Raw genomic sequence first — 142,145 nt, 5'->3', positions numbered from 1 at the left:
ACAGGACAAGGTAGGCCAAGCAGAGGGAGGAAATCAAGGGTGAGGGATTGGAGAACAGGCTAAGCAGCTACTGCCTGTGAGAAATGAGGTCTACCCCTCACACGGCACTGTCTCCATTGTATTCCAAGCACCATTCAGCGCTTCAGAGCCTCTGCTCTCCGTGCTCAATAAGAGCACTTTGGCTTTTGTTTTGTTTGTTTTTCAGTGCCAGGACATCAGAGCATTTTAGCTCTGAACAAAAACAAATGCTCCGCACATAGGGGAAAAACTCAAGCAAAAAAAAAAAGAGAGAGAGAGCGAGCGAGAGAAAGATGGTTCCATTAAATGAAATTATGCCCAGAAAACCCAAGCCACTGATAGATCCACAATGACAGATGCACGGCTCCATTTGTCTTACCAGCTGTACAGAAAGGAAAAGAAAAGAGTGACACCAAAAACAAATAGCTACCAACAAACAGCTTTGCCTCCAGGCAGATCACAGGCTGTCAGGAGTTCCTTTACTGGGATCAGTACTTGTTGCTGAATTAAAAGCTCCGGCTGACATAAAGGTTCGAGCAGCTAAATGGGGTTTGCATTATTGATCTAACCAAGAGTCAATCTGAGATCTGTGTTTTTGGGTCCCATTGCTGAAATGCACTGAGGTAGGTATGGCCTAGTGTGGAAAAAGCAACTTATTCCAGGAGTAGATAAACCAAGGGTTTTACCTGAACGTTGAGAACTACAACTAATGGGAAGAGATTTCTTCCAGTTGCCCACCTTGCAGAATTACAGAACCTCCAGCTATTCCAAACTTCTTGGCCAGCCCTCCCGGTCCCCCTGCCCCTTAGCTAGTTCCCCAGAGTTGCATTGCTAACTGTGGCTCAATCCCAAATCCAAGAACATAAACTTGACCTGAGACATAAATAAAGAGCCTTGGTTCTCCCGTTTGCCCATCCCCAGTCTAGTGGGGATTCATTTGAGAATGCCAACGTCTGTGTAGAACAATGGGCTCCCTCATTGTCCCCAAGGTCACTTTCATATTAGTCTTACCCAGGCTACTCTCATATCCCTCACATCTGCTCTGCAAGCTCTGTTGGTTCCGTCTCTAAAACCCGTCGTTACTTCCATCTCCACCCCACCCCTACCTCCCAACTCTAAGCCACCATTGCCTCTCTCCTCTTTGGATTACGGCAAAGGCCTCTCACCTGGTCATTGCTTCCACTCTACTCTCACCCCCTGCAATCCATTCTCCACACGACAGCCAAATTCTTTGCTTTGTACCTTTTTTTTGTTTGTTTTTTTGAGTCAGACCAACAGCTTTATTGGAAGATGAGGAGAGCCAAGCCCCCCTACCCCCACGGTGCAGGCGGTGTCGGCCTCAAGCGTGGGGCATCTGGGCGTCCTGCAGCCGGAGGGGCTTTGTACCTTTTAATATGCATTTTTTTAAAAGCATACCTCGGAAGAGAACATAGTATAATGAAGCCCTGTTTTATTTTGAATATGTCAAAGCAAATCTTAGATATTATGGCATATTATCCACAAACACCTATGCATTATGCATCTCAAACTAACACAGACTTTCTTTTGACTTAAGAATCATGCTGTTATCGCACTTAACATAATTAACGATAATTATCTAACATCATCTGATACCAAGTCTGTATTCAAATTTCTTAGGTTGTCTTAAAGATCTCTTTTCACCGTTAGTTTGAATAAGGATCCAAACTGAGTCTGGACATTATGTTTTTTTATGTCCTTTAAAGCTCTTAGTATAAATCAGATCGGGTCATTCCCTGCTCAGAACCCTCCAACAACTTCCCCGTGCAGTTAGAATGAAACACAAAACCCTTACGATGCCCAAGGCCCTGGTGATGTAGGCCCTCCTCCCTCTCCACTGTTTCTCATCACCTGCTTCATTTCAGTCCCTCCCCGGAGGTCTTCCTTGAACACAGCAAACATGTCACCACCTGGGCTTCTGCTCTTGTCGTCTCCACTGCCTGAAATGCTTTATCCCTCCTCGCCACACACATATGCAGATCTTGGCAAAACTGGCTCCTTGTCTTGCAGGTCACAGCTCAAAATGCCATCTCCTCAGAGAGAGATCCCTTCCGGGGTCACACATTCTAAACCAGCTCTTCTTCCCCCAGGCAGTTCTTGATCACATCACCCCGTTTTCATTTCTTCAGGCGGCTTATTACTATCTGAAATGATCTTCTCTTTAATTTGTTTACCTGTGTAACAGAACATTAAAGAGAAATTTCCACCAAAACACCAAGAGACTATAGATATGAAATTCCAAAGCTAGGTAACCATACATGAAATCTACAAAGGAAATGGTCCAGAACTTTCCACGACTGTTGATGCCCTGAGCTGGAGCAAGTATATGAAAAAAGAGGTAAGGAAATGAAGGAGGAGAAGTTTATAGAGGATTTCTTTGGAAGGAGCTTTTGGTTTCTTCCCCAAGGGGAAGGGGTAGATGGGAAGTGCCACCTCCCTGAAGCATGAGAGAGAGACAGAGAGAGACAGAGAGAGAGAGGAGGTGTTAGAGGACCACACAACATAATTAGTGCAATTATTTAATATCATCTGGTAACAAGTCTGTATTCAAATTTCGTAGGTTGTCTCAAAGATCTCTTTTCACAGCTACAGAGCTTTCTGTGTGTTCTCTCAGGTTGACTAGAGGGGAGTAGGGTGTTAAATATGGGATTTGTGTCTGACTCTTACCTGGGAAACCTGAATGGTTAGCCTGGGAAAACAGGATAGAGGGCAGGGTACTGGACTCAGGCTGGATGGACTTCAAGAGCCTGTTGGGACGAGAGATGCTTGAGTATCTCCTGTGGAGTACTGTGAGCCATGTGAGAAAAATCAGAGAGGGGTTGTCTTGGGTTCTGCCCAGTGGGGGCTCCTAGGGAATGCAGAGATCCCAGCAACAAAAAGCTAAAAGAGAAAGCCAGGTTCCTAGGGGCTAAGGAAGAAGAGCAAATAACCCCTCACAGTTAAAATGCATCTACCTGGGCCAAGGGAACTGTAGTGGTTGGAATCTTCAAAGAGCCACCAGCCAGGCCCAAAGAGCGGAAATCTCCTGGTCGAATAAGCACTGCCCTGTTCCCGTACCGCACAGCCCTCACCCCCATCACACGCACAGTCCCCATCCTGAAAGGAGCAAAATACTAACCAGGAAGCGGGAGAAGGTGAGATAGGGGCAAAGATGAAAGAAGAGAAAGCAGAAGTTCCCCCCATTACCTTCCCTGGAGTCAGGGAACCCTCAGTCAGCCAAGACTCAGAGGTTTTCATTCAAAGTGTAGGTAAACTTGAAGCATTTATTCATGATCTTTCCCCAGACATCCCAGTTTTTAGACTGAGGCTATTTTTATAAGTTAAAGTGACCCAAGGATTGTCTATAACCTAGGAGTGGGTAGGAGAGTCATGGCATCTGCCCACGTTTCCACTGCGGGAAAAGACCACCACCACTGCTCACTTCAAATGGGGCAAAACGTAAGTCGTGCTGTGCTCCCACCAGCCACGCACTGAGCGTGCCAGCTTGTTATCTCTGCCCCAACCCTGGCACGTGACACTCACCAGCGTGTGGGCTTCATCATCCTCACATTGTACCCCAGAACAGAGAAAAGGGTCTGGCATGTAGCAGGCACCCCTCAAAGACTTTGAAATAAATATCCTCCAAGACTGAGCAATGGGCTCGTCCTCAAGTTCCCTAAGTTGCAGATCCCGTAAATGTCTGACCTCCTGCTTGGGGCTTACTGGAAGTTTCTAAGAGAGCTGCACGCGCTAGGCTAGGCTAACTGCCATGACAATCCCCAAATATGATCGGATTAACATAACACATGTTTATTTCCTGCTCGTGAAATGTCCTGGGCAGCTTTCCTCCAAGCGGTGGCCCAGAGATCCAGGCCCTCGCACTGTTCTAATGCCGTCATTTTTAACGTGCAGCCTGCAAGATTGCCGGGAAGGGAAGGAGCAGCTGAAAACCAAATCAGTCTTGGCAGAGAAATGACACACGTCATTTCTGCTTACATTCTGTTGGCCAGAGGTCGTTCCATGGGCCCAGCTAGAGAGAAGTGGACCGAGAACAACGGTACCTGGCTAGAGAGCCACAACCTAACGGTAACCATACCTTACAGAAGGAGAGTTTGCATTTTTGTGGTGGGCTACCACTGCTGTCACCGCGCCACCTGCAAAGACAGACGAAAGCCTGTCCTGGAGGCATAAATGAGTCCTCCTCCCAGCAGATGGAGCCCAGACGATGACCCCACCCAGACACCTGGGCCCACCTAGTCCCAGACTCGCCTGCCTGCTGCCAGCTGTTACTTAGTTCCGCTTCCCCTCAGGGTTCTTAGTACCTGTAGGAACCCTGCTATCTCATCGGGGGTCTCAGGACTGACTATCTGCCTGCCACTTCAGTAAGGCTGTCCACTCTTTGTTCTGGGGATAAAAAGGCCACACACACACACACACCACGGCTGGGTCAGCTGCCAAGCTCTTGTGAGGCCCCTTTGCTCTCACCCACCCTGCCATGAGTGCGCACCCCGGCCTCTGAGAGCCCTGAAGTCCCTGCTTCACTTTACAGAGGAAGGACTAGGACCCGGCACTCGACTTCCCCAAGGTGACACAGACGGTCAGTGGCAGGGCTTGTGTCAGAGACCAGACCCCCGTCCACTTTCCATCACACCACACAGCTTCCAAGCCTCTACCATTAAAGGCTGCCATCTGTGACCATCCCCGAAACCACCTACTGTTCTGCACAAACTGACTCTTCCTTGACCCCACGTTTTGGGAGCCTTTCCACATCTTCTACCTCAGCCGAACCCCCTTCACTTGACTCCCAAGACACACCTTCCCAAGAAGCCTGCTCCTCCCTACTAGTCTGGTATCTCACCCATCCTGTCTCCTCAGGTCACATTTGGAAGTTTTGTTCTATGTGGAATGTCAGAATAAAAAGGGGCGTTAATGACGGAGTTTACGGCCCTATCTCCCTACCTCCCGCTCACCCCCACACACACACCTGAATGGCAGAGGAACCTAAAGCTCTGGAGGCTGAAATGACCCACCCAAGCTCACACTGCTGGTTGTGGCAGCATGAAGAAGGCGGGTACTGCATACACACCCCTTCAGACACTTGGCCTTACCTCTCGTGCGATGCAGTAATGAGTCATTTGTGGGCTGAGCCCATCTTCATGCTCTTGAACCCGAGCCCATCACTACAGCACTGTTTGCTGCCCAACCAGGACTTCTCCGCCAGGGGGAGGGGAACCTAGGAGTGCTGGGGAGTTCACCTTTGGCCAATTGGTAGAGGGACAAACCTGACGAGACAGGGATGGGAACTGATGGATAAGTGCTTTCTTCCCCAGAGACAGTTCTGAGATGTCTGTCAAATGGCTTCTCAGACAGCCCCACACGTCAGACCACCAGGAAGTAGCCCAAGTGATAACGAAATGCATCCTTGACTTAGCTCTCTCCATCGCTGCTTCACTTCCTGTCTCACTCATGCTCTCTGGTTCCCAGTCTCCAGTAAGATCTCACAGGTAAGCCTTTGTCTCAGGCTCTTCTTTTAGGATAACCGAGACTTGGATAGAGACAGAAAGAGTGACTCCTAGGAACGCCTGGCTGCCCAGGTGGGTCCCATGAGAGGGCACGGATGTTGGTTAATTCATCATTCGCCATGTCTGGTCTTCAGCCTTGTTGGTTCAGAAATTTGATTTTTTTTTCAGAACCCAGTAAGGGATCTCTCCCAGGGGTGGCTTATGTTCCTCAAGCTCCCTAGAATAGGACATCTATCTATTGAGTGACCACCCGAAATGTAATCATCAAACAGGCCAGAGACTTGGCGTGTCTAACCAGCACATCTTCTCCTTGCAGGTGAGAATGAGAGGCCACGTGGCCAGAAGTCCCTCAGCGAGCAATGAAGCCCCTAACACTTCTAGGAGCTCTCATCACCTTTGGCCACATCGCTCAGCTAAGTAGCTTGAGGACCTCTCTACTTAGATAAGTAGCCTTGTCAAGAAGATCTCAGCGGTAAGTTGACTTGGCCAAAAACTCCTTTCCCAAAACAGTGCTTAGATAGGCACCATCCATAAATGTCTCTGTTACATTCCTATTTTTATGCTTCCAGATCATTATTATTGTTATTATTATTACAAAGAAGGTAATATTTTGAAAAATTATTAATGTGCTCTTTCGCTTTTCAGTGGCTATGACCTTCCTTTTGGTTAGCCTTAGGCCCGGGGAGAGATTAAATTGTTACAGAAGAATACAAAAAGAAATAAAGAATTAGTATTCTAATATTGCCGTTTAAAATGAGGTTTCTCAGGAAGACATTAATCTTCAGATCCAGGCTATTGTCTTGAGAGTGAGAATTGCCAGTTGGCTAAAATGACAGACTCAGGGACACAGTATCTGTACTCATATCCAGGTTCTGTAAGTTACCAGTTGTGTGACCTTGAGAAAGCTCCTGAATTTCTCTATGACTTAGTGTCCTTATCTGTAAAATGGGCGTAATACTAGTACCTAACTCAGAGGATGGTTATGTGAATTCAACAAGCTAGTACCCATAAAGCATACATTCAACAAATTGGATTCTTTCTAGACACCAAGCACTGTAATACTTAGAAGTTGTTAGAAAATATCTGGAACATAATAAGTATTCAATAAGCATAAGTTATTATGTTCAAAATTCCTTTATTTTTCCCTTTAATGTATCAAGAACCAGTTCTCAGAGTGCCAGTGAAGCCACGAAGCTGTCTCTGTGGTGCACTGGGGACATGACATAGAGAAAGTGATGAAAGCCTTTCCTTTCAGCCCAGAGGGATTGTGGGGAGAGGAGATGAGAGAGAGAGAGAGAGAGAGAGAGAGAGAGAGAGAGAGAGAGAATAGAGAAACTTATCCCTCCCGTCACACATCCCACACACATACACACGCACCATACACACATCACACACATGCCACACACCATACACCACACACACGACACATACACCACACACCACACATACACACATCACACACACGCACACACACCACACACCACACACACATACACACACACATTGTTGGGACTGACCTTCTGAAACATCCAGAAAGTGAAAAGCACAGGGGACACACAGACCTCACGTGGCAAAGCTCAGACAATGAGGACCGAGTAGCTCGGTCAGGCAGAACGAGGGTCTCGAGAAGACTGAACAGACCAGCAGGGAGTGGCGCCAGGTGGGGACAAGACAGAAACTCAGGGATCTCCACCCAGCCAGGAACTCTGAAGGGAGGCTGAGTTAGTTATCTAGGGAGTAACGTGGGGCCCTAACCAGTTGGAGAGAGAGCACACCACAAGTCCCTCTAGCTGCCAGCTTTAACAGTACCAGTAGTGAGCTGGACTAGGGGCAAGCATACACTGCCCTGCAGGAGGCGTGGGGAGGCGACAAAAGACTCCCAAAGTGGGCAGACCCAGCATTTTTACACACAGAGATTGAATAGCTTCTAGAAGTATTATTTACATTGTGGCCTTGACTTGAACTGAATCTAGATTTTTCTTCATGTTCCTCAGAGGCTGGAAACAAAATAAAGATTCCACTTATTTCTAGATGTTCAAGATATGGTCGAAGTCTAACGACGCTGACTCGGTATTTATTGTTGTTGCTATTTTAGTGAATGCTATTCTTTGTGGAGTCCCTCTTCTTCGGGAATTGCCGTCCGCACCCAAAAGGCAGTCCCAACAAACAAAACATCTTCCCACGAGGAGGTCTGCCCCGACTCCAATGCCAGCGATGAGTGGACATCTGGCTCAAGCTGGGCCAATTAGAATCTGCCTTGAGATTTGGAGATTTTGGTCTGAGGAAGGTGAGCTGTTAGTTGCTGGACATCCTGGCAGATTTCCAGAGCAGTGACTCCAAGTACTACGTGAGCTTCCTGGAGAGTCTCAGACTGACCCAAAACGTGAAGTCCGTGCTCCTATTCTTACGTGCAAATGACTTTTTTCTATACAATGCCATCAATTTTTATATATGATGAAGGACAATTTTCTAATGATGAACTGAATGGGTTATGAAGGGTTACTAAAATTTAGGATTCCCAAACTAAAGTGATTTTTACCAGAGTGTTCTAAGCACTCCAGTTCCATGTCCTGCTCAGTGAGCTGTCTGTGGGTCCAGTTGGCAATGACGTGACGTGACCCTCTCACAGCATGGGCACACAGATCGCTGGAATTCGTGCAACTTGGGGTAGTGACACTTTATGGTCAGGGCTTCATCAGTGTTGTTTTGAATTAACTGTGGGTTTTGATACGTAGCTTAATTACATTGATCATTAATTATAAATTACATCCATTGTGAGTTTGGCTTTTTGATGATTTAGCTTTATAATCATCAGGTTAGTTTATTGTGATTGCCGTGTGTGGTGATCTTTTAGACCTATCACTTTTCAATAATGAGACTTTAAAACTATACATTACAATGCATATAGCATAATCATGCCCCTATATATGCATATGCACGCATATGCCCCCTTGGAATTTTATTAGGACGGTGATAATTCTTGGGATACTGACTTTCATCCTGTGGAAATGGGGAATAATTGAAAGGTTTCAAGGTTCCTTATTCTTACTCTTTCAGGCACTTCATTAGTTAACCCCTTTTTTGATTCCAGGAATACATACCGTTAGTTCTCATTTTGGCTTAAACTAGCTTGAGTTGGTTTTGGTTACATGTATCAAAAGAACCTTAACTATTAAAGTTATTATATTTTAAGTAGGGACAGAAATGTGTATTCATAATGATTCTCCTTCCCTCTGCAATCTAAGGAAAAATCCCCCTTCTTTCTTTCTTTCTTTTTTTTTTTTTTTTTTTTTTTTTTGATTAGGGTATGGGTGAATGGAGAAGGTAAAAGCTAATCAGATTTATGTTACAAAAGGCATGGCAAAAAAGAAAAAGAAAAAAAAGAGAGAGGTTCAGAAGGCAAGAGGAAGTGGGTGAAATAGAAAGGAGTAAAGGAGTCAGATGGGTTGAAAGATTCTGGAAGGAAAGTGAGGAGAGCTTTTTGAAGAACAACTGCCATAATGAGAGGGAAGAAATATGGGTTATGAGGATTTTTTGACGTTTTATTGTGTGCAGAGACTACCCCAAAGTGGCCAGTGGGATTCAGGTTTGAATCTGACAAATTTTCTTCAATATACAAAGATGTTTCTTAAAATGGATGCAATGATTAGAACCTAATCACCAGATTACCACTTACTAAATTACAATCACATTTTAGTCCTACTGACCTGAGATTCTTCCCATAACACCTTGAGAGGAGTTTTGGGTGTTCCCAAATTCTTCAGTCGCACGTTATAGACAATCTCTTAGTTTATTCCCACAGACCTACAATCACATCCACTGAAAGTCGTTTTCACTAGTTTATCTGTGAGGCAACCTTAATTCCAAGTTCTTAGAGGGTTATTCATTGCTGCTAAGCTGACATTAAACCCTTTTTGCTGACATCTAGACTTGACTGCTTAGCCCCTGAGCCCAACTCGGCCTGGTGCTGATTCCATTACCCACGTGGCCTCCATTAGTTTCTGCTGATCACCTGAGTGTCTATTCTATCCGTCTAGTCACACAGACAGCACTGGGAGGCCAAGACTTCACCTATTCAGTTGTTCTTGTGATGGTGGCAAATCAAAATCAACTGGAGGGCTTTCAAAAAGCCTGGATTCCTAGGTCCCACCTCAAACCTGCCAAATATGAATTTCCCCGGGAGAGGCTCAGTCATTTTGGGGAAAAAACAAATCTCGCTGATACTGACATAGGTCCTCTTTCCTGATTTGAAAACACTGGCGTGTGGTGCATTCTTTAAGGACATCTCAGGATCTTGTGCTGTCGTATGTCTTACCTATAAGCCCTGGAGTATTAAGCACATTAAAGTGTCAGCTAAATTCATTCTTCTTTGTTTGACTAAAACAGCCTGTTGGTTAATAAACACTCCTTTGACTTAGGAAATATTTGTTTACTATATTATCCAGAGAAGTAGAGGCCCTTGTGAAAGTGGAATTTGTGCAGAATTACAATCAACAAATATTTATAAAGGCATCATAAGGGATGTAAAAGAGACAAAAATCAAGTGTTCTTTGCTGCAGATAGCAGAATCCATGCTAATTACTTTAAACAGAAAAGGAAGATGTTAAAGAGTATTAGTAACTCCAAGAATCTCTGGAAAAGCCAGAGTGGGCTCAGAGGTGACACCAATAGGGACAATGTCCCAAACACCCCGCAGACCAGCCACTCGGCAGCTCTCACTGATGATGCAAGAAACTCCACCATCGCCATTCATGAAAAGATGAAACCTCATCAATAAGAAAAAAAGCAGTAGATGCTGCTTTCTCCTGTCATTCACTTCTGAACCAAAGCCTCATACGGGTTCAACTGGTCGGCAGATTCACATGTTTATACCTGAGCTGCAAGGGAGTCTCAAAGAGGGAGTCTGAATTTCTGGCTCTGTCTTGGAGAGGCAGGACTCAATTTCCCAAAGATTGAAAAGTTGTCCAAAAGCTGATAGGGACTTCTTCTTTCTCGTTCCTTCTTTCTTCTTCTTCTTCCCTTCCCTTCCTAAACAATTCAGTCCAAAAGTCATCAGATGGGCCAAACAAATTTGATGTAGGCACTGGGGTGTCCTACAGTAGGGTGTCAGAGCCCGACTAAAGCAAGGGTGTCTATACCGGGGAGGAGGTGGGTGTCCCGAGCAGAGGATCGGAGCCTGAGTGTGTGGGGAGAGCATCAGCAAGGAAGAGTGGTAGCACAGAATAATGGAGCCTGAGCAGGGTAAGGAAGGAGGTGTCCATGCAGCAGTGAGTGTCAGAGCCTGAGGGTGGGGATGGAAAGCACACGCCCAGCTCAGGGTGTCCAAACCTGAGCAGGAACAGGGGCAAGTGCACAAAAATGTGACCTGAGGCAGGTGTCAGAGCCTCAGAGGAGTGAGAAGGATATCCACATGCCAGTATGAGCACCAGAGCTTGAGAGGAAAGAGGAGGGTTTCGGTAAAGGGGGTGACCTGGGGCCATTCTGGAACCCAGGCAGGCTAAAGAGGGAGGGCATCCACATGGGGGCAGTTCCAGGTTATGTGTAGGGAAATTGATCAAATAAGTAAACCAACATTAAGCATGATGGAGCTAAGTTTCTCACTATTTGAGATGGAGTTACAAATAAGGAAAGGGAAAAAACTAGAAGGAACCCTGTAGCTTAGGACTTCAAATGGAGGTGTTGGTGTGAATTGATGGTTTTCAATATAAATAGAAAAAAATATGCATGTGTAAGAGTGTGTACATGCACACACACGTGTTGTGAGCATTCTCTGGCTCTGTCCCCGAGAGAATAGCAGCGCCTCTACCTGACGAGCACATGCAGCGCTGCACCCAGGGTGTGTCTTCTAAACACCAAGTAAAAGGAACTAGGGTTTCTTAGAGAAATGGCTAACTCCGTGATGTCTTAGTCTGCCTGGGCTGCCATAACAAAATGCCACAGAATGGGTGACTTGCACAACAGAAATGTATTTCCTCACGGTTCTGGAGGCTGGGAGGACCAAAGGTCAAGGTGCTGGCCAATTTAGTTCCCACTGAGGTCTCTCTTCTTAGCCTGCAGAGAGCCGCCTTCTCAGTGGTCTTCACATGGCAGAGAGAGGAAATAAGCTCTCTGGGGTCTGTTCTTATCAGGACACTGATCCTGTCAGATCAAGACCCCACTTTTATGACCTCATGTAGCCTTAACTACGTCCTTATAGGCCTTCTCTCCAAATACAGTCACGTTGGGGGTTAGAACTTCGACATATGAATTTTATAGGGACAGAATTCAATCCACAGCAGATCACAAGCAGGGAAATGACAAGGTGAGCCTGAAACATCTTGTTTTGCCAGAAAAGTGAGGACGAGCTCAAAGAATAATGGAGAAGTGTCAAAAAAGATACAAGATTGAAAGAGATCTCAATGATCAAATCTGGAAAAAACAAGCATGAAAAGAAATGATAGTAACATATTATAACCCTTGGAATAAATAGAAAACCACGAGTCACTACTGATATAAACAAACAAAAGAATGAAAAGTTTGATAAGGAAGGGGATAGTTACATCGTCTCTAAGTACCTCCTCACAAAGTACGTATTAATTACATAAGGAAAAAAGAGTATGTTTATAGTGGAGAGGGCTGGTAGACATCACTAATGAAGTAATCCAAATTAACATCATCAGGAGTGGAACAAATAGAAATCATAGGCCACCTGATAAGATGCAATGAGAAGAGCATAGCATCACTCCTGTGGTATTTTAACCTAAAAATAATCACGAAGAAATAGCAGACAAACCCAAGTCAAAGAACATGCTACAACATAACCGGCCCATAATCTTGCAATGTGTCAAGATCATGAAACTCAAGGAAAGGCTGAGGAAACGCTTCCAGATTAAGAGAGACTAAAAAGACATGACAAATAATGCAACGTGTGATCCTAAATTGGATCCTTTTGCTCTAATGAACACTGTCAGAACAATCCAGAATAATCAGTGAAACTTGAATCACGTCAGAAGAGTAGATGGTAGCAATGTCTGTACCTGAGTTTCTCTATTGTGATCATTATGTTGTGGTTATGTGGGAGAATATTCCTTTTTTTTTGTAGAAAATACACAATAAAGTATTTGAGGTTGATGGGGCACCATGACTTACTCTAACGATTCAGGGGAAAAAATTGTTCTTTGAACTTTCCTGTGTGAGATTGTTTCAAAATAAAAAAAGAAACTTCAAAAAAGGAATCAGGAAACTATAACACGATAAATGTGTGCTCCGCCCTCTATGGCATCACTTTTCTCTCAGATTCAGCGAACAACCTTACTTCCCCCTCAACCAAGAAGGTAGAAGCCATCAGGATTGACTTCCTCCACCCCTGCACAACACCCATGCAACTTACCTTCCTTCTTTTCCATCTTTACTGACTTCCCTTCTGGGTCAATAAAAGCGCCATCCCTCCACACGGCATGGCCAGCCCTGCCACTTCCACCCGAGATCCCAGTTCTCCTACCTCCTCCTCCTCCTTCTCGTTGCTTCATCAGTCAGTCCTTCTCAATCCCTTATCTTCAGCCTTCTCTCTCTCTCTCTCTCTCTCTCTCTCTCTCTCTCTCTCTCTCTCTCTCTCTCTCTCTCTCGGTTCTCTCCCTTCAACCGTACTCACATATCTTCTGCAGTTAAAGTATTTTTTCAAAGCCCTCTCCCCCTTTCTCCACAGTTAACCACTTCAGAACTTTATCACTTTCCTCCAGTTCGGTGCTTTACCAGAGATTCTTAATTTTAGGCAACAGCACCTACTTTAGCAGTTAATTAGAAACAAAATGATCAGGAATTATTAGGTACCTCACAGCATCTCAGGGAGTACCAGAGGGTCAGACTCAAAGGTGTGTGCCGAGTGCACTGTTCTCTTCCTATCCCTGTCTTTCCCTTCCCAACCAAACTTTTTGCAAAGTCAGTCCACACTTGCTGCCTCCGCTGCCTTTCTTCCCCTTTAATCTCTGCCCCCACATTCCGCTGAAACTGTCCTGGCAAAGTTGCTTACAACCTCTTAGCTGCTAAGGACATGGGCTCTTTCTTTTTTATCCTCCCCCCGACCCCCTCCAACCCCCGGAAATTTCTACAGCATCTGAGACAGTTGCTCTTGTCCCCCGTCCTGACACTTTCTCCTCACTTGAGTTTCCTAATCCCCCAGCCCCGGTTCCCCTCACTGGCCGGCCCTCATTCTTCTCCACAGCTTCTTCTGACTCACCCAGCTCAGAAATGCTACTGCTCCTCAGACTCAGAGACTCTGTCACTGTTTGTTCCTGTCAGTCTGTATTTCTTCCTAGGTGTATAGCCACCTCCCCGGCTTCAACTCTTATCCACACACTGTTTGCCGCTCAGATTGTCCTGCGTTTCGGACCCATACACAGTATCCACTTACCACCTCACATTTCCACCAAGATGGTCCCCAAACAGGCTGACATCGGTGAATACACTTGGTTACAAGTGAAAGAAAATCAAAATGTTTTAAACGACAGGAAATTAATTGGAGCAGCCATGGGTAGTTTTAGGATCACGCATAACTTGATCCATAAACTCAAATGCGGTCACCAGGCCTCAGTGCGCTCTCTCCCTCTCCTCTGTGTTGGATGCATTCTCACACTGACTTCCCGTTCCTCATCACAAGGGGTGTCAGCCAGGTTACCATCAAACACAGCAGAAAAAGGAAAGGGTCTCTGTCCGGGTTCCCTTCGGAAATCATGAAATCCATTCTGTTTTGACAAACTGAGATCACACGCCCAACCTCCCCGGTGGCCAGCGACGCTATTGTGAGTGGTACTGCTTTTGTAAACTTCATTTTCCATTGTCCGTTGCTAATACATATATAAATGTTGAGTTTTGTCTATTTACTGCCTCCAGCTTTGCTAAACTCACTAGAGTTCCAGGAGCTCTTTTGTACTTTCATCAGATGTTCTCCGTAGGCAACCATGTCACCTGAGAATACAGACATCTGCACTTCCTTTCCAATCTTGACACCTTTCGTGTCTTCTCTTATCTGACTATACTGGCCAGAACTTCTAGTTCAATGTTGAACAGAGTGGTGAGAGAGGATGGGGTGTAATATTCTATAAAGGTCATTAGATCGAGTCAGTTGGTAGCGTTGTCTCGTCTACTGTACAGTGATCTTAGTGGGAAAGCATTTGGTTCTTCATCATGAGGCATGATGTTCGCTCCGGGTTTTTCAGATGCCAATTATTAAGTTGAGACAGTTTTATTCTATTCCTGATTTTTGAGAGGTTTCCTGCCTCTATTGAGAGGATCGTATGGTTTTTCTTTTGAGTTTCATAGAGTGAATTGTATTGACTTATTGTTAATGTAAACCAGGCCTGCATTCCTGGGATAAAACACATTTGGTCATGATTTACTATTATTTTTATATATTGTGGGATTTGGTTCAACACGATTTTAAGAATTGTTGCATATGTGTTCACGAGGAATATTGGTCTGTAGTTTTCTTTTCTTAGGATCTTTTTGTCTGGTTTGGGTACCAGGGAAATATTGGCCTCAAAGAATGAATTGGTAAGTATTCCCTCTTCTTCAATTTTATGGAAGAATTTGTATGGAATTGGGATTTTTTTCTTTCTTAAATGTTTGGTATAATTCACCAGTGAAAATATTCAGGCCTGGAGGTCTTTGTAAAAAGCTTTTTTCACCATAAATTCAATTTGTTTAATAGACACAAGCTATCTATTTCTTCTTGAAAGAGTTTTAATATTTTGTGTCTTCTAAGGAATTTTTCCATTTCCTCTAAGTTGTTGAATTTATTGACATAAAGTTGTTCATAATATTCCCTTGTTATCCTCCTAATATTATTGATTTGGGTTTTTAAGAGATCACACTGTCTACTCTGTGAATAACAGAATGGTAGGGGATTCAGCGTTTGAAGGGGTAGAAACATACATTGATCGATTCTCCAACTGGGTTCTGAATTACGTGCGAGATTCTGGAGTTCTCCATACAGTAGGAAATCAAAATTGCTTCTGTATTACCGACTAAAGCTGAATTGGAGAATGTGACTGAGATGTGGCAACAATGAGCTTTCTAATATTTTATCCCAGAATTATAGAGAGTTTCGAACCCCTTACCCCTCGCAAACAGGCAGTTCAATACGACAGCAGGTCCCCTTTCCTATAAACCCCTGGATGGAGAAGCAGAGCACAGCACCTGCCTCTGTAGCCGTCAAACCCTAAGGTGACCCCCAATGCTTTCCTTCCCCTGGAATGCAGGTGGAACTTGTGACTTGCTTCTAACCCATGGAATATGGCAAAGGTGATGGGATGTCACTCGTGCAGGTAGGTTATATTACCTGGCAAAGGTGATAGCATGTCATTCCATGGTTACATCACCTTCCACAGACTGTATCCTAGCAGGCTGGATTCAGGCATTCTCCTTGGTGGCTTGATGAAGTAAGCAGCCACGCAAGGAGCTGCAGGCACCCTCTAGGATCTGAGGGTGGCCTCCAGCTGATCGCCAGCAAAAAGCCAGGCTCTCATTCATACAACTTCAAGTAAATAAATTCTGCTAACTACCCAATGAACTCGTCAGCAAATTCTGCCCTAGGTAAGACTTCCCATGAAATGCCCTGGGTGACACCTTGATTGCAGCTTTGTGAGAACCTACACAGAGCACCCAGCCACACCATGCCCAGAAGCCTGACCCACAGAAACTCTGAGACCATACACGTGTGTTGGTTTAGCTGCTAAGTTTGTGCTAACGTGTTACACAGCATTAGAAAACTAATATAGCCTCCCGAGGCAGGCAGATCATCCCCAAAAAAAGCTAAGCCATTCATGTCATTCCATTTCCTAAAGTCGCCACACAGACATTTGTCAGAGGCCAGGACTGTTCATGTAACGCAGTTGCCTCCACATGAAAACATGAAGCCCATGAGCCCCGCCCCTGTCTCAGCAGGAAGAAAAGTGGAAGGAGAGGGAACTATAGGAGACTACGAACATAGTCCAGGCATGAGATGATGGGGGCCAGGGTGGGGAGAAGTAAACAGATCTGAGACATATTTGGAAAGTACATGATATGCCAGAGTTGCTAACTGACTGGATGATGCAGAGGGTGAGAGAGAAGGAATCTGGAATGACTTCCAGGTCTCTGGGGTGAACCTCAGGGACTATGGTGACGGCACTAACCAAGATGGCAAGCTCTGGGAGAGGGATGGTTTGGGGGAAGAGTGGAAATCCAGAGTTTATTCTGGACATGTGAAGTCTGAGCTCCTGTCAGACATCCCCGTAGAGTGTCAGGTAGGGGACTTGGATATGCCAATCTGGAGCTCAGAAGAGATCTTGGGGCTGGAGAAATAAATGTGTGACTCATCCGCATAAAGATGTTATTTAAAACCATGGATGGGCTAGAAGCACACAGGGAGGGAATGGAGACTGGCCCTTCCAGTATCTCTTCCATGCTGCCCTTGGACTTGGACTCATTGGAAAATGCAAATTCAGTCTTGTCCGTCTGCTTGAAATTATGCAATGGCAATCCAAGGGGTTTTTCTTCTTCTTCTTTTAAGTTTCAATTTTACCAAAATGTTGTCTAAACTGTAGAAGGAAAATTATGTTAACACGTTGTACAATGACCTAGTTTCGCAGAAGAAATTATATAGCACTGATTAAAAGCCAGTACAATATTTGGAAAGTTGAGAAGTAGAGAGCGCAAAGAAAATTTAACAAAGGCAAGTGAATAATTAAATCACAGCGAATGTGTTGCTTTTAATATTATTTTCTCAGAGAAACCACGATAATATGTATACCCAGCCAAATAAGTTAATTGCTTAAAAGGCCACTCAGTAGGTGTGTGCCCTTGTAAACTGCTTTACCCTTTCTATGTCTCCTTCTGCTTTTTCTGTAAGGTGGGAATAGTGATGTTTGTACTACTTTCATGGAAAGGTTGCTGAGAAGGCCAAATGAGATTATGGAAATAAAAACTGAAAAGTTTACAGGAGGAGGAGGAGGTTATGAGCTCCTTAAGTTCAAGGACTGTGACATATTCTACTTGTATCCTCTCTGCCCAGGACCGTCTAGAGTTCATTATAAGATTGTTATCAGGAAGGAAAAAAAATGCTTCAAGCGTTCCCTATTGCCTTCAGCATAAATCTCAGTTGTGTTCCCTGAGAGCAGAATCTAAGATTAAGACTTGGGGGCAGACAGATTATGAAATTGTCCAGAAAGCAAGACTGAGGGCGCGGGAAGAGAGAGAGAGACAAAGAGACACGCCAATGTGTGGTTACAAGAGGGGCCCCGCTGCTGAGGGGCTCAGTTCGGCAGACCCCCGAGACATATACTGAGTCCTTCAGAATTGTCCACCTGAAGGAAAAGAGGCTAGAACATGTGCCCACCAGCTGCAGCCCCTCCACTCCAGTCCTGGAGTGTATTCACCCCGCATCCTGCCCCCATGGAGCAGTTCTGTGGCCTCGGAGATACTCAGAGGCAGAAAGTGGAGTGCTCGAGGTGGAAGCTCCCATTGAGCGGTGAGCCTCAGCTTACACAGAACCATCTTTACGGCGGCAGCTCATGTCAGAGGTAGGTCAAGGTGACGTGAGCCTCCAAAGGCCATCTGCTGACGTCTGTCTCCCTGATGTCTGTCCTCCCATAGCCTATAGCCCCTGAAGGGAATTTTCCCTGCTATGGGACTCTGCTTGCAGACGCTGCCCTCTCAGGCTCCTTTTGTCTTTCATGTCCCTGCTGCCTGTTTGTGCCACAGCTGATTGGATCAAGGACAAACGCCCATCCTGTCTTAGCAACTCAAGCTGCTATAACAAAATACCATAGACTGGGCGGCTTAAAGAATTTGTTTCTCACAGTTCTAGAGGCTGGGAAGTCCAAGATCAAGGTGGCAGCCAATTTGGTCCCCGGTGAGCGCTCTCTTCCTGGCTTGTGGATGGCCGCCTTTTCCCTGTATCCTCCCATGGTAGAGAGAGAAAGCGCTGGTCTCGTCTTGTAAGGACACATTAGATTATGTTACAGGACACTGGGAAAGGAAGGCCTGTCTCCAAACCATATCTACAGATTTCTCCCCCTGGTTTTGGGGAGTCCTACACAGACCTGAGGGTCACAGGACCACCATCTCTTGCTGGGAAGACTTCAATAGTCCCCTAACTGGTCTCCCTTCAAGCTACCTTCCACACCTTAGCCAGAGGACGTCTGATCTCACTACTTTCATTCTTGACGCTCTTCAATGGCTCCCATTGCCCCAGGATAAAGTGCACACCCCCTGACAATGTCTTCATGATTTGCTTTGGCTCACTCCCCTGACATCAGCTTTCATCCAGAAAGAACTAGGTTGTCCAAGTTCTGTCTCACCTGCGGATCTTTACACACGCTATTTGCTCCACCTGGAAAGTTCACCTCCCCTGCCACCTCCCCCGACCCCAAGTCTGCTTCACTCCTATTCATTTTCAGGTGTCAGCTGCACTGCCACCTTTTCCTTATGCCTGACCCCTCCCACCCCTGGCTAGCACAGTGACCTTGCTCCCACTTTCCACACTCAGGTGAATTTTGCTTGTCTGTCTACCTGTATTGTTAAAGCTTTAAAGACATAAATCAGATCCTGTATCTTTACCACCTCACACAGTCCCATCGTACTTGCTCCAATGAACATTTGCTAATTGAATGAACAAACGAACAGAGACCCCTCACCGCTCTCTGGAAGGCCTGCTGTAGCCCTGACCTGTTTCTGTCACATGCAGCTGCCTGAAGAGCGATGACTTAGTAGACAGATGGGCACTAAGGTGGGCCCAGCTCCTCTGTGACCTTTGCAGTCCTGGGTCACTATTGGAGCTCAGCCTCATTAGCTCCCATGTGATTGGTGGACCGGCACCGCCATCGCTAGCTAGGTCGAGCCCTGTAATCCATGCAACAGCTCCCTCCAAGTCTCAAAGTGGCAGGGAAATTAACTGCCACCCGGTCGTCCTCACTGCCTGGGTGACCAAAGCTGTCGACCAGGGTGTCAGATGACCACGGAGTATGGACTCTCCCTGTCCTAGTACAGCCTGGGTGCTCTTTGCCAGACTGCACAGCACATCTGTGATGGCAGCTGAAGCAATTCTCTACCAAATGCATCCAACGTGGGAAAGGCCCTGAGCACTGGAGCTGCGACCATGTTGCTTCCATCTCTTTGAACCAGGACAGTCAGCGGTTTGAGAGATGAGTTCTTGCCTCACACTGCCCGAGATGGATCCTGGTTCCACTGCCAGCTAGTGGAAAGACCTGGGGCAAGTCACGTGAGCTTCTCTTAGGGTTGTTGTGAGGGTTAAGGGAGACCATGGAGGTAAACGAGCTTAGAACAGACTAGGCCTTCGAATAAGTGCTAGCAGCTACTATTTGTACAATAAGAGAGACAAGGCCCGGATGGAATAACCCTCATTCTCTAACTCTCTCCCTTCCCTCCGTCTCCCCTTTAAGCCTTTCCTCTGTGGGGACAGTCTTCCCCTCCCCTAGAATGTTGACAGATTCAGACCCTTCTCTTCTTGCCACGCCATTCCCTCAGGCAAACGTCAGCAAGGCGTTCCCCCCACGGGCATGACGTGTGCACGTGTGCATGTGTGGGAAAGGGACGACGAGCAGACAATGGGTGCTTCAACTCCATTTCAGTTTCTCTCCACAAGCAAATGCTGCAGCCTGCTTTTCCCTGAATGAGCTAAAAGCAAACATCCCTTGCAACAGCAACAATGAATTTTCTTCCAAAGACCACAGCCCAGGATATGTAAGAAGAACATACTCTTCCCATTAACACAGCTCTGACCCTACTCTTTGGGAAGTAATTATCCTGGCCTTATTATGCTCAAAGGCCATTCGCCCATTTCCTGGCCTGGTTTTTATTACAAAGCGCCTTCCGTTAACTGAAAAGGCTCCGCCTGAATCAGAAGACTTAATGGCACCATCTCCTCAGTATAATTTCTCCAATCCCCACATTTCTCTTTTAATAATAGTTGTTTTTCTTTCTGCTTACCCCACTGTCCACTTCCATCTTCCCATTTCGAGGCTCCAGCCCCCCGTGGGAACTCCCACTCAGCCATAGTTTCCAGCCTAAAGGGCACTTCTTGGTCCAAGCTCATTGCAGAGATGACTAACACATCCTCAATCCGAAGATGAATCACTCAGGTTAGCGGCTCCAACCAATATTTTCACGGACACTGTGACCTCGTCGCCCACCCCATCTCAGCCCTGTCCTCCTTGATCTGTGGTTCTCAGCTTCCTCTCTGTCTACCCACCCCATCTGCACTTGTGCCCACACTCCTAGCACCTGGGCGTTGGTTCCATTTATGCTCGGTGCCATTAACAAGACTGTCGTGAGACAAAGCTCAGTCCCCAGTTCTGACTCCAAATCTTCCTACAGCTGAGCAACTCTCCGCCACATCCCAGCACCTCTGCTCTATTGTATTCTGTTGCTACAACCTCTATAAATTTCTTAAACATAAAATAACAACACACATAATTCTTTCCAGGGGAAGAGAACTCCCACCCTTATCTCCCAAGTCTCCAAGAAACTGATGAGAGTTAATTCCACCTAAATCCCAAGCCCCACGCTCCCAGAGGCCATCAATAACCAGGGGCCCATCATGGGCGTTCCAGCTCACCCCACCCCACCCTTCGTCCCAGTTTTATAAGTCTGCTCAGCAACCAGAGCCCTTAAATACAGAAACTAATCTGGGAGGAAAACAACGAGAAGAGTAATAGTGTCTCTGTGGGATTCCAATGGAAGGTCCCACCAGGACTCGTGCTCTGTAAAGAATGGAGAAAGGCACCTGGAAAGAAATGCCTATTAACATTTACCATGCCCCTCGCGGGATGGAAGCTGACCCGCTGCAAAACGGAAATCTGCACCACCGCACAGGAGCCAGCACTCAGGTTCACATCATTTATCCTGCAAACGGAGTTGCTAAGAGGAAGCAATCGCAGGCCTGCTCCCGCAGCTCAGGGCAGCACGCAGAGCTGTACTTCCATTGCTTTGGAGCGGTGCGGCATGGAAAAGGAGAAACAGACAAATAAAGTGGGGAGGTGGAGGGTGGAGAAAGAGCTGGAAAGGCTGAAGAGAGAATCAGAGGACGGAGGACGGGGTAGCCTGGGGGTCCCGAGACAGCCAACCTTGCCGGGAGGGAAACACTGATGTATCGTCTGTTCTTCAAAGATGGGGGACCGGGGACTGGGAGATGGGTAGAGATTCACCTTGAGTCATCCCGTGAGTCAGAGGCAGGAGTCAGAAATAGATATGATGATCCTGTTCCTTGTCACAGATGTCTTTTACATCTTTCACCAGGACTCCCGAGTGGGTAGGGATTCATGCGCTGGTCCATTTGATGACATGTCTGTCCTGTTCCATTCCAAACGGAAGTGATTTAAAGTCAAGAAGGACCAGCAGGACCATCAGACAAACGTCCCTGGCCAAGGCTACCTCTCTATCAGCGTCAAGTACATCTGTGTACCACGCTCCAGGTGGACGAAAAGGGAGCCACATCCTCAACCTGACGAGCGCAGGGGAGGCCTGTATGGCAGGCTCTACAAACTCAGAGACCCAAAGTAACCACCTAGGATGGTCTGAACATAAAAACTCCTAACTAAAAGTGGGTCGTGGTGGGTCGTCACATCCTAGGCCTGTAGCTTCCTTGATAAAAGTCAGTCTTTACCTTAAGTGAGCCTGTCTGTTGCCTCTTTGCATCTAAGACAACATACCTTTGAAATGTCAGTGATCTCCTTTTCCAGAACCCCTCAGGGCACAGTCTGGCACCAGAGCAGAGATCATAGAACCCCGCCTGGTTGTCCCCCGAATACCATCTCTGTTGCAAATGCTAATTATTAACTATCCTGTACCCACCAACATAAAATAAGTGTGTGTCCTTCCATGTTGCTTTTTATCCAATCCCAGAGTTTTCCCCGCTTTGCTTTCTCCCGCCCCCTTAACTACCACCGGTGGATTTCATGTAACCCTCCTTAAGCCTCCTTTGATTCTAAGGTATAAAATAAGCTGCAAAACTGCCATTCTCCGGAGCATTTTTCTCAATCCATTGAGATTTTGCTTCCTAGAAATTGTCATCAGTTTGGCTCAAATAAACTCATAAAAATTCTCTACAGGTTTGGACATTTCTTAGGGTGACATCAGCAAGTACAACTCATTTGTTTTCTACTCCTTCCTTGCCTCGACTGCCTTCTCTCTTCTACATGCCAGACACACCATCCAGGACTTCCAGATCTCATGGACGCTCACGCGCCCCAGAAAGACTTCCTTGATTCGATCAACCCAATTTTTATCTTTTCTCTTGTATTCCCTTAGGGCTTGTGACCAACGAAATGGGTTGCCGTTGTCATCAGAACTCAGATTTAGTTCTGATATTCCCCTCCCCTGTGCTCATGGAAGGTGTTCCTTCCCCAGCCCATTCGTGGTTTTGGACTCATCGTGTGAGGATATTACTGTTTGTTAAATGTAGGTTGTATTCTTTGTTACGGTGAGGCCAACAGATTAGGGGGTAATGGCCCTTGAAAAGACAATTTGTTACTACGCACAGTTTCCAAGAGGATGGAGCGCAGCCACGGGGGCCATGTGGGAAAGCACCGGGTTCAGTCAGGAGAGAGAGTGAATGGGGCAAATGTGGGCAAGACGAGATAGGATAAGCAGGCTAAGTCTCGGCGCGTTCGAATAATTTCAGTGGGCGCTGGGACATAGGGGCTGTCCCGAGTGGCCTGGGACCTGCCCCTGGGATGACTAGGGCAGGGATGGTGGTCCAGTGTGTGCGAGCCTTGTAAGGGCCTGATGAAGCAGGTGGCAGGGGCCTGGGGTATGAGCTCTGGATAGTGTATAGAATGCATGCTTGAAGGAGACTGGTCTGCTCTCTCTAGGCATTAGCTGCCCTGGTGGGGGCAGTTTCTCCAGGGACAGCCAGGGCCCAAGAGATCAAAGCATCGGGATACAGAAACTAGAATGGCATCATGAACCCTATTGCCGTAGGAGCTGCTGCAGCCATCTTGTGACCGCAGGAAAAATCCAGCAGGATGCCCAGGAAGCCACTTCCCGCCCCCTGGACTTGTTGACCTGTCGAGCTAAGCAAGCTTGACGTGTCTCACTCCGATCTCATTTTATGAGACACAGCCCTTCCTGCTTCAGCCACTTTCATTCAACTATTCTGTTACTTGCAGCAAAACACATCCTAATTGATAAGGGCATTCACTCCTTCAGTGTACTTTAAAGGCAAAAATTCTAACTCCAATGGGTTTTGTTGCACGAGAAATGCTTTTTAAAGCATGAGTTGCTTGAAATAAAGTCATTGCAGGAACTATAGAGGCAGTCACCATAACCCATCCCCTTTGTTTAGAGTTTTATATTTTACAACCTGTTGGTTGCTGCCTCCCCACTCCAGAGTCAAACAGGAAGTGAAAAATCAGTGTTCTGAATCCAGCTAAAGAAGGAGGGAGGTGTCTTCTCAAGTGATGTTTCCACTTGGAGATAAGCTTGGACCTCAGGTAGGTGAGAGGGTTGGAAGGGGAGATGTGATGAGAAAAGGCAAAAGTAGTAAAATTCAACTGATATTTGCCTGCAGGATGAAGTAAGTACAGTGGCGGGAACATTTTAGCAGTCAGAAGACAAGCTTTCTTGACTGGGCTTCCCTACTGCCCAGATGTGGGTCCTTTGCCATCACGTTTCTAAGCTTCAGTTTCCTCCATCATGAAAGGAAGGAGTTGGATTAAGTTATCCTGATCACTTCAACGTCTAAAAATTCCATGATTCTAATTACAAAGAGATCATCTCAACTCTCTTTCCGTGAAAATGCCAACCACATACAATCAAGTTATTTATTCGAGACAAAGACCATTACGTGAATTGGAAGAACGGGTTGTAAGTGTTCTGTTTGGCGAGGCCCTCTAGTACTATAAGGAAATAACTTATCAGTGACAGTTTGAATACTATTCTTATGGGTTGCTCGTGTCCCTCTTCCCAACCCCTAGCACCTCAGAACGTGACCTTATTTGGAAATAAGGTCCTTGCAGATGTGATTAGTTAATACCGGAGAGAGGTGAGCCCTTAGTCCAATGATTGGTGTCCTTATAAGAGGAGACAGACACACACAGAGAACACTAGGTAAAGACACAGAGACACACAAGGAGAAGACAGCTGTGTAACAATGGAGGCAGAGAAGGGAGTGATGCATCAACAAGCCCGGGAATACCAGCAAAGCTATTTCCAAGGATTACCAGCAAATACCAGGCTGGTAGAGACAGGAAGGAGCCTCCCCTTGATTTCAGATTTACAGCCTCCGGATCTGTGAGACAATAAATGTCTGTCGTTTTAAGCCACCCACTTGGTGTTACTTTGTTACAGCAGCCTTAGGAAACTGATACAAACATTACCAACAGCTAGTATTTGTTGAATGCTTACCATGTACCAAGAGCTGTGCTAAGTACGGTAGTGCAGACTCTCTTTTACTCGTCACCACAACCTTATGACGTTGATACTACTTTTATCCATGTTTTACAGGTGGGGAATAAAAGGTTTGGGGAGTTAAGTGCATGCCCACAATCACGCAGATAAATAGTGGAGTTGGAGCTTTGAGGTCCAGGACCTTTTGTTGTAAGGGTCTTACATGTTAAGGGTATTTTATATATTGGAGAACTCTTGTAGATAGAGCTTTCTGTAACACTTGAGTTGTTTTGCCTGCTTATGTGTTTATCCACCCAAACTATATATTATAATAAATCACTTCACATTTAACATATCCAAAACACCATATTTCCCTGTAAATAAGACCAGGTCTTATATTAATTTTTGCTCCAAAAGACGCATTAGGGTTTATGTCCAGGGGATGTCATTCTGAAAAATCATGCTAGGGCTTATTTTCCAGGTAGGTCTTCTTCTCGGGGAAACACGGTAGTACTTATCATTTCCCCCTCTAAACCTCTTCTTCAATTTCCCACCAAAATATCTGCATCTCCCGTCTTCCTTCACCCCAATTTTAGCTGGTGGCTCCACGCATTTACTCAGGCCAAACTCCTGAGTCATCGTCAGGTCCTCCACCCACCTGCTCAGGAGCCTCCAGCAGCTCCAATGCAGGACCCCCTCAGGCTGTATATTAAATCTGATCCCTTGTCACTGTCCCACTGCCATTGCCCTCGTTCTAGCCACCGACATCGTTCTTCTGAGCTGGCTGCGCTGGCTTAACTAGTCTCCCCCCTAGGAGCGTCCATTCCTGCTCTCCTGGAGTCCATTCCCCACAAAGCAGCCAAGGTGGGCTTTCGCATTTTAACACAAATCAGACCCGATGACTCTCTGGCTTCAAAGCCTCCAAAGCTTCTCATTATGCTTGGAATAAAATCCAGCGCTCTGTGTTCTGCAAGGCTCAGATGACCTGGCCTCTGCCCCTCCTTGGCCTTACGGACTGTCACTCTCCAGCTGTGCTGCTCCTGTGCCTGGTCCTTAATATTCCTCAATTTGTCCTGTTTTCTTCACCTAACAGGCTCTCCCCGAGAGCTTCCCTTAACCGCCTCTCCCTCATTACTCAGGCCTTCACTATGACCACCATATTTAAAATCATCCTCTTCCCAATCCCACTGCAAATCACTACTCTGCTTTCTTTCCTTTATTCTCTGAAATTAGCACATACATTTCTTTTCTATCAGCTTTCTTCCTTGTTTTTTGCCTTTCTCCAACAGAATTTAAACTCCCTGGAGCAGGGGCTTCCTCTACTTAAGTTCACTGCTTTATTCCAATGGCTAGAACAGTGGCTGGCACATAGTAGGTGCTTCACGAGTGCTGCCTGAACCCGGGGATGAAGCGTTTAGGTTCTCTCTGGATGATCTGTGCTCTGGGTGACTTTCTGTTTTGCTGCTGCGCCCAGCTCAGGCCCAAGCAGGCGTTCACCAAATGCTCGCTGGGTGGATTACCAGAGAACTTTTTCATCTAGAATTTCAGATCTTCTTGAAAATAGAATTTTCTGGGTGGCCCCAGGATTTCACATTCAGAAATCCATCATACAGTGTGCATACATGAGACTCAGAAATGTGTCCTTAATTGTTTTTCTCTAGAGAAAGTCTATGTTCTGTGAGATAAATTCATTCTCCGTACACGTTGGCTTGACCTTGCCCCAAACGTGGGACACTGTTGTCCTAACTAAGCTCTCATTGTCCATATTTTCTGGATTTTTTAATTACTTCCAACACAGAAAACGCATTTGGAGCCTCTTGTCAGTCATTCTGAATCTCTTACCACTCCAAGCTGCTTGGGAAAATGAGTTTTTCTGCCACAGGGGAGATAGAAGAAAACTAAGGACTTAAAAAAAAAAAAAAAAAGTTAAGTCTATTTGATGCTGTTTTCAAATGCGTCTCATCTATTTGTAAGAAATGGAAGTAGACTTGTACTTCTTGAAAACTGATTTCTCCATTGCCCCCAGTTCTCTGCTTTTACTGGCCCCCTGACCTCCAAGCCCCTCCAAACCCACTGGGTGGGCTTCCCAGGTCCAGCAGTGAGAACACACAGCAGTTCCCTGGAAGCCCTAGAACAGTCTTCAGGAAACAGTCAGAGGAGCGGACTCTGAGCTTTGGCTGATGAGCCCCGGGCAGTGACTGCTTTTCCGAGAAGACATAACAGGGGACAAAGTCTCCAGTGCAGCTGTCTGTACCCTGTCCCTGCCCCGCCATCACCAGTCACCCATTCCCTTTCTGGTCTAATTGCTCCAGGCTAGGAAGGAGAAGGAGGCAAGTGATTCAAAGAAAGCTCGCCTCTAAGAGGAAAGCAGCAGTGTCTATTTTGAGCAATATTATCTCTCAGTGAAACTACCCACATTCCTCTTCCTTTGGTAAAAGGCGCTGGGAAAGCAATCCGACGGAGCAATGTCTTTTGGTGAGGGTTCTCGTGGCTGCAAATAACAAAAACCCATGTGCACTAGCTTCAACAGAATTGGAAAATGGATTATATGGGTATAAGAGTGTCTCACAGAACCCAAGAGCAGGGAGAGCACATGGGTCTCAGGAGACACCCAGAGCAGGAGCTGGAAAACCCACAGGAACCAAATCGGCCATTTTCTGTGTTTCTTTCACTCAAGGATCACGTGGACTCTTGTGGACTCATCTCCGCTCCTCTCTGTACTTCTGTTTCAATCTTCTCTCTCTCTCTCTCTCTCTCTCTCTCTCTCTCTCTCTCTGCAGACTGGCTTCTTTCTGCTTCTCTCTACGTGACAGCCATAGTTCAGCTCTCAAGTTTATGTGTTCTCAGTTCAAGCCACTCACAGGAACTCAGTGTCCCGGTCACAGGTTCCACGTTCCCAGGACAAAGAGTCTGATTGGCTCAGCTCGGGTCAAGCACTCATCCATTCCAATCCCCGCCAAGTGAACAGGAACTAACACACAATGGGAAACGACTCCAGGGAGGGGACCGGGCGGGGCAGGGAGGATTCTCAGACAAAGGGTCACGGCCAGCTAAGCAGCAACCCCCCCAATACCTACCCGCTGCGTGGACAGAGAGCCCCTTTTTCTTTTGCCAGTGCTGCTCTTCTGCCCTCTTAACTCCAGCAACCTTGGAGTGTTAAAAATGACTATACTCTGGCGCTTCATTTATGGCTTTTCTTATCTTGAGAAAGTATCGTTGGCTATGAGAACTTTCTGATGAATCTGAGCATTATTTCTTCCAGAGTAGTTTTTTCCTTCTTTCTGAAGGTCTGAACAGCGGTCTCCAAACCCTTAGCTCCTAATTACTCACTCCCAAACATCGGGAACTAAGCTAGTGGTCCTGGGACCAGTTCAGTTAAGGTTAGGAAATAATAATAATAGAACAAAGAAAAAAGAGAAGGTAAAGAAGAAACAGACTCGGAAGCGGAGGAGCGAATGCATAATGAATACTCACGCCCACTGGGCATTGCAGTGGCCTCTGACTCGGTGGCCAATCCATTCCTGAAGTTAGAGACACTGTAACTGTAACTGTGGGATCCACCCACACTCAGGACTGCTGCTCGCCACCAGGGGCCCCCGCAAGTGCTTGGTTTGATTGCACAAAATATTATTGACAATTTTCATTTACACAAATCGCTTTCATTTACACCTAATCACCATGTAGCACAGAGATGACTGCATGTTGATTAACTTTGCCTTCAGATTAATTTCAACCTAACACTCGGCCCATAATTTTCAGGCCTCCTAGTTTATGGTTTTCACAGAATCGATTGTCTACTCAAACTTAACAATAATTACAGGAAATACCATATCCCGGGATACTGGGCTGCAGTACAGATAGCACATGGGTGCTTCCCCAGTCAGCAGAGGGTAATTGGATATTCTGAATTGATCGTAAGGTATCTGGATATCCTTTTTGAAACGGAAAGAATATTAGTGTCATGAAATGTATAGTACGGTCTAGTTGCCTTTTTAAGCTACTAAACAGAGAGGCGGGCGGCAAGATACTGGAGAAGAACACTGGAACTAAAGTCAAAAGCCATGACCAGCCCACTTCCAAAGATTACTAGCTATGATACCTTGGGGAAGTGGAGACGTGGGGTGGTGTATGGGGGACTAATATGCCGAATGTACGAGTATATTACTATTAGTAATAGTACTGCCTGATACTTTAGTGAGGAGTAGTGAGAGTAATGATAATAATACAGAAACAACAGAAACGAGAGAGTTAGCATCTGGTGAGCTCTTGCGATGTGTCCCCCCGTATCACGGTGAAGAACCCTAAGGGACTGCTGCTGTTATCCTTGGTTTTCCAGAAGAGGAAACCAAAGCTCAGAGATGCTAAGTAATTCGACGAAGACCCTGTTGATAATTCATAGGCAGTCTGTCTGGAATCCAGGTCTGTACGGCATCAAAACTCAAGGTCTTTCCAGTTTTTCTAGGCTGTCTCCAAGATTCAATGATCCCTAATCTCCAATAATCTCAGCTTCCTCCTTTGTAAAGTTGGATAATAATATTTTACTTAAAACACAAGCTCTTGATGAGGACTTTGGAAAATGCCAGCAAATATAAATTTGTTAGAGACTTAGAAAGTTTACCTGTTTTCCTAGGGAAAAAGAAAAAAAGTAAGCTTTCTTTCCTTCTGTCCCTCCCTCTGTTTTTCTCCCTTTCTCCCCTTCCATTCTTTATGTCTCTCTCTTTCGTTCTTTCCATCCTGCAACAACTCCACTCTCACCCCCACCCCTGCCTGGTTTGGGGAGGAATTAACCAGGGAGCCCAGGAGAACACGCATTTTAATTAGACATCTATGATTCACTGGGAGACGTCTTTAAGACAGAAGGAAACCTCAAAGTTTCTCACTTGCACGGAGCTGGCTGCACACCCAGCAGGGGCTCACGGCATAGTTGCTAAATGATAGACGAGACTGTTCCTCCAGGTAAGGAATTCACTGGATACACATAAACAATTTCCTTTGATAGGATCATCTTCATGCACCAACCTGGAATTCTCCTAGATGGAGAATGGATGGACATCTGTTCTTGATAGCCTAGATCTGAGTTCCAATTGTGCTACTTTTTTGCTGTGTGGCCTCGGGAAAGTTATTTACCCTTTCTGAGCCTCAATTTTTCTCATCTGTAAAAAGGGGATAGTAATGGAGATGTGTGCATTAAATGAGGTAATAGATACTTTGTAAACAGTGTGCTTGTGATTAATTACAAATATTGGTTGTGATAATAATTCTATATGTTTCCAGTAATGGGGAGAGAACAGAGTGAAAGGCAGTGCTCTGAACCCCTGGAAACTCTCCCTCATGGATCGTATCTACAGAGGGTTCATCGAGATGCTTCTGGGAGGTCCACTTAGAATCGTTTATAATTTTCATTATTTGGAAAAACAAGCACAGATGTCAATTATCAGAACTTGCAGAGCAGATACCTGCCCCTGAGACAGAGGCAGTGACATGGTGGGCAGATGGAGTAAATTCCTGAGGACTGGGCTCTGTAGGGATGGGCGCCGTTTCCCTACAGGCGACTTAACAATGGCTCAGGGAAAGTCACTGAAGAAGGGAGAAGTATGTGTCCACCACGAGCAGTTAGCCATCAGCCACATCCCGCCCCACAAGAATCTCAGTCCTCAACACAGTGGCCTCTATATAGTGTCTTCCTCCCCAGAACCCTCCTGCCCCTGGCCCTCAGGACAAGCTCACATCTCCCACATCCTTTGATACAGCAGTGATGGACCACACTCGAGATGAGAAAGGAGCATGAGCCTCGAGCATGCACTGAGCTGGGTGTCAGAAGACAGGGAATCCATTCAGGTTCTGCCACAAAAATGCTACGTGACACGGGCAGGTCACTTAATCTTCATTTCTTTCTCAGTAAAATGGAGGCGTTAATATTTGTCCTGACTTCCTCACATGGCTGGTATGAAGATCGAATTAAAAACAAAAACAGAAGCAACAAAAAATCATGGGAACAAAAAAATCTGTTCATGCGTTTATTTTTTAATTTTTTTTCATACGTTTATTTTTAGGAGAACAATGAAGCAGTTAAAAGTAATTGGCTAGATGCACACACGGCAACGTCGTTGTAGCTTTAAAAATGTGGCCATGAATAGAAAATGCAAGAAAAATAATGAGCTACATAACACAATACTAAACATACGCTCCCAAAACAATCATATGTGGTTTTGAAAGATTCAACATTAAATTAAAACAGTGACAGGAGTAGGAAACGGAGACAAAATAAATGAATGAATGGATGGATGGCAGGGGTTTTGTATGGACCACATTTACTCCTTTTGTGTGACAAGAGCTGAGGAATTGATTAATCCAACCTCGTGCACTTGAAATGCAAGAAAAAGATGTTTGTTATTATTAAGCATCAGCTTTGTGAAGTCAGAGTACGCACACTACATATTTTCTTCCGTGATGTGGTCTTTCATTTATTTCTTCATTCAATTAACATTTGTTAAACATCTACAGGCCAAATTGCGCCAGGTACTGGGATTACAGAGTTTAGAAACACAGATCCTGTGCTTGCATCCCTTGTTTACAGACAAGGAAACAAGTGACTACGGTGCGGTGTGATAGTATCTGATGGAGGTGAGGGCAAGGAAGCCCAAGGGAGAAGAACCCCACCCAGTCTGGGCTGAGGGAGGAGACTAGGGCAGCACAGGCTGGAAGAGGGGTGCGTGAGTGGTGCTGGAAGGATGATTGGTGTTAATGTGGTGAGGAAGGTGGAGATACAGACTTTAGGTACAGGAAACAGCGAGCTCAGTGGCCATGGGACTTACAGAAGTGAGTAGCTGAGGACACGCTCACACAGAGGCAAGCCCCGGAGAGCAGAGATTGGAGATTCAGGCAGGCCCCTGATCTGAAGAGCCTCTGAGACCAGGGTGGGGAGTCTGGATTTTCCCTAAATGCATGGGAGCCGACGTGGCTTTACACAGGAGAACGTGACACCCAGGTATGTAGTTTTAATAACTACCCTGGACACAGTGTGAAGACTGGGCTAAAGGAGGGAAATCTCAGGGTGGGGAGACCAGTTAGGAGGCTGTAGGAGCCCTTGGGGCCTGAACTAAGGCAGTGGGCATAGGGATGGAAAGAAGAGACCAAGGGTATGAGATAGTAAGAGGAAGAATCCAGGATTACGCGGACTGGTGTCTATTGATCGGTGGGCAGAGATGGGGTGAGAGACGGTCAGGTTTGATGTGCCAGGGTTGATGGCTTCTTGTCAAAAGCCAAGGTGGCTGAGTTTTCTATTCTCCAGAATAGAAAACCCAGAAGAGGGACAGACTTGGGCAAGACAATGAATTTGCTTTTGGAGAGACTGAGTCTAAGATGCAGAAGGTGGTTGTATCCTTCGGTCCCTCACCACAGGGACCTTCCCACAGGGCTGCCCGAATGTCCTCACAACATGGCAGCCAACTTCCCCCCGATGGGCAGTGCACGAGTCGGGCAGAAGCCACAGTATCTTTTATGACCAAGCTTCAGAATCGCACTCTGTCATTTCAGGTATATCCTATTAGTTACACAGTTGTTGCACGGGGGTGTCATGCAGGAGACCCTGCTTGCTGCGCCATTTGTCGTGCGGGGCGGCCTGCGGGGTCTCAGCTCCCGCTCCCCACAGAAGAACGCAGGATATGGTGAGGCCAAAAAGGAACACCCACGGAGCCATAGGTAGGGAAGTCGTACCACTGTAGTCTTTCTGGCAGCTGGGTTGGAGACACAGGAAGCAGGAGCCACACTGTCTGCAACGTGCCGTCCACTTCTCTGCAATCTGCAACCTGCACTCCGCCGTGCTAACTGCAATCCGCGCTTGCTAGCTCAGCCACCACCTTCTTGCTAGCCCCCATTTTTCTGCTAGCGTAGCCAGCAGAAATATATTAGTGGCCAATGGCTCACTGGTTACAGCTGATGGCCAACTAGCCACAGCTGATGGCCATCCAATCACAGTTGATGGCCATTTACTACCCGAGCCAGCACCTTTCCATGTAAGGCAGAGAGCCTGGAAACTGCTTTCTGGGGCTCTGTCCCCACAACAGGTCAGCCCTATTCAGTGTGGGAGGTGACTACACAAAGACATGAATTACCGGGAGGCACGGATCACTGGAGGCCAGTTTGGAGGCTGCCACGCATGTATTCAAAAAGTAGAAACTTGCCGAATAAAGTGAACGGCATCCTTAACATTCTTACGACAAGTACATCGTTAGGCCAGTGGCACAGCAGAGAAGCCATGTTCAATAAAGCTCCCCCACTAGAGACCAAAATCACGTGTTCAGGAGCGCAACTCTGAAGGTCTGACTCCTCCATGAATAAGACTTAGGGAATCTAGAGGAATGATGGGATTGTTTGTGTTTTGCCTCCATTAATGCTATTTTTTGCAACCGAGTATTTTGGTAAACGTTGAGCTGCAGGGAGCTCAGTGTTATGCTACCTGACAAGTACATGGAGTCCGGCTCCTCCCCACTACCAATTAAGGGCAGAACCACGTTTTTTAATGGGCTGAGCTAGAGATGGGCTGTCATCTACCTGTGAAAGTTCAGGAGCCTGACTCGGACACACACTTGGCTGGAAGGAGAGCCTGTTGCATGTAATTCCTGTCCTAGATGCAGACAGCCTTGGCATTTAGGGCCTTCCCACATCAAATCCACACCTTCCTCCTTACCCCACAGCAGAAAATGATTCATTCCCTCTTTTAAAGTTCTATCAACCCTCAAAGTTCAGCTCAAAAGCTCCCTGTCCAGCAAGTCTCCCTCACTCCTCCAGAGCTACTCTTCCACCTCCTCCAGACCAGTGTCCAGGCCTCCAGGCCCCTTCCCCGCTCCCGTGGCCAACCTCCCTCCCTGACCCCCACGTACTGACACAGAGGGAGTTAAAGCAAAACTGAGGAGGAAAGGTGTAGTGTACAGGGTCACACAGGCGATGTATGGACCCCAACAATCTCCATCTCATTCCAATACAGGACAGGCTCCATCAAGTACCACCAGGTCTGCTGTATCTTCGCAGACCTCAGGTGTGTTCAGAAGAAGCCCTTGTCCCTCGTGTCTCTACAAAGTGTGCCTTTAGGACAGGATGATTGCAGAGACACAGAGATTCCCACAAAAGTCATCCAAATTCTGTGTGTTTGCTCAGGCATTTTTCTTTTCCTAAGTAAAAGACCGTACTGTTCACCAGATTATCAAGAAACAAAGAGGCTAAGAATTCTTGTCAGAGAACCCAACTCAGGGCCTGCATGCCAGATGTGGCCCTCTGAGGTTATTGGTTTGGACCGCATAGTGTTTTGGGGGTTTTGGTAACATTTAAAAGTCAGAGGGCTTTACACAAAAATACAGATTTCTAGCTTTAAAAAAGAAAAACAAAACACATTGGAAAATGAGACAACCCCCAGCCCATATTACCTGGTACCAAGAATGGGCTAGATGGGGGCAACCCCTCAGATGAAGCACAGGCCCCCCACAAGCCCCATCAGACCAATTTCTTTTTTAATGGTTCTGCCTTCTTGATCCTGGTTTAGTCCTTTGTTTTAGATCTTCAAACACGGGTAATGTCCCTCTCCCAGCAGTTGGTTTTCACTGGTTTCAGGCCACTGCTCGCCACTTTTAGTAACTGTTTCTACTCTCTCACACGGGAACACACACTCATGCACACTCCCTTCGGTGGGGAGCTCTTCCTCTCCTCTCTGCTGTTCCCTACCCTGGGGTCGGGGGACACAACAGGGCAAAAGGCCTGAGGGGCCTGACTCCGCCCCTCATTCCTGATTGGTGGATGGGCGGGTGGACACCAAGCCAGCCTGACCCTCTGTCCCTCCCTCCCTGCCCTGAGGGGGCGGGTTTGCCTCAGTTTCTTCAGGCGACTTGGACTAGGTCCAGGGGCGGTAAGGACGATAATAACCCCATTTTGCTCTGGATGTAAGAGCTTTAATCGGTAATAAAGGGGATATTTTGTCCTCCATCTGTCTACATGTCTATTTTCTCTTTAGATCGTGGATTCAGGAATCACACTACTCTTCCTTACTACTAGCTGTGTGACCTTAGGCAAGTCACTTAACCTCTCTTCTGCCTCAATTTCCTGGTATGTAGAAAGAGGGTGATAACATTACTGTCACCCTCATCGAGTTATGAAGAAAAAGAAATGAGACAATCCCGTTTTAAATGCTTCCTTAGTCTAATATCCAGAACACAGTAAGAATTCAATAACTGTAATTTAGTATATTTTCTGATTTCAGGGATTTAAAAATTAAGCCAAACATAGTAGGTGTCAATAAATATTGGCTTAACAGGTGAATCATTGACTTCATGGATGGAAAAAAAAAAACAAGGAAATCAAAAACAAAATAGAGAAATGCAAATTTTCTCTGGTTGGAGCCTGGTCTCTCAGCTTTCCCCTTCCATTCTTTCATGGCCCCTGAAGTGGCTCCAGGAAACTCCCAGGGGTCCACCCCCAGGGTCCTCCAAGCATCATTTAAAACCCCTATCCTAGCCCCCACTAGTCAGATATGGGGGCCAGGCACCTGAGAGTCACCCTTGATTCCTCGCTTACCCTTACCCCCTCCCCCATCCAGCAATCCTGGGTCCTGTTCACAGTCCCTCCTAAATTTCTCCTCATCTCTCCCCTTTTCTCAGCTTCACTGTTACTACCCCTGCCTTCGTGGATTTTTTTCTTTCATCCAATAATTCACTCATTTAGCCAATATTTGTAGAGACTTACTATGTGTCTGGCACTGAGGCAGATACTACAGATACAGCGTGAGAAAACAGATGCATCCCTGCCCTCAAGGAACTTACATTCTACTGGAAGGAGACAGGAAGTAGATAAGTAAAAGAAAGACAGTGTGGTGGATGGAAAAAGTAAAATATGGAAGTGGAGGGCAAGGGCATTATTTTCAATAAAACGGCTAAGAAGGCTTCAGTGAACAAGGACATGAAGCAAAGGCTTAAAGGAGATGACGGAGGGAACCATGTGAACATCTGGAGGAAGACCCTTCCGGAGAAAGGAGAGAGAAAGTGCAAAGGCCCTGCCAGGCAAGTTCAGGGATCAGCTAGCAAGTTAACGTGGCTGCGCCAGGGAAGACGTGAGAGGCGAGGTCACAGAGGTAACAGGTCACTGTCATGGCTCCGGTCTTTACTCTGAGTGCAGTGGGAAGCCTTAACTGAGACGTCCCCGTTTTTCACCAGCGTGACAACACTAGCTTCCTTTCTGGCCTCCCTGACTCCAGTCTGCAGGCTGCCTGCCCCACCTGTCAGAGCCACTCCCATCCTTAATACCTTCAATGAGTCCCCACTGCTGCCAGAGAATGTCAGCTTCCTTGTTGAGGCTTTAACACTTTGTGATTTGGGGTTAGACCTGCCTCGCTAATCTTTCTGGAGCCACTACCCAATGAGCACACCCTTCCCTCATACAATGCAATGCAGAACAGATTCTAATTCCCGGTGTGGGCCGAAGCCTCTCACCCTTTCTTTGTTCCAGCTGCTCCCTCTGCAGGCAGCGTTTATCCCTTTCCCTTCCCTCTCTTCCTACTGCTCAAGCTCTTCCCTACCCGCCCTGGAGGTGGGGAGAATATCCACGCTGAGTCTCAGGTTGCCCTCATGCATATCCCTATTGCAGGGTTTTCCCCGCTGTTTTCTCCTGGTCCATTCGTTCATCTGTCTGCCCCAGAGAGTGTACTGAAGACCACACAGTGTCCTTCTCATCTCAGTGTCGCTAGTGCTCGTACTCGGCACAAGTCCTCACCCGTAGTAGCAGCTCCATTCAATTTTAGTTTAAAAATGAGTACTCTCTTTCCTACCTTCTCCAAACCCAACCCATGAAGCTAGAATCACTCTTTCCTCTGTTCTTGATCACTTCCTTGCATTTGATTTTTCAGCAGTTATCACAGGGCAACCTTTATTAGTTACTAGTGTGTGCATGTGTTTTATCCCCTCCTAGGTTATAAACTAACTGACCAGGAATACTGGGATTAGTTTTTGTACCCACACTCCACCTTCATCCCCACAACACCTGGAATGATGCCCATCACAGGGAGATTCTAATTAAATTAAGAGCCTGGGCTTTAGGATAGGACTGGCATTTGCATCTTGGTTTCCTGGCGGCCTGTGTTGGCTTTGACCAGCCATTTTACCTGTAAGCTTTTTCCTCCTTTTTTGGAAAATGGGGGTGGTGACGGTGATGCTTTTTCCACGTCTCTATTAAACTAGTTAATGAGCTACTGCACAGGGTTTGCCATTATGGTATCAACAAAGGCAGCTGTTATTATGAGAGGTATGTATAGTATTTCTATAGTATTTGTAGTATCAGAGGTATGTATAGTATTTCTATACTATTTCTAGTATCAGAGATATGTATAGTATTTCTATAGTACTTCTAGTATTAGAGGTATGTATAGTATTTCTATAGTATTTTTAGTATTTCTATTATTAGAGTATGTATAGTATTTCTCAAACGGTGTAAAGTTCCATCCCTTTGAAAGGAGAAAATTGTTCATAGGATCCCTGAGGACACATATGCAAAAACACTGACTTAAAAGTAAGTTTTGTCTTTATGAATGGTGTGAAACTTTTCTAAAGCTTATCATAAAATGGAAAAGTCAAAATCTAAGCAATTGGAGAACGTGCAAAGGCTGAGACAGTCCACAGACCCCAATCTGAGGAGTCTTTGTTTACTAAGTTGACTTGGGGCAGAACGGGTTTCCTTCCGGAGGACATTCTTCGAGGTGGTCTGCAGAGCCGGGAGCCATTTGTTTTTTGAAGGGGGTGAGGCTAGGGCGGAGGAGCCAAAAGGCCAGTGGTTTGTGCCTGGCGATTCTAGCCTTGCTGTGGGTCCAGCCCGTGGGTGGCAGCAACCTCCCCCCAGAGCCCTGGAGCCAGCAGTGCCTTTCACAAAACTGAGGGGAGACAGACTGTGGGCGGAGGCAGAAAGAAGCTCTGGGAACACAGTGTAACAGGAATTGTGTATCTCCAGCCGATGGGAAAAACACCAAGGCAAGAACCCCACCAACTAAATGTAGAGAAGGACCCCTGTTCCCCTCCTTCTCTGCCCGCCATCTTTCCCCAGCCCATACTCTGCAGGAGCAGAGTGACACTTCTCAACCCCACGCTGCACATAGCACACTCCTCACCTCTCCTCTCCCTTAGCAGAAGTGTCTCTGGGAGTCACACTGGCCACAGACCAGAGTAGAACCATCTAGAGATTCCCCAACTTGCATTTCAAAGAGATCTCAAGAGCTTCCTCCCCATCAGCAGCACATGGCCCCTTCTCCCAGGTAATCAGACAGACTGAGGCCTCAGCAGTAAACAGACCAACCGCTCATCATTCCCCTTCTCCAAAAACCTAAATACAAGTTTAAATGACGACAGCACGTGGCAGACCCATTCTGCGAATGGAAACAGAGATCACTGACATTCTGAATGAATGTGCAGAGGGCATCTCTGAAGCTCTGTTTCTTCAATGGAGACCCTTAGGCTCTCAAGCTTGGAATGTCCTCCCCCCGCCAACCAGGAGACTTTGGAAAGAGTCCTGACATTTGGACATACAGTGCCCTTGACCTACAGCTACCGAGGGTGAAACAGCTCTTGGGGCTCCCCCTGGCCCCCAGGCTGTCAGGTCACCTGTGACACCGCTGGTGGAGGCAGAAACGCTGGGACCAGCCACAGCCAGGAAAGAGTTTTGGATTAGTGGGGAAACCAGCCTTGTTCTAAATCACTATACCATCTCGTAACTTAAAGAGAACCTTGCCTGTCGACCCACAGCCAAAGACCCTTTTGTTGTGTCATTTTCTTCTACTTCTCCTTCCAACAGCCTCCTTCCTCCCTTGCCTGCTGTAAACTGGGTCACTTTTGCGAGAGCAGTTTGGTGATATATACCAAATGTCTTAGGAAGTCTGACTTCTAGAAATCTACCCCCAGAAAATAATCTGTTTTGTTTAGTTTTATATCAGGTGTTCTCTTTGGAGTGTTATTTGTCATACACATAAAATGACCCAGCAGTAAGGGATTGAGTAAATGTATTTTTGTCCAGTAGGATATCATAAACTCTTGCTATAGAGTTTACAGAGGGAAAAGCTCATGCTGTATTTGGAATCTTTAAAAAGCATTTTCCAAAACATTATGTCAGCATATTTTCAATGATATAAAGACAGAGCAAAACAAAAATACGTACAAAAAAAGGGCTGGAAAAATATGTTGTTATGTGGTGGGTACAGGGATGATTTTTTTCTTCAGACATTTCAAATTTTCCACAATTAACATGTATTATTTTTCTAAACAGGGCATAAAATACAATAAAGTGTCCATCCTTCTAAAAGACAGGCAGAGTTTCAGAAGGTACATATAGCTGTAGAGCAAACTTCCTGAGAAAAGCCACCATTGAAAAGGCCAGATGAGAAGAGTGACGGATGAAAGAGCCACAGGCAGGCAGGCTACAGAATTAGCAGGGCCTACTGCAAAAAACAATGGGGGGCCCTTTTTCAGAAATAAAGAATTTCAAGACAGCAACAGCAGAGCATTAAACCAAGTGTGGGGCCCTTCTAAGTGTGGGGCCCGGGCGGTCACATCCCCCAGGAAGCTGGCCCTGGTCACTGGCCTGGAGAAGGACACTCTAGCTCCCGAGGTGAGGATTTGCAGGTGGGCACTGTGACAAGAGGAGTTGACAGGAGGTCCCACTGCCTCCTCACCTGTTGCTCAGCAGACTTTCATTCTTCATGAGTCCAGCTTCCCAGAAGTCGCCGCCCTCTGGAACAGCAGCAGATTTTACCATATATATGCAAATCAGAAGCCAGCCAACATGACTTAAACCCTGGGTCATCACCTCCTTTTTTTCTTTTAAAGATGACTGCTTATTTATTCTATTTTCAGCAGATCGGAAAAAATGCCAAGCCATCTTCTACCCTGAAATTAATGACAGTCCCTACTGGGAACAGAATGTGAGATTTAAAAAAAAAGCAATTTCTTATTATTTTCTCTCCAGAATTATCAAGAACCCCGATTCGTAAGTATCATGGCCTTTCCCTGATCCAAGACCCTTTCTTTTGCCAGTCATCTCTTTTTGGGAGCAGAGAGGAAATTCACTAACAAATTCACTCCAGAGCATTATTCATTCCACATGTCTGGCGCAGAGATTTTTAATATCAGGCCTTAACAGTAAATCACCGCTGAGCTGTGGTCACGTGAATCTAACACGGCGCACAGAGCAGTATCACTGCTAATGACCAAGGAAAGCCAGGTTGGAGGGAGGTTGGAGGCAGCGTGTTGCTTCCCCTTGCTGAGGGGGAAGAAACTCATTAACCAACCATCGGATTAAATTATGTGCAAAGCAACTCTCCCGGTTGCAACCAGTCACAGCAGCTGCCTGCCACAGAAATGCAAACAAGTCAGATTCAAACCACAGCCAGACACCTGCCTGAGCCAGAGCTTGTGAAAAATGGAGGCAGAGCGGCTTAGGGAGAAATGTGTTATACACACCAAACTTCTTCCTCTAACTTCTCCAGGAGACTTCACCTGAGGCCAGGTCAGGGGTGAGGTAGGGCAGGGCCATCGCCTCAACGGCCAGAAGAACCCCTCTGTTTCCTAAAATAGCACCTGTGGGGCTATGCCCCAGGGCCAGCCATTCCAAGGCCTATGAACCTCTTCCCTCTATGTTTCCTCTTTTTTATCTTGCTGGAAAATGGAACAACGTCTGAATGTGCGGAAATACTGTGAAGGGCATCTAGTTCCACTCCTCTGACACGTGCATCCTCTGTAAAGCCCCATCCCACTTTCATCCAGCCTTTGCTTGAACACCTCCAGGGATAGGGAGCTCACTACGACCAAAGGTGACATGAAACATTCTGGCACAGGCTGACTGTTCCTCCTTTGAAGTGGATCTCTCTCTCTCTCTCTCTCTCTCTCTCTCTCTCTCTCTCTCTCTCTCTCTCTCTCTTTCTCTCTCTGTCTCTCTCTCTGAAACCTACCTCTATTGAGAGGCTCATTCTATCTGTTGGGGCCCGATAAAACAAATATTGTCCGTTTCCCTTAAGATGACCTTTCTGCTTCCTGATATTTAAAGACAGTGTGTTTGTTTCCCACAGGTTGTCTCCTCAGTGGGTGTTACCTACGCCATTCCCCAGTGACCTTGGCCTGTGACAGCCACTTGCAGGCTCAGTTTTCTTACTTGTAAAGTGGAGATAATAACATCTGTTTTTCAGGATTGTTATTGGAATGAAAAAGAATGCCTGCTAAATATCTCACAGCAGCCAAGTACGTAGAGGTGTCCAGCAAATGGCAGCCGCTGGACTTACCCTCTTCACCTAGGGCAGGAAAGAACACTGCTTCTCCAGCCACGCAGGCCCCCTCCCTGCCTCCACGCTAATGCGGTGCTTCTCTGCATTCAGCCCAAGGAATGCCAGCTCTCGGGGCAGCCGCACCACATGGCACCTACTTATGTAAACCTTCCATCAACCAAAACGCTTGTCTTTTTACTTTCTACCTGTCGGGCAACTGGAGGTGGTTGTGAAAAGGAAAGATACCTGTCAAGTGCACACAGCGAGGGCGCGAAAAAGTAAGCAGCTGCTACGGAGGTGCTTTCAGTTGACAGACACATGTTGTCCCCGAGGAAGACAGAGGCTGGCGGTGAGGAGACGCCTGCCGTGGCTCCACTGCCGATACAGCTCCCTCGTCCCCTCCTCTGGGTCACGTCTCCATCATCTCTCCTTGGGGGCTTCATACCGAATTCCCTTCCCGTTGACAGCTCTTCCACTCTTGCCCTTCCTTCTGAAGCTCTGTGCTGCGTCCCATTCCCTCCCTCTCCGCGGGCCGTTTGGCCTCTTAATTTCCCAACAAGACTGGGATCCTTTCTAATGCGCACTGTCCATTTTCACTGGGCATCTTCATCCCCTGGCTCTGAGCGCTGAGATGCGCTGTACCTTCTCCACTGTTCCTTCTCCTGCTCCTTCCGCTGTTCCTTCTCCTAAGTGGGCTGGTTCTGTCCACATCCTAAGTGGGCTGGTTTCCCTTGCTGTTCTCTCTCTTTCCCTGACATCAACCTTTGCCCAGACTCCTGCTTTTCCCCTGTGGGGAAAAGAAATGTTTCCCTTCCTCTAAAACTCCCTTCTCTCATTGGCTAATTAACCTGCTAACGCAATACCACTTCACAGCCATCAAACCAGCAAAAATCAACCCGTGCGCCAGCACTGAAGGGACTGGGAAAGACAATGGTCCCTCACTTTGGAAAGTCCGTGGCAGTGCCCAGTAAAACGGAAGACATGTACACTTGTGTTGCGCCAGTTCTACAGGCCTGTGGAGTGATTCTCCCCCATGGGCACAAGGAGACACAGAGATGGAAACACCCAGCGGCCGGGTGGGGGGGTGCAGGGGGTGGGATGATATGGCTAATTAATACAGTGGGAAGTTCAAATGAATGAACCAGAGCTCTATGTACCATCATGCGCAGGCTCACAATTAATGCTGAGGTGTTTTGTTGTGTTTTTTTTAATTGCATAAATGTATTTGTAGAAGGTACCTTTGTGTGCATTTTAAATCATAAAAAATTCTACAAACGTAAAGGCCATCAACATATTTCTTTGCAATGCATGGGAATGACACTAACTTAAGGATGGTGATGGCCTGTGGGGAAGGACCCCCCGAGTTTCTTCAGTGAGCAGCTTTTGTTTCAGTGAGTAGCTGCTGTTCCACTGCCTCCCGTCAGTGAGTAGCTGTTGTTTCATTGCCTCCCTTCCACTCACGGACTTGTGGGCTCCACTGCAAATGCCCTGCAGCCCAATGAAAGCCCTCTCCCTCAATTTCCTGGCCTCCTGAATGTTGGAGACTCCTGGCGGCCTCGTCCTCCTCCTGGACCTCTCTCCTCTCCTGGATTGAGAGATGAGGAATCTTCTTTGTTCTCCTCAGTCTCTCCTTCACTGGTTCCTGTACGTTCTCCCAGCCTCTGAATATACATCTCTGCTTCCTGGGACTGCAAACCTCTTTTTCCGTCTATGCTTTCTCCCTCAACAAGGTTGCCCACTCCCATGCAGTCACCTGTAGTGAAGGAGGTCAAGAACATGACCTTGGAGCCAGACCGACTTTCGTACAATTTCTGGCCCTGCTACATTCTAGGTGTGTGACCTTGGATATATTAGGTATTTAAACCTCAGTTTCCTCATCTGTAAAATGGAGATAACAGCCCTCATCTGTAGGGTTGTCGTAATGGTTAAATGAAACAATACTTTTCCCGTTAACTCAATAAATGTTAGCGATGAGTCAGACAGCTTCAATATGGTTACGTCAACTCAACACACCCCTCGGCAATATGGCCCCGAATGGTTTTATTGGCTTTTACTTCTCCATACAGCCTTAGAGACAATTTCTATTGTCTGAAACTAACCTCGCTGTTTCCTGACTCTGCCTGTGACTGGCATGAGCTGTGCTCCCTCCTGGCCCACCGTCCTAGTCCAGGCCTCCTCTAAGGCCACTTCGTATGCTGCCACTTTACAGAATGTCTTCGATCTCCCTCACTGGAGAAGGACCACTTGCTCCTTGGAATTCTCACTTATCCTAAACCGCTCGGGTCATCCTAGGCAGTCGAGGCAAACGCATGCCTGTTTATCGTCCCCCCACCCTCCCCACCCTCGCCGCCAACCACGTCCACCCCACCTGAGTTGTCAACTCCTGAGGCACAGGCACAGACGTTATCACTGTGTCCTCCTCAACCCTCAGCACACAGCCTCGCTCTCATTAAATATTTGCTGGTGAGATCAGTTGTTTTGAAGGTCGAGGGTCTGGCTGGTGGAAGGGCTCAGCAAACAGTGCTGCTGCTGGTTGTCATTTCTGTGTGGTGGCAGGCCCGGAGGTCAGGGCGCTGCGGAGGCTGCTGCCCCAGGCAGAGATGGATTCGTGGGTGAATGCGGTGAATCTGGGCTCGAGAGAGGCAAGGCTGGCAAAAGGCCCTGTTCCCAGGAGTCTTGTCAAGAAGACTGTGCACAGAAGAACAGCACCTTCTCTGGGTCTGGCTCTCTGGCTGCTGGCCTTCAGACACATCTCTCCGCGCAGGAGAGGAGCAGCTGCTTCTGAGAGAGCTCAGACCTGTGAGAAAACATTGTGTCTGGGGCACTCACCTCCCAAACTCGTGCAGAACATCCTCGAAGGACAGGACAATCCCTGGACACTAGAGATTCTCGTGTCTCCCTTTGTGCCCCAGAGGTTAGGCTGAGGAGATGGGTCCGTTAATAAATAATGACATACAGAGAGACATACGCGTAATGACACATGTGCTGGAGCCAGAGAGACTCTTGGGTAATGTCAACTGGGAGCCTCTTGCAATGGTCCAGCCGAGTGATCGTGACAGTGGTGGCAACGACATGGAGAGGAGCCCTCACAGGCGTCCCTCCACTCAGGCTGAGGAGCCTCCAGAAGTTGGCCCATCCTCGCCTAGGCAAGGCTGGAGCAGAAGGCCCTCCTATCACGGAACCCCTACCACGATGTAAGGTAGCTGCCTGTTCATTCGGCTCTGGATCCCACCAGTCCATGGGCTGTGAAGATGCTCCACTGTCTGTCTTATTCACTGTGGTGAATAAGCACACAGCACATAGTAAATACCGCATCGGTATTCGTGAGTCCGTTGTCTGTCCCAGTTGGCTTTGACATTAAAGTGTTCCCACAGACGCTCCACTCACAGAGGCTCTACTCAGAACTCAACATCTTTCAGTGAACTTCCCTGGCTCAGACCTGCATCTCAGCCCGACTTTCTTCCTACTCCGTGAGCTGGGCGGTGGGCCTCGCTCCACGCGCTCACGGTGTTTCGATTTTGCTGCCTGAACACCATCTTTGGCTTCATATTTCCTGCCTGGCAATGACAACTCATAGCAGTTGAATCCCAAAGTGGGGTCCAGATCAGATAGGTTTCATTTTCCCTTTCGAGTCTGGGAGAGCTACAAGTTCCTTTTGGTTATAATAATCAACTCCCCTAAAATGTGACTTTTCATTTGTACAGCATCCTCTTGCTTCCTGCCAGACAGGCTCCTCGCCTGTCCCAGGCTTTGGGTGCCCCAAACCCAGCACAGACATGAGCCACCCTATGCTGAGTATTAAATGAGGAACGGGAGCAGCTGGCATTTGTCTAGCTTTATAATTTACAAAACGCTTTCACATACATTATCTCAGTTAGTTATCACACCATCTCAGTAAGTGGGTATTAACGTTGTGGTTCTTATAGATGAGGAAACAGATCACGGAGGCAGAGAAGACCTGAATTACAATGTGAACCTCAGCTGTCTGTTCCAGGCCCTTCCAGGACACTGCCCTCAGTGAGCCGGTAGGCCAGGCTGATCCTTTCCAGACCACAAATCAATCAGTGTTGAACTGCCTCCCTTTCCCTCATTAAAAACCCACAGAACACAAATCACAATTTATGGCTGATAATTTGTCTGCAATTTGCGGGCTTTCAAATGCATGCAGAGGTTTGGTATAAATGAGATTATTTCTATCTCAATTTAAAAATCCAGTGATACAACTAACATTTCCCTCATGTCTCCCCTTTCCCACTTAATTAATAAACAAGTGTTTCTAGTTAACAACTTTAAAGCTTCCCTTAGAGGTCTAAACAATATAGGAAAGTAAAACATATTTCATCTCCGTCAGGACTAAGGAGGGCTGGAAAGGACAGAGAGAGGAAGAGAAGGGAATTTGCTAGATCATTATCAAGAATGAGAGGAGAAAGCCACATCTGTGTGTGTTTACTTCCCCTGGGCAGAGAGGGAAAAATGCTTAAGAATCCAGGTCATTGCGCAGAGATTCCAGAGGGTAGAAACCATTGCGTCCTCAGCTACGACCAGCATCAAAGACACACCTGCTTCACAAGTCACTGAGCTAACTGATCACACCACGTGTGGAAGGCACTGGACAGGGCACAGTGAGGCAGAAAATACTTGCAGGACTCGAGGGGACCAGGCCAGATGACTTAAAATAGGCTGTACTTCTGGTCTATGAAATACTCAGCTACACTCCTTGAGACTCCAGTAAAGGTACCTGGCATATCAGTCAGCTTTGAATCTTTCAAAGCCCTTTCACTCGTATTCTGTCCCAGCCTAGAGTGGACAGGTGATTCGAAACAGTGATGAAGATGTCTCAGCGCGGATCCAATGATACAGGGAGAAGTGACAGTGACCGTGAGAGAGGAGAGGGAAGAAACACTAAGTAGAAAAGCGTAATGGTCATATTCTATGCAGCATAACTGGCTCTGACGGTGTCGTGGCAGAGCAGCGCGTAGTAATCAATGTAGATAATTCTGTGTCATCAAGAGAGGTTAAATCATGGGTGTGTCACTACAAGCTGGTCACTCGACTCATTTGCAAAGTATCTAATGGACACCCAATATCACCTGACTGACCGGCCCTGGAGATAGAAAGACAGATAAGGCATGGGCCCTGCCCTCGAAAGGCCCCCTGGCCTTTAGGTTTTTTCCATTTTAAAGGGAGGAGGCAAATTCAGTGACTCTGGAGATTCCTTCCTGGAGGTCACTTAAAAGCTTTATGGATTAGGCCTTAAACCTCAACAGTCCTCTGAGCGGTAAGTGATCCAGGTGACATAATCCTGTGCAGCAAACGAGCAAACTGAGGCTCAGAGGGGTTAGCATCAGGCTCGAGGTCACACAGTTAATGATGAGCTGGGCCAGGACACTCAGCCACATTACACTGAAATAGAAAGGTCTTCTTACTCCCACCCCTGGGGTCTTTACACGGTCTCCCTTCCTCGAAAAGGGCAATCAGAAGAGATGGAGAACAGCTCATGCATTCAACAGCTGCAAGGATTTATAGGTCTGGAATACAACATTCGGCAGGTACAAAACAAAAATCACGTGCAATTGGACAGTAATAAATCTCTCTAAGACCAAGTGCAACCAAAGTGGCATTGAAGAATCTGTCAATATCAACAGCAGGGAAGTCCAAAAATTCAATAGTGAGGGCTACTAGAGACATATGGTAACAACTAAACTATCAAGAGAAAATGTGGTAGAAGGAAAAAAGGCAGCTTGGGAGCACTATGTTAAAAAAAAAGGAAGGGAGGGAGAGAGAAGTGAGAAAGAGAGGGAGGGAGGCAGGGAGGGAGGGAAGGAGGGAAGGAGAGAGGAATGGAGGCAGGAAGGAAGGAAAAAAGGAAAGAAGGAAGGAAGGAAACCAGAACCAAACACACACATTGCTGGTAGAGTTGGTTCGAGCACAGACGAAGGGTGGATGCTTCCACATACCATGCTTTCTTCGCTGATGGCTGACTCAGGATACCTGTAAACCCTGCTGTTACTGCTAAGAATCTATAGTGGAAAACAGGTGCCATGTTTTTCTACAACGTACAAATGGAGAGAAAAGGCAGCTGAAGAGCCACTAGATCAACACAAATGGTTTATAACACCAGAGATGGCCACCAGCATACTGTCCAATATAAGACAGCAAGAGTCACGGGCCTGGGAACGAGCGTTTATTAAGCACCTTTATTGTTGTAGATGTTGTGCTAGATATTTTATGAACTCCAGCTTATTCATGCCTCACAACAAGTCCCTACGGTAGGTAATATTCACGGACCCTCAGAGAACTGATTTGCCCAGGATTATTCAGCTGGCGAGTGGCAGAGCAAGGATTTGAACTCAGCCTGAGTTCAGAGCTCCAGCTCTTTCCGCCCCTCCACACAGCCTCCAGGACACAGGTTCTGGCTCTGGTATTTATTAGCTTTGTGGCCTTAGACAAATCATTTTAAGGTCTATAATCCTCAGGTTCCTGAGACCTGCCTCTGTCATGCAACTGCTATAAAAACCAAAAGACATAAAATGCACAAGCACTTTGCTATCTGAAAAGACTTCTGCAGTCATGATGATATTAACGATAATAATAATATTTACTGAGCTACTATGTGGCAGGCACTGGGCTTACTGCTTTACAGGGATTATTTCATTGAATTTTCACAACCATCTGTGAAATGGGTACTACTACCCCCCATTTTACAGATGAAGAAACTGAGGCTCACAGAGGCGAGATAACTTGCTAGCAAGGGGTAGGGCTGGGGCGGGAACAGGTTTAATTACTCCAGAAGACTCACTGTGAACCAGATCCTGAACAACAAAGGTCCTCTCCTCACTGCCTCTGTCGTTTTGCCTTCCTCCCCTGTGACCACAGTGCTTAGATGTGTTGGCCTAGATGAGACTGTCCCCTTGGATGTTGGAGCTAGAAATCATCACTGGGAAGGCTCACACATTCTGCAGTTGAAAGGAGACTGCTTTCAGTTTTTATCTGTGGCTTGTCTTTGTCCAACTGAATTGAAAAATGCCACCAAGAACATTTACGGCTTGCAGGCACTGTGCCACTCCTGAGTAAGGTTCTGAGCTAGGAGACAAATATGCTCGGAGTTCCCAGGGTTCCCAGCCTAACAGGGGACATGAATGTGTATTTATTTAGTCCCATCCATGAGCCAGGCTCTGTGTTAGGCCCTGGGGACACAAAGATGAACATGATACAACGTATTGTGATACAGGCTCCAACTGGGCGGTGCACAGGGTAAATCGGGGCCCACGGGAAAGGCTCCTGACCCTGTTGGGCGGGAGTGGAAATGGTCAGAAAAGCCTCCCAAAGGAAGTGGCGTTTCAGAACGACATACTATTTACTGTATTGTCTGCACTGCTAAAGAGTTTGCATATGTCATCTCTAACCCTCACAGCAACAGTCCTATTGGGCAGATCTGTTATTATCTTATAGATAAGGCATTCAGGAACTTGCTGGAGGGATCACAGTGGCAAGCAGCAGAGCTAGGCTCTGATCCCAGCAGCTCTGACGACAAGCTTCGTGCTCTTTCTAACATGTCAGGTTGCCTCAGAGAACACGGTGCTCTAAGCTATGATGGAGGAAGAAACAACACACCATGAAGGCACAGAACAGGAAAGGGTACCTGACAGGCCATCCAGAGGGTATCATGGAGGGTAAGACGAGTGAGCCGTGGTAGGATGATTCAGGACAGGCCAGCGTGGGCTCTGTCATTATTCTAGCGAGTCCTCTGGGTGATGGGCAGAAAGGAACACTCTAAGGGGTCAAGCAGTCCAGGGGATGGGGGTGACCTTTTAGGTGGGGGAGGGTTAGGGGAAGACGAGAAGTTGCCTTTGGGTGACAGGAAACAGGAACCTACTCATACTAACTTGAGCAAAGAAAAAAGGACAGAAAGAAGAGCAAACAAACAAGAAAAGGGAGTACAGTTCACCCTCGAACACAGGATTGAACTGCGCAGGTCCACTCGTATGTGGATTTTTTTTTCAGTAAATACCTGTACTGTTTTCAGTCTGTGGTTGGGAGCCCACGGATGTGTAGGGCCAACTGTATGCATTGATCTGGGATGCCGTGTTACAGAGGGGACTTGAACATCTGCAGGTTTTGGTACCCATGGTGGTCCTGGAACTAATCCCCCATGGATCCTGAGGGACAACTAACTTTTCGGGGAGTCCAAAGTTATCCGCCAATTTTCAACTGCATGGGGGTCGGCACGACACCCTTAACCTTGACGTTGTTCAGGGTCAACTGTATTTATTTTAAGGATTCAGGCATTTTTGTAGAACCCACGGGCTAGAAAAGTCCTGTGACCACGGGGGGGCTGGCTAGAGAAAGGACATACACACTGGCCAGGATGACCGGCCTCTCACTCCTGCCTTTGCCTATGTCAGTGTCCGCCTCACCCCTTCCCCTCTGCTGTCTGATGTTCACTGCCTCTTGGGAGCAGGGAAAAGAGGCTTCCAAACACTTTGTCAGCCCTAACAGCTCTGATCTGTAACGCTACATCCCAAGAGAGATTATCTGATTTGTTCCCCTTGGGCCACCCAGCTATGGCCAGGGATTGAGGGTGTCCTTTCTCAGAGAAGGCAGAGTTTGGGCTGCACAGACCCCTAGAGAGCAAGCCGGAGTGTTCCGGCGAGATGTCCAACTCTAGATATTATCAGAACCCACGCTCTGGCAAGAGGGTATTGAGAGGTCTTCATTTTCCTTTCTCACTTTGCCCTTTAATACATTGGCTTCCACATTTATAATTCTCCTGTGGAGTTATTAAATCCATAAATAAAGATTTAATCTTCTAAACTCTGCATTGTGAGAGCAGGAGTTAAAGAGCAGGCAGAGGAGAGCTTACCAGCCTTGGTGGGAGGAGCAGCAAAGGAGGACGCTTCCAGGCTGCTGGGGCAGAAGAGCCAGGAGAGGCTGCAGCTGCTGCTAGGAGCTAAAGGCAGGGACCTGGGCCAGAGACCACACTGCCGAGGCAGCCACGGAGGGAGGGCCGGAGAGCAGGTCCTAAAGAGACCTGTCCTGAAGGCTGGGAGAAATACCAGGACAGTCCCAACAGCTTCCCAAATGAGCATGTCCTGACCTACACCAGGTAGAGAAATGGGGAGCAGAGAAAGGGGGTGCTCCCAGGAGCCTCAGGGAAGAGGCGCTTATGTAAGGACAGGGATTGAGAAGAGACACAGAAAACCTAAGCCTGGAGGAGGAGGAAGAGGGAAAGGGCTCTGGCTCTTGTTTAGCTCAGAGCCCTAAGCACTGACAACTGAAACATCTTCCTTCCCTACACCTCTGCCCCCTCCTTCCCCACCATCCAGGGCTCCGACACATTGGCTCAGGTTCCGGGATGAAAATGACAAGATAGACACTTCGACTTCCCTGGCGGGCAGACACTGTGACAGGATCTTGAGAACAAAGAGGAGAGCTTGGAAGTTAGGGTGGGAGACTCTGGGGGCCAGAGTAGGGGTAAGGAGAGCCCTCCCGCCCCTGCCTTGTGATGGAGAGACAACATCTGGACCAATGATCTAGCAGCAGCTGTCCCCACAGCAGCGCCCCTGCAGCCTCCTGACGCTGTTACTGTCTTAGAGCCAGGAGTCAGGGGCAGATGTGGGACTTCACTCTGTGCTTTAGCCTCTCCTTCCCCCATTAGGGCCTCTGCTGTCCACTGCCTTTTGTTCAAACCAAACCAGAGGTCATAACCTATTTCTGCCAAGTGATGGGTGAGGGAGGGTCTGAGAAGGGGAGAGGAAGCTGGTTTGGGATGACAGGAGTCAGCTACCCAGGCGCTCTCTCCTTAGCAGCAGATAATTTAATTTAATGAATTTAGACAGTTCATTGGATCTGCCCACACCGTTCCACTCACCTTCCAAAACGCTTCCAAAATAGCACGAGCTTTTGTACAGGAGCCAGAAGGAAAAAAAGCGAAAAGTACAAAGCCCCAGAGATTTCTGCCCTTTCAGAAAAGTCTGAGTGAACTTTTCTATCGAAACTGTAAGCCCGGGGAGAGGGGGAAAGGCTGCTTTTCCCCTTCTCATTGAGGAATCAGGCAAAGTTGCCACAAAGACACACACGTGCGCGACAGGACTCGGGTTTTATACTCACACTGATGTCACTGACACACAGAGTCCCAGAGCTATTCTCTCCTCGGGGTCAACAAAAAGCCATTCCTGATGTTTGGTGCTGTAGCAAGATATCGCCACAGACACCGCCCACAGACACGGCTACGAGAAGCTACCCTCTAGAAGCTTCCCATCAGACACGACACACAGGGTCACACTGGGAAGGAGACGAGCTCCCCCATGTGCGCACAGAGCCGCCCGCCCCTCCTCGAGGCCTGGACCCCTCTCTCCAGGCTCCACTGAGAACGCCTTCCCTCCTCCACACCCCTCCCGTGCCCGGTGCGCTGAAGCCAGATGTTCCGTGGGCAGAACCCTCTGTGGGCTGACAAGCAGTGATTACCATCGCCAGCCCCACAGTAGGGGACAGCTGAATGGGAGAGAGCCCCCACCGCTTGGGGCTCCTACAGTAGCCCCTTTGTGAGGGGCCCCACTGCCGTTCTTTCCCCCTCCTCACCACCTATGTCAGGAGCAGCTCTGCCTGAGGAGAGAAGGCACAGGAGGATCCCAGGGCCCTGGCTGACTCACCCCATTCGCCAGGGAGGACGGGTGTATGTGGGGAGAAGACCTGTTCCTGTCCCTTCTCCCCTGGGGGTAAATCACCATGAGGTTGACTTCTCCGTAAAGGCAGTGGGTCTGGTCCATCCCACAGCCTTGCTCCCACGCGCTGGACACAGGGATGAGGGCTGGTACAGAGCTCGGCACATTCCTAGAGCCCGGAGCCCAAAACCCAGGGTTTTCCCTGCCTATCCCCTCTCCCTTCCCCAGATGGCCTGTGGCCATTCCAAACCAGAGGCTGGGGTACTAGGCAGGAAAAGGTTAAGTTCCCAGGACTCCTGGACAGACTTCTGCACGTTCCAGGCCTGGGGTGGGTGGGTGGGGGTGACGAGGGTGGAGAGAGGAATGTGTTGGGGAACGGGTAGGACCAACATCTGAGACATGGTCATTGCCCCTCCTCCTCTCCCAAACCGCAGACGCTGTGGCAGCAGGAAAATCCGAGAGGTTCAGACCAAGCACAATTGTGCAACCCGGCCCTGGGGGCCAGCCCCGTGCTGGAAATAGGAGTGGGGTTCGGAGTGGGGGCACAATCCACTGTAGAGGTGAGACTTTCAGTTCTTACTGAAAACACCTACATTCAGGGCTCTGGCTTCCACAGTAGACGTCAGTGCGACTAAAATCCATTTTCTGGTTCAAAACCTCTGAAAATGGGAGCCGGAAGCTCTGCCCCTGGGCTGTCTCGTGGCCAGAGGTATGGTGCCGCTGGTGGTTCTGAGAGGGCTGGTGAGTATGACTATGGGCGTGCAGAGAGGCCTTTTGCTCAACCGCCAAAAGTGTTGGGATTCTGCTGCTTCCCCAGACCCCTCACAGTAAAATCTGTAACTAGAGAAGTTCCTTATCCCTCAGCCAGGGAGCCCAGCCAAGTCCCTAGTGTGGCTTAACGAGTGGGGATGGGGTGGAGTAAGAAAATGGAGGCTCATGGGGTGAAATTTGATCTCAGGGCTGCCCCAAACAAATACAGGCAAGGAGCGGTGGATTTTCTTTTTAATGCAACATGTTGCAATACAAAATGAGGTGCAAAAAGTCCCATTCTTGAGGGCACTAAAGGGAGAAGGGGGTCAGAGTTGAAAGTCTCCTTCTCTTACTCTTCTCTCCCCTGATTCAAACTGACACAAGAAATACTCTGTTGCCTGTTCCGTGGGGTTGCCCCCATGCCATGGTCAGAGCTGTGGGCCTGGGTTGTCTTTGACTGGCCTGAAGTGTGTTGGCCTGGGGCAGGAGAAGGAGTGAACTTTCAGGGTTTTCTCTCTTAGCTCTAAAAGGATAACTCAAGATCCAGTGTCCCATATGAAATGAAGGGCCGTGAGAATTTGGCTTCCATTCGCTAAAAATATGGGATTTGAACCACAACTTGCCCACGTGTGGAGAATGAGGAGCAGGAAATTAGGGATATAAATGTATGGGTGTGAGAGAGATTCAAAACCCAAGGCTACCTCCTCAAACTTCTTCCTCTTTCTTCCTCATCTCCAGCTTATAGACAATCTGGTAGCCATCATCCCAGGCATAGAGCTGGCGCTCGCGCGGGTTATAACGGAGGCTGGCATGGGCACCATATCGGCGTGGGAAATACGGGAGCGCTGCCCTTTCAGGGGTCAGGGTGCCGCTGGCATCAAAGGAGCACTGGACGCGGGCCCGACTGGCCGGGCGCGTGTTGTAGACGACATACAGGGTCCCACAGATGACGAAGGCAGCCTCAGCATTCTCTCTGGGACATGGGGTGTCCCACTGCTGCTCTGTGTCCAGTGTCTGGGGGTCTAACTTGGCCAGACACAAGTGCCTGTCATCCTCCCGAGTGGCATAGACCGCCCAAAGGCCCTCCTCGTCAGCGGCCAGGTCGATGTACGTGTCTGATGTCAGCCCGTAGGGGGGGATCAGACCCTCCGCAGGGAATACGGAACTGTCCACCACTGTTCGGTTGGCCAGGTGGAATTTGATGAGCTGCAAAGTGGTCTCCAAATCACCACCCCCTCCAGGTCCTCCAGGAGGCCTCCGGGCATAATAAAGAAAGCCGCCATATACCAGCTGCCCTGTGCCTACCCAGGGGAAGGGCACCCGGATTCTGGAAGCCTTCCGGGCAGCCATGGCAAGGGTGAAGTCACGCAGCCGTGGGAAGACGAAGGCTGTATCATTCTGTGTCCCATCCAACACGAAGATCTTCTCTGTTGGCCCCAATGGATCCTTGGTCCACAGACCAGCTGGGCCACCAAACCGCTTCAGGATCTTCATTGATCTCACCTGAGAGATTGTGTAGCCACAGTCTGATGGGGAAGGGAAAAAGCACAGGACAAGGAAACACAGGTGAGAGTCAGATGCCCACCACAGGATGCACCCGCCCAGGGTGGGCCATTTGGAGAACAGTGGCCATTGGCTTGGTCAATGCCTCCACTCTTATGGAGGATGGGGACAAAGGGCATCACGGTGGCCTGGATCCCCAGAAACTCTCCTTAATGGACCTATCAATACAGAGATTGCCCTAAAATAGATTCCAGAAGATTGATCCAAAGTGGACTAAGACAAGGAGAAAAACAGAGAAGAACGAAGGAAGATGACAGGGTGAGGGGCCTGCTTTCCGATCGCTTACCTGTCACCATGTCATACTTCTCATTTCTTCTGCCTTTGCCTTTGGTCCCAGGGCCTCCAGTCACCTTCTCATCAACTTCTACACAGGGTAGAGCTGGGTTCTGGGTCTCCAGATAGTCCACCTCCCGCTCTAGACGGTCCACTCTCCCCGCGATGGTGTCAGCCTCGGTTCTGAGGGTCTCCCGCTCCTTCTCAGCCACCTCCAGCAGTGGCAGCATCTTGTTCTTGAAGTCCCGCAGCTCAGCAGCATGGCGACTGCTCTGGTCCTGGCACTGGGCCAGCCGTTCCTGGAGGGGTGGGGGAGGGGAGGGAGGGCTGCCGAGTTACAAATCCCGGGCAGGGAGAGGCCCAAGCAGGGAGTTGGGGGTGGGGAAAAGCACAGGACTCAGCCAGGTGGCAATATCGCGTTCAACCCCCAAAGAAAGGAAACCAGATGTTCAGAGATGTTAGACGTGCAAAGCCCGACTCAGATTCACCTAGGCCCCTCCCCCCACTACATGTCCCCCAGCCTCTAGGTCTCAGTGCGTGCAGGTGGGAAGGGGTCTCTGCTCCCTTATACAATTCTCCTCCTGGGAGGTAAGATGCTACAGACTTCAAACAGAAAGTTGAGTTTCCCTGGGAACTTGCAACTTAAACAGAATCGTCAGGTTGTCTTGAGATGCATCCCCGCAATCCGCAATCCGAGCTTTCATTTCCACTCTGTCCCCTTTTTCTATCTCATCCCCGGGGTGAAACACAAAGGTCTGAATTGCTCTACGTCTGTGGGGAAGAAGAGGACTTACAATTTGGAAGCTCTTCTGGCGTTTTCTGTGGGTTCTTACAGAGCCCTAGCTTGTCGTCCCCAGATGCCTGACAAACTAGGTGCATCCACAGAAGATGTGGAATCCTGCCACGCTGGGTTAGAAGAGAAAGGGGTCGCTCACCTCTAAGGCGGCTAGTCTGCGCTCCATGTACTCCATGAGGTGGTGCTGCTGTCCCTGAAGGGGTCCTGCCCAGGACAACAGGAGCAAGACAAGGAGAGCGGTGCAGGGTCCCATGGCAGCGGGAAAGGGGAGCCAGAGTAGGAGTGTGCCTTCGTGTGTGCAGGCGGCTTCTCCCACTCAAGCCCGCGGGTCAGCTTGGGAGGCGGGGTGGGGGCGGGGCCTCCTCCCTTTCTGGATCCTGGGTCTCTCTCACTACTCTGGAATGCTTGCAGTCTCTTCACGGACCCCACCCCCTCCTTTCCGCCTGCATTGATCAAACACAGATGGCCCTACTGCTGAGCAGCCAGAAGACTTAACCACCTCCCGCCTAGGCTGTAGGCTCCCCAGGAGAGGGGAAGGCGATGGAAACCCTAGGGCAGTGCCTTCTGGGCAGTCACCCAGGAGGAGCTAGCTGGGGGAGGCCGAGGCCCCGGAGAAAACAGCAAACTCTGTCCCCATGTTTTAGAAGGCTTCCAGTGCTGCCTGAAGAAACGTCCTTCGTCAGTCAACGCTCCTTTTTCCCAGCAATAACACCATGGATTGTCTTCTGCCTTGTTCAGTGGAAGCTGGAAGTGGAGATGAGGTTTGAGGGGAAGAGGTGGGAAAAGACCACACTGGTCAAGTCTGTACCACCTTCGTCTGTAGCTCATTGGCGCCATCTTGTGCTGAACACCAGGTGTCGTCTCAGGATGAAGAGGGAAGGCTCAGCCTTCACTTCAAGTGGAATTTTCCACAAAGCAAGCCAAGAGGACTGAATTTATAGGGACTTTCATCATTAAAATGCAGATTTCCCCCACAGACTACCCAATTACTTAAGGGGATCCCACTCTCTCTCTGGTTTAGTCTAAAGAAAAGTGTAACTGAGATAAGAACAATTGGAAAAACAAAACAAGTCATAGGGAGGTTAAATTAATTCTTGATTACCTGGAAGCTAGATTGACAGCAGAGCCTTTCTATACGGCTTTCTTTTGCCTGAAAGCTTCTAGGTATATTCTCTTACCAAAACTGGGGAGTGTTCGGTGAGTTCACACTAATTTTACATTTATTTATGCAGGAAAAAAGTCTGAAAAATATGTTGCAGTCTAAATCAAATGTGTTCTGACTTACCTGCTAATGCGAGAGAACAAACTATTGATCATTTCTCTTGGTTATGGTCCAAAAGGGTGTTTCTAAATGTTTCTCATTTTTATATCCCAACTATGACTGCGGGCGCCCCAAATGAATTGATGGCGACTGTAGAGTAACGTGATCTGAAACACGTGTCAAAAGAAGTCAAACGAATATAGCATTTATGGAGAGACCTGTAGTGATTAATCTAGATAAATCTCTAATTCTTTATCCAAATTTTATTCACTTTAGAATCAAGAGAGACCTGATCAGAAGTGCTCTAAAGAGGACTATGCTTCTAACAGTGCCACTTGAAAGGAGGGGAATGTAGAATCTTCTCGTGGTGACTTTTATGCTGCTACTTTAGATGTTTGGTGGAACATGCTAGGAAACAAAGTTTAATTAGCCTGCACCCGAAGTTTCTACCTCTTTGAAGCAACCAGATCCAGGTGATCTTAAGTTAGGGTCCTGGACACTCCATTCTTAGAAAGTGTTCCCTATTCATTTGTGTTGTGAAGGTTTATATGAAGAATGAATGTCTCTAATATATTCTACTGATGCTCAGATGCAGTGTAGCCACTCCAAAAATGCTATTTGTCGACCCCCTTTGTGTCCCTATAACAAAAGTCAAAAACAGCCAGATGAATCAGAAAATTTACCCATTTTATTGATGCATTGCAATTGCTCTACATTTTACCATATTATGTAGAAAATACTGAAAATACAAGCTACTTTGTAAAACCAAAGACAAACACTGAATCCAAAGATAAACTATGTTTTATACAATGGACCCTTTTCCCATAGTTAGTATTAAATTTTAAATATCTATTTATTTTGTTAAAATGATTATTTTACATACTCCCTAAGTACACCTGCATTACAAACATAGCTCAGTAATTCTCAGAAACTGTTTCTAGAGGCTTGTTGTAAAAGGAAGCGCACAACCAGAAAAGGGAGAAAGCAAAAAGTTTAAATCGCACACAATAACTAGCATATCAAATACATTTAAAGTTGGAATTCCATTGCAATATCAAGGATTCAAAGCAGAAATACTAACATTACATATAATGTACATATAATGTACTGCTACATGTAGTGAGATTATTTTTCAAGCTGAATCAAAACCACACATTATATAAAGTTTAGCAACAAACAACCATGGAGACATGCTGCACCATCCATCAGTTAAAAAAATCAAAACAGGAAGCAGGCGTGGGCCATTCCTGTCACTGAGAGGCAATTTCATTTTCTAACTTAAAACAAACCATCCTAACCAGTGGGTTTTTGCATAATAATGCCGAATAGAATATACATTACTCTGCCTGCTTGGCTAAGGGCAGTCAAGCTGAGCCCCTCTAGTGGAGGATGATGGATGGCCAGAGCTGTTGGAAATGGAATTCTTATTCCTGGGGCTGGTATGTTAGCTGAGCGCTGACAGGAGGGTCACCTCTAGGGAGCTATTAAAAACTCTGGATTGGTCAAGGGTCCCGATGAGCCTAGAGTACTTAACCCTTCCCCACTTTCTCTCTCACCCTGAAGGGGAGAAGCTAGAAATGCAAGTTCTGAGAGAACTTCAAGCCAAAGGTAACCTGGTCTGAGGTCAGGCCCCTTGACCGGGCGGCACCAGGTGCTCACTAAATTCCGGGGGGGCTTCCCACTTCCTACCGAGGCCGGCAAGATTAAGCCCCAGGCCCCAGGGACAGAATCTAAAGCCACACTGAGCACACACACATTCAGCACACACAGTGGATTTTTAGCTTGGTAAATCTGAAATGCCAATTTGTAGACTAAGACTGAAAATCTCTAAAATCCTTAAAGCCACATACTGCTAGTAAAGTGATTAAGGAAACAATACAAACTGTTGGTATTGTCTTTTCCCTGTGAAGACTCCTATCTTACATGGTACCTCCTATTGGACTGGGGGGCAGGAGTGGAGTGTTTTGTGGGGTTTTCCCCCCTGCATCTCATTTCTTACAAAAACAATAAATCTTATTCCTTGCAAAAGAAAGATGAGGAACAAAAACTTGTTTCCATCAGAAACTAAATCAAAGGCAAGAGAATCAGAATGTGCTTGGCAAAAAGGAGACACAAAGATCACAGCCGCTGACCTGAAAACTGTTGAGACTAGAGACACAAACTATACAAACTGCTTGAGTATCTTGACAATGTAATGCTGAAAACACAACTCAATATAATGATTAAAAAAAAAACAACAAGAACACGACACGTTCCTGGTAGGCTGTACTGACTATCTGCCCCATCCTGGAAGCACTGACTCCTCACAATGAAGAAACTCCAAATACCTTGACAGCTCCTCGGTGTTCAACCCGGTCCAGAGCGTGCTGACCAGGTGCCATGAAATCTCCCATCTCCATCCTGCACCTCCTTGACACCATCTCTACAAAGAACCAGCCCTAGATCGATCCCTCAAATATGCCCTTTTCAGTTCCGATGGAACACTTCTACATCTCAGGGTGAACCTTCTTCCCCCAAATCTTTTACGGGCAGGGACGTTCCCACCACCAGTACCTTCTACGTGACCCAGATCCATGCCGGAGCTGAGAGTACAAGGACAATTTCACAGTTTGAAGGGCCCCAAGAAAATACAAGTTTGTTAAAAAGAAACCTCAAAAGCCCAATGACTCGACAGGCTGGGGTTCCTTCTTAATATTCTTCACCGGCTAAGAAACCTTTCTGTGAGTTCCCTGCCACCAGCGGCATCACCAAACTCCTCCTCACAGTACGGGGACATGGTAAGCAATACAACAGGCTCTTTGGTATAATAAACACATCTGTTACATGTTTTTTTTTTTTTTTCCCCAACAAATGTTTTACTAGGAATGTCAACTATTTGCAGGAAGCACTGCCACATGGGAAAAGGAGGAGGGGGATCTCATTTTAAAAGTGATTGTACATACTTTAAAAAAAAGAAAAAATGCATATTAAGTATTGGCTTGACTCCTCTGCCTTGCTTCCTGAATTCTCACAGAAGCAGAGGAGCGATGCACAGTGACACGCACGTGGGGAACATGCTCTGTGAGAACTCAGCTGAGATGCCAAAACGTAAAGGGGCAGAGGTGGCGGTCAAAGAGAAAAGCTGCTACTTTTATTTTCCAATGTCCATTGGCAGGGAAACTGAGATGGGAAAATGCATTTACACAACACAGCTACTAATCCTGTTGATATATCCCAGCGAACAGCTAAGGGTCCACGGGGGCTTGCTGGTCCGTCCTAAGGCAAGCTCACTGTAAACGCTAGAACCACTACATTATATAAGGCACTACAATAAGGGAAGGAAGAGACACACACTGAGCAACTCCTCACCAGACACACCTGTGCAAAACAACTCCAAGGGTCTCCTTTCCTCGCAGGCAATGCCCCTGCTCACTCAGCACTACAGTAATATGCTCTAATATAATAGCAATTAGTTCACATACATTCCAACAAGTATCAGTTCATTTTGGTTTAAATACAATGGAGACATCAATTCCATCTCCGGGGTAACACTGGAGGATCAGATACACACTAAATACACAATTCAAGTGTAATCACTACACATTTGATTACAAATAACATCTTGGGTTAGCAGGAAAAATTGCTTGTTATATTTTTTCTAATCAATATGTACATATTTAATTATGCAAAATATTAAAACACCACCATTACAAAACTTCTAAAATATTTTTAAATTCAGTAATAAAGTTTTAAAATATTTTTTGCAATTCCTACATGCACTTATTGTATAAGTCTTAATAAGAGCATTCAATTTGCTGCTGGCATACAAAGGAAGCTACTTTAAAGTATAAAAGCTATACACAATGTTCTTATCTGGTTTCAGATTTTAGCTTTCTCCCCAAATAAATCACATAGAACAGAAGGGAGAGATGATGAGGCGAGGAGAGAGAGAGGTGGATTATTGAAAATTCATACTGCTCTTTAGGCAAAGCTCATCAGTGCCAGTTATCACATAATACAAAGAGATTTTTGTATATAATAAAACATCCATCACCATACAACAATAACCACCTTAATGGTTTTTCCAATAATAAAATTTAAGCTGAATCAGAGAAGGACTTTTAAAAAAATAATTTAAAAAGAATTACCTGGTGTTTTCACGGCAGGTATGGATTCTCGCACAAAGTTACCAGCAAATAGTGAGCTGCCTTTTAAAGACTACTTTGTAATAAACACAGGAGCAACTGAGAGAATCCCAATAGTACCACAGAGTAGTACTTAACCAGTTTTGCAAAAGTAACAATTGCGCCCACTAAGTATAATGTGATAGGAAAACAAAACTAGAACACTGTAAGTTTAAATGCCTCATAAACAAAGGTAAAAATTTGAGGAGAAATGCCTGATATTAAAATACAGACTTGTGAAAGCTGCTCTTAAAATAAGCAATTAACTCTTAAGTTTTTTAACAAGCAAAACGTAATTGATTTTTCTTTTCTCACTTGTTACCAGATTTCATGTCCTTCTATCAGCATTTTTCCTCTGACCGGCAATTACAAGAAAACAAAGTTAAATACAGAGGGGCTTCACTCCTTCTTAAAAGCATTTATAGAAATAAGGTCAGAGAGAGAAGAGAAAATATTTTTCAAAGGGTAACTTCAGAACGATCTCTCTTCCTTGGTAACTGAAGAAGATGGGTTATCTGAACTCTTCCAAATACCAAAAATGCTGTCACAAAAATAAAGAATTAAAAAGTAGGGCAAACGGTGGGAGACCACAACAATGCAGTCGACACTGAGACAGGTTCCCCAGAGAGAAGCCTTCTGCTTCAGTGGCCCCTGCAGAGCAAGCTGCTGCCTACGGAGTTTCAGCAGAGGGTAAGAGGGAGGAGCTCCTCGTAGGACACTGTGAAGAGCTCAGGGCCAGGAAACGGAGGCCACGATCCTCTTCCCTCACGCTCACCAACTACAAGTAGGAGTACTGGCTGATCTTGGTAGGACTCAGTGGGTATCCAGTGTAAATTGCAGAGCCTCGGGACGACCCAATGTAGGACTGGGTGGCAAACTGGTGTTGGTACTGAGCAGGGGCCACACTGGCAGAGGTGAGGAGGCTGGGCCCCACGCTGACAGGGACCTGGTGCACCAGAGTGCTCGGGTGGGCGGTATAGGCGGCCGCGTGCCTCGAGGAGCCCTGGGGGGAGAAGAGATGGGCGATGGAGCTGGTGGAGCCCAGCGCAGCAGCAGAGGTGGGGGCGGCATACGTATACAGGTGAGGCTGGCTTGGCAAGTGAGCAGGGGCTGGGGCCAGGTGAGGGTGCCCCGCCGAATGGAGCGGGCTGCCATGCTGGAAGGCGTAGGGGGCTTGAGACAGTGGGGCCACAAAGGCCTGCTGCCTGCGGGGGCCAGGGTTGCTGCTTCTCTCCTGCGAGGCTGGAGCTGACGGTGACTGCTGGTTCTGGAAGGAGGGAGAAGGGCGTGAGGGATCTTGAGGTCACCCTGCTTCAGGGCGCCAGAGACCGAAGATTCTAACACACTGCTCCTGGGCTCCCACAGCACAGACTGGCCCAGGTGGGCAGTGCTGTCAGAAGGCAGCCATCCAGCCCTCTGCCTCTTGGCAGAACAGATCCTAACCCAGCCCACACAGCCGTGCTGTGTACAACAGAGGAAAAGGGGAATCAAGAGTTCATGGGGTTACCCACTCCTGCCAGGTAGGAACTGTTCACTCAACTCACCCTATTCTGGTGTCAGTGAATTTGAACTTTTCCTAACCTTTCTTTCTTGCCCTTGTTTTCTTCTGTTCTCCTCTAAGTTCTTCACATCCCTCGTGAGTTGTGGAGCCTAATAAAACACATGCACTAACTCGAACTTACATTTGCACTTGCATGTTCTCTCTCTCTCTCACACACACACACACACACACACACAAAGTACACCCTCATCTGTACACTTTCTCACTACAAGCACCAGAATTTTAACTAAGAAAAGAATGAACACAAATAGAATACTGACCCTTCCCACCCCACCAGAGAAGCAGATGGGAGAAAAAAGCAACAAATCCCAAATTCAAATAACATGTAGGACTAGAACCAGTGGATTAAGTGGCCAGAACGCTTTTCACTGTCTCTTGCCTCAAGTAAACAGTGTGAGGCTCCAGTTATTTACGATCTGAGAGATAAAGGAAGAGAATTTGGTCTCAGAGCCTGTGCTGGTACAGAACCAGGTGTGGACTAAAGGATCCTAGGCTCTTGCTAAATTCCAGACATTCCTCGAATCTTCCAGGACAGACTAGAAGGGGCTGACGGAAAACCTGAAACGTACATCCTGACACACTTACAGAGGAAATGGAGACACAGCACAGGTGGATATGGAGCAGGCCACAGAACACCAAATTGACCAAAAGTGGCTTCATTTGGCTTTATTCAGCAGTCCAGCCAGATTCTCCAGAGAGTAGCAATAGGGGAGGACCCAAACGGGAGGCCGCAGCCCCTAGCTCTTACCTGGCTAAGGTTGAGAGGCTGTGCTGCGCTGGTCCCCCCACGTTGCACTCGGTACCCCGTGGGGGTGATACAGCATCCAGATGACTGCCCACTTACTGAGGCCACTGGCTTGGTCTTACTGCTCAGGAGACCTAAGAAAGGGTCAGGCCTTAGTTAGTTATGAGTCGACATCTGGTCAGGATCGCTGACCTAAGCCTCAGATGGCATCCTGTCAATCAGTCCACATTGGTACGAGGTTTGCAAGCGATAAGGTTTCAGGTGTATCGTATTTCCACAATTACATTTACATCAGAACAAAAACTGTATTATCCATTTCTTTTCTGTCTTGCTACAAAGCTCATAAAGGATCTTCAAAATGTTCACTTCAGTCAATATTATCTAATCTCCTGTAATGTGCATGGTGTTAACCAGATATACATGCACAAGTAGGACATAGTTGCCGTCCCCAAGGAGCCTACTTTGATGTAGGAAGGGATTAAACAAGTATAGAAATGACAATGTGAGCTGAGTAAGATACTGGTGATACTCAGCACATTTAAGTATCAGAAGGGTTTAAAGGAAGGCGAGATTGTATCTTGTTGGGCACGCACTGTCTTCAAATTCTAAGGAACTGCAGGGCCCTTGAATAAGCAAGATCAATTTTCAAAAATTAGCTTCCTTGTGGAGTCCCAGTAGGAAAGCTGGGGCCCGTATTCAGTGATTTGTGGAGTAGCCCACGTCCTCTGGACCCAACTATAGAAAGAGCTCCTGAGAATCTTGTTCTGCAATAGTCTGGCATCAGGAAGTTTCTGCCTTGTCTGCAATGGGACAGTTGTTTACTTCTGAGGAGAACCACACTTAACACAATACTCTCCAACTGGAAGCCTGTTTATGTCTCTGGCAGTACATAATTCATAGTAAAACACTAATTTACAGAAGCATGGCAGAGACAGCTATACTGACACCCAAAATTCACGCTCCCCTCCTTTGGTGTACAGAATTGCCACTGGAAAACAGCGGCCTTGCCAAGGACTACATTTCCTGGGCCCTCTTGCCTCTAGGTGGGGCCATGTGATTAGTTTTCACCGCTTCTGGGACTAAAGAAGTGAAAGGCATGTGCCCCTGCAAACTTTCTTCCTCCTGACAAGGACACAAGGATTCCAAGGCTCTGATCCTTAACTCACTGCAGGACTGCCGACCAGGAATACCAGCACAGGAGTAAGTGAACTTTGCGTGTCAAGCCAGGGCAATCTGGGGCTTGTTACTGCCATGCACATTACCCAACAACGGAACCAAGGAGCCGAAGCCCAGCTCTACCAGCAAAAAAGATGGGAGTTGTGGGTTGACAATAAAACCACAAAAGCATCACTGCTATGACATCGGGAGAGAAAAGATCTGCAGTACCCATTGTTTTCCATAAAAACGTTGGCAGTCATTTTTAATATTACCAGTTCCTGTCTACTTCTGGATTATCAAAAGCAAATCGCCTGTGGCAGAAAAAAAATTACTTGCTAGTTCTCCCTGCCATACAGCATGTCTTGTCAACCTTCTCCCATCAAAAGTCAGTATAGTTCTGAGACTACAAATACATTTTTATACTAATCCAAACAAAACGAAAATAGGAAGATAAAACTGATGGCCAAAAACTAATTTCATATCACAAGGAACTGATTTCTGAATTAAGTAATTTTTAAGAAAAATCTACGCACTGGTCTCTAGCATTGGCATCAGCAGACGACAGCAACATATTAAGGATACACGGCATCAAAGGAAAATTCAACTCTAGCTGTGAGATACTCACTGGAGGGCTGGGTTGCTACGGTGCAGTCGCCAAGCTGGGTTTTCAGCGGAGGCACAATGATGGTGCGGGTGCCGGCGGCATCGCCCGCGACTCTCCCCGGGCCCTCCAGGAGGGGCCCACTGTTGCCCCGGAGAGCGCTCAAGGTGTCGGTGGAATATGGGCTACTCAAGGAGGAGTCGGAGTCTGGAGAATCATTGACGGTGACGTAACTGATGACATTAGACCTTGCCTTCAGGCCAGAGCTGCGGGGAAGAAAACACATGGAAATTCAACCCCGTTAGCAATGTTTCTTTGACGGTCTCTGGTGCTCCCACAGTAACAGCGGCAGTAAACTTACGAGTGCTCCTTCCGCATCCGGCGCGTCTTACCCTCTACACACATCTCATTTAATCCTTACGACACGTCTGTGAAGGTAGGTACCATTGTCCCCATGTCCTCAGGAAACTGAGACCAAGGGAGATTGAGACACTTGACCAAGGGCACACGTGACAAGCGGTGACAGGATTCAGGCCCAGGAAGGAATGACTCCAGAGCACACCCCGCTGACGACGACTCCATGTGGCCTCTTAGCCATCCCCAGTCAGTTCCCAACAGGATGCTTCCAACACCACTTCTTCCCCACATCACCCTCACACGCGACAATGGTTCCTTACTAGAGCTCATCAAACTTCTCATAGTATGTTCTGTTTTATTTTTTTTAAAGTTCCTTCACAAGCTGATTTTACTTCACTTAGTAATTGCGGTTTTTCCTTATTTTTTAAATAGGCTTGACTCTAGTCAAAGCAATCCTGCTGGTTATAATTTCTGCCACTACTAGGCCACTTTTCCTTACTGCAAAATGTACTTCTTTTCTTCTCCAAATCAGCTCAATCATCACTTTCAAAACTTAGTTTCGAGTCTACTTACCATTTGTAACTACCATTTCGTAAATAGGCCTTTGAAGTACTTCATTCTAAAATTACTCTTTCGCGTTCATTTACCTCCATTTATATGTGACTGTAAAGTCTCCTATGTAACTTTCACGTGTGAGTCCTCAGGTAAAAGCAGGCTTATTCCCTGTTCCACGTGCCCGACACAACTCCTATGAAGAATACAGCCCAGAACAACCAAGGCCACTGACGACAGTATGTTTACACTACGAGAGAGGTGTGGATCACAATTCTTTTTTTTCTGATTTTTAATTTTTTTTATTTTTTGATTATATTAGTTTCAGGTGTACAAAACAACATGATTAGACATTTACTCCCCTCACAAAGTGGTAACAGCCCCCCCCAATCTACTACCCCTCTGACATTGTATGCAGCTGTTGCGATACCACTGACTGACGCTATTCCCTATGCTGGACTTTACATCCCGTGTATGACAATTCTTAAATGTATCCACTCTGTCTTAGTTCACTGCCCAGTTAAAGGCTTGCACTAAGATGTCGGGATAAGAGGAAACAATCTGGTAGTTCAATTCTTAACCTCAGACCATACAGCAGAGGAGGAAAAAGAAGGTAGCCCTATTTACAGTTCTACCGCTTCCAAAGAGGCCTTTTCAGATTAAGACTTTACACAAGTTTCATTGCAACTAACCGCTGTTTATGTGCTTCTGTTATGTATGTGTTTTCTGACTCTCCAGTCCCTTAAAGGCAGGGGATCATGTCTGTAGTGCCACACACACTCCGAGCCAGAGCAGCCTGACACTTAATATACACATTCCATCTCGCGTGTCTGAAAGGCTGATTTAACTGATGAGCGTGCAGTGTATTACAGAAGACTTGACAATGCTCAGTTTATGGAAACCTGAGTGTTTGGGCTCACTCATCCAAGGCCATGCTTTCAAAACACCTCTTTTTAGTCCTTCCCTTCGTAACCAGAACTGGACCACTTGCCTGAAGCCAACAGCCCAAGGCCAGGGTGGGAGCTGCCGAGCCAGTGAACCTTCAGCCCTCTTACCTACTGGGCTTGTATTTGTTGTCCTCTTCCTCGTCGGTGTCACTGCGGATGGTGATGACACTCACAGGAGGGCTGGGAGTGTCTGGGATGACGATCGGCTGGTGTGGATCCTGCACGGGGCCCAGCGGGTTGTAAGACGTGGTGCGAAGGGGGCTGCTCCCGACCAGAGAACAGCCTTGAGAAGGCAGAACATCCAGGGAGGACCTGTACGAAAAGACCGTAAGAAAGGCCACTCACTTCTTGGCCCCCAAAACTATACATTTTTTCCCCAGAACGCTTTCCAATTTGCTCTTTGATTCTTTTTTACCTAATCATCAAGCCAACACACTTAACTATAATAGTTCCAGTAAAAAGTAAAGTATGTGCTCATCCAGGGTTTCCAGGAACAACACCAAAATACAACATAAATTTCATTTCTGCCTGCCCGTCACCCCACAGTCAAATTTCACTCTGTAACATGGGCAGAAAACTAAAACCAGCATAAAGAGGGCCAGGATTTACAGTGGCAGCAGGGAGAAGGGAGCAGCACAGCCAGAACACACCTGGTAATGTAGCACGCCCAGACACAAAGCCTGGCTCCCCCCGGCACTGGCTACTTCCCACCAAAACCATGTGCACCACAGCCGGGCTACATCTCTCTCAAACCTGCCCAGCTCTAACCATCAGCTCCGACAGAGACTTACTTAGAAGAGACTGGAGCAGACTGCTTATTCTTCTTTGAAGGCAAGGAACTGGACTGCTGCTGTCTGACAACATGGGCAACGCCAACATTCAGGGGCTGGGCAGTGGCCAGCGTCACGTGGTTAGTGAGCAAGGACGGCTGCTGCATGATCGTGCTGTACTGGCTGCCATGAGAGTGGGCGTTCCTGTACCAACGGAAAGAGACAGAGAAGAGTGAAGGTCTAGAACACTGGGAAATCAGGGTGAAGAAGGTACGAAAAGCACTTAAAACAACCAAAAAGAGCTGCATTTTATTTGTTACCTGGATTACAAGGCTTTAGATTTTCACTGTATGGTTTCTAATTGCATAAGCCTTTCTTTAAATCTGAAGTAAATGATTACTGATCTTACAACCTAACTTTTTCCTATATTCAAAGTTTTCTTATAACTCCATCTCCTAGCCTGATATGGGTTCTCTTAAAGGATTTCAGACAGAGACAAACCTCTCCTTTCCTTTATTTTCTTCCCAGTCTCCCCCAAATCATCCAGTGTGCCTCCCACAAGGGATTGGCCCTTACAAATCTCGCAGAGATGAACGAGCACAGGGCACTTGCCTCCAGTCTGTGAGCTGCTGGCCACTGCCCAGGGCCTCTGGAATCACTGCTGTGGGCTGGACAGAGTTGTGGAGAGCTACCCCAGGCAACTGTTGCCAAGTTGAAGGCAAGAGAATTTGTTGGGTTCCTCCGGGCCAAGCCTGCTGTAAGGAAACACACAAAAAGATCCAGACTTGACTCATTCTTGGCTTTTGTTTTGTTTTGGTTTTTTTGTTTGTTTGTTTGTTTGTTTTTTAGATGAAAGAAAAATTCATATCTTAAGAGAAGTTGCTTGTAGATTGTTAACTTGCAGAGATTCAAAAAGAAAGGTCAGAGGGGCTCAAGGTTACAAGTCTTATGATTAGGGAAAGAGAGCACACTGCTTTGCCTGGGCCACCTCCACACCCTGACCACCAGGGTGTTAAAGAAAAGAAGACCCCTGTGGTTAAGAGTCTGCACTATACTGTAAAGGAGTCCGAAAGTTCAGAGGGAAACTCTGGTTTAATGCTGGAGTATTATTTTTGCAAAGATTTTCAAAATAACCCCAAACAGAGTTAAGACAGCTCCCTTGAGATTAAAAATAGGCATTTTAAAATCTGAGTGCCTATCAGGTAAGACATCAGGTCAATTCAACCCACAAAACAAAGGGGAGAATTGTTCCTTTTTTAAAAGGGTAGTACTTAGAAAATGGAGCCAGATGTGGATGACCAAAGGCCAAAAATCCTTTGGCAAACAAGCTTATGCCAGCAAAGGAAAGCTAACTTCATCACTTATAGCCATTTAGTAGAATTTTAAAATAAGGCAATAAGTAAAATATTTATGAAATAGATGCAAATAGTACCATATTTTGTTTTTAGTAGGTACCTAAAACATTGTTTTATGTATCATTTGTAGAAACATACTTCAACATAAAAACTAATCACTACAAGAAAATACATCGTTACTAGTTTTTAACAAGCCACATCACTTGCAATAGACAGCAACACATATGTTTTCTGTACTTCAGAAATTCTGGCATTTTCTTAAAAAAACAAAACAGGGAACAGATTTGTAAGTTTCCTTTTTAAATTTGACTTCAACAGTACAATCACCTACAGTGTTTGGGTACATATGGTTCTATTTCTTGAATTTCAAACTGCAAGACCATCAAGACACTGTTTTAAAAATATTTCTGCAAGTAACAGATCCACTTGTTACAAATACTGGTTCCAAACAAGAAGCCTTCAAAGCAGAAAAACTGTAAACACGTCTGCTACCATATGCAGAATTCAAAAACAAAACAAAACAGAACAAAAAATAAGAGAAGTATGTTAAGTCACACCATGCGTCTTTCCATAAGCCAACACCTGCACAAGACAAAGCATGTAGTTTAATACAGAGCAAGAAATAATAACATTCCAACGTGAGGCAGAAATCTGGCGTTCCAAGCGACGAAACTGTTTTGACAGAGGAAGAACAAAAATATGCAAAGCTTAGCAAGTGACTAGTGCAAACTTAAGAGAAGCAGCAAAAGAGACATGTCAACTAATACTCCAACCTCGAAACTACAGGTGAACAAGTTAAAAGCAGTGGTTTGGATCAGCTAAATTGAAAATATATCTGACTTCCTTGCACTTGGGTTTTATGCTTATGATATAATTAACCTGGAGGTGATACCAACTTTTAAAATGAAAACCAAACAAATTCCAACAACCAAAGTATGTTTCTGGAAGTGTTTTCACTCACGTGAGTCCGTGAGAAACAACAAAAGCAACTGAAAGCCTCTTTCAAAGATGTGGAAATATCAGGAGTCAGTAGTATCAGTTACGTTGTTAAATGCTTGCTTACTTTTAAATTTCAAGCCATGAAATGCTGGATGTCCAGTCAACAATTCTAACTCCCCCAAATAAACCAAACACATCTAAAAACCACTCTTAAGGTAACAATTTTTAAGGTAAATTCTGAAATATACCTCAAAGTCCTTTTTGTTTATTTTTTTCCTATTTCTGAGCCCCAGGTTACATTTGCTGCTGTATTTAATGACCTTTCCCATGACTTTCAGTAACAAATATTGTATTTGCATAAAGTTTTTCAGCCACGTTTTCACCTTTGTATAAAGGACTATTTGTTAAATGATCTCTCCATAACCCCCTGAAAATGAGTTCACCTTTAATTTTAACCAACAAATGAAACACGGCCTAAAAGGATTCTAAAGGGAACATCTTTAAATGAAAGATATGAGCTGCCACTGATCATAAGTGACAAAAAGCGTATCTTTATGCGTTCACAGAAGGAAGATTAGTATCAACTGATGAAGCAGTAAATTAAGGGCATCTTAAACATTTCTACGTGCACAAAAGTTTTAGAAGCTTAAAACAGCAAATGAAAAAGGAAGCTAACTGGCCAAGGAGTTCAAATTTTTGGCCATCCGCGTACCTATAGCAGAGCCAAACTAAAGGCCGTTCCTTTCATTCTCAAGGAGCAGAGGTTAAAAGAGAGGGCAGAAAACGTAACCGTGTTGATGCTCTTCTGAGACTACACCGAGAGCTTTTATCCTACTAGGCTGGCAAAGAAGAATCAAGGGGCCTGGCTCCTTACGGAGCCGCACTGAACACCAGAGTCAAACAGAGCTTGCGCAAAGGTGGGGAGGAAAACAATGAGACATTAAAGATGTAGCAAGAACACAGCCACAAGATGGCACATGCTTCCATGCCCTCTGCAAAGACTAGGCTGAAAACTGGTTTTGAAAAATGAGAAAACCAGAAGAAAACAGAACAAAGACGAACAGGAAAAAAGAAAAAAGAAAGAAACCAAAGAAAGTCCGTTAGTAACACAATCGAGTGAGGGCATTACCAGTACAGCGGCAGTCTGTTCAACCAGCGCCGGCCGGCCGGCTGCGCAGCTCAGAGTGAAGGGCACCGCGTACTGCGGGGTGATGGTGGCTACTTGAGGGTGGAGAGTTGCTACCATTAGTGGTGTGCAGCTTCCCTGAAACGTAGATGAGGCAGGTGAGTGAAACACACGCGGAGGCAGGGTGTCTGGATTCAGAAGGCTTCGCACTCCCCCCATCTCATTACCAACAGCACGCAGTCCTTTTCTATCACCTCAAATGACGTGCCAAACACAACTTGCCCCCCCAACTGTACACAGCACAGGCCCACTAGGTCAAGTGTCAATGATCTAAAGCGAAAAAGGAGGGGAAGCCTTCCTGGGCCAGATCCAAAACTCAGTTCACCAAGGCACATGTTACGAATTTCTACTCACAAACTTGGGGTTTGGGATTTCAGAATTTCCTGTGTGTCATGGGCCATAAATGTTTACACAGAGAACAGAAAATACAACATTTGTTGCTTGTATGAATCCTTTATGATTTTCTTGACCTTCTTAGTCACATGCTCCACAGCAGGTATAAAGTTTCAAAGCTTTCTACAGGCTAATTAAACACAAGGAATAAAGGAATATAATACTTGAGGCATCCTGATAAGATCCAGCCTCTCAACTGTGACGAAATTCTCAAAGAGGGAGCAAAGAGGACACTAAGGGAGCATAAGGGAAACCTTTCACTTTCAGAATCAAAGTGTTCTTACATGTGTGCTACACCTCCAAGAGCGCCAAGACAAAAACTTAGCTTCATCTCACAAAATTAAATTTTCCCCAAGTCTGGATATTTCTCCCTTGCAAGTCTCGGGAAGACACTGGCAGAGTTGCAACAGTGTCAGGAATGAGTACATGACTCCATCGTAGGTAAACATTCCAAGTCCACTGAATCGTGACCAAGAAAGACCTTGCAGTCAAAAGCAAACACCCTTTTCTAGGACAAAATATCTGATTCCCAATAGTGTTTCAGCAGCAGCGCCTGAGTCTCCAGGTTGCTCTGGCTTTTACCTGCGTAAGAACCCCCGACTGGATCTGCAGTGGCTGAGCAGCTGGGGCCTGGGGCACAATTGGCACCGCATTATCCATTCTCACAGGGAATCCAGAATGCTTTGTTGTTGCTTGCAGCCCAGCTGTAGAAAACAACAGCACAGTTAAATGGCTTTGCCAGGTCTGGGGATGTTTGTTTGGGCTTCTTTTGTTTGCCTTTAGCTTTTCTGTTCAAATAGTCTACCACCTAGGTTTTCGTTCTAGACGCTTAAGACAAAGGAGCTTCACAGAAGTCTGGGGAGTTAAGAAAATGGAGATGTGGTCTCTTTAGGTTAGATTAATAAAAATGTGTCCCAAACAGGGAGGGAGGGCTGATGTAAGGGAATTCTAAAATATTTTTCATCCCACAAAACTTAAAACATGACAGCCATCCAATTCCCATTAACAATATAGGCAAAAGCAAACAAACAAAAACCTTCACTTAGTAAGATACATACAACTTTTGATCAACTTGGGTGAAAAAAGTATTTTTTAAATGTAATCTATTAAAAAGCAAAGACTTAAATATAATTATAACTGTTGGTTAAATTAGATAAGAAAGTATAATGAAAAGCTCAACACTGTATCACATAAGTTACCCTTTTGTTTATAGACTATTTTAAGGGGATGTTTTACCGTACACCTCAAAAAATATCACCTAGTTCACAAATTAGTCATATTTTTTTCTTTAACCAGTATGTGAACTAAAGAAATTATGCCTAGAATAAAAATATTTTAAAAGTACACACGTTGCTTTACAGAAACACTTTTTTCTATGTATTTTAGAAATCTGCTCTGGTCACTGACAGCTTTCTAATAAGACTTTTTTGTAGCTTGGGTAGCTAGGAAAATCAAGAACTTCGTGCTGCCTTTAAAACAGTGACCACATCTCATTTATCTTTTTATTCATTATGCTCTCTGGGCACAAATGATGAATAAATGTTTCCCACAAATAGGAATATCTCATTCTGGGGAAAAGAGAGACTCTCAAGACAGTTCTCCTCTTGCCAAAAATTGAGAAGAGAGCTTTCTTTTAAACCTACCCTATCAAAACTTTCAACATAGAGAATTTAAGTTCCTATTATGCCTCTAATTCACTAATGCCTTCAGTTTTGCTAAGTGAGAACACAAACATTTTAATTAGATATTCCATCAGTGACACTTTTTAAGCTGTTACCAACTAATTTCTCTCAGTATTACTATGGAGGTATCAAGTGAACATAACTCATAAACTCTAACACTGTTGTTTTCAGCAAGTCTTCCAATTTTCCGTTTCAGTAATTTACAAGTAATTTAGTAACAAGTTGTCATATAGGAAAACATAAACACAATATACAAACTAAGAGGGACTAGTAAAATCATAATTAAAACACTCTAACAACTTTTTAAAAAATGCTACTTACTCTAAAAATAAAAGGAAACAAATCCAGATATCCAGATAAAAAAAAAACTTACCACCATTCTTCCTAAGGCAATGCTATCTAATAAAAAAGCTAAGCAACATTAAAATTCTTGCCTATACTCCCAGAACACGTGGTTAACTATAAAACAATGTTATTGTAATAGCCTCCAACAGATGAATAGGAACCGAGGAGGCAACGTTTAGGAAGAAATGTTCACTACAACATAGTAATTTCCACTGAGCAAAATGTGTATCTTTTTTGGTCAACCAGAATAGTATAGAAAGTTGTATTTATACTACTGACCTACAAATAAACTCGAAGTATTATTAGATTGCTAATTTAGGCTAAGCCTCAGCAGTCAAGCTATTAATAGTTTAAAACTAGCTTTTTCAAGGAACCACAAGTAGAAACAAAGAATTAACAAAAGGCAACACTTCTGGAAGGTTCTCCCCTGAACTACGGATTAATATCTTGTTCTGCTGAACATAGCCCTTTAAGTAAAAAGCCGTGCAAGCATGGGAAGAAGAGTAAAACTGTCTAATTTCAGAGGGTCTACTTCTCCTCCAAGTATAGATATCTTGTAAAAGAGAAGACCGTGAAAGAAAAGTAGACAATCTGGAAGAGAAGACTGTTGGGCAGAAACCAGCATGTGCCTGTGGCTGGCAAATCAATTGACAAACTCTTTACAGCTCTTTGAGTTTAAATACTGAGAGGCCATATGGAACAATACTTCAAAATACATAAGCTAGTATGAACCCCACTGCCTGAGTTCACATTGTGGTCTACCACTAACTAGTTACAAAGACCCTGGGCAGAGGAGGGAATCATGATCTATTGTCTCATCTATAAATTGGGCATCATGACATTACCCACTTCCTAAGGCTGTTTGTAAGGATGAATCAGTACATGTAAAAGCGCTCAGAGCATTGTCTGCCATGTAGTAATACATACCAGCTTTCATCATCGTCATTACCTTCATTTAAAAACTCCCTTTCACTTGGAAATTCTAAAATTTGCTCTACCTGGCTCCTCAGGTGATTTAGACTTCCTAAATAAGAAAATAATGTCCAAAGCTGATACTTACCTAATTATACCAAAAAGGTTTATACCACTTTCCCTCTGTACCTCTTCAGTTTACATTTTGTTTTGTTAAAGGAACTAATAAAAAGGTCTTCTGCCTCATTTCTTAAATATCATCTGAGAAGAAACAGAAAACTTGGGAGTCCCACCTGTGAAAACTGTTCCAATGAAACTCACTTTGGAAAAGGTGAGGGGGTAGTGGGGTGGCTACGTGCTCAAGTCAGTAGAAGAATCACTCAGCATATGATGACCCAAAGTATAGAATTTACTAGTATGCAGCATATGCAGAAAAGCATTTGGTAAGCTCGGCCAATTTGCATTTACGGGATTTGAGTCTGTGCCTCAGCTCTCCCTGCGGCCTCTCCCTGCTTTACTATTGCTCTCCTGTCCTCCCGGTAATCTCTCAGTCTCCCCTAACCCCACTTTTCCTTCTGCTTGCCCCAACTCTGTCAAAAACCAAACAAACAAAAGGGTCACAGTCAGTAAGTAACTAAAGTCAAAACATTCAAAAAAAAAAAAAAAAAAAGCTACCCGCTTTTATGTAAAGTGTCATGAGAAGCCTGAATCCTGGTTTATTCCCATAGGGCACTGAGATCGACTTTCTATTGGTAACGTCACAAATGTGTCATCAGAAAATATCCTTAACATAATTTAACCCTTTAAATGACTCACCAGATCAAACAGCACACATTTCCCAGATTTCAGGAAAAAAGGAAGTGAACAGACTGAATTATAGAATAATGAGAAAATAGGGAAGGATGGGAATGTGAAAATTAAAATCTCATTGCAACACATGGGGTTAGAGCCACCTTCTTCAGCTCTTCTGTTCCTGTTGACAGGAGTCTGTAGGAATAATAATTCATAACCTGAAGTAGAGAATCTTAATGCCTTCCCCACACAAGCACCTCAGCGTGCAGAAGTTTTCAGCTCAATGAATAATGATCTTTATTTCTGATGTAATTTAAGAGGTTTCCACATTCTTAAACATGGTTTTTACATTTTATAATAAAATCGCCTTTTATTTGGAACACTATAATTTTATTTTATAACAGAACGATATAGGAAATAAGATTCAATATATAGCAATTGTGTTTACGACACATTTTCTCAAAATGTATATATATATATATATATATATATATATCCTGCATATTGGGGAATAAGTTTATACAAGATGTATGACATTGGTGCAAGGTCTCAATGGGCAAGAAAACAGGTATCAGGCAATTCAAGTAAGGAAATGTTAATTGAACTCCTATAATGTGTCAGTTAGTATCATAATTAGATAAATAACCAACATAAAAATGGTCAATCCACTTTGTTAATTTCAGTTATCTTCATAATCAGAGACAGAGTTCAAACTTGTCAAAGATCAAAACTATACAGCTAGATACCTAGTAAGGGTCTGCCTAGAGCAGGCAGGGTTGATGGAACACCGTAGGATACAGGAGTTTCCCCACTTACTCTGAAAAGCCGGTGGACATACTATAAATGTTTGTTGGAATGGATCTGTCTGAGTACAAATCTGGGTGGTTCCAGGCTGCAAGGAGACACCCTGCTGGGCAACTCCAGGAACGGGTGCTGCCGACGATGGGTACAAAGCCGCAGACTGGTAGTTCAGCAGTGACACATCTGAATTAGCCAGAGAAAGAGTAGCAGCTGCTGCAGTAGAACTGGAAGCTAAAACACTGGCCTAAAAACAAAAACATTATAGTTGTATATTGGTACAGAGATAACAATATTTTTCCACACACAGACTCTATCCATAAAAACTTAAAGTTTTAAAACGTAATGCTGTCTTTGAAGTAACTCTGTTTAAGAAATCTTCCCAGTTTCTAGATTTAAGGCATATTGTAAGGTTGAACAAGAAAACAAAGAATAAAAAATGGTTCTGTACTGGTTGAGGCTGTATAAACCCCTACCTATTCTTTCTGTGCAAAAAGTTGCTGGATGTGAGATCCCACTAAATCTCATTTAAAAAGCAGACCTAACTAAAAAATTAGGAAGCATACATCTTAAGAAACAAAGTTAAATCTAAATATCACTGTTTAGCAAAGAAATGCAAAACTACTCTTCAAGTTAATTATAGGAAACCCCAACTGAACTCATAGAAACAGAAAGTAGACCGGTGGTTGCTAGGGGTAGAGACGGGAGGGAGAACTGGTGAAGGTGGTCAGAGGGTACAAACTTCTACTTGTAAGATGAGTAAGTTCTGGGACGAACGCACAACATGTAAAAAAAAGTTACTGGAAACCCCCTTCAATAGATATAATGAGACATAATAGATATAATGAGAGTCATTTGGCTAAAGTCAGCCCAACTAACAGCAGTAAACAGAACGATAGCCAGGCTCCACCTGTGTGACTATGCCGAGACTATGAGGGCATGGATTAGGCCTTTCATAATTAATTATGGTCAGCATATGACTAATAGGTATTATCCGTCTACTCTGTCTTCCATCACTTTTGCCAAGTAGAAAATTCTTAAGAAGCAAAACGACCACCAAAGCAGACTGGTTTCTTTACCGCACCCTGTATTCTTACTAGCATCTATCCCTCCCAGGTTTAAGTTTCCGAAACCATTTACTGAATACCTACCTGATTGTGCACGGTATTGAGTTGGTTGCTGAAGCTCATGGTTAGATTTGTGCTTGTATTTGGGGCAACATGCGTGGTGAAGGGACTCTTGATCTGACTCACTGTATCATACATGTGAACCCTCCGCTTGCAGATCTCCATGTTCTGAAAACAAGACTTAACGCTGGAAAAAGAGAGCGAAGAGTCAATAAAATGAATGCTAAGATTTAAACAGAAAATAACTCAAGATGAATATAGACCACTGTTTTTCCCCTGAGTACTTTCAGATAAAAATGAATCAAAAGTTTTTAAAACTATGAAGAGGAAAAATACACACGTAATTTTTAATTTCATAATTTTTCAACAAGAAAGACAAACGTCACATATGCAAGCCCCAAAACTGCTGCTCACATGATACTTCCATAAACCTAAAAGATGGTAACTCAACAGAGAAGCACATCATGGCAAAACACCAAACCGTATCATACTCACTGATTGCTATGTGGAAAATCCAGAAGGTGAGTCATTGTCACAAATTGATGGTTAAGAGTTTTCAGAGGAGTAATTCTCTTATCTGCATCAATGGTTAACATTTTTTTTAACAGATCAATGTATTCTCGTCGATCTGCCTTCTCTGCCAACATGTCTGTTCCTTCTAAGTCTGTGGACATATTCACCTTCAGAGGAAAGATAGAAATATTACACTTCATATTTTAACCTTTAATGCTGTCACTAAATATCTGCTTTCTCTCCAAACTATATATATATTTTGCTCGAGAAACACCTGAGGAAATTCTTTTTATTATAGCATAATCATTCGCATAGGTGGAAGCTCTTCTTATGCTGCCTAATTAAAATCTTCAGTTTGGTAGAGTTTATTGGTAGAATAAGGCTAAACAAATTTCTGTTCGTTCAAAATTTGAATCAAACAAGTAAAAGTGACTATTATTACTTAAATATAAAAGTTCCCATTGTTTAAAAGATTAAATGACGAAAGTGTAAAGTATTTCAACAGTTTTGAATGTAATAAGCACTCAATAAATGTTAGCTCTCATGTAGGTATTTACAAGATAAACTAGACAAGAATGAAACCTTCATAAACAATATTTCAAAATACTGACATGTAACAAGACCAATTTAGCAAAAGCAAGGAAGAAATAATAAAAGTACCCTTTGTTAAGGATTCAAATGTTCTTTTAATACATGACAGAATATTAATATATTTATTTCTGTAAAATATAAAAACATATACTAGAACATAACAGCTTGAACCTATCTTTAATATAACCAACAGAAGTGTATTTCTGAGTAAAGCGATACATAAATGTCTGGCATCTTGAAAGTTTCTATACTCACCTGAGCCATGTCATCTAAACAATTAAAAATGTACTTCCGAGCTTCTTTTGATTTGATTCCAGTCTCCAATTCATGTTCTTCAGGTGTCTATAAAATATAGATTAAAAAAAAATTCCATCTGTGTATTACTTTCACATTTTATTCTTACTAAGGCCAGAATACAAAGAAACAAGTGTCATCACCTTGCCAACCAGAGATGGCAAATATGAAAGTAAGAAGGAACAACTAGAAAACCTTTCTACAACTAGAAAACCTCCCGGTGGAGAGATGTGACCTTGATATCTAGCCACCCTCTCAACAGTGATAAAATAAATGAGCAAGCAATGATGAAGAAAGTCAGGTAAGAAGGGACATTACCATTTTTCTCTTAAAGCTACTTTCAAATGGGATGATATTTCAAATGCTAACTATGCAAAGGCTCAGAGGCAGAGTCACAGAGTTAATCAAATTATTCAGAGATATCTCAAGTTAAAGGGTACGCTCAAAAGTAAAAAGCAGATATTTGTTTAAAGAAAATATGTAAGGACTTAACGTGGGCACTTAGGAAATTATGTTTTGTCACATTTAGTGAGAATTCTCTAAAAAATAGTCATTACTAAATTACTCTAGTTTTTCCTATGGCTTAATGGTGACAACTACTCTCCATACCTCCTTCTCAACTGCTGATTCAAATATACAAAATTAATTCAGCCAATGGAACTAGCATTTAAAGTTTTGTTTTTTAACTAAGGATAAGGCCAAAAGTGTACAATGAAATAATTTTTCAAAGCATTTCCTCCTGCAAACATACATTCCACCCCACCTCCCAGCTTTTGCCCCTCCTCCACCTCAAGATAATAACAAATTTAAAATTTAAAGTTGGGAGTAAGGAGTACAGGAATGGGTAGTATAGTAGAAGAGACTGACCTTAAGCCTCCACAGTGGGTACCCCAAATTAGGATCTCTGTTGAAAAACCTGGTTGTTTTTGTCCCGGCACTGAGAAGATATTCAGCTGGCAGGCCTTGTGTTTGGGAAATGTAACGAATCTGAAACATCAAAACCATCGAAATATTGATTTGGAATGAAAAGGGAAATTACTCAAAACTTTTACACTAAAACATTAGCTCTAGCCAAAAATGAAACGTACTGCAAAGAATAACTCTTAGATAAATACAAACAGAATTTATCTATAAACACATATATATACACTAACCCACTCACAGGTAATTCCCAAATACTTATTTAGTAACTTCCTTGTTACTATTCCTGTTATTTACAAGGAAAACTCAATGTTGAAAATTTAGTGTGTAACCTCTTTTGCTCTTTTGTAGACTTCTGATATAAAATTCAGAAAACTTTAGGAAATTTCTAATGGCAACAAAATCTATTTCATGGATTACCAAGATTTTTTTTTTGGTCTTGTTTTAGATACATTATCAAATTAAAACAATTAGGAAAAAATTTCTATAAACCTTTCTTTCTTGGCTACTCTAGCTCCTGCCAGTTGCCCCTACACTAAATTGCCACAGAGCTTATCTATCTCACATACCATAAAATCAAGCACTTAATTTAGCTTCTCTGTGCCCATATCAATACAGGGACTGTGTTCATTCATTCAACATTTACTGAACACCTACTACATACGAATTAGGCCAGCAGTTTTCAAATGTGGTCTGGGGATATGTGGGGGTCCCCAAGATACTATCAGGGGGTCTGTGAAGTAAAAACTACTTTCATAATAATGCTAAGAAGTGATTTGCCTTTTTCATTCTCTTCTGATGGGTGTACTGTAGAGATTTCCAGAGGTGATGTATGATGACATCCCTGCCCTGACGGTTAATGAAATGTGTACTTGAATATACTTGTTTTACAAGTTTCCCAGTTTAACTGTTCACGCTTCTGTTTGCTTCCACAATTCTCCCAACCCAAGAAAGCAATAGAAGAGGGGACTGGCTTCTCTCCCCACTATTGAAAACAATACAAGAAGCAATTTTTTTTACCACCCCATCTCCCTATGTGAATATGGCTATACTTAAGATAATATTAGAAAGAAACTGTAAGCAAGGAAATAATAAATCTTATTTCCCACCTCTCCCCCCCAAAGTCTTCAATCTTAATTTCTAATGCAGTATATATTAATAGATATTAGCTATATAAACAGAGCTCTTTAGGATCAACAATTTTTTAAGAGTGTAAAGCAGAGGTCAGTCAACTATGGCTGACAGGCCAAATCTGGCATGCTATCACAAAACCATTTTAGACAACAGCAGGATATTACTCCAAATCTATGTATGGGAGCTACATAACTGAAAATCAAACCACAGCATCAGCAAAATAGAAAATTTTTTGTAACATGGATAAAAATATTTTAAACGTGAACTTCTCTTGCATACAAAAAAGGTGAAATCTGGGCCAGCCTGGTGGCTCAGGTGGTTGGAGTGCCATGCTCCTGGCACCGAGGTCGCTGGTTCGATTCCCAAATGGACCAGTGAGCTGCGCCCTCTACAGCTAAGATTGTAAACAACGGCTCTCCCTGGAGCTGCGCTGCTCTGAGCTACCATGGGCTGCCATGTGCTGCCGTGGGGTTGCTGTGTGCTGCTGTGGGCTAGCATGAGTGGCCAGGATGAGTGGCCGACAGCCAGCGTGAGCAACCAGCAGCCGGCGAGAGCTACCATGAGCTGCTGTGAGCGGCCGACCAACGACTGGCGACTAACTGCCTCAGGTCACGGAGCTGTGTCCTACACAACTAGACTGAGAAACAACGGCTTGATCCGGAGTGGAGGGGGGAAGCAGAAAAAGGGGGAAGAAAAAAAAAAGGTGAAATCTTTTTTTAATCAAGGATAAAATCTGTACAATGAAATACTATGCATTTTAAAAAATAGGGTAGAAGTATATTAACATGTAAAGCTATTTCACAATATAGTAAGTAGAAAAAGCGGATTACAAATTAAATATACCATTTATTTTTTTTTAATTACTACATTTCACTGGTTTTAAGAGACATGTTTTTTCAAATTAACGTCTTTGAAATCAGGATGTCTTACAACTGGTAGCTATCATAGTTTAATTTGCAGTATATTTTCTTAGAGGTACAGAAAAATGATTCTGAGAAAAGTGAATAGCCACAAGCAAAAGTGGCTAAAATGGACCCTTACCTCACAACATATGCAAAATTAAAACGGCTCAAAGACCTAAATGTAAGAGCTAAAACTGTAAAGCTCTAAACCTCTTAGAAGAAAATATAGGTTAAAAGCTTCATGACAGTGGATTTGACAATGATTTCTTTGATATGACACCAAAAGTACAGGCAACAAAAGAAAAAACCAACTGGACTTCATCAAAATTAAAAACTTTTGTACATCAAAGGATGTATCAACAGAATAAAAAGGCAACCCATAGAATGGGAGAAAATATTTGCAAATCATATATCTTGGTAAGGGGTTAGTACCTAGAATATATAAAGGACTCCTACAACTCAACAACAAAAAACCCAATTCAAAAATGGGCAATGGACTTGACTAGACTTTTCCAAAGAAGACATACAGATGTCTGGTAAGCACATATATATATATATATAAATAAAAAGATATTCAACACCACTAATCATTAGGGAAATGAAAATCAAAATCACAATGAGGTATCACTTCACCTCCAACAAAAACAAACAATTAAAAAAACAGAAAATAACCAGTGTTGGCAAGGATGTGGAGAAATTAGAACTCCTGTGCATTTCTGGTGGGAGTGTAAAATGGTGAACCACTGAGAAAACAGTTTGATGGTTCCTCAGAAAAGTTAAACATAGAATTACCATACGACCCAGAAATTCTAGTATATCTAGCTATATACAGAGGATGCCAAAAAAATGTATGCACATTTTAAAAAAGGAAAAAACTGTATTAAAGTTGTAATACTCAATATATACCAATAGCAAAAAATGAATACAAGTCATGTGCATACATTTTTTTGGCACCTCCCCGTATGTACAAAAAAATTGAAAACAAGGACTTAAACACTTGTACACCCATGCTCACAGCAAGCACTGTTATTCACAACAGCCAAAATGTGAAAACAACCCAAGTGTCTATCAACCGATGAACGGATAAACAAAATGTGGTGTACACACACACACACACACACACACACACACACACACACACACAGAGAGAGGAATATTACTTAGCCATCAAAAGGAATAAAGTTATGATATGTGCTACAGCCCAGATGAAAAACATGCTAAGTAAAAGAAGCCTGCCAGAAAACACCACATTTGTATGTGATGAATATGATATTACTAGAATCGTCAAATCTACAGAGACAGAAAGTAGATTAGTGGTTTCCTAGGGCAGGGATTAGAGGAGAATGACGATTGCTCATAGATACGGGGTTTCTTTTTGGAGTGATGAAAATGTTCTAAAACTGATTGCGGTAATAGTTCACAACCCTGTGAACATGCTACAAAAACACTGAATTGTATACTTTAAATGGCTGAATTACATGGTATGTGAGTTATGGCTCAATAAAGTTAAAATAACTCATCTGTAAGAATAAGGATGTTGCCATAGGAATCCTTCTGTATAACCACAGATGCATCAGGATGAACCCAATCCTGCCCCATAGAGCAGCATCCTATTTATTTAGCACGGGAAACACAACTTCCTCCTACCACCCAGTTTCACATCCATGTACCACAAAAAACTTCTCAAAACTACCAGATCATTTCTTTACAAGGAAAGCACCAGCTGTACCTTAGCTTCTAAATCTAACTTTACTTGGTTCCACTTACTAGGAAAATTTACAATACCTATCTGTTTACTAAGGTTGAAGAGATGTCACAAAGCACTTGGGCTAAGAATGGCACTTTGGAGGATGTAATTGCTCAGAACAGGTTTCTTATTCAGGGGTCCATGAAGCCCCTAAATTTGTACACAAAACATTGTGACTATATTTTTCTGAAAAGACCCAAAGCTTCATTGGGTTCTGAAAAGGGTTTAAGATCCAAAAAAGGAGAAGTGGCTTGACTCAACCACTGTGGTTTTGCATCATTTAATCTCCCTCACACTTCACCGTTATTACAAAATAAGGAAGCTGGCTTGCTTCTCACAGATAGAAGAAAGATTTAAAAATTACAAAGCACAATGTAACTAGTTACTTGTGACATGTCATTTTCTATGTTTCACTCAAAGACATGTTCAGAGAGTCGAATTTTGGGGAGTTGGTAAATGTTACATCTACTCTAAAACAGATCGAGGAATCAAAATTCTAAGCTGAATAGGGAAAAACATTGTTTTGCTCTTTTTTTCCCTTTGAATAATTCCAAATAACCACTTATTTCTTTTAAAAATAAACAAACAAGCAAGCCAAACCTCTTGAACCTACTATGTGCCAGACACAAAGTCAGGAGTTGAGGATACACTGGTGAATGAAACAGTCTCTGCCTTCAAAGGGCTTACAACATAGTGGTTAGACCAATTGTTATAAAAGAATTAAAAAATGAGATTCACAATTTATTTCCATGGCAAAACTTTTCCCCTCAGGACCAGCTCCTTAGAAAATTGTAGTATATCTTCTAAAACTTGTCTATTTTGAGACATACATCATTTATTACAATACTTTTCAACTCATATGATTTCCCTCCTAAACCCAATTTTGCAGAAACCCAATATATATCACAGCTTCTGGGGCCCAATGTGTTTCAGCAGAGGGCATCGACTTCAGTGTGTGTTATGTATAAAAGGAAGTAACAGCTGTGAATGAGCCAAAGTTCACTCAAAATTCCAATTCCTCATCCTTACTTACTTTCATATCTTAACTCATAAGACACATTAGTTTACTAACCAAAGTTAATAACTCTGATAAGTTATTACAGATCTGGGAAAGTACCAATCTAAAGTAATGTAAAATAAAATCCTTTTTTAAAAAGTAGAATTGCAAGCATAATTTCAAACTAAGAATTCTATTCTTTAAAAAATTCTTTCTAATTAGACTATTCTTCCCCTACTCTCTAAATACTTCACTAGTACTTCTCTCCCTCTAGAATCTATTTCACTAGTAACCACCTGCTTTCTATTTCCATTTAATAAACCTCTTACCTGATCATATTCCGAAGCACCAGGATAAAGAGGCCATCCCAGGAACAGTTCAGCTATCACACAGCCCAATGACCACATATCAATAGCTTCACAAAACGGTAATCCAAGAATAATCTCAGGGGCTCTAGCAAAAACAAACATAGGAGATTTAAAAAATCCACATTATTTCGGGAAGTGAACTGTGTCGACTAAGTCCTATTTCAGCATCAGCTAAAGGTACATCGGTTTAATGAAAGTGAAAATGATCTTTGGTATAAAATTCGTCATTAGAAACTCTTGGGGCCAGATGTGTTTTAGAATTCAGAATTTTTTGAATTTCAGAAAGGTACTACCAGGCACACACTATATATTGCATAACAATCCCAAAGGAGTTTAGGGAAGCACCATAATCTCTGCAACAAAACCTAGGAGCAATCATACTAAGTCGGCTAAATACTTTAAATAGCCTTAATTGGTTCAAGTCAGGTCTTGCCAATAAATGAGTTTATATCAAAAGTAGAAAAAGATTTTCAGTTTTTAGAGTTTTCTGAATTTTGAAATCGCGGGTAAGGAATCCTAGACTTATTCTTGTTATTCTTCGCACTTTTTTAATTATGGAAAAACCCATTAAATGGTATGGTCAATAAATACCCCTTTGTGACCAAAATACCTACTGTACAGACATACCGTGTTTCCCCAAAAATAAGGCCTACCACGAAAATAAGCCCCAGTTAAGATCGTCAGGCAGACGGACGCATTTTGGACACATTTAGTACGTTATGACGATGTTCCGGAAGATGACATGACTGTATTTGAATAAATGTAGATTGTTGTACATGAAAAAAATAAGACATCCCCTGAAAATAAGCCCTATTGGAGCAAAAATTAACATAAGACGTGGTCTTATTTTCAGGGTAACACGGTAGTGGTTGACAGCAGGGCCTCCAGAGCCAGCCTATCGGGGTCAAATCCTATGTTCCACTATATAACAGCTGTAGGCAATTACCTAATCTGTCTGTGCCTCAAAGTCTTCATTCATAAAATGAACATAAGAGTACCTACCACTCAGAGCGCTGTAAGTTTTAGATAAGCAATTAACAATCATAATAAATGTTTAAATATTAAAGTTCTTGACCAGTGCCTGGCACATAGTAAGCACTATATGTGTTAAATACAACAATAACTATTATTATTATATTATCATTATTTTAAAACTTTGAATTCTTTGCTTGCTTTTAGAAATATTTACTTCCATTGATGCTCCAAGTGAGAAACCTAACCTTAGGGAACCGTGAAGAGAAGACGAAGGAAATCCCAGAAACTTAAGAGCATTACACATCTATGAACACGTCCAAGGCAAAACTGTTACCCCCATTTACAGAGGAAACTCAGGCAGATTAAATAATTTGCCCCAAATCACAGTTAGTAAGGGGCAGAGCTAGAATTTGAATCCTGGTAGTCTGGCTCTGGAGTGGTTAAACCCATCTGTAACAACCTATTTGGCAGGGTGGTACACAGGGCATTTTTCAAACTGACTACAATTAAGAGATAAATGGGTCCAGAAAGAAAGGATGATGATAACAAAAACCCTAATATTGATAATACTCAGAGAGGATACATAGTGCTTATTCCGTATCGTGTACTTTTCCAAGTTCTTTATAAATGTAGTCAACCCTTACACCAATTCGATGAAAGTAGGTATTACCGTTACCTCAGTTCTCAGATGGACATTTTTTCACATTTTAACATCTCTGAAATTAAGAAGATTCTTGCAAATGATGGTATATTTTAGTTTCATGGCAGTGCTTTTACTTTCTCATTGGTACATAAATAATGTTTCACCTTATACTCAATGGTATAAGGTGTGTAACAAAGTATCATTTCCATCTGACAGGCGAAGAAACTGGGCACTGAGGTTAAGTAACTTGCCCAAAGTCACACAATTACTAAATGGTGAAGCCCAAGCGACCTTGATCCAGGGTCTGAGCTCTTAAATACTTTCATCATCTTCTCCAAATAATTTCCTTTCCTTTTCCAAGTCACAGAATTTGAATGTGCCAAGGCATTCAGGTCCCTCATTTAAAAGGAGACAAGGGAAAGCAGATGTCTTCATCAGGAACCATCTAACAGTATATATGCCTCTTCGTGGAACGCCCAGGTTTCCCCAACTTCACTTTCATGTAACGCGTGCTATTGGGGGAGGTTTGGGGGGGAGCAAAAATTGAGTGGGGGAGGGTATAAAGATATTTCCCTAAATAAGACTATCAGCCCCCAGTAATTTTCTAAGCAAGCAGCCCCTAGCGAACAGTTACGGTAAGTTAGAGGACCCCATAGGCTCCTTCAGATCTTCCCTGATCCTTGCACAGAAGTAACAGAAGATCCCGGCCTGCGGAGACTTACGTTATGTGACAGCTACGCATAGAACCACTAAGTAGACAGTTTTTGTACTATTTGATGTCAGCTGCGGTTTTGTTAGCTAAAGAAACAAACTTCCAAAGTGATATTCCTGTTACAGGTGGCGAGAGCCACATTACTGATAGGATTTCAGAGTTCAATTAAATCCCAACCACCGTGGCATGTTTTGAAGACAGCCCAAGTTTGACAGCATTAATAAACTTGAAGCTAAGAGGACCCAGAAACTTAAAAGCTTTTCTAAAATTGAAAAGGAACAAATTTTTTACTTTCAGTGAGCAGAATCATTAATGTCCAAGTTCATGACAGTGCCAAAAATAGCTGGCAGGGAGAACGCAAATGGCTTTGTGCCAAAACGAAAACTGGGCTTAGACCATTCCTGAGCATCAACTGAAGAGCAGTGGACTGATTCTACCAGCCCCACTACAGCAGGAAGACGTTTTCAAATCCAAAAGGCAGGTCCCAGAGAGGGGCCAGGCACCTAATAACTAACTTCTTTAAAAAAGTAGCAATAATGTGTGACAATCATTAGGCTTCTAAAACTCACAAGTTTCAGGGAAATTAAGACAAACACTAAATGCAGCTCTCAAACCCTATTAAACAAAAAACTGAAGACTGGCTGAAATCAGTTTTTCCATCTGGCCTCACCCCGCTTCTGGAGTAACAAAAGCAGCTAAAGATTTCCAGCAAAAGCTCACTCAAAACAATCATTCTACCACATCTACCATACAAAAAGATATCAAAAGAAAAAAAATGAAAGCAGTAAATATAAAATAAGGCCGCTCAGTCTGAGGGATTTTCACTCTCATTGTAGCCTAGAAATGTTACTCACCTAAACTCTAGGAAGCGAAAGAACTGAGTTGTGTTCTTTTACTGAACAGAAAGGAATCATATGGAGCACGTTCATCTCGCAAGTCTGAATGTTTTAAACTTTAAGTTCAGATTATAATTCTTGGTAATATTTTCCTTACTATATCATCTTTCCCCTTGGCCTCCATTATTTCTCAATCCCTCAATATAAACTCTAGACATGAAATTCTGGTTCTACTCATCTGTATAATAAGCAGGCTGAGTTAGGTAATTACTCTCCTAGGTCCCTTTCCAGCTCTGACATTCTAACAGCTGGGCCATAAAAAAAGATTACCTATTAAAGCACAGCAAAAAGGGGGAAAAAAACCAAAACTAGCAGTATTCACTTTAGGAAAATGGCATTAATTGTACTTTGGACATGGTGGTGTCTCTTTGAAAATACATCCCATCCTTAAAGAACAAATACTAAACAGGCTCTAACGACTATAATCAGATGGTAGAAATAGCAACAACCCCTGCATACTGATTTCCCAACTTCAGACTTCTTTAAATTGGAGAATTCCTTCAAGATCCGAAAGCTTTATTGCACTGGAACCCAGAGCACGCTGAGGTTAGGGTCATTCAACACACAGCACGAGCCATCTCCGCTCATTTTCATGAACATACTTGTTTCTTCCTGCCCCTCTCAGAGGCATCAAACGTACAGGTCAGAGATGTTATACGCAATCAAACTTCCTGCATCTGTGGCTTGGGTGAAACTGTAGGTTCACTGTCAGATGAACCTGGACTGTTTGTCTAGGATAAAATGAAAATAAGCTTTCCTTCGCTAAACCCTGTCCTTCCGTACATAACAAAGTGAGCTCAGCTTTAAATAAAGGCCAGATAGTTTGGTCAGAATGTTAAAGCACTGAGCTTATAAGCACGGCAAACATTTGTGCCTAGCCCCAACTCAAGCCCCAAAGAAAGACAGCAACTTCTCTTGGAATGAGTCTACATTTACATTCACAGTGGGCCAGGAAATCAAGTAGATTTCCATTGCCTGAGTCATTTAGCCATGCCCATGGCCAACAGAGACAGCATGGTGGCAAAACTTTATGTTAACTGATAATATGTTGGCATGTTATCAGCAAGATGAGGCAATGTAAACTGAAAAGGAGGGTAAGAGGAAGGCAGCCTTGGAGCCAGAATGCTTCACTGGCCAAAAGAATTTCAGGAGGTTTTCTGAAAGACAAGAGGGTGACCACTTAATGGACTCCAATAAAGATACAAAGCAACACGAAGACACTGGATAAAACTAATGATAAAAAAGGAATGCCTGAGCTGCCATTCCGCTTGCCTTAGGTTAAGTATCAAGTATTACTATGACACAACAGAACACTCCTGTTAAACCCTAAACGTAGGCCAGCCCTGGACATTGAACTTCAGTACGCTCAGCAGTGAGTAATACACAGAATAACCTCCTGTTTTTAAGGTAAACTGAGCTCCATTTAAACTTACTCATATGGTTAACAACTAAATGCAATGGATTTATAGGACTTTGTTGAAGAGTACTTACCAATGGGCTTAAAATTTGCTATTTTCCATTAAAAAAAAAAAACAGAACCAAATTACTCAAATGACAGCTTACATTAAAAGGATAAGAAAAGGGGGGAAAGACCAGCAATCTAACACTGAAAATTATTCAGATTTCATATTAGAGAAAGCTAAGTGGCCGGAACTATTTATCCCTCAAATCTCCTTTACTCTTTAAGGGAAAATTCCATCAAAAATTATTTCATGAGTAATTCTTATCTCTATTGCTCTTTTTCAGTCCTAAAATTGCTTCAGTTACAAGAGAATGCACTTGGTCTTTAACAGGGCAAACAGTTAGAGAACACCTGCAGCCACTGTCTAGAGAAGATCAAGAAAGCGAGAGCGGATCAGCTCTCATCCCTCAGCTGTGCTCTCCTTACCTCCCCAGTGCTCAAAATGAGGTGCAAAACTGAACCCTCAGTGCGCCTGTAAACCGTGTTGTATGTATGTATAAGTACATGCAGGTGGCGGTGGGATTGCTCAGAGAAGAGTAGAAGCAAAAGTAGTTGGAACCCAACTCTTCCAAGTCATGAATAAATAAATGGAGATGAGATTCTCAAAATTAGTCAAGTGGCCGAGAACAGCATGAAGCCAGAAACCAAAAGCTCTAGGAATTTCTTTACTCCATCTCACTCAAGTAAGAAATATCATAGTTTTATAAAACTATAAAAGGAAAAGATAAAAAATAGATGAGGGTGGACTGGAAGACAGTGTCGTTAGGACTCCAATACTAACCGACGTGACTTACAGAGTCAGTGCAATCCCCAGCAAACACAAACGAGGCTTCTGCAGAAAAAGAAAAATCCATCCTAAAATTCATGGAATCGCAAGGGACTCTTTGAGTAGCCAAAACAACCTTGAAAGAGAATAAACCTGGAGGTCTCACACTTCCTGATTTCAAAAGTTACTACAAAGCTACAGGTATAATCAAAACATTGTGGTACTAACATAAAAACAGACATAGAGACCAATGGAATAGAATGGAGAGACCAGAAATAAACCCTCATATATATGGTCAAAGGATTTTTGACAAGAGTGCCAAGACCATTCAATGGAGAAAGGACAGTCTCTTTAGCAAAGGGTGCTGGGAAAACTGAATACCTACATGAGATAGAATATTAGACCCTTAACCTTACACCATATACAAAAATTAAACCAAAATGGATCAAAGACCTAAATGTAAGAGCTAAAACTATAAAACATTTAGTAGAAAACACAGAGGAAAAGCTTCATAACATTGGTTTGGCAACGGTTTCTTGGATATGATATCAAAAGCACAAGCAACAAAACAAAACAAAACAAAACAAAAACTTGACTTCATCAGAATTAAAAGTTTTGTGAAAACGTTAACTTCATGAAATGGGAGAAAATATTCACAAATCATATATCTGATAAGGGATTAATATCCAGAATATATAAAGAACTCCTACAACTTAACAACAACAACAAAAAAAAAAAATTCAAAAATGGACAAAGGACTTGAACAGACATTTCTCCAGAGGACACACAGATGGCCAACATGCACATGAAAAGATGCTCAACATCACTAATCATTAGGGAAATGGGGAAAAAAAAATGAGGTATCATTTCACTAACACGAGGTTGGCTATTATCCAAAAAACAAACAAACAAACAAACAAAACAAAAAAAACCCCAGAAAAATAACAAATGTTAGCAAGGATGTGCAGAGCTGAGAATCCTCATGCATTGCTGGTGGGAATGTAAAATAGTGCAACAGCTGTGGAAAACAGTTTGGTGTTTCCCCAGAAAGTTAAACACAGAATTACCATATGACCCAGCAATTCTACTTCCAGCTGAAAGAATTAAAAACAAGGATTTAAACAATTGCACACCAATGTTCATCGCAGCATTATTTATAATGGTCAAAAATATGAAACCACTCAAGTGTCCATCAACAAATGAAAGGATAAACAAAATGCGGTATATACGTACAAAGGAATGCCCCAAGAACACCCAAAAACTTACGTTTTGGGGGAGTGAAAAGTTATATGCATATTTTTGACTGTGTGGGAGGTAGGTCCCTCAAACCCTCGTGTTGTTCAAGGGTCCACTGTATAATTCCACTAGGAACAACCTTCAGAATCAGGACTGGATTAATTTTTCTAGCGTTAAACGATATAACGTTCATGTAGGAACGCCACCCGTTTGAAATGGACTAAAACATCATCCTATTTCCATCTTGGAATCTGTAAATAAATTCCTTGTGACATGTAGCCCTATGTGATACATGTGAAATACAAAGACAGATCTCATTCTAAGACAAGTCGTTCAGCATTTGCCACTTGCCTGTAGTAACGGGACTGTAAGTAGGTGGAGCACACGGCCTTGGAAACGTGACTGGCAGAACCAAAGTCAATGACCTTCACCCGGTAGGGCTGGCGCACCGGATCGACCAGCATTATGTTTTCAGGCTTCAGGTCGGCGTGGATCAGACCGAGGCTCTTGAGCTTCATCAGTGCTGTGGCCACCTGCTGCAGGATTGGTCTGATGTACTTGAGTGGCAGTGGGCTAAACTTGTTCTGCTTTAGAAAATCATATAAGTTCTGCTCCAGCATCTCAAACACAAGGCAGGTGTGATTCTTATGCTGAAAGCACTCGTAAGAACGGACAAAATTATACTCGTCAGCGTTCTCACTGCTCAGGCGGGACAGGATGCTTACTTCAATCTGTCCTTGTCTGGCATAGGATGGGTGGTTCTTCAAGATTTTAATGGCCACGATTTCCTTGGTGCTCCGCTTCCAGCACTTAGCCACCTGTCCAAACGTTCCCCGGCCCAGGAACTCCAACACTTCATAGCTGTTGGTCATAGAGCAAAGGATCTCATGCTGGACCAGCTGGTAATCCCCTTCTCCGCTGGAACTGCTACTTTTTGTGGTCACCGTGGTGGTCGTGGCAGCAGCACCCACCACAGTCCTGTTTTGCAGCATGAGAGGGGGATGTTCTTCTATGATCTGCACGCTACCGTTGCTGTCCACTTCCTCACTTTTTCTTTTCAGTCCACATTTTTGATATGGCTCAAGCAAAGACACGTTGCTCCTGTGCGTCAGGCTCTGGCTGCTTTGGAAGGTTGACGTAGCAGCACTGGCAGAGCTGTCAGCAGCTGTTACAACAATATGCTCCACGGCAGGAGCCGGGAGGAGGAGGCCCTGGTCGTACGCAGGGATGGTGAAATTGGCTACCTGGTGAGAGGAGCCGGCTTGCCCTTGTGCGGCTGGGAGGGTTTTGCTGTGGGTATAATATTTGTCGTTGCTGCTCTGTCCAGAAACATCCCAGCCAGAGGGCTCTATTTTCAGTTTCTTTGCACTGCAGAAGGCACTCGACGACACTGATGGGGGGGAAAACACCTGCAGCTGTGATGCCATACCTGTGTCGAGACAGAGGAAGAATCAGACCCTCGAATGTGTACAACCCCTCCATTAGTACGTAAGAAAACTCTTTGTTTACAAAAACCACAAGAAAACGTGCATCTGGCTGGGGTTTTGTTTTATACATTTTCCAAAACATGTTTCCTATTATAGAATTACAAACTTTTTGGTCTAATTACATATCCGTAATAATTCTTGGAACCTCAACAATAGGACATATTGTTAAAGGAGTATAAACATCTATGATGGTTTATAAAATAGTAACAATAATAATCGTAGCTTAGATGACTGATCACTTACTATGTGCCAAGTAGTCGTCTAAGCACTTCACAGACATTACTCCTTTAATTCTCACCACAACCCTTTGAAACAGATACTAAAATTGCTATTTTACAGATGAGGAAACTAAGGCACAGCATAGTCAATTTGCAAGTTAAACCCGGGCTCTTTGGCCAGAGCTCATTCCACAGCTCTGTCTTCATTCCTGCCCCGATTAACTTTTTAATCAATTATTTAAATTTATACATAGATGGCATGCTTATAAAATTCACAGGTAAACCAAGTGTGGGCAGGATATTCGATATTACTAAGTAACAGGTCCAAACTGATCACCATAGGGAAGAAAACCATAAGGCAAATCCAGCAGATGAAATTTAACACAAATATAGATCCCTCCCTACTTAGGTCCAAAGTATGGCTAGCACAAAGCACAAGGATAAGACAGATACAAGGTTTAACAAGAAAATATATGAAAAACACCTTCAGTTGGTAAGAGAAACATGTAATAATGTTCCCCTCCAATCAAGAGCTAATTCAATCTTAAACTATATTCACAGAATGTGTCCAGAACGCGGTGAACAATGGGAGGGCATCCATTCTGCTCAGATCGTCCATAACAGTGTCTAGTTCTGCCCTTACACTTTAAGAGGACCAGTGATAAACTGACCAGAAGAAAGTAATCAGGATAGTGAAAAGTGGAGAGGATCTTCTGAAGAAACATGAGATGTTATTCTCAGAAAAACATGGGGAAAGGAAGGAAGAACAACCCAGCTTTCTGTCCCCGAATGTCCGTCCCATCAGCTAAGTAAGCCCAGAGACTAATCCCAAAGCTAATACTTTAAGAATAAAGTCCAAACATTTGATAATGTGTACAAGCCATTTCATAATTCTCTTCTCCCTTCTCGACAATATAGCTCCAGATGCCTTGGGGCTCCACATTAATCCTTCTTCTCTTGCTCCATACTTTTCCCCTTTCAAAAACCTCTTCCGGGCATTTATCATTTCTGGAAAAGGTTCTCAATTCTCTATCTCTAACGTAGACTTCTCTCTCTTGAGTTCCTTATTTCCAAATAACCACTCCACACTGCACTTGGATATCTTACAGACACCTCAAATTCAACATGTCCAAAATTAAACTTATGAGCCTTTACCCCACCCCAGTTTTCTATCTCAATTATGAGACACCACCATGCACCCAATGCCTCAAGCCAAAAATCAGGGAGGCAATGAGTCTGTTTCCTCATCTATCAAATAATCATAGCAATACCTACCTCGTGGGGCTCTTCTGAAAATTTAAAGATTTAATCATGTAGTAGTGCCTGGAACTCAGTTACTATTTTTATCCTGACTCATTCCGCATCCTTATTCCCCCATATCTAATCTATAACCAAATCTTCTCCATTCTACCTCCTAAGTATATTTCAAATCCGCCATTTTTCTCTATCCTTATTGGAACCATTCTAGTTCATTCAAACTTCCAGTAGCCTCCAAACTATCTTGAGTGCACATGGGGGATTTTTGTTTTTAAACCATGCAAATCGATGTCTGCTTTTTTTTTCTTAACCACCTCCTTCCCCCTGCCTCCCAGGTTTCCAGTGCTTTGGGGATAAAGTCCAAAATCCTCAACCTGCCTTAAGAAAGCTCTCCAAAAATCTCGTTGCTGTCTTCTAAAATATCCTCCATTCCAACCATACTGCCCTTCTTTCAGTTTTTGGAAGGCCCTCTAATTCAGCCTAAGACTCCCTGCTGGGAAAACTGTTTCCTCTTCCTCCCTCCCTCCCCCTCCCTCCCTTTCCCTTTCTCCTTCTCTCTCCCTTTCCCTCCCTCCTTCCTTATCTCCTTTCCTCCCTCTCTCCCCACAATCACCCCAGCCACCACCCTCCCACCATGCACTCCCGTGGCACTCTGTCCCTCCCTTATAACTTGAAGTTATTTAATGCTGCATTCCCAGTTACAGTATAACTTCCATTAGTTGTCACGTTCTTTGCTCCTATCACCAGAACCTACCACTGACTCTGGCAATATACAGACACTCAAGTGTTTGTTGGGTGATTGGATCCCTGCTTACCAACCTCCTATCTACCCCCTACCATTCATATTACACTGCAGGATGCAGTTGCAAATGTTTGTTTTGCTTTTTAATATTCTTCCCTTTTATCTGTGCAGTCCTTGGGAAATGGGGAAGTCTCCACGCCAATACACATCACATAATTTTACTAGTCATAAGAGAATAAACACACAACTAGAAAGGAAGGAAGCGTGACAAAGGATGTTACAGAACATAAAAAAGCAATGTGTACATTTCTTTGTGCCTGAATGCAACTAAAAACCATCTGCCCTGGACTAGACAGCTGGAACGAAGAACAAATCCTCAGCCTTCAATTTCTAAAACGTGGTCTGGATTTACTTCAAACAAGAGTGTCCATAATTTATATGAACCTTGAAGAGAAAGAAGTATAAATTAAAAGCTAAAGTCAGTGCAATTTAACTCCTAGGCTATGAATTTACAAATTGTCTTATTCTACCTATATCACTGACATAATACCAAATTATAACAAAACAAAAATGTGAATCCATGTAGTGCCTTTACAAAATTTACCTATTGAAATATATGCAAAAATATTTCTTGTCATAAATTTTAGCCAATTTTGAATATATTCTCCAGCACACAGTAAGTCGGTAAATAAGAATATATGTTCTGTAAAAATAAAGCAAGACAAATTTGGTAAGAAAACCAAGTATCTCTCTACTCCACCCATTGTTCTCCACCCCTATAGCACAATTCTGGACTACTTACTTCAACAGCCTCACTTGTGTCCCCCAAATTGCACTCTCAAGCCCCCTTTTAAGTTCCTTTCTCCCAATTCACTCTTCACTGTACAACTGAAGCTTTTAAAAAAGCACATCTCATTCCAGTGCGAGCTGAGGGGAGCTGGAGGTGAAAAGGGTGAAGAGAGGGAGGAGGCCTGGGAAGGAGGTGGAGGCCCAGTGGGGGACATCTGGCCTGGAGAAAGGACTGCACTTGCTCAGGCAGTTGGCAAGGAGGGAAGGGGACAGGCCTGGATGGGACAGGACGGACCCTTGGGTGGGCAGATGTGTCCTCGGGGTGACTGAGCCAGCCTGGCCACAGGTGCCCCTGGACGGGGCTGCCCTGCACGGCCCCCACCGATCTTATAATCAATGGATAAAGTGGGGAAAATGAGGAATACAGATATCAGAATCTCTTCACTCAGGAGGGGGTAACCCCTGGTGAAAATGTGCACAGAAACTGTAACAAATGTCAGTCACAGAGAAAAACATCAGCGTAGGAGACTCAACTCCTCAGCAACAAAGCGGGCCCTTCGGAGAAAAGGTTGCCTTACAACTGGAATTAAGCCCTTCAATGAATTCTTCAAGGAGAAACCAAAACCGCCACTGAAATTCCTCAGATTGTTGAAACAATCATTAAAAAGGATAACGATTCGGGTGTCACCCAGGAACAAGACTTGCAAGAAGAGAATCCTCCTCTGGACATGCTCCATGCGGTAAAGAAGAAATATTCGTGGTCCACAAAGACACAAAGTTCACTGGATAGTGGTAAAAAGTTTGGTAGAACTCGAAGCCCACTCAAAGGAGAGAGAGGCGATATGGGGTAAGCTCCGAACGTGATACGGACAGTATTTCCAGGAGAACTGTAAGAAGTTGCTCTGAGACACAGGTTGTAGCAAACTGCAGCCCACGAGAACTTAAAACAAGCAGCCAAAGCCTTTCTTTTTGAATAAAAGAAAAATATACCTTTCTGAATTCATGCTTGAGAAATGCCCTTTTCCTGCTGGCTCAGATTTTGCCCCAAAATGGCAATTGATTAAACCACACACAGCCCCTCTGAGCCCACATTCCACATTTTTTGATACATTTGATCCATCCTTGGTTTCTACAGAAGATGGAGAAGGTGGGTTTACGGAGAGAAGGCAGCTTAGTACTGAACAAGGTGTTGACACCCCTCCCGATGCCCAAATACATGCATTTGAAGTCACTGCACAGGTTCCTCAGTTATATAAACTGGGACCAAAGTTAGCTCCTGGCATGTCTGAAATAAGTGGGGACAATTCTGGAATCCCACAAGCTAACTGTGACCCAGAAGAGGACACAACCACCCTGTGTTTGCAGTCACACAGGCAGAAGCAATGTCAGGAATCGAGACAGCCAAGCCCAGGTTAGCAGACAGGAGTGTGGAAAATCCATACACAGCTGGATTATACACACAGCCTCGTGCCCGATTTGCTTCTGATTACGGGTATTCCCTGTGACTGGAGCAAGGGACCGCTGTGATGTAGAGCCCTTCCTGAAGGGAAACCTGAAGGCACGATTTTGCTCAGGGACTCTGCCCAAGAGGACCGACGACCTCTTTCTTCTCTGTGAGCTTCCATCGCTGCCACAGGTCCCTGCGTGCCTGAATTGAACGGTGGAACCCAACTTTAGTTTTGATGCTCGCGACCCATGTGTATTTCCCCCCTCCACTGTAAAGATCCTACTTCTCGCAAGTTTTTGAACCACTGCTTATTATCTCACTAAACAGGACTTTCCCTTTCAGCCTGCAATATATCTGCTGTGCAGTAAGCTACAGATGAACCACATACAATGGACTTGATGAGCTCCCTTTACCATCAACGTTACAGGACTTTGAAAAAGAGTATCATTATAAACAAAAAGTGAGAGTTGGCTCGTTAGAACAAGAACCAATCAAGGCAAAGTAAACTCTCCTGTCCCCAAAGGGCATTAACTAGATCTGCTTTCATGGGCATCAGACAGGACCCTACAGCAAGCACACCTATCAGTGTCAGGCTTTCTCAGTACAGTATGTAAGCTCAGTGTTAATATCTGTCAGATGCGATCTGCTCAGAAAAACATGGTGTCTATTGAGACAACCGAGGACAGAACTATAGGTGTTCAGCAAGGCTACAAAAACATTTTGCCGATTTAGCTGTTTGGTTTTTAATGGCTGTAGAAATGTGTGAGGCAACTCCGGGGCACTTGCTATGAAGAGTTCTACTTCTTACTGAAAAATAAACTGTTAACATTGGATGAGTATTTCAACAGTGTGACTAATGTTTGAAAGTATCATTTTTTCTAAGAATTTTTCTATAACCTTCCAAAAGTAGTGATGTTTTTAGTTACTATAAACCAAGCTTCAGAAGTCCAAAATATAAAGACCACCTTCCTTTTAGAAAAAAACAAAATGCAATTCTCTGGCCACAAGGGCATATAGTGCAGATCACTTAAGTGTTGATATAGTTTATAGTCAGTCTCCTTTTCTCTTCTGCAAAAGGTACTGCTACGTAAACCAGGTTTTCTAAATAGTAGTTCTTAAAATTTCAGATTTATAAAAATTGGTAGAATTTTATTTAAAGGCCTTAGGTACAAATTTTTTAATGAGTGCTTTAACTTAAAACACACTGGGAATAGCTGCTGCAATGTAGTCCCTGTGCGATTTTTAAAGTTGACATGTGCAGTCTAATTGTTGATTCGTTCGTTGGATCTTTTCCTATGCCCATGAGTTTGTGAACCATGAATAAAATGAGACTAGAAGATGCCCAAACAAGTCAGATAATAACTATAGTGGCTGCTGATATTGAGATTATTGTTAAACTATAATAATTTTGATGGCAGTATTCATCTCTTTGTGGTAAACTCTCCTAGCAAAATTGCTTAAGTATAATTTATAGAATTTCCCTGCAGTTAATTTTTAATGGAAAACCTGAAACCTAAATTGCAGATTTAAAAAGTACTATACAACCATTGTACCTGTAAATAACTTTACTTAGCACCTTTTTGCCACTTAGAATAGTATACAATACACTTGAGTGAGCTATTTTGGAAGTAATACCAAGTTCTAGTGTTTGCTTCTTAGTATTGAACTGAATTTACAGTTCTGTCCTAGACATTCTGCACTAAAGTAGTCAAATCCATCCTTATGTCTTTTTGTTACTGTGCTCTGTACCACTGGTGAGTGCTCCTGGGTTTCCTTACCTGCTGCTACAGCAAGTTATTCTATGTCCTCATGGCTATTGCCTAGGCTACAAAAAAGAAAAGCTACATTTGTATGCAACACTAACCCTTTGACTGCAAATGTATGTCTCTGCTTGCTGTGCCCGGTTATGGCTGCTTTTTTGTGCTAATAGAGTATGTTTGGTTCTTGTAAGTAAGTACCTAAGTAAGTAAGTAAAATGCAACTCGGTCCCCCCCTTAAAACCTTCGGATAAAGTCCAAATCTCTAATTTGGCTCTCCAGGCCTTATAAGATCTGGCCCGATTAGTTTCGCAGCCTCTTTTCATCCGCGCTTTCCCGCAGACACCCTGTCTCCCAGTAGTACTAAATTTCTCTGTGCTCCTGGAGTAGGCCTTGCTTTCTCCTGTCCCAGTTACTTCACACATCATGTTCCCTCTCTGAATTTCATTTTGCCCTCTTAGCCTTCTCGTTTTCTAACTTCTACTTATCCTTTTAGTCTCCACTTACAGCTCACCTTTTCAGTGTGGCACAGGCTGTTGGTTTGATCAACGTCTGCTCTCCTTCGTCCCAGGCACATGGCTAGACGACGTTTACCAGTCCCTCCCTCCAACAGAGAGACGTGTGGGTGAGCCTTTCGTGTTCCTTTCCTTTCCAGCAGCAGGAACCCATGGAAACCTGCTACCACCAGACAGCACCCAAGGGATGGCAGAGCAACACGATGGAAAGAACATGGATCCCTGAATGGTCACAGAGAGCCGAGCTGCCTGCCCACCAGGAACGTTCGGTTCAACCTGGAACATGTACTTCAGGCTCCTGTGAGAGGAAAGCTGCTTTCCTTCAGCTAGCCTGCTGTTGAGGGAGCCTTGGGCTCACAAACACTCAAGGAAAGCCTCCCCCAGACTGCTTTATACTAGGTTAGTTTGCTGGGAAAGGCTCCCACAGCTTCCTCTACTGCTACTTAGCACTTACCCCACTTGTAGTTATTTTTCGTTTATTCATTCAACAAACATATACTGAACACCTAGTACGTCCGCCTGGCACTGTGCTAGCCAACAGGAATAACAGTGGTGTTCCAGATGGGTAAGGTTCCTTATCTCCTGGAGTCCTTCTATTGGGGTCACATACACACACCCCAAGAAAATAGCAGCTGGTGATAGTGCTATAACAAAAACAAAACCCAGCGCTATAACCGTGTGAAAGATGGTTTCGTGGTCAGGGAAGGCCTACAAGGTGGTGGCACTTAAGCTAAGACCTAACTGTCAAGAAGGAGCCATCGCAGTGAAAAAGGACAGTTAGTGTCAAGATACATTCTTGGCCTACTTGAAGAAGAAACCGGTATGGATGGGACGGAACAAGGGAGAAAACAGTAAAAGCAGGACCCAAAGAAGCAGACAAGGGCCAGATCACACACTGACCTGCGAGCCACTCTGGATTGTACTCTAAATATGACTATTTGCAATTATTTATTTAAAAGTTGACTTCTCTTCTAAACTGCAAGTGCCAGGAGGACAAGTCTCAATAGCAGAACAGGTGCCCCTCTTTTTATCACCAGCATCGACCATAATGGCTGACACAGTAGGTGCCAAATGTCTGTTATAATGAATGACTATAAAGAGATCCCATTACTTCTCCATATGTAAACATGAGGAGTCCTCAAGAAGTCATTCTGACTAAATTAGAGAAATACGTGATGAGATACAAATTATAGTCTCTTGTCTACAAGAAAATGTATATTAGTTTTTGAAGTACTGTATAGTAATACACAAGGAAAAAATAAGCTTGAAACTCCAAGGACACCATTTGAAACGAAGCCCTCCCCCCTTTCCTGTAGCACGTCTTCATATGGAACTATGTGAAACAAGCCAGTTTCCCAATTAGTATATAAAAATAGGGTGTGAAATAGGTGGTTAGCTGACAAAGGAGTAACTCTACAATTCCATCCATTTAAACCAATTTTGTAATATTTTGGTAAACTAGTTGAGGGATACAACCTATCTTTCTAGGCAGGATACTGTTCCCTAAATTTCAATAGCTCTCTTAAGATTTACTTAGAATGACGAATCTATAGTAACAGAACAAAAGAAAGTAGATGCTTTTTGTGCTTGGTAAAAGGTACTATCTTAGTATGTGCAAAGGATGGCTTACAGATCTATAAAGTTTAGAATAAAGAAAACTGTATCTTGAGGAATTTCTAGCATAAGGAAAATGTCAAATAAGCAAAGCACAGATCAGTATGAAACACAGACACTGAAAGAGGACCCTGTTTAGATCAGCCTGCAAAGGCCTAAGGAAAACAGTACTTCAGTAAGCTAACAACAGATTGGCAGATCGGAGTTGGACGAGGCTCTTTCAGACAAATGTGATAACTTTTGCCAGTCTGCCAGGGGATGTGGAAAAATGAAAAACTGTTTAGAATAAGAAGGAAATAAAAAACATATTTGAATGGAGAAGATACTGGCAAAAAAGCACAGGGATTCTTACAGCTAAAACAGACCTTACAATACTCTTTCTGAAACTCCCTAATTCCAAGATGAGAAAAAGGAGACCTAAGAAATCCAAACAAGCTTTACACAGAGTTAATGAGTAGCAATGCTGGCAAAGCATTCAGGTCTTCTGATCCTTTTTCATTAAGCCCTCTGAGAAAGCACTGTACCAGGTGCCCTTAAAGAATCCAAAAGAAACACACATAAGTTTTCCTATCTTCCAAGAGCTTACAATGTTGCTGAGGTTATATGACACACAGAAAAGAAAAAGAAAATATAAAAACAGGATGTAACACTTTTTTTAATGCCAAATTATGCTCTATGAAAATACATAATGCATTTAGGGAGCTGGGGGATTAGGAACAAAAAACAAAAAAGGAACCAAAAAGCAAACCGGTGATTGTTGAAGTGGTACTTGGGAAAAAAATGACTTTGATAAACTTGTGCTCAGAATGGCATGAAACATAAGAAACTGGGGAAACACTAAAAACTGTAATTTAAAAAGAAACTTTAAAAAATATGGATGCTTTCTATAGTCATGAAAATGAAAACAGACCATGAAAATGAAAAAGATGGGCAGATCAGGAAGTTCATGTTTGCAAAATTAATTCAAATTACAAAAGGAGCAGTTACAATACACAACTAACAACAAGTTGCACAAGTTCCAAGTGTCAGAAGTTTACAAGGCAAGTTTGGCTCACTGATTTCTACCAACCCAACCACTGGCTGAGCTATGCTTATGAAAACAAAACCACAGAATTAAAGAATTCTATTTTCTTGAGAATTGTGAGTTTTGAGATGACCTCTTTCTCTTTTAGAAGGGAGTTCTGGTTTGGTTTTAAATCTCAAGTCATCAATCAACTTGCTCTACAATCCATAAATCTACAATGTCCAAAGTTAGGATAAACTTGTTATGAAAATGTCACCAGCACAACCAGAGCCAGTATATCTGCAAGATCTCATTCACCATTTTAATCCTCAGATGCTTTATGGCTTGGCTGCCTCCAGTTGCAACCACAAGTGCTTTTACCAAAATATCCTTCAAGCCAGGAACAGTTATCTTAAAGTCACTGATATCCCTCATCATACCATCATACCATTATTATAATGCAGAACCCTAAGTTAATTACATGTAAAGATCCAAAATCACCAGCTAAATAACAACTACGAGGTAAAATGACTTGCTAGATTTTTAAATGTTTTACAAAAAGCTTTAGACCTATATATGAAAAAAAGCTGGTAATGATTTGCATTGTCTGTAACGTTTTTGTTGTTTTTTTCCCAAATGACTACAGACCAGGAATCAAAAATAGCTTGACACAAACAAGAGCAAAATTGTAGGTTCTGCTGAGGGCATTGGCCACTTAATTTAACCCCACTTCATCAGGAGCAGGAAGCCACGCTGCTGTTTTCAACAGAGTTACTAGGAAACAAGATAAAGGACAGATTGGGCAGAAATCTATAGTTGAAATGAAGATTTTGATACAATTACTTAAAATCCCCAAAGTGTCACTAAAAACAAGCATCTAGGGATGCCTCAAAACGAGTCTACGGTTTAAGCGGAGGAAAGACGTTAGAGCTTGGGCTTGTTTTTCCCCCTGCTCTAGCCCCTCCTCCCTTCCCCCACCTAAACAGGAAAGAAAGCGCGCCCAGCATAAACACAGGCCAGTACTCCCGGATTGTCACCACAACAAACTGGAGGTTAGACCAGCGCTCCTGGCGACCGAACTCGGGGTCTTGGTTGCTAGGCACAAAAAGGGCCTCTTTCCCACAGATCTGTGAACAGTGTGGGCCTTACCCAAGAGTTTTGGTTGTTTCCTCACCTTTAAAAACAATAACAAAAAAGAAAAAAAAAAAAAGGAAAAAAAACCACGAAAGCGTTGGGAAAATGACAACAGACAGCAAAAGTTTCCGTCCGCGCCAGACCTCTAGATCTGACTCGCACAGCTCTACATACATTCAGTGGGCTGGTCCCACGTCGTCTCCCCCATCATTACAAATGACAAACCTAACGATTAACGAACATCAGCGGAGAGGACAGGAAAGCTTCCACACCCACCCCACCGCCTCCGTCCTTTCCAGACACCGCTTCCTGGTCCCAAACAGCACAAATAACCCACAACCATGGTGATCAGCAGAGCTGTGAAATACACACGCACAAGCCACACACTGGGAATCTGCCACGACAGCCGGGGGGAAAAACCGGCCCAGCGAGGAGACGCAAGGCGGCCCCCTGTCATTTGAGGACAACAACACGCCCAGGAGACAAGTGGCAGGAGGCAGGGGGAGTTGCCCCGAAAACAAGCCCTGAGCCTCCTCACTTTCCTGGGAACGCAATCCCCTCCGCGACCGAGAAAGGCCGGGCCGCAGGACACGGCGCCCGGTCCCGGGTGGGGGCACGCCGAGAGAGGCGTCCCCCGCAGGCCGGGCTTCCCGGAGAGCCCGCGGCCGGCCCGGTCCCGCCTCCGGGGGCAGATAGGAGGTCGCTCCCGCCCGAGGACCCTGCCCGCCCGCCCGCCCCGACTCACCGCCGGTGTGTCTGGTTCTCAGCCGTGAGCTGGGGCTGCCGAGAGGAGGCGGCGGAGACGAGATCCGGGGCCCCGCCGCCGGGTCATCATACCCCCCGCGCGAGCCGGCCCGGGCCCCGGCCCCCGCCCCCCGGAGCCGCCCCCGCGCCCGTTCCGCGGGGGGAGCCCCCTCAGCCCCCCGCCCGCTCCGCCGCCCGGGCCCTGGCCGCCGCCTCAGCCCCGTGCGCTCCCGCCTCGGCCTCCCGCTGCCGTCCGGGGCCACCGCCGGGCCCCTCGCTCCGCAGCCGCTGTTGTCGCCAGACCCGACGAGCCGAGAGCCGAGCGGCCGGCCCCGCCCCGCGGGAGCTATTCACCCGCCCCGCGCCATGATACCTACTGAGGCGGAAGTGCCGCCGAGCGGGCCGGGGACAGCGGACGGGTCAGGACCGCCGCACCGACTGCGGGGGGCGGCGGCGGGGCGACTCCGTCGGGGCTCGGTGGGGTCTCCGTGGGGAGCCAGCGTGGGTCGACGGCGGGGGCCGACTTCTCCGCCCCCTCCCCACGGCCCACCCCGCGGTGATTTAAAGGAGATTGGTGGCGGGAAGGGGTCCCGCGGTAAAATGTCAGCCCCACCAGTGTGACATCACCACGGTCTAGTGTGACACCCCCAGAAATTGAGCAACGCGCGGAAAGGCAGTGCCTACCCGGGAAGCTCCCCTGCTGGTGAGGAATTACCTCGGTTTAGGCTTTAATGTTTCGTTGCCATCTAGAGATGTTCGAGCAGCGTGACACCCGTGGACGCGGGTACACCCAGAGCCACTTAGGGGGCTCTCCCTTGGCCGCCTTGGGGATCCTGGGTTTGCTTTAGGAGGTGAGAAACAACAGCTGTGCTCTGAACCCAACCCCTCGAAACATGCGGTGAGCAAATGCTACCATAATTTGCTTGCCTCTCCCAGGAGATACGTAGTAAGGTTGGACAGTCCGGAAACGGAAGGCGTTGGGCACACGACATTCTGAAGAAATAGACAGTGTGAAAACTACGAGTGGGTTCCCCAGTAGAAAGACAGGTAACATTTCCCGTGATCAAGGTATTCTGCAGGACTTCCCATATACCTCCTGCTGTGTAAAATGTTCTGATTCCTAAAGTGGGGGACATTTTTAGGGAGGTAGTAGTGTAATTTACTTTTTCCATCCCAAACGTGCTGGAGGCTGCAGTGATCTGAGCTCTAAAAGTGTCTGTCCAGCACCCTGGGTACTTGCATATGTACTCTTTGAAGGGGACAGATATGGCTGAGTGAAGCTGTCTGTCTCAGATCTCATTCCTACACACTTGACTTCTTTGGAGCCCCATCTTTACACACACAAACACACAATTTTTGTGAAGATGTGCTAAGGTGGTTATGCTACCTTTGGGTTTCTCTCCTGGCTTAACCACACTGGTAGCAGTTCTGTTTTGTTGGGAACAGGAAAGTTATTTCCCTAGAGGCTCAGGGTTAGCTAAACAGTTTTGTTTGCTTATTTCCACAGAAACTTTGAGAACATAAAGTCCTACGTTGGGCTGACCTGGGAAACATCAAGACAGAGAGAGTGGGTGAGCATGCCTGTGTGGGGAACCAGGAAAAAGGCAGAACTTGAGTTCTGGGGTAGCACAGATCCTGCTCCAAAAGCAGGCTGCAAACACACTAGTTGCTTACCATGCCTTGGTTCAGCCCAACTCCATGACATGCTCCTAAGCGCCTACTCCCCCCGAATTAGGTCCCTTTTCTCTTTTCAAACACATCTCAAAATACACCTTTAGGCAACCTTTCCTGATTGACCACCCCCCCCCACTGTATTCAAATTGTTCAGTTCTGCATCACCTTCTGACTACTTACTTATTTACACATGTTGATCTCTACTTTCATTGTTCTTAGATCATTTCCTCATGTGTCTTATTACATGGAGACCTTAAAATCTAGTATTTTTCCCTCTCTAATATTCATTCATCCATCCAACAAACTGCTTGTGTGCCTACTCTATGCCAGGTACTCTCCTGGACTCTGGACCAGATGCAAGATGAGGAAAGACATGGTCTTTCCCTCAAAGAGCTTATAGTCTAGTGAGGTGGGAAATGCATGGAGGCATATAAGACTTGAATGACAAAGTCAGAGAGCGTCTTCGGAGAAGGCAGTGTTTGAGCATAGTGCAGTCAAAGGAGTGTCAAAGTTTAATGTAGCTGCAGTTCATTGGCCCATTCAGCAAATATCTATTGCGTACCTTCTGTGTGACAGGCACTATATTAGAAATTATAGATACAAAGGAGAGAATGCATAGTCCATGCCCTGAAGGAGCGTCCAGTTCAGCGGAGAAGTGGCAGGACATGGAATTAGGAAGATAGGTTGAGTCAGATGTTGAACGGCAATGAAGAGCTGTCAGAGGTTTAATCAGACAGGAAATAGGAAGGAACCTGTGCTTTAAAGAGAGAACTGGTGGCTGTGAGGAGGCTGGCTGGCTGGAGATGGTGAAGACTAGAGAAAAAGCCTGATTGGAAAACTATGATGAGGGTATAATCAAGCAGGGAACGTGGAGAGAAAGGGAAAGATATGCGACCGATTTCCTCCCAGACGAAGTCAGGGCAATCGGAGAGGGAGATGGAAATGATGCCAGTTGGAAGTACTGAAATCTCACCTGGGGTATGACATCCCTCTAGGACTTAGAGCCTACATTCAGTGTTGCAGGCAAGAAGTCCCTTGCTCAGGAGCTGCAGTGCTTACGGCCAAGTAAGTGAAGCTGACCAAAGGCTGTGTCTTCAGAGAAGCTGAGTCAAAAAGCTAGGAAAACTATCCAGACAAGTGAATCCAATGGGCCAGGAAGAAAAAGAGAATTCAGGCAGAAACCAACAATTGTAAAACTGGGAAAACCAGACAAGAGTGCAGGTCTGAAGTAAGGGATAGGAGGCAGAACATGGAAGAATCCTTTGAGCCAACAGAATAGTGAAGACACGAGTCCTGGAGCTCCCATGGCCATCTTGTGACCATAAATGTGACAGCAAAGATGAAGGCAGTCCATAGGCGGAGGGCAGCAGAGAAGCTGATGGAAAGTGTGTCCTTGATGACAGTGGCGCTTCTGAATGAGCCTGGAACCACCCACTTCTGGACTTCTTGGTAAGGAAGTGAATGTCTTTATGTTTTAAAAACATTGTGAGACAAATTTTCTATTATTTTGCAGCCCAGATCAGTTTTAACTAATAGAGATGAGGACTAGGGGAGATTTTTCTAGAAGAAGGACCTAATCGGTGGTGTCCGAATGTTCTGAGAAGTCAAGGAGAATGAGGACTGAACAGTGGCCAGTGGATCTGGCCACCAGAAGGCCACTACTGATCTTGGTAAGAGCAATTTTAGTAACATAGTGGAGACAGAAGGCATGTGGCTCCTACATAGGATTTTCCTAGTATGAGTGGTGACTGACAAACTGGGAAGGATGGTTTTGGTCCACCTGGTGATGGAATCTATTCTGGTCAATTCCCACATTCAGCTGTCAACCTCCAAGGAAGCTACTTGAGTCTGTGCCGTCCACGTCAGCTACATCCGGGGAATCGTGAACTGAATCATTCTGACTGCTCTCTGTTATCACTTCTCACAGGAATAAGCCAGGAAAAGCTGTTCTGGCCCCTTAACTGGTTTTATCGAGAGCAAATCCAGCATGTGTGATGGAGGTTAGAATAGAACCTTTTTGTCTTTCTTCCGGGATTGATTGACTATATACCAGGCTCTGAATCAGAATAAAAAGATTAGTAAAGCACACTCCCTTCTCTCGAGGGTCTTGCAGTACAGTTAAGGAGACAGATTAGAAACAATTATCACACGTCTGTGACATTGGTCCTCGAAGGGTTATTATAAGTGCTGAGAAATATGACAGTTCACTGTGTCTAGAGGTGACTTCTAGAAGTATTGTTGTGGTCTTAAAGAAGATGGCACTCCTTCTGGGGCATGAGTGAGCTGTTGTTTGTTTTTAGTAACGAAAGTACATTTTTTCATGCAAAATATGAACAGAAGAATAAACATGCCATTATCGTATCAAAGGGACGTGAGCTCTGAGGTGTGACAAGTACCTAAGGTGACTGGTCTGCACTAGGCTGCCGGGCAGCCAGGGGTTAGGAAGTAACAGCAGGGCAGAGATGAGGGCAGTATAAACAAAGCTGAGAAGTGAAGTACCCGCCGGTGCTAGGAAGCCCCAGGGTAATTAGGTGAGTGAGCATTCCATTTCCTTCCCGCTCTCTCCTCTGTACTGTGAGAAGGCTTTTTCTGCTCACTGCCTTCCCGCTCCCCTCTGTCCCCAGCATCTCCCCACTAAAGCAGGGTCGGTTGGGGGCTGAATAGTCTTACTGCAGGTAGGAATCTGACTTGCCTGTTCTCAAGTCTAGTCTTGTTTTCTTTTTGCATCAGAATAGGGCATTTTGAGGACTGTGTCCCAGCAGAAATGATGGCTTTGGTGCAATAGGAATTTGGACGAAGGCCATACCTGTGGGATGGGAAGTTTGCAGGAATTAGGGAAAGTGGGCAAGAGACTACCCCTAATTTTCCTGATTTTCACGGGTCAACCCAGAGACTATTCTGGGGGAAGAGCAAATGCCTTGAATACTCACGCAACCCATGTTGACTCCCCTTCAGACCTTCCCCCTGGTAATCATTTCTGTTTTCTCCCTTTTCTACATAACTGGCTTGCTCTCATGTTCTTCATATACCAACCTTTTATCAGCAAAACCAAGGGATAGTGCTTTTTTCTCTCTTTCTCTGGATCATCCTCATTTCTCATTATCATCATGTCTCCGTCATTCTGTAGCTTCTCACCTTTTCTTTGACCAAGGGTTACACGAGCTTTTAGCGCCTGCATTCCATATAATCTTTCCCTATCATCAATTCCACGCAAAATCCAAAGCCAAAACAAATGCTCTGGAAAGGCGCATGAATCAGGACAGGAACTCGAAATTTCATAATTGAATATTACTTATGCTAAGTCATTTAGCACTTCCTACAAAAGTCATTTAGCACTTCCTTTCGGAAGTCAAAAAGGCCTGCGTGCAGTACCCCTTGTCAAGTACAATTCCCGAATGTGGTTGGTAAATAATAACTGTTTTGCTGAGTAAATTACTGACTGTTTATTCACAGTGCTCAAAGCATCAGAATTCACTTAACTGTAGAATATAGAGTTTAAGAAATCTCAAAATAACAATCTTCATCTTTGGCTGTGAATTTAACTTAATTATTTTGATACTACTTTTGGAAACTCAATTTTATAAGATCTGTAAGCTGTCATCAAGTGGTTAGCAAGTGGTTCTCCCGTTGGGGGTGGGGTGGAAGGAGGTTCCCTATCAAAACTCAAGAGGGTAAATTGTCTGACGTGAAATAGGCTTCTGCCTGACCCGCCTCAGTGGCCCATTCTAGAAGAAAGATGTGGGCGTTAGAGCCCGATGTCACTAGGAATCCTGACTGTTTAGTTCCTAGGGTTTGGTAGGGGGCGTGCTCATGAGACCCACTTTCCTCTTAAAATGAAGATAATAATCCTTTGTCCTTATCTCCCTCATTTCATCCATCAGAAAATTTCTTTAATGGTATTTCCAAAGAAATCTTGACTCCGCTACTATTCATCTCCGCTGGTACTGTCTGTGAAATCAGAAAGTCTATGCAAAGTGAAATACAGAACACGAATAGATATGGATTTTCACTCTCAATTAAAACGGAAGGCAGGTTTTAATTATGTCTGTAGTGACTAGGAGCCTTGCAGAGAAAGGACGCACTCTCAGGAACCAAGTCATCTTGTTCGTTCTGGTGCTCTTCTGTAAGGATGTAGACTATTACCTCTTGGTGAGTTAAACACAAAGGCTCAATTCAAACTGAATTCAACTATGCTCTGTTCTCCCTTATATCTTATAGATCTGTCTTTACAGATGCAGATAGTCAAAAATCCGGACGAATGTTATTCTCTATAAAAGTTATTGGTTAAAACTTCATACTAATTTAAATAATTTAAAAAGTAAGTATTCTCTGATAAATGAATTTTTTTTTTTTTTTACTGAAGAGTCCTAGTCTCTCAGGAAATGCAACCTCTAACCCCAAGGCTTGTGTTGACTCCAAGCAAGTAAACCATGATTTTTTTTTCCCTAAGTACGTAATTCTAAAACATGTCTTATAGGAAATAGTGTTATTCATAAAATATTCCGCTTATTTTACTCACTCAGTTTTTTTCTTCTTCCTTTCTTCATTCCACCCAAGTATGTGCATCTATATAATATCTGTGGGTATGTATATGGTTATAAATGCACTTTTCCTTTGTGAAAGCTTTGGTGGAGGAAAACGTGTTTTGGTCCCTGTGGCTGCTTATGCCAAAGAGGTAACTCTGACAGATTCCTATCCAAACTCCATGCAAAGCCCTTTCTTCCAAAAACCCAGTCCAGCTCATCAGTATCTCTCTCTGCTGCAAGAGCTTCCTTACCAGTATTCTTGCCCCATTCTCCATCTGTTGCTTTAAAATATACCATGTTTCCCCGAAAATAAGACCTAGCTGGACAATCAGCTCTAATGCATCTTTTGGAGCAAAAATTAATATAAGACCCAGTCTTATTTTACTTTAATATAAGACTGGGTCTTTAATATAATGTAATATAATATAATATAAATAAATACCAGGTCTTGTATTAATTTTTGCTCCAAAAGACACATTAGAGCTGATTGTCCCGCTAGGTCTTCTATATACAATATATAATACATACATACATATGTGTACAATATATAATATATATGTTTATCTGTATAGCTCATATCACTCCCTACATTAAAGCTCTCCAATAGATTCCCATTACCCTTAAGATAAAAACCAAACTTCTTTCAGTCACTTCTGGTTCTACTTCTGCCTCGCTCTCTGAGCGCATCTCTTCTCCCCTTTGGCCACACGTTCTTCGTGAAGCTTATACCCATCACATGGTCTTTGTGCTGATGCTACGACCTTCAGGTCTTCACGTGACGGCTCCTTTTCTTCACTCAGGTCTCATCTTAAGTGTCAATCCCACAGACACCTTCCTTGACCCGGATCTGAACTTCTCCCCAGCCCCATTAGCCAGTTTTATTTTCCTCTTAGCACTTAGCACCATCTGGTATATATTTATGTATAGTGTGTTGTCTCTCTCCTTTAGAATGGAAGTTCCTGATGGGCAGGCCATTTTCTGACTTGTTCACTATTTTATGATTATAAGGGCAAGCAGAATCATTCTGTACCGATGTAGGTAGTTTGTCCTGGGGAAGACAATGGAGGAAGCACCGTGAACCCAAGACAAAACAGCTTGTTGCTGTGGTGGTTAGGAAGGGTGAGAGGTGGGAGGCAGGTAACAGACTGACAGCTACTCACTAGTGGTAGCATCCAATATATGCACATGGACCCCCGGACAGAATTTCTCCTGCTTAAGAACCACTTCAAGAGGGCAGAGAGAGCTGTCTCCCTGGGTGTGGACTAGAGATAGAGGACCCAGGTCCAAATCCCTTTTCTTGAACAAGCAGACTCACTTATTTCCAGTTTCCTACCACAAAGGGAAGTCTGGGTCCGAAGTGAGAGATCGTCCCCCAAAACCAGCCAGGCAGATTTTCTTCTCTAAAGGGACTAAAGTCACTGTCAGTCTCCTTGTGGAAAAATACAGTTTTTCCCACAGATCTTGAAACAACTAATTGATCTCTAGGGAACTTCCTTTCTCCCAGTACCTTCAAGCCTAATGCAAGACCTCCATAGATCTGTGGGGGTTATCCTAAGATTCTAAAAATAAATTGGCTACTTAGATATATGCCATGCAGCATTTTTATATCAGAGTATTGAGACACCAAACAAATAAGGCAATTGCCAATCTCTATTATAAGCCAAAGTTACTTTAGGATAATAGTATGGAATTTTCCCATTAATAAAACACAGACATGCCACCAACTAAATTTGTCAAAGCCCTTTGCTTCTACTCCCCCACCTTAATTCATATAGATCCCACTTCAAGGAATATGCGTGACACAGCACATGCCAAGAGTGGACAGGTCCCCCTGTCGCAAGGAGATAAAGCCAATCTGGGGCCCCTGGTACTGAAGACTGCCTTATCTCTCCCTGCCACCTTTTGGTAGCACAGAAGTGAGACAGCTACAGGTGCCTAGAGGAAGTCAGCCTAAGCCTTGCCCACATAGCTTAGTAGATGCTGGTTAACACACAAGATGATTTTTCATGTGTTTACATGTACCATTCTAATAGCATCATTTGAACATAATGAGTCTTCAAGTTAATTTAATGCTATCCTATTCTGCAGGAAGGAGGGTGAAAAAAAACATTTTGGAGGGCAATTGGGCAGAATTTGCACCAAGAACTTAAAACTGTAATCTCATGTCCAGTAATTTATTCCAAGGAAACAAACCAAAGTGCCACGATACAGGCACAAAAAATGTTGAATACTGCAATGTTGAGATATACTCGTACGACAGGGCATGTAATATTTAATATACTCTTAAAAACGGCATTTTGAATACTTAACGATGTAAGGAAATGCTTAAGATACTAAGAAAGTATACTGCAGGATAGAAAACTGTATACAATATTACCCAATTTTGAAAAAAATTATATATTTAATACATTTACATGCACCGAAAAAGACTAAAACAATTGATCTACATGGAGGAATTATAATGTACTTTTTCTTCTTTATATTTTTATATGATTTCCGAAGTTTCTTATTTTGTATACAGAATAACTTTTTAAAGAACCAGAGGTTTAGAGAACCAATTTCTGAAACACCCATCATCTGGGAGGCAGAGCTAGGAATTTTCCCAATGTATCTAACCTTCGTGGCAAGCAGGAGGTAGGTATCTGTCTGTTGTACAGAGGCTCTGCTGTGTAAGCGTGGTGTCTCTCCTGGCCCAGGGTGCCCTGGATCGAAGCCCAGGACGGGCCCAGGTTTCCTGCTGCCCCACATGGCTCACCTGCTGCGGCTCCTCACGGGCCCAGGGGAGGTTTACAGTGAAGGTCACTGACAAAACACAGCTGTGTACAGCTTGCCCAAGAGGAAGGCCTTATTTTGCTTTCTTAACTCTTCATATCTTCTTCCAAAAGTAGAAAACTGTTTTTCCTGGACCAGAAACAGAGGCTTCTTCCTTACGAAGCCTCGGGGCTCCATGCTGAAGCAGTTTTTATCCACGTGCCCAGCTCCACGTGCCTGTGCCGTCTCTGAGCCTGTGGGATCTGCTGTCCTGCTTACTGGTTTGGCACTTTGTCAGGCCGTGAGCAGGACAGGGCAGAACTGCATGCCCCCGCCCCTTCCACCAGCTGGCTCCTTGGTCTCTGCCCTGGATACTAAAACAAACAGGCTGTGTGCTCTGGCTCCCTACTCAACCCAAGGGCGGGGGGGCAGCAGCAAATATCCCAGCTATGTGAACAATCAGGAATATCTGGCAGCACATTTGATCTTTTGTAACTTTATTTCAGTCAAAGTCAGGGCCTTCTACGGCTGGGAGGCCTGTCCTACCCTAAGCCTGGTTCCAGGTATTGCGTTGGTGAGGGGTGCCCAATCCCCCAGCTGGTTCTGTTCCAGCTAGGTCCCCAGTGACACTAACTGCAAACCCTCCGGGAGGCAGAGAGAGGTGGAATTTTTCTCCCCTGTTCCAAGGCTCTTCATCACTTCCTGTTCTCTCCCAGAGGCAGAAACAGGAAGTCACTTAGATGGGGTCATGGCAAGTCAGTGACATTCTGGATTGGAATGTGCTGCCTGGATCACCACTTGATCCTCCAGCACCAGAGTGCCTAACTTAAAAAACAGAACTACCTGGGGACTTTTATCTAAGAAAAAGGGAGAAGGGGACATGGAGAATGGCACATGACACATAAAATCACAATGGGGAATAACCTGTTTTTTTGGGTTTTTTTTTGAGGGTGCAGCTCATGGTGGCCCATGTGGGGATCGAACCGGCAACCTTGGTGTTATTAACACCACACTCTAACCAACTGAGCTAACCGGCCGCTCCTTTATCTTTGTTTTTAATTTTTTTTTTATTTTTTAACCTGGGCCATTCTGATTCAGACTCTTATCTTTCTGCAGCCACATAAAAGGAATGCACGTTCAAAAAAGTTGACAAAATACCATGTTAAACAAATGTAAACAGATTAAGTTACTGAAGGCCTTCTTAGAACCTTAAATGTGCTCATAGTGTGAAGAGGTTATAATTAAAAGTGTTTCTTAAACACTGTCAAGTATAAACTAAGGATTCCATAGGCATCAGGCGTGCAAGGAACACACTTTCAGAAGTGTTGCTCTAGGGTGAGCCCATAGGATCCTGTGAAGATAGAAAAGTAAGGCCCTGACCAAACTCTCCCCACCAGCCTTCAGCCACTGTCTTCAAAGCTAGATGGATGTTGGATCAAACGAGGTTTGACTCAGCAAGGATTTATGGTATTTTTCCACTTGCTGGTCAAAGCCCCTGGAAGAGAAGCCTGCCTGGAAAAAGTTCGCTGGAGTCAGAAGGTATTTTAGTGCTAAGCCCCTGAACTCAGGAGCCAACAGAGGGGCTGCGTTGCTGCTCTGAGGCAGGGGCGAATCCCGGCCCCTCCAGGTGCTCTGGTTCCCTGATGCTGCTGAGCCATCAATGTCTCCTCTGGGGACCCAGTGGGGCCCTACGCCAGTTTCCTGTCCCGTTTCCGGAGAGAGACGTTCCTCATCTGTGGATGTTAAGTGCATTGAAAAGCCCAAGGGGGCAGTCAATATCTTCTGGGACTCAGGGAAAGGGACTGCCCCATCCCATTCTTTGCTGCAGACTTCTGGGAACAACTGCTTCTTGATCCGCAAAGGATGGTGGGAGGGCTGCTTCTCAAGGTTCCCAGAAAGGTCCTCATTCTCCGCCCTCTTTGAGTCACTGACAGCTAGAGATTGATCAGCATTTTCCTCAAGGGATTCAAACACGACACCCCGGGTTCTTGGCTTCTTTAGCTTCCTTTCTAACAACAGACAGAGAACGCTTGGTTTTCTAGAGGAGAAACTCATGTATTGCTGTACAGAGGCTGGAACCAGGGGCACAGAGAGCCTGGGGCTCAGGCTGTCCTCAAAGTAGTTCCTATAGGGCTGCCGACTGACAATGGGCACCACCTGGCAAGGCTTCAGCGCTGCGACAAAGGTACGGAGCTCTGAGAAGGAGGAATGGTCAGAGTAGGGGATGACGTGGATATTGGGGTGGGAGCTGTGGATTTTCCGGCTTGTGGGAAGGACAGCAATGGTCGGGTGGGTCTGGTTCCAGCGCAGCATGGCAGAACGGCAGATCTCCAGGTGGTCCACGACGTGGATGCGGCCCTCCTTCTCCTCCATGGTGAAAACATCTGCCAGGCCCAACAGCTGCACCAGCTCCAGGCGCCGAGGACTCAGTACCACCCAGGTCTGCAGCTCCAGAGCCAGGTGCTCCAACAGTGACTCTTTCCCCAGGCTATAGAGTCCTGAATAATGAATGGTAAAGGGGTTGGGGAAAGTAAGAATAGGAAGAGAATGAAGCTCTCAGGAAATCCTAATACTTCAACCAAACAGTTAACAAAAATACACAAAATTAACAGGGCAATCAGTCCATCAGGGAGAGGATGGCATTTGAGCTGAGCTATAATATATGGAGAATGGGGTAGAGGGAGGTTAACACAGAATCCACTCATTCATTCAGTTCAACAAAGGAAAGTATCTAGCAAGTGTTAAGCAGTGTGAAAACAAAAAGTCTCAGTCCTCAAGGAGCTAATCGACATGGGAACCCAGAAATCACGTGGTTAAGGGCAATGTTAATTAGAGACATTCACACAGCATGATGAGGGCACAGAAACGTATCTACCCATTGACAGAGGGAAAGTTTCCTGAAAATGACAACTGAGCTAAGTCTTAAAGGATGGGTCCAACTTAACCTGGTAGAGAACATTTGGAGAGAGGTCAGTTTGGTGTTACTAAAGTACAAAGAAGGTACTGATAAGAAATGCCACTAAGAGGGGTCATACAATACAGGGCCTTTATGTACTGCTAAGGAGCGTGGACTTAATTCTGTAAGTGAAGGGGAACCACTGAAGAGTCTGAAGCAGGAAAACGGCTCATTCAAATCACAGGAATAATATAATCAGGGTGTTGGGGGGAAAAAATGTGGCAGCAGTGTTATTCAATGGTCTCGAGAAGAAGACACTGAAAGCAGAAGTACCAGTTAGGAAACCCACACAATACTTATACAGAAAAAAAGGGAGGCCTGAATTTGGGTAATGGTTACGGTAACAGATATGGGAGATGTTGTTTCACAGTTGTTTTCAGGCCTTTTCTGGAGGTATGTTTCAAGTCCATAACCAGATTGTGAACTCCTTTAAACAACTTATACTTCTTTTATATCTACCTGATTCTTCATCATGGCACGAATATAGCTGATTTTCTTTTCTCTCTCCCTATTGCGCCCCCTCCCCACCTTTTTTTTAAACCTCTTCTAGGTCCTTTACCACTAGACTGTAAGCCCTCATATTTTATTCATCTTTCTAGTCCCATTGCCTATCAGAATACCTGGCACATAGGAGGGGCTTATTATATATTTGCAAAATTAATAAAGCCCTACTACAGCACCCTCCTAGCCAGCTGTGCTTCTCTGGGAAAACTCTGCATTGAAAACTCTAAGAATAGGGTGGTGAACACACAATGGGATTTATAGATGATGTAATACAGAATTGTACACCTGAAATCTATGTAATTTTACTAACAATTGTCGCCCCAATAAATTAAAAAGAAAAGAAAACTCTAAGAATAGTTAGCAGTCCTGAGAGGAGGGGATATTTCTCAATTAATCTGGTAGCCACCCTGGAAGGTGTACAATTTTTTTTCAATGACTTTGTTTAACTCTACTTTGAAACTCCTTCCAGAGATGGGGCATATACTTTTAAAATATTCATCGTGGCGCAAATCTTTTTCCTTTTGTGGATTTATTATAATTTTGTAAACAATAAAAAAATTTAGAACTAGATCTATTACATTTTTAAAAACAATAATTGATTTTCATAAACTATCTTAAAAGGCAATTCCAAAAGAAGAGTCCCCAAAATGTCTTGTACTATTGTGGAATTACTAGAACAAGCATACGGTTGGGTTTTCAGTGTATCTAATTTTAAGCACAACATTGACTTGAATATCTACATACTGATAAACTCCATTCACTCATAGCAAATACTTATGGAATGCCTCATCAGCCATTAATCTAGGCATTTGGGATATATCCGTTAGTAAAACAAAGAGCCCTGCCACTGTGGAACTTACAGTCTAGCAGGAGGAGGCAGATAATAAAAGCTAAATACAATAAATACGTAAATGATGGAATCCCTTGTAAGGTGACGAGTGCACTATTGTCCCTCTGTTACTGAAATCAAAGCTCTTTGTCCTAAGAGCAATGGTTGCATTTAGGATCAAGTTCAAAAAGTCTTACAAGCACTTCAGCCCCTCCTGCCATTCCAGCCTCCTCACCCACTGTGTGCCTGTCACACTAGCTGCTGCTTCTCTTCTACAAACACACAAGGCTTCTTCCCACCTCCACCCATGCTCTCAAGGACTTTATGTTGGGGTGTGTGCGTGCCACGGGAAGTGGGGATAGACAATAGCAATAGCATATTAAAACACAGAGTATGTGGGAAGGTGACGAGTGCTATGAACAAAATCGAACTGATGCAGGGGATCAGAAGTGGGGGCTGTGAGCGTAGGGATGGTAGACAGGTGGCAACTTTAAATAACATGGTCAGGGTAGGTTTCGTGAAGAACGGGAGAGCTGCACAAAGCCTTAAAAGATGTGAGGACTCCCCATCTGCCCCCAAACCTAGATGTACTAGCTGTGGGTGAAAAAAACAGGAAAGAAAACTACTCACCAATCTTTACATTATGTTCTGGGTGCTTTCGAATGAGCTCGACAATCTGGCGGGCGGCTTCTTCTTGGGAAGGAAGAACCAGAGCTGGATTGCAATTGGTGTTGTCTAGGTATAAGGTATGGATCTGTTTCCCCACGCTCAGGGCTGGCTCCTTTAGCATGGATGGTGTATATCGAAAATCACCTGAAAGAATATATGGTGTCAGAGGGTCAGAGACAAAAGTATAAAACACAAGGCTCTCCAACAACAGATGGGCATTTGCTTACTGGCCTGTGGAAAGCTATCCTAGAGTCTGGTACTGAACAAATACGTAGAGTACAGCTTCCTTGTGGATATGTCTCCATCTTGCTCCTGTTTTTTTCATACTCATGACAAGGTTTGGACCCTTAAAGAGTGGGAATTCAGTTAAGGAATGGAATGGAATGCTTGCATGGAATGAAGCTAGGAGACCTCTAGACATCTATTATGAGTTAAGGCTGCTCAAGAAAAGTAGTGTCTAAGTGGGGAAGGTAGGAGGGACCCCTTCAGAGGCCCACCTGTGTAGAGGATGGTTCCAAAGTATCCTTCAAAGAGAAACATGACAGAGCCAGGGCAGTGGTTGGCATCCATTAGGGTTACGGTCATGGTCTCTCGCCCAATTTCATCTAGAGGCAGGACATGGCTCTCACCAACCTCCAGGGCTCGGATCCACTGCTTAGATACCTGAGGAAATAAATAATTGGTCATCCCGTCAACACAGATTCCCCTCCCTGATACCTCCCTGGCCCAGAAATTATCCCTTTCCGAAATCAGGGAATGCTGACCATCTAGACAGCGATTCTCAAACTTTCCTTATCATAATAATACCTTGGGGCATCTTTTTTAAAAATTCCAACCATATTTCCAGGACCGGCACCAGCTATTATCTACTTAATCGCAAGTGGGAAGAGACGAAGTGCTGGAGAATCTGTATATCTACCCAAAACATTAGATGAATTCTTGTGATGCCGCAAGTTTGGGAAATCCTGGCCTAGCTTATGTGAAAAGGTGGAACGAGTTTCCTTAGTTGGACTAGAAGATCTCCCTAACTTACAGCTGTAACATCCCAGCCTGCCAGTTGGAAGCCACACTTCTATCCTGGGCTAAAAATGCAATTCTGGGTTCCAACTCCCGCATTTGTAACAATCAGTCCCTCCTGGTCCATAGGACTCCAAGGCAGTGACAGATCGGCAGTCCCCACCCTGATCCCTAGACCAGCGCTCGGAGGCCGACTCCAGCCCCCCCATACCTGTAGGTGACGATGCAGGAGGAAAGCAGTGATTGGGGAGCAGTAGAGGGGTCGGGCCCAGGTGCTAGTCAGCCCCACGGTGTGGTCCGAGTGCATGTGGGACAGAAAGAAAAGCCGTGCGGAAGCAGCCCGGCGCAGGCTCCAAAAGTCCACAGCGATGGGCGTATGGGGGATCTGGACTCCGTTCATGGTGGCGGCGCTGGAACCACCAATGGGGTCTTCATAGGAATAGAGCTCCTGCGTGAGCCTCCTACAACGGCCCTGAAAAAAGTCACGCTGTGGCAAGAACAGGCCCAGAGAACCTAAGGGAAAGCCAGCCCAAAGAGGAATCAGTCACTAGAATGTGCAGAAAAAAGAAGGAAGTGCTCATGCTTAGTGGAGTCCGGGGGTGGAATCGCACGCCGCGGAAGTCGCTCAGTAGAGCGCCATGCCTAACCGCGCGCGGGAGCCGGAGCCCTCCACTCAAAGCGCGCGCGGCCGGGCGGAGACAGGCCGAAGCAGCCGATTTCCGATCGTCCGCTGCAGCTCCACTAGAGGGAGCTACGCGGCTGCGCCCGGAGGTGAGAGGTTGGGGGAAGGGCACCCACAGGTCGGGGCCCAGGCTCCGCTCGGCGCTCTCTGGGAGAGGGTGAGTGGCAGCAGCTCTGCGTGGTCTCTCGAAGAGGAGGCGGGACTTCCGCAGAAAGCGTCCTTTGGCTTATCCGTGACGGCAACCGCGTGGAGGCACCCCAAAGGCTGGAACTGAGAGGGAGGGGTCTGCGGACGGTCGGCTGCCGGGCTGGGAATTGAGCGGGGGGCCTAAAGGTAGTGCGAGAGACCTGTGGGTGGAGCGAACCGGCCGGCAGGTCCCGGAAGGAACCGGAGGGCCTAGGGTGGGGCCCGCCGGGGAGCGGAGGGGACCGAAGCTTGAGCGTGGCCCATCCCTGGGGAAGCCACGGCTGGGGCGAGGTCACGGCTGTAGTCTCTTCTCTGACTGACATTTCCTTTACCCAGGTTCTTACATCGGGGCTGGAAGGAGCCCACGAGTTTCCTAGGGGGCTGTGGGGATTGCCCCGGGCCTGTCCGAGAAGATGCCGTACCTCGGCTCCGAGGACGTGGTCAAGGAGCTGAAGAAGGCTCTGTGCAACCCTCACATTCAGGCTGATAGGCTGCGCTACCGGAATGTCATCCAGCGAGTGATTAGGTACCACCCGACGCCCTCACTCCCCCGCTGGGGTCCCATCGGGGCTGTCTCACCTCACGTGGGAAAATGAACTTGCACACGTGCCAGTGCTATCGTTTGGTTTTCCTGCTTCCCTGGAGTGCCATCTCAGCCTCCCTTGTGAGACTTATTTTTTGGCTTCGTTTATTCATCTGGGTGGTTTCATCCATATCTCACACTGCTGACTCTCAGACCGATAATAAATATATCTAGTACAGACCTCCTTTTTTATCGTCAGACCCGCACATCCTACTGCCTGTTGGGCATTTCCACCTGGATATTTTTCCAGAGACATGCAAAATAGCACCCACATCCTTCCCCCTCCCCAAACCTGCTCTTCCACTTACGATTGTGTTGACGAATGTCACCACCTAGCTGACCAAGCGTGGGAGTCAATCTTGATGACACCTGATCTTCACTTCTCAAGTCAGATGGCATGGATTTATAGTTCTAAATACCCACCCCCGCCCCCCTTTTTCGACACTGCTGCCCGTCCTGGTTTCATTACCAAAGCAATTGCCGTAGCATACTAGTAGGTCACATTGCCTCCTCATTTCAGTCAGGATGATTTTTCCAGCGTATAAATCTAAACATAACATGTCTGGCCTCCTGTGGATCACAAGCTTCATTGTGCACCAGAGTCCTTTGGGGTGCTTTTTTAAAAAACGCAAATTTGTCATCCAATCCAGTAATTCTGATTTCAGTACGGCGGGATGGAACCCAGGGATCTGCATTTTAAACAAATATCCCATCTGATTCCTATAGGAGACCATAGTTTGAGGAACCGTGAGCTACAGAATAAAGTCCAAACTTATCGTAGCACCCAAGGGACACTGGGCTAACTCAGCTGCCTGCAGACTTTCCAAAGAATTGGACCATTCTTGCTCGCGTCTACGCACCTCACAGCATGTACTATCACACCTGCCTGGTGAGCTCCTGCTCATTCAGCTAAAGTATTACTTCCTCTGTAGAAACATTGTATGACTTCCTGGCAGTAGTAGATCTCTGGATCCTCACTGCCTCTGTGACTTCTGTCATAGTACTTATGTAGCGTACTGTAATTCGTGGTGGTCTTGTCTGGCTCCTTAGTAGACACTGAGTTCCTAGAGATCTGAGACCGTGCCTTTTTCAAGATTATGTCCCCAGAGTGTAGCCCTGGAGTGTAAAAGCTGAATTTCACTGAAATATACTAGAAATTAATAAGTGTTCTTTGAATAAATAGAAGGCCGTTTATTGCAGGCCTTTGGTGTTTTGTGTAATATAGTAGACAAGGTAGACCTGGTTGCTTCCCTCTCAGAGATCACAATTGAGTTGGATAACCAGGACGTGAATAAAATAAAATGCCCTCCGTTGTAGGTTGGGAATGAGGTATTTTACTTTTTGCTGCTTTATGTGTTGGTCTCAGGCACATGACTCAGGGCTTGGACGTGTCTGGTGTTTTCATGGAAATGGTGAAGGCGAGTGCCACTGTAGATATCGTTCAGAAGAAGTTGGTTTATCTGTACATGTGCACGTATGCCCCCCTGAAACCAGATCTGGCTCTCCTGGCCATCAATACACTCTGCAAAGACTGTTCGGACCCCAACCCAATGGTGCGAGGGCTGGCACTACGGAGTATGTGTAGTCTCAGGTGAGCATCCTTTTCCTGTCTGTTTCTTAGTGGCTGATGAATTCTGGAGGTCATGGGGCAGGTTTTCAGTAATGACAGTCTACGTGAGCTCCTTCATAGTGGGGGAAACACTGTTGAAACCTGAACTCAAGTTTTCAGCCATTGCTTTGGCTTAAAAAGCTGTATCATATGGTTTCATTAAAGGGAGTTTTCCATTCTCTAGGTGAAATAGTTTTTGGTTTTGGTTGAAGATATCTAAACAATTTATGTATGTTTTTTTCTTGCTGCCGATGCAGCATTATTCCAAATGAAAAGTCAAATACGGCTTTTTAAGTTTGGCAGCGGCTTTCTCCAATTCTTCATGATCTTATAGATGCACATTCAAAAATCTCCTAAATCCTCTGTTAAGTGCACAGGGGCTGAATTGTGTCAAAACTAGTATTTCAGGATCTGGCTGACTCTCGGATGTGTTGCTTAGGATGCCGGGTGTGCAGGAATATATCCAACAGCCTGTTCTCAATGGTCTGCGGGATAAGGCTTCATACGTCAGGAGGGTGGCAGTCCTTGGTTGTGCCAAGATGCATAATCTTCACGGAGAATCTGAAGTGGGTAAGTTTCAGTGTAATCCATCCTGATCAATACTTATTTGGCCTTGCACATTTGTAAAATATTACGTAGCCTTGGTAGAAAATAATAATGTAGCCCTATTTCTGTGCATGTCTCTTTAAGGAGGATGCAGGGCTTGGTATTTTCTGAGATTAGAGAAATCCTTTCTTTGGGGCCCAGGTGAGATCCTTTGCCTTAGCTACTTAGAACATGCCTTGACTTGGTTATGGGCCTTTGCGATTTCTGTAGCAGAGAACTGCAGCTTTGTCTGCTTGGAGCCGTTACTCTGGCTCTATCCCTGTGACCCTGAGGCTTTCCTTCTGAATCGGAGGTGTTTGTTCTCTTTTATAGATGGTGCCTTGGTAAATGAATTATATAGTTTGCTGCGTGACCAGGACCCTATCGTTGTGGTCAACTGCCTGAGGTCTCTAGAGGAAATTCTGAAACAGGAAGGCGGCGTTGTCATCAATAAACCTATTGCCCACCATCTCTTAAATCGGTTTGGATGCCTCACCTTGGTGCTCTTTTTATTATGATGAGATCTCGATCCTAGTGGAATTTTGTTGATGTGTTGAATTAAAGAGAGGTGTCGAACAACTTCTGTAGAGTAGGAGAGAAAGTGAACCATAGCTCTTAATTCCCTCAAATTTTGTTGAGAGAATTTCTTTCATTAGGTTGGTGCAACACACATTGCGGTTTAAAAGGTTAAAAATAATCGCAAAAACCACAATCACTTTTGTACCAACCTAATATTTGCCTTCGTTTTTTTTGGTGAAATAGAGAAATGGAGGCAACATCCTGTAGGGATAGGTTCTGTTCTCATCTGCAGTCAACATGTTCCTCCAAACTAAGCCACTTACTGCTCTTAAAATGTAGACGGTCTGGATCTAGGGTATGGGGCTCATGTCTTTGGTTTTAGTTGAGTGTGCATTTGTACTGTAAACTCGTCTTGGAATTAATAGTCTACTTTGTGGGAACTTTAAATAGTATGTGAAAAGAATAATTCGATTATGGCACAGCCAGTTTTCAAGGATTCTCCTTTATTATGAAGAACAGACGACTGGCAGGTCCTAATTTTGTTGCTAAAACAGCACTTTTTTCTTTTTTGGGGCTAGAATGTCAAAACTGGACCAGTGGGGCCAGGCCGAAGTATTGAACTTCCTGCTACGCTACCAGCCGCGCAGTGAGGAGGAGCTGTTTGACATCCTCAACCTGTTGGACAGCTTTCTCAAGAGCAGTAGCCCAGGGGTGGTGATGGGAGCCACCAAACTCTTTCTGATCTTGGCCAAACAGTTTCCCCACGTACAAACCGATGTGCTCGTGCGCGTCAAGGGCCCTCTGCTGGCCGCCTGTTCTTCAGAGAGCCGCGAGCTCTGTTTCGCTGCCCTCTGCCACGTGCGCCAGATCCTGCGTAGTTTGCCCGGCCACTTTAGCAGCCACTACAAGAAGTTTTTTTGCTCCTACTCGGAGCCACACTACATCAAGCTGCAGAAGGTGGAGGTGCTGTGTGAGCTGGTGAACGACGAGAACGTGCAGCAGGTACTCGAGGAGCTCCGAGGGTACTGCACCGATGTGTCTGCCGACTTGGCGCAGGCGGCCATCTTTGCCATAGGTGGGTGTCTGCTGCTTTTCCTTTTTGAGAGCCTAGACCACCCAGCGAGAAAGCCGTGGGACCACAGAGAGCAGAAGGGAAGGAATCTGGCTTCAGAGACAAAGTACCATGCACCAGAGAATTGGGGCAGTGGCTACAAACAAGGAAGGGAGGAAAGTTTTTTTAATTAGTTAATTTATTTATTTTTGGTCCACCCTGCTGTTGCCATATCTTCCAGGATAGAGACTACGGGTCACTCAAACTGTAATACTTAAAATTTATACAGTTTCTATTGCCTTTTGTTGTGTACTCTCCAAAATGCTCTCACATTCGTCATCTTTCCACTCTCTTGTGAGGCTATCAGGACAAGTAGACAAGTGTTATTAGCTTCATTTTAAAGATAAAGAAACTCAGGCACAAAAAGTTGATTAAATGGCCGGAAGGTCATATAGTTACTGAACTGGGACTGGACCCCAGATTTCCTGACTCAAAGTCCAGTGTCAGTTCACCAGCCATTTATTGAGCTTCTACTATGGGCTATGTATTGTGCTGAGTACAGAGAACACAGAATAAATCCTAAATCTTAACAGACTTTCATACTATTCTGTCTGGAATTGAAAAAGTTAGAGTGACTGCCAAAATGAAAGCAGCCGGGGAGCTAAGTTCGGGAGGGCTTCAAGTGGAGGAGGAGAAGGAACGCTCTGTAAAGAATAAAGTATGGTGATTTTTAGGGGGACAAAGAGAAGAGGGAACAAAGAGAAGAGTGGAAATCCAGCAGCCAGGAGACTGCATGCTGTCAAGTGTCCCCAGCAGGAATATTTCTGTGCACGTGCATTGCAGCAAATGCTGCTTCCTATCTGGTTGCCACATACGGACCTTTGTTACTCAAAGTTTTCAATCTAGCATGAACTTCCGATTTTCTAGTGGTTTATGAAAAAAAAAAAAAAACGGATTCATTTTTACCAAAGTTCCCTTTATAACAAACTTAGATTCTTCTTATTTCATCAAGGAAGGGGTGATTTGTTTAGGTATTTCTGGTCCTCTTTGGCTTTGGCTGCTGGGAAATTATTTTAGAAGGAGGTGCTAGTGTTTGACTTAACACTTTCCTCTGCTCTCCCTCCCTCGGTAGGTGGCATTGCCAGGACCTACACAGATCAGTGCGTGCAGATTCTGACAGAGTTGCTGGGGCTACGGCAAGAGCACATCACCACAGGTAATGGCTGTCTTTCTAGGATTTTGCTCAAAAAATATTTGTTGCTGAATAACATAGAGGTTTAAACTGTTCTTTACATCGTCATCTGTAGCCATCAGAGAAGCAAAGGATCTGTATGAAGCTCTAACAGGGTAGAGAGTCTTCAGGTTACCGCGAGTCTACAGACTATACTAGATGACCTTGCTTATTTCCCCACCTTTACTCCTGGTTTTGCGAATGGCAGCGTGCTGTAAGCAGTGGCTTCCAGTGGCTGGGACTAGGGTGAGACAAGCAAAGTGCCTGAATGCAAAGATCTCTCAGGTTCATGCAAGTGCTAACCCTCTGTGTCCTCTTAAATTTTACACTCTCGGCACCTTGCTGGGCTCACCGTAGTTCCAGCCCCGGTGGCTCCATTTATACTGTCTTCAGGGTGTCATTCAACAACAACACTACCTCACCTTTGCAGGCAGCTTTACGTTTTACGAAGTGCTTTCACATACATTAGCTCGTTTATCCTCATGGTAATCTGGTTAGAGCGACATTCGCTTAAGTTATTGCCCACATCAGACATTTCCCAGGTAATCACTGACCACCCTGTCCAACACCCATGTTACAGAAATTCACCTAGCAGTGTTGTCAGAACGTACGACTTTTTTCAAGATTCCTTCCTGCTTGGAGGCTCTAATCTTGTGCTCTTATGTCCTGGGCTGTTTGTAGTGGTGGTGCAGACTTTCCGAGATCTGGTTTGGTTGTGTCCTCAGTGTACAGAAGCTGTGTGTCAGGCCCTGCCCGGCTGTGAGGAGATCATTCAAGATGGCGAGGTAGACGGTGATTCTCCTTTACTTCTCGGCGGAGGGGGATGCTTGGGACCCTGCTCTCTGAAATGGGATCGAATTGTTCTTTCTACCCAGTGTCTGAAGTGGAAGTTCTTAGAATTGATTGCCACCTCTGATTCTCTTTTAGGTGTAACTGGGATATGAATTATAAAAGCATTGGGATTTATCTATGGTGTTTATTACAAATAACTTTCATACCATTGTTCTCTGGAACAGTTTTGAGTCAGAGATTTAGACCATGGAGTTTTCAGCTGGCATGAAAATCAAAATCACTTGTGGAATTTTCACAAATATTTGGGCTTCACCCAGGTCTACTGACGTAAACATTCAGGAGTCGTGGGCCTAGACCCATGTATTTTTAAGAAGCCTCACAGATGACTCTGACGTGCACTCCAGGTTAATCACCACTCTCATGAAGTAATTGAGAAAATTTTCTGTGGCTTGCACTGTACCACTAAACGCCAAATGGGTGAAGAAGCTCCAAAGCTGAGGAAGCCTCATTGCTTCATCAGCATAGTCCGTGAGCGTCTTTAGTCTCGTTTTGTGGAGTACAATTTCATTCCTATTTGCTGTAGCGAGTGTAGTAGGTGGGATCACTACATTGCAAGCTGAAATTAATAAGTGATGATACCTTTTCTGCCAACACTCGGGCAAAAGCAAAACTTGCAGCTGTGTGCTGCCGACTCTTTGGACAGCCAAACGTTGAGCACCTGTTCTTACGCCTTCATTCCCCAGGGGAAGCAGGCACTTATTTGGCTACTTGGTGTCCACGGGGAAAGAATTCCCAATGCGCCTTATGTGTTCGAAGACTTCGTCGACAACGTGAAGTCAGAGACATTCCCAGCTGTTAAGATGGAGCTCCTCACTGCACTGCTGCGCCTTTTCCTCTCGCGACCGGCTGAGTGCCAGGACATGCTGGGACGGCTGTTACATTACAGCATAGGTAGGTTCTTCCGAAGGAAACAGTACTTGCCATGACCGATACTGCAAATTCCCACCACTTTCATTGCTTGGAGAGTCCTGTCTGGGATGCAAGAAGAAAATGTCAGAGTTTTCTAGGGTTTCTTCCCTCCATTTTTTCCTGCTGTTTTGGTTGGCACAGGGGTAGGAGAAGAGTGTTTTGGTTTTTAATGAACTCATCTGTTGTCTTACCTCAGAGGAAGAAAAGGACATGGCAGTACGGGACCGAGGTCTCTTCTATTACCGCCTCCTCTTAGCTGGCGTTGAGGAAGTTAAGCGGATCCTGTGCAGCCCTAAATCTGACCCTTCTCTTAGACTTTTGGAGGATCAGGCAGAAAAGCCTGTGAATAGCTGGGCCTCAGACTTCAACACACTGGTGCCAGTATACGGCAAAGCCCGCTGGGCAACCATCTGTGCGTGCCAGGGGACAGAGCGTCGTGGCCCAGACCTTTCTAACACTGCATCCTTCGCCACATCAGGTAAAAATAGTCCTTACTTTATATCTTGGCATGAAACGTTACCTTTTGCAACGACCAACAACGAGTAGAAAATAGAGTACCCTCGCTATATCTCAGACTATTGCCTGAATTTGAAGCTTTGTGAGCAAGAAAGTTCATCACTGGCTATGTAAGCCATTGATCTAAAGATGAAAGCCACATTGTATACTTTTGGTAATCTAGATAGAAAATGTAGTCCCTATAGATTAAGAGCATCTCTTACACAAACTTTCTGACTGTTTTAGGACCCCTGATTCCTGAAGAGAACAAGGAGAGGGCACAAGAACTCCCTGACTCAGGAGCCCTCACGCTGGTCCCCAATCACCAGCTCACTGCTGAGTATTTCGAGAAAACTTGGCTTAGCCTCAAAGTGGCCCATCAGCAAGTGGTCCCTTGGCAGGGAGCAGTCCATCCCGACACCCTCCAGATGGCTCTGCAGGTAGTGAACATCCAGACCATCGCAGTGAGCAAGGCGGGGGCTCAGCCTTGGAAAGCCTACCTCAGTGCCCAGGAGGACACTGGCTGTCTATTTTTAACAGAGCTGCTGTTGGAGCCCGAGAGCTTGGAAATGCAGATCTCTGTGAAACAAAGTGAGGCGAGGCCGGAGACCCTGAGCAGTTTTATTTCTGTATTAGAAACTGTGATTGGAACAATCGGAGACATAAAATCCTAACAGTCTTGATGCCTATCCTGAGAGATGAGTAGCTCTCAGTTCCTTAGTTTTCCTCATTGGAGCTGCTTGTAAGTCCAGATACTATCACATGCACAGGAGAATGGGAAACCTGGGAATCACGAATCTCATGTTTTTGTCCAAAGACCATTGACTCACTCCTCGCATACCTATTGGTGAATGACCCCATTTTTCCAGGTGATGTTGTAAAAGTTCATGTCGGTGAGGGGACGGGAATGGGGGTGAGGCTAGGATTGGGATTCTTTTCTAATCAGTTTTAGGGCATTTGACTGATTAAAGATGCCTGATGTGTGTGGAAACTGATGGAGTCTGTGGGGGTCGTCTTTTCTTCCCTGGATTGTTGCAGTAAACTCCTGACTGTTCTCATATTTCTAATCCTGCTTCTTAGGCCAAAGTTCAGAGTCTTCAGTGTCATGTGGCACCACTCCCCCAAACACCCTCTGTTCTGACAAAAGCAAACCACTTGCATTTTCCTGAATGTACCAGCTCTGTCTAACCTCTGTGCTTTGGCACCTGCTTTCATTTCTTGCTGAAAACATTGCCTCACCTTCAAATCTCCTTTATTTAAGTCAGCGTTCAGCTCAGTCATGAGCTCTTCCAGGACATTTTCTGTGAGCCTCACTGCCTTCGGAAGGATCTCCTTCAAGCTGTGAAAGCAGTCAGTGCATGTGTCTAGCAGTACTATTGTAATTCCTTTCTTGTCACTCGGCCTCAATCTTCACTTGATTCATACCTGACCACATTTTATAATTGAAACAATTTATGGCAAGAACAGATTTAATAAAATTGTGGTAAAGTATAAATAACTAGAGAATCCAGAACATGGAAGATGACAATACCAGTGAAGACCAGCTGGATTAGGGATGGGGAAATACACAAATGTTCAGGCTTAAGGGCCTACACAGTTGATATAGCTGAGCCTCGGATTTAGCTCTGTAAGTGATTTGGCAGTCAGAGTGAAGAGAAATAATTATATAGTTGTCATCGGAGAGGAAGAAACATTCCAAACCTAACTTCTAAAAGAAATTCACATGTAGCTTCACCTAGGTGGCACTGACTGATGTGTACACAATTTCCATGGGAAGTTACTTTCATGTGACTGTTTCTTACGGTGTTCTTCAGTGAACACAGCACATGACTTTGAACATGGAGCTTAGTGAGAGGATTTCTTCAAGGAGTTAGGATAACATGCTCCAAATATCACACAGCTTAACTCAAGGACTTCTGTTACCTAGATACGGAGGTGGACCGCATATCCTTCAAGTAATTTTTCCCCCATCACTTCTCACAATGAGGCTCTCATTAGGAATATGTAACAGACAGCATTGAATTTTCTGGTAAGGGCCTCGGTTTTGTAAGTTGATTGTTCCCTCTGGACAAGATTGTCTTTCTTTCCATCTGTCTTCATAATATCTGCCACATAGTGATTATTGATAAATACTTATTGAATGAATGGCTATAAGTAATTAGAGTCTGATGGTGTTTGGGGATTGGTATTTGAACTGTGTTGTGTTCTATTGTGTCAACTATGTAGAAAATAATGGAATTCCGTCTAGGGTTTCTCAAAAGTGGCACGATTGACATTTGGGGCCGAATCATTCTTTGTTGTGGGCTTTCCTGTTCATTGTAGGATGGCTATTGGTAACATCTCTGGCCTATACCCACTAGATGCCAAGAGAACCCCCAGTTGTGGCAACTAAACATGTCTCCAGCATTGCCAGAGGTGCTCTGGGGGGTAAAATCACCCCCAATTGAGAACGATTGATCTAGACCTTGGGTCCCCAGGGACTGAAAGTAGAGGGACCAGAACAGCTTCAGAATTGCTTTTTCCATATTTTGACTTGTCCAGTTAAACCAAAATGTCAAGTGCTGCCAATTTAAAGTGTACGAGGGCACTAGATTAATGGGGGTCGGGGTGGGGGGGTGGTCACTGAATAGATTATGTAACTGTCTAACCACTCTGGTGTACACCTGAAACTAATATAAAATAATGTTGAATGTCAACTGTAACTGAAAAAAAATAAAGTATTACAAGGGAACAGGATGTAGGTGGTAGAAACTACGTAAATCTATTGACTTTTAAAAAAAATTAGAGACTAATTGAAATGTTGACCTAAAGAAAGTTAGGTATGGCTCAGCAATTGAATAAATGTTACTAAAATAATCCCAACTATTGGAGCTTTTAGAAAATTAAGTTCTACTTGGTTGATTTTCTGTCATGCAAGGGGCATAGCAGAATATGAAACTGTTGCTTTTGAAAATACAATGTTAAGATGATCTCAGTGAAGAACTGATTTAATTGTAGCCTGGTTTTACTGATTTATAAGCAAAATGACTAAAGCTGCAGTGTACCATGTAGTTATTTATTTACTATTCCTCCCCTCAGGAGCTCTCTCTAGCCTCTGTGGACATATGGTTTGATGATATGGTATGTTAGTTAGATGCTTTAAAATCCACGACGGTAATTGATACTGTGCTTTTTAGAAAGATGGCGTTCCTAATGTCTTTCTTAGAATGGATAATAGAACGTCATACACATAATGAGTACCCACCAATGACAGTGGTGTTTTGGAACATTGCATAGACAATCGTTTGCATAGTTCCTGATCATAATTTTATTGTTATGGACCAGTGATTGTTCTATGCCTCCATTCCCCCCCTTTTTGAATGGGAGTTCTGTTACACGTTTTCTGTCCCTGTCTCATATTTTGGGTGTTTGGGGAGGGGAGACAAAGAACTTAGCTGTAGGTCTCCACACTGAAGGAGCTATACCTGAGGCTCCCATCCTCATGCAGACCGGGGGCAGATAACAAGACCCTGGACTTGGAGCCCATGGTACGATGAGATGAGGCTTTTGGAAGAAGGATGTACATTGCTGTGGCCAGAGCAGCAAGAGAAGCAAGTAATAGTGAAAAACTTCTGGCTTCATTTTTCAGTAATATTTAGGAGAACGGTACTAGAACTGTAAGAGTGAAGGGTAGGTGGGCTGGGGCGGGAGGTCGGGGGGAAGGATGGTTTGGGAGGGTGCTACATTGAAGGTCCAAAGAGAGGTAAACGAAGGAGGAAAGTCGACCCCACATTGACCACGAGAGCATAGTCTGCTTCTGTGGCCTCACAATGTTGATCACAAAGATAATGCAAAGGAGTCCAGTTTAGATTCGACAGATGGCATTTGCGTGTAAGCATATCAGTAGTGAAATGAGGAAGGTGGTTTATTATTGTGGGAAAAGGTTTCTGAGGTAAGACAGACTTGGTTTTAAATTTCTCTTCTGCCGCTGACTGATACCGCTTAACCTTGGGGCAAGCTGTTCTATACCAGTCGGATGGCCTCTTACACACATTTTTGTTTTTGTATATTATTTTGGGAGTACATTGTAAATGTATTTGTTGTGATCCTTAAATTGTCAGTGGCCAGCTGTAGTATGAAAGGAAGGTGGTCTAGAATTTTCTCTGAGGGACCTTCTGACCTTAGCGGTCTGAAGGCTACTGAGTAGTAACTGACATTTCAGTCCCAGGGATAGGAACTGACAATGGCCCTTCAGCTGCATAATCCCTATTCCTAGTCCCAAGCAATTTATGATGATTTGTTTTTATAGAATGGAGCAGAAAATAAAAGACTGGCTATGATTATGTTGCAAGATAGAAATTCCATTCTGAGCAATTGACTTACTGTTGATACTTGAATCTCTTATTAGTTCACCAGGTCGGAATACTCTGGAAGGGCTGATAGGTTTGAATGCTGCTTCTGAGACCCAAGCCCAAAATATAGGTGTAGCTACCTTACGAAGGCAGCCTCTGTGGGTAAGTGCCCAATCCTGAGATCTTGTAAAACGATGACAGTCCAACCCTTTGAGAAAATCCTAATTAATCCTGTTTGTAAATCCCAGGTCCTTTTCATTCTGGTCATTAGGCCTTGGGCTGAAAGGAAGACGTTTTCAACAATGACTGCATGTCAGATCCTGCTGGGTCATTCCACATAACATTACCTTAGTCCTCACGATTTCTCTGTGAAATGCTTTGTATTATAGTGGTACCTTGATTTTTGAACGTCTCCGTGGACGACCATTTTGGTTTATGAACGCCGTAAATTTTATGGATCTATGGTATCATTAGATAGTAATATTCATGCTAAATTTGCAGTTTTAGGGGTTGATTTTAAAGGTCTGGAACGGATTAATCCGTTTTGTATTACTTTCTAGGGGGAAACCGTGCCTCGGTTTTCGAACGTTTCAGAACTCAAACGGTCTTCCGGAACGGATTACGTTTGAAAACCGAGGTACCACTGTATCTCCCTTTGCAGTTCCTCAAATGCCCAGTGGTTGTTTTTTTTCCCCCACCTACTCAGCTTTTACATATTCCATTCTCTCCACCTGGAATGGCCTCATTCCTCCTCTTGCCTAATAAATCTTACTTGTCCTTCAGAGCTCGTCTTAGATGTTACTACTTCCAGGAAGGCTTCCAACCCCCTCGGTTCGTTTCCCTTTACACACTCTGATCACTCTGTATCTCAATAAACACAAGAAACTGTGATTTAATCATTGAATATTCGTCATTCATGCTAAAATGTAAGCTCTGTGAGGATGGGAACCGTGTCTATGTCATTTTTTTGTGTGTTATTTGTAGTGCCAAGTATAGTTCCTTCCGTGTGGGTTCTCAATAAATAACCAATGTATGATTATGACAAATACGTGCCATAATCAGGAGTTGAATGCTTGTCTATTACGAACCTTCGTTCTTTACCCTATACCATACAGGAAGTATTTCTTAAGTGACATTACTCAAGAGGTTCTTCCTCAATCCTAATTCAGTTGAAAATTGGCAGTCGAACTAAGTTATTCATTAATCTTAGATACTAACTGGGGAGTGGTTCTGAGACAAGGAACTAAAAGTGTTCAGTCATCTCCCAGTTCTGTGCGGGTAAGTCCTTCAGAGAGCCTCACTTAATCTGAGCAGCTATTTCTGAAGCAAAGTGGTGGGCCAGGCTCCAGGACCCTATGTCCCATAGGGAACTTTAGGAGACAGAGAGGGAGAGGACTTCCTGCTGAACTGAAAACTGCTTGTTTTGTAGAAAAGCAAAACTCAACACAAACGTCTAAAATGAGCCCCCGAACTTTTGAAGAGCAAACAGAATGCATCGTGGAGTTTCTACTCGCCGACTTCTTAGGTACTGGCTCGCAGGTTGCTGGGCGGAGCCTACACTGTTGCGATGAAACAGACTCAGGTAAGTCTCCTGGCCTGAGGTGGTGATTGCAGGCCAGTGGGAGAGTCTGAAGTATGCTTTCTCATTTCCACTCAAGTTTCCAAAGGCAAAACTCGAAGATATCAGCAAAGCCTGAAGTCTTCATGGAAGGGAAGGATTCTCAGGAAAGGGAGATTTTCTGACCATTGGTACTGACAGAACATTGTTCTTGGAAGAGAACAATGCCAACATTGTTTAAAAACCTAGAGAACTTTCTCCAAATCCCTGAGTCCTGGGACTTGCCCTCCCTTCAAGCATTGTGACAAATGTGACTCTGTTTATTTCCTCTGTTTTAGAAGAGGATTGCTCTTTTGACGTGGCCATCATTGCTGGTCGCCTTCGGATGTTAGGGGACGAGTTCAACGGAGAACTGGAAGCTTCAGCCCAAAGCATCATCGCGGACATCAGTCAGGGGCAGGTCAAGGTTCTCCTATTTCTTTCTATTGTTCGCTGCTTTGGTTTTCTATTCCAGACCCCTTTTCTTACTACCCCTGTATGAGTGTGACTAGAAATGTCCTGTGAAAGATTTGGGTCTTATATACATTTATCCAAGGAGGTACAGCAGGAATTCTCTAATTGCTAATTCTTAAGGAGTTAATCAAAACCTCCGTGGTACTGAGATGGAAAGCTTGTGGCACAGGCGGATCAACCTTCACCTTGTTTGTTTGGTTTTCGTTGGAGCTGTGCCTTGTGGCATAGAGCACATCGTTAGCACTTTATTCTTGCTAAGGTGCTTTAATTACTTTTTTATGCACCTGTTTTAATACCTATTTTTCTGGACATGGGCCTCCTTTTTTCTTCCAAGTTCCAGCAATGAAATTATGTACAGGAAGGACAGGTGCATTGCGGGGTAATGGTACAGTAATCCACCAGGGCCTATCTGGCTGTTCGTTAGAATGCTGATGACTGGCAGTAGTACTTGGACTCTCTATTGGATATAGAGGCCACAGACAATGTTCTAGAAGATGTCGCTGGTTAATATCAATAATGACATCTAATATTAATTTATCACGTACCATGTGCCAGGCAGTATTCTAAATGCGTTACACTTATTATCTCATTTAACCCTTACACTACTTTATGAGGTATTATGGAAACTATTATCTGTAGCACAACCTCTCCTCATCTGCACATAACACTGTGAGGGCAAACAGCTAACCCGTTTTGTTCACTGTTCGTATTCACACAGTCTAGAATAGTGTCTGATACATAATACACCCTCAGTAAGTATTTTCTACTTGATATCCATTTAAGCAGAGAAGGAAACAGATCTAGGGAAACAAGTAATTTAGGTTAATGCCATAAGTGATGAAGTTGGGATTTGAACCCAGACTGATTCTAGAACCATTAATGCATTATTCGTCTTACTGAATACAACTTGGGTGGTGTGCCTACTCTACATTCAGGTAGAACTAGACTCCCAATTGCTTGCACCGAAGCTTTCCTAAGTAGCTGATAGTTGAATCTACTTTTCTAATTAAAAAAATATTTTTGAAACAGCCTCAAACTCACAGAAAAGTTGCGTGTATTGTACAAAGAATTTCCCTTTTGAGTTATTTGAGAGTAAGTAGCCAACGTGATGTTCCATCACCCCCTAATCCTTTTTTTATATTTCCTTCAGACAAGGACATTCTCTTATATAACCACAGTTAAACCATCAAAATCAGGAAGTTAGCATTCGTACATTTTCATCTCATCCTAAGATCCCATTCAACTTTTGCCAGTTGTCCCACTGATGTCATTCATCATAGAAAGATATAGGCCAGAATCAGAGACTGCATTTCACTGTCACATCCTTTTAGTCTCCTTCAATCTGGAATAGTTGCTCAGTCTCTCACTGATTTTCATCACCTTGAAACTTGAAAATTATAGGCCCTTTATTTTGTGAGATGTCCCTTGGGTTTGATGTTTTCTCTTGAATGGACTCAGGATATGGACCTTCGGTAGGAATATTACAGAAGTATTGCTGTGTTCTCATTGCATCCTATCAAGTGGCACAGGTTTCGGTTTTTCCCACTACTGGTGCTGACTTTAATCGCTTAGATGGTGTCTGCCAGGCTTCTCCACTGTAAAGCTAATCATTTCCCCTTTGTAGTCAATAAGTGTTTTGTAGGGAGGTACTTTGAAACCATGTAAATATCCCATGTCTTACCAAAATTTCAATCTATTCATTTATTTTTTACATCAATATAGACTCATGAATTCCTGCTTTATTCAATGGGTTGCAGTCTGTTCCTCTCATTATTTACTTGAATGCTCACAGTGTCCCTGCTCTGACCCGTGGCAGTTCTTTCAATCTGGACTGTGTCATTTCAGCACGTCCTTCTTAGTCTCTGAGGACTTCCTTGGTTTCTGACAAAAGAGCTTGTATTTTCCCAAGCCCTAGCTGGAAATCAGCCAGTCTCCAGGGAGCTCTGGTTTCTTTTACTAGAGAACCGTATTTGGAACACCAAGATCTAGCTACCCTCATGTGGCTGCCCTTCTCAGCCTGTCTGGGCTCTGACTCCCTGCTCTGACCACCATGGGGCCCCCTTATCCAGTAAGCTAGATCCAAATACTTTATTACTTTATCCAAATACCATGGATCTTGCTTGGCCCTATCTGTTGGCTTTTGGACCACATTTTTTGGGGGGAAGAGAAAAAGGTAATCTACTTTTTTACTTTAGAGTTTCCCAGACTTCAGTCATTCAAGCAATTCCTTCACAATTTGACCTGTACTGTCATGTACTTGATATTTTTCTTTCAAATGTTTTCGTTTTTCTTTTAATCATTTGGTTCATTCTAGGCAATAATATCTGAAATCGTGATGGGCTACTTCTGGTTTTTCTAACACCCATTACAATAAAGAACAAAATAGTAAAATGAGAAGAGTCTATCCATCTCCTTACTCCCTAGGATGACTTCAGATACAACTGTGGCTCATTTGCCGTTCTCGGGGAAACACTTTCTTGTCTGGGTTCCTATACCGACAGCCTCTTGTACCTTTCATTTATACCCCACTGATATGCCCTGTGTCTCTCCCCAGTCAGGGGCTGTACTTCAGGAAGCAGTAAAATCTCTCAGCAGTACCTGGTGTGCTCAGGATTCCAGCCTTGCTTTTGAGAGAGCCTTCTTGGCCGTGTCGGTGAAACTGTTTGAACATGTGATCCGTATGGCTCCCAAAATGGCAAAGCAGGTGGCCATCTCCGTGACAAATATGATCAATGGGAACAGTGCCATCCGGGAGTTCGTCCAATGCCAGGGCGGTTGGGTAAGTATGTTGGGGCCCCTGGCGTGGCTAGGCATTTGCTGGTAATGCCAGGCACTGATAACACCTGGGACTCCAATTCAGGATTCTTCCTGTAAGTTGGAAACCAAGCAGGAAAACAGGCCTCCCTATTTTGCCGACAATGCCACAGGAAAGAGGAACAGTCAGAAGCTCAGCCTGTGGGTGTTGGACTGCAGAGTCATGCTGCCTAAAGTGTGGGCTGCTGCCCTTATACAGCTAATCTCCACTTCCTGCACATCTGCAAAGTGTATTGGTGGTGGAGCTCTAATCTCAGCCTGGCTTCCCTCTGTTCCCGGGTAAATTTCCCTAACATCTTGGGCTGTGTGTTGAGGCAGTTCAGAATCATCTTACTATTATCTAACAAAAAAAGATTAGTGCCATCTGCCGTGGTGATAACTAGAGGAAGCATTCTAAGCCCAGGACTGAGTGAGTCATCCTTAGAATATCTGCTCTCATAGAGCACTCACCTTTCCAGGATCAGCAGAAGCCGTGGTCAGGGCTGCGTTCCCCAGGGGTACCTGCACATCATTCCTGGTTTCCCTGGGGAGTTCCAGATGACCATACCTTTGACTGTAGGATATTCATTGTCCTTCCTAGGAAAATCTGGAGAGCTGAAGAAGACGTGGAGCCATTTCCCAATCTGAACCTCTCTTTCCTTTTGACTGATCAGGTGATTGATTTCTGGTCATTCAAACAGACAACCAAATAAAAAGCCCTTTTCTTGTGGACAGAACTGAACTTAGCTGAACAATTTATTTTCTACCGAGTGTTCAAGTTGGGAGCAGCTCCCAGAGGTCTGCAGAGATTTTTATACTTTCTGTTTGTATGTGAGTTTTAATGAGATTCTGTTGAAGCAAAGGCCTCCAGACAAAAAGCAATGACTTGTTAGTAGTGGAATTCCAGGCACCAGGACAGGCGTTTGCTGGAGATTTGGGGGGCAAGGGCATATCCAGTAAGCTAGTCTTTCAGAGTTACCCTGTGGTTGGTGCAAATCTTGTCTACTAATTTTTCAGTCTAAAGGATTTCAGGAAGATTTTTGGTTGGGAAATCTTGTTATTTTAAGTTGAGGATTTTTAAAAAAAATTCATAACCTAAATTTCATGTTAATTTCACCTGATCAGAATTATTTTATGCATTTTCAGGGTTGGAAGTGAAAAATAGCAGTTTGTTCATCTGCTCTGCTACTAGAAAGGCCAAAGAAAGAGAAAACAGTCACTGCATTTTTATTGCCACCGGAAGCAGGAAGTGCAGACCCACCTCTAGGACAGGAGGGCCAGCTCAGCTTAGGTGAAGCTAGCTGCATACCACAGTGTTTTTCAAAGTGTGATGCACGTGTCACCTGTGGGCTTATAAATGGCTGATTTCCAGGCCCTGTACCTAGAGATTCTGATTCTGTAGGGGTGGGCTGGGTCCTAGGACCCCAGCTTTTTAACCAGTTCCACACATGATTCTAATGTACATCTAGAGTTTGGGAACCATCACTTTAGAATACAGGTTGCAGCCCACAGGCCACGTCTGGCCTGCTGCCTTTTTTGTAAATAGTTTTATTGGAATGTGGCTACACTGTCTTGTTTATATATTATCTATGGCTGTTCTAGCACTGTAGCGGCAAAGTTGAGTAGTTATGACAGATGACAGACACCTTATGGCCCCTGAAGCTTAAAATATTTACTACCTGGCCATTTAAGTTTGCAGACATTTCTCCTCAAATAATTTAAACTCTGTTGCAATCCTGATACTTCTTGTCAAACATAGTTGTAGACAGAATAACTGTTTTTTCATAATTTATTCTGAGTGTTAGTTTTGCATAGTCCACACTTTCTTTAGGACTTTGGCAAATCAGAGCTCTGTGACTCCTGAGTCATCCAGATAGGGTATCTGTTTCCCTGGCCCTACCACAAGAGCTTGGAGGTGATTGGAAGCAAGGCATATGGCTTCTGTGCTCTGTGGATCTCATAATAGTTCTTCACAATCTCAGATTAGTAGGTGGTGATCCATCCAGTAGAGACTCCTTCACCCATAAGCCCTCAAATCTGCTTGTCAGGAAGAAAAGCCTTGAAGAGTGGCGTGAATGGCTTTGGCAGAAGTTTACAGAGCTAACCACATCCCATCCCTTCAACCAGCTGGCCATCTGGCTCCCTTAAATGCACAGAAATAAAGATGCAGCACTGTTAATAAATTTTTACTTTTTCAAGTTAGGCTATTTCCTCTATTCTTGGATAAATCACAATAAGCTGATAATGCAGAAATGAGATTTCATGTTTCTCTTTAGTAGAAATTAGCTTTTTGCTACCAATTTAAGATGCTTGATGTGTTCCTTTGTCCCTTCCATTACTATAAACTCAACATGGTAGTTTTGTGGTATTTGACCTCTTAGGCGAAGTCAGGTTTTACTTTGACTAATGCTGTTCTGTTCATGAAATAAAATTCTTCTGTCTACGCCTTTGAACTGATTCTCAGTCTAAACTGAATGATACAGAAATAGAGAACAGATTGGTGCTTGCTGGGGCGTGGGGTAGAGACTGGAGGAAATAGGGGGAAGTGGTTAAATGGTACACACTGCCAGTTACCACATTTCCCCGAAAATAAGACGGGGTCTCATATTAATTTTTGCTCCAAAAGACGCATTAGGGTGCATTTTCAGGGGATGTCTTATTTTTTCATGTACAACAATCTACATTTATTCAAATACAGTCATGTCATCTTCTGGAACATTGTCGTCACGTACTAAATGTGTCCGTCTGGCTGATGATTTAACTGGGGCTTATTTTCAGGGTAGGTCTTATTTTCGAGGAAACACGGTATAAGATGAAAAAGTTCTGAGGATATAATGTACAGCGTGGCGACTATAGGTAACAATACTGTACTGTGTATTTGAAAGTTGCTAAGAGAGATTTTTAAAGTTTTCACCTCCCCCCAAAAAGTGTGGTAATCATTTTCCTGTACACACACACACACACACACACACACACACACAGTCATTACTTTGTATACCTTACAGTTAGACAATGTTAAATGTCAATTATATCTCAATGAACCTGGGAAAATTAAATTGAGTGGTAAATGTCAGAGGCCAGCAGCTTCCTTTTTCTCCTTTCTTTTCCCTCTTAGCCGTACCAGCTCCGTGTTCTGTCCTGTATTGCCTATAAAACATCAGAACGTGAATCTAGCTCCAAGTATACTTTGGTGTCTTGAGATAGAGGCTATGGTGCCCCTGGGGATTACCCTGGTCCGCTCTCTGGTCTGGGTGTTGTGTTTGTTGCTAGGCCCCCCTGTCCTAGGAAAACTGAAGTCATCGGGCTATAGGAAGAAGACGCTGTAGCCCAGAAACTAAGAATGCATTCAGATGCTCTGGTTTTAACAATTTCCTCTCACCATAGACTAATCGTGACATCGGGCAGGTATTCCAATTCTTTTGTGCTTTAGTTTCCACATCTTAAAATAGAGATGATTTGGTAACTTAATTCATACAATCACTGTGAGGGATAAATGAAACAATACCCTTTGTAAAGCCCGGGGCCTGGCATATTTGAAGCACTGCTGAAACAGTTTGGAGCCCCTGTGATTTAAAGTTTATAAAGTTGTAGCTTGACAGTTTTTCTTTCCATTAACTCTGTCTTTCACAAAGGCAAGCCAAGCTGTGCTTTTACCTTTTGCCTTGATGTGGGTGATTTGCAAGTCTGACTTATTTTCCTTCCTCCCAAATCCATATCCACAAACTCCAACCCTTTATTTCTATATACCTTTCTTATTCCCATGCTTTCCCCAGTTGCCATTTAACTAGCTCAGAACTTCAGTCATTTTTCCCTCCTTCCTCTGTCCAGTCCTATTCACCCAAGTAGTCTTTCTCACGTGTTCCTTCCTTCTTGTTTTGATTCTTCCCACAAGAGTTTATTACCACCTGCCTGGGCTATTGAGAAAGCCTCCTAGTTAAGCTTTCAATCGGTCCTCCTGTTCCAGGCTTGCCCCATTCCAGTCTGTGCAATATACTGCCACCAGACCGACCAAAGCTATGGTTTCCTTGTCCATTGTTTTATTCATTTTTAGATGTTATAATTCATTTTGAAATTTTACATACCACTGAAGGAGATTATGAGACTTTCAAAAACTTTATCAGAAGGGAGCGTTTATTTTTTAAAACTCAAGAAACGTTTTCCCGAAGCATTGCTTTGATTGTCATTCTCTTAATATCTTTCGGTGGAACTTCTGAAGGTGAGTGGATGTGTTCGTTATCTTGATTGTGGTGATGGTTTCGTGGGTATATACACATGCCCAAACTTATCAAACTGTGTACTTTGAAATGTCGTTTATTGCATGTCAATACTCCCTCAATAAAGTTGTTTAAAAAAATTCTTCAGTGATTTTTCCACTGCCCGTCAATGAATGCCTGACTTTTCCGCCTAGTATTCAAGTTCCCCCCAGGATTTGGCCCCAACCGCCCTTTCTAGCGTCAACAGTGAGGACTCCTCTACACAAGCAGTGTCCCAGGCAAACTGAGCCACTCACGAAGCTGCCCTCCTCCTGTTCTGTATGTTTCATGTTGCTTTCTCTCGGGCTCTGTTGACATCTTTAAGACCCAACTCAATGTCACTTCCTCTATGAAGGCTATCCCAGTAACCTGAATAAGAGGTGATCTTTGCCTTCTCAAAAATGTTTTTGCACCATGTTATGGTCTTAGCACAAAAGGCCCTACATGATAGTTACTTGTGTACTTATCTTCCCTGCTAGAATAAAGGATCCTTGAATGAAGACAAGTTGTTGAACACTTCTGTAGCACTCCCCTGTCCCCATTCTCTTGCGTGTATATGGATCTCATCATGAATGAATACTGAGTGGACATCAAACGAAGGATGAGACTTCAGCTTTGATTATATTTTGAACAAGATGCCAACCAAGCCTCACCAAGTCCCGACTCTATTTAAAAAAAAAAAAAAAAGTAAATTGTTTCCATTGCAAGTTGTTATTACTTGACCTTTGCCTCCTGAAGATTGTGTTTCTGAAACCAAAAGCAGAGTACAATTCCCTGTGTGGCACGGTAGGAAGCTGACTATGAAGTTCACAGAAGGTGAACTGAAGAGCTTGAGTGTCAGAATGCTGTAGTGACAAGAAGCAGATTGGAAGATGGGGAGGGGGAACTTCCCTGCTGCGGATGCCCTGAAAACAGGAGCTAAGTGCTTTACGAGCCTCTTCTGTGCCCGTTTGCAGAAGAAGAAAGGTCAAGCATGGAAATAAAGGAGGTCATTTGTTTTTCCTGGCCATTGCAGCCCTTCCGAGCTGGACTCGGTCTCATTAGCGGCCCCATTCCTTTTGTAGTAATAGCCTTGGGAAGTTCTCTTTGCCAGGTTCCAGGACCTCCCTGTCGGGAAGGCCCATCTGCTCCTGGCATAGCCAAAGTGCCTAGCGAGAGAAGCCTAGACTGTGCCAGGCAAGAGACCTGGAGTAACTGATGGAGTGAGTAACCAGGTCACCGTGGACTGACCACATATGCAGCATCGTTTGTCACAGTAGACTTATTCTAGGTGTGCCCAAGGCCAGGTTAAGCACATGCAAATGTCAAGGTCATGCAAATACATAGAAGACACTGTCATA

At 44.5% G+C, this 142,145-nt stretch overlaps 5 protein-coding genes and 1 pseudogene across 21 annotated transcripts; 3 read left to right on the top strand and 3 right to left on the bottom strand.

Annotated features, from left to right (window-relative positions):
• Positions 1–52,823: 52,823 nt before the first annotated feature.
• OLFML3 (olfactomedin like 3) lies at positions 52,824–55,581 on the bottom strand. Its single transcript, XM_033094096.1, has 3 exons — positions 55,361–55,581; positions 54,439–54,724; positions 52,824–54,115 (listed from the first exon to the last, which is right to left on the bottom strand). Exons 1-3 carry the CDS (start codon positions 55,472–55,474, stop codon positions 53,295–53,297), a joined length of 1,221 nt encoding a protein of 406 aa, XP_032949987.1. The 5' UTR covers positions 55,475–55,581; the 3' UTR covers positions 52,824–53,294.
• A 1,567-nt stretch (positions 55,582–57,148) lies between these two features.
• Positions 57,149–104,465, bottom strand: HIPK1 (homeodomain interacting protein kinase 1). Of its 9 annotated transcripts, none has more exons than XM_033092025.1 (17): positions 104,445–104,465; positions 91,374–92,451; positions 84,294–84,417; positions 79,131–79,250; positions 78,225–78,311; positions 77,361–77,545; positions 76,890–77,052; positions 75,757–75,985; positions 71,792–71,913; positions 70,760–70,894; positions 67,949–68,091; positions 67,358–67,540; positions 66,675–66,878; positions 64,735–64,976; positions 62,955–63,085; positions 62,227–62,295; positions 57,149–61,912 (listed from the first exon to the last, which is right to left on the bottom strand). In XM_033092025.1, exons 2-17 carry the CDS (start codon positions 92,447–92,449, stop codon positions 61,424–61,426), a joined length of 3,702 nt encoding a protein of 1,233 aa, XP_032947916.1. In that variant the 5' UTR covers positions 92,450–92,451; positions 104,445–104,465; the 3' UTR covers positions 57,149–61,423. The 9 variants fall into 9 exon arrangements, with proteins under 9 accessions (XP_032947916.1, XP_032947915.1, XP_032947914.1 ...); XM_033092024.1 differs by lacking the exon at positions 104,445–104,465 and adding an exon at positions 104,107–104,305; XM_033092023.1 differs by lacking the exon at positions 104,445–104,465 and adding an exon at positions 103,731–103,882.
• LOC117014321 (suppressor of cytokine signaling 5-like) lies at positions 95,912–97,467 on the top strand (annotated as a pseudogene).
• A 9,170-nt stretch (positions 104,466–113,635) lies between the features above and the next one.
• Positions 113,636–119,375, bottom strand: DCLRE1B (DNA cross-link repair 1B). The gene is made up of 4 exons (XM_033092602.1): positions 118,867–119,375; positions 118,136–118,301; positions 117,600–117,782; positions 113,636–115,178 (listed from the first exon to the last, which is right to left on the bottom strand). The coding sequence occupies exons 1-4, from the start codon at positions 119,053–119,055 to the stop codon at positions 114,100–114,102; spliced, it is 1,617 nt and encodes a 538-aa protein (XP_032948493.1). The 5' UTR covers positions 119,056–119,375; the 3' UTR covers positions 113,636–114,099.
• Positions 119,376–119,407: 32 nt separating this feature from the next.
• Positions 119,408–131,850, top strand: AP4B1 (adaptor related protein complex 4 subunit beta 1). Of its 5 annotated transcripts, none has more exons than XR_004421541.1 (12): positions 119,519–119,670; positions 119,860–120,049; positions 121,473–121,697; positions 122,155–122,285; positions 122,634–122,781; positions 123,398–123,894; positions 125,003–125,086; positions 125,783–125,886; positions 126,637–126,844; positions 127,059–127,340; positions 127,604–129,386; positions 131,745–131,850. XR_004421541.1 is itself a non-coding variant. In XM_033092600.1 (12 exons), the coding sequence occupies exons 2-12, from the start codon at positions 119,937–119,939 to the stop codon at positions 127,940–127,942; spliced, it is 2,031 nt and encodes a 676-aa protein (XP_032948491.1). In that variant the 5' UTR covers positions 119,519–119,670; positions 119,860–119,936; the 3' UTR covers positions 127,943–128,352. The 5 variants fall into 5 exon arrangements, 4 of the variants coding, with proteins under 4 accessions (XP_032948489.1, XP_032948488.1, XP_032948491.1 ...); XM_033092600.1 differs by lacking the exon at positions 131,745–131,850 and having other exon boundaries at positions 127,604–127,797; positions 127,898–128,352; XM_033092598.1 differs by lacking the exons at positions 119,519–119,670; positions 131,745–131,850 and adding an exon at positions 119,408–119,426 and having other exon boundaries at positions 127,604–128,352.
• BCL2L15 (BCL2 like 15) lies at positions 131,715–139,217 on the top strand. 5 transcript variants are annotated; one of them, XM_033092605.1, is made up of 5 exons: positions 131,715–131,850; positions 133,118–133,270; positions 133,585–133,712; positions 136,314–136,538; positions 137,154–139,217. In XM_033092605.1, exons 2-5 carry the CDS (start codon positions 133,147–133,149, stop codon positions 137,169–137,171), a joined length of 495 nt encoding a protein of 164 aa, XP_032948496.1. In that variant the 5' UTR covers positions 131,715–131,850; positions 133,118–133,146; the 3' UTR covers positions 137,172–139,217. The 5 variants fall into 5 exon arrangements, 4 of the variants coding, with proteins under 4 accessions (XP_032948496.1, XP_032948495.1, XP_032948497.1 ...); XM_033092604.1 differs by lacking the exon at positions 131,715–131,850 and adding an exon at positions 132,279–132,966; XR_004421542.1 differs by lacking the exon at positions 131,715–131,850 and having other exon boundaries at positions 132,973–133,270; positions 137,154–137,226; positions 137,699–139,216.
• The last annotated feature ends 2,928 nt before the right edge of the window (positions 139,218–142,145 follow it).

This window comes from Rhinolophus ferrumequinum, chromosome 22 (genome assembly GCF_004115265.2).
Source record: "Rhinolophus ferrumequinum isolate MPI-CBG mRhiFer1 chromosome 22, mRhiFer1_v1.p, whole genome shotgun sequence".
Lineage (NCBI taxonomy): Eukaryota > Metazoa > Chordata > Mammalia > Chiroptera > Rhinolophidae > Rhinolophus > Rhinolophus ferrumequinum.
This window is presented reverse-complemented; position numbering and strand designations above follow the sequence as displayed.

Coding starts and splice junctions, on each gene's coding strand:
- BCL2L15 (XM_033092605.1), top strand. CDS start 133,147: ATGAGCCCCCGAACTTTTGAAGAGCAAACAGAATGCATCGTGGAGTTT. Junction 133,271..133,584: donor TTGCGATGAAACAGACTCAG/GTAAGTCTCCTG, acceptor CCTCTGTTTTAG/AAGAGGATTGCTCTTTTGAC. Junction 133,713..136,313: donor TCAGTCAGGGGCAGGTCAAG/GTTCTCCTATTT, acceptor GTCTCTCCCCAG/TCAGGGGCTGTACTTCAGGA.
- HIPK1 (XM_033092025.1), bottom strand. CDS start 92,449: ATGGCATCACAGCTGCAGGTGTTTTCCCCCCCATCAGTGTCGTCGAGT. Junction 79,251..84,293: donor GTGCTTCGGAATATGATCAG/GTAAGAGGTTTA, acceptor TTGATGTTTCAG/ATTCGTTACATTTCCCAAAC. Junction 64,977..66,674: donor AACAAATACAAGCCCAGTAG/GTAAGAGGGCTG, acceptor TCTTCCCCGCAG/CTCTGGCCTGAAGGCAAGGT.
- DCLRE1B (XM_033092602.1), bottom strand. CDS start 119,055: ATGAACGGAGTCCAGATCCCCCATACGCCCATCGCTGTGGACTTTTGG. Junction 117,783..118,135: donor TGGAACCATCCTCTACACAG/GTGGGCCTCTGA, acceptor ATATTCTTTCAG/GTGATTTTCGATATACACCA. Junction 115,179..117,599: donor AGAACATAATGTAAAGATTG/GTGAGTAGTTTT, acceptor TTCATTATTCAG/GACTCTATAGCCTGGGGAAA.
- OLFML3 (XM_033094096.1), bottom strand. CDS start 55,474: ATGGGACCCTGCACCGCTCTCCTTGTCTTGCTCCTGTTGTCCTGGGCA. Junction 54,725..55,360: donor GCAGACTAGCCGCCTTAGAG/GTGAGCGACCCC, acceptor CCACCCCTCCAG/GAACGGCTGGCCCAGTGCCA. Junction 54,116..54,438: donor GAAGTATGACATGGTGACAG/GTAAGCGATCGG, acceptor CTTCCCCATCAG/ACTGTGGCTACACAATCTCT.
- AP4B1 (XM_033092598.1), top strand. CDS start 119,937: ATGCCGTACCTCGGCTCCGAGGACGTGGTCAAGGAGCTGAAGAAGGCT. Junction 122,782..123,397: donor GCCCACCATCTCTTAAATCG/GTTTGGATGCCT, acceptor TTTTGGGGCTAG/AATGTCAAAACTGGACCAGT. Junction 126,845..127,058: donor GCTGTTACATTACAGCATAG/GTAGGTTCTTCC, acceptor GTCTTACCTCAG/AGGAAGAAAAGGACATGGCA.